Raw genomic sequence first — 121,896 nt, forward strand, 5'->3', positions numbered from 1 at the left:
GCAGGGTGGCCCTAAGGGACACTGTCCAACCACTAGTGCCACTAGACCTAGGGCTGAGAATATCGTAGTAGAGAGAACCTGCAGAATCCCTGCTGTAGACAGACCCCTTTGATGCTCTTTCACTTCTGATGTTAAATGACTTTTGTTTCTCACCCAACAGTGCTCAGGGGCTACCTATGTGCTTGGTTCTCAAGGGTTTCTCTCTCTCTCTCTCTCTCTCTCTCTCTCTCTCTGTGTGTCTCTGTCATTGAAACACCATGACACACACAGTTGTAAAATTGTTCACAATCAGCTTTCAGCCATAAATGTTCCAACACCCTTCCCTTTGCCAGTGTACATTTCTGACCACCCTCAGGGGTTACTCTTGGTGTTTGTTCTCAGTGGTGTTTGGGGAACTGTGAGGGGGGCGGGAATGGAACCCGGGCCTCCTGCATGGAGAGCAGGTGCTCATTGCAGAGCTGTCTCCAGCCCCTAAGTGACTTTTCTTTTTTCTTTTCTTTTTTTTTTTTTTTTGCTTTTTTGGGTCACACCCAGCGATGCACAGGGGTCACTCCTGGCTCATGCACTCAGGAATTACTCCTGGCGGTGCTCGGGGGACCATATGGGATGCTGGGATTCGAACCCGGGTCGGCCGCGTGCAAGGCAAACGCCCTACCCGCTGTGCTATCACTCCAGCCCCCTAAGTGACTTTTCTTAAAGGTCAGTTCACAAGCAGTTATGGTCAGATCTAGGTTCAGAACCAACCTTTCAGATTCCACCTCCGAGTTTTCCCACTATACTTGTGAGCCTGGGGGTTGGCGCACTCTGACCTTCGCACTCAGCACGGGGACTTACCCTGAGTGTGTCCGCAAAGGTTAGTACTGAATGCTTTGGTCTTAATCACACCACATCCCCTTTCTCTGTCAGCAGTGATTGTCAAAAACTTGTTTTGAGGGGCTGGAGTGATGGTAGGGCGTTTGCCTTGCACGAAGCTGACCCGGGTTCGATTCCCAGCATCCCATATGGTCCCCTGAGCACCGCCAGGGGTAATTCCTGAGTGCATGAGCCAGGAATGACCCCTGTGCATCATTGGGTGTGACCCAAAAAGTAAAAAAACAAACAAACAAACAAAAAACTTGTTTGAGTTTTCCCTGAGGAAGCATGAATAAATCAGGTATTTCTTGTTTTGTTCTCTTTTTCTGTAGGGCAAAGACCGAACAGGTCTTCCTCATAGAAGACATGCACTTCAGTGTTGGGCTACATCTTGGGCACAGTGTAGAATATTTGCAATGCAGTTATACAAAGGACCCTCCCCCCTTTTTATGTTATTTATTTATTTATTTATTTATTTATTTTTCTTTTTTGGGTCATACCCAATGATGCACAGGGGTTACTCCTGGCTCTGCACTCAGGAACTATTCCTGGCGGTGCTCGGGGACCATATGGGATGCTGGGAATCGAACCCAGGTCAGCCGCATGCAAGGCAAACGCCCTCCCCGCTGTGCTATCACTCCAGCCCTCCCCCCTTTTTAAAATGGAATCAGCAATTATTGTAGAAAAATCAGAAAATACAGACATAGCTTTGAAGGTCCTGGTTTTGATTCCCAGCACCAGACACCCACACCCCCCCCCCCAAATATAGATAAAACAAGAAAATACATGAAAACAAGTAAAATAAAATATAAAGGGAAAGGCACATGTAAATATGCAAATATAGAAAGATTATTTTCGTTTTCACTAAAAAAATTTCAAGCATGGCTACTAGTTTTAAAAATAATTTTGAGGGGCTGGAAAGAGCATGGTGGGTGAAGCACTGGCTTACCAGAGCCGACCTGAGTTTGATCCCCGGAATCCTGTATGGGCCTTGGAGCACTGCCAGGAGTGGCTCCTGAGTGCAGAGCCAGGAGTAACCTCAGGGCATTGCCAAATGTGGCCTAAAAACAAAAAAAATTTTTTGAAGTTTTTAAAAATTAATTTTGAGGGGGCTGGAGCGATAGCACAGAGGGTAGGGTGTTTGCTTTGCATTCGGCCGGCCCGGGTTCGATTCCCAGCACCCCATATGGTCCCCTGAGCACCGCCAGGAGTAATTCCTGAGTGCAGAGCCAGGAGTAACCCCTGTGCATTGCCAGGTGTGACCCAAAAGGCAAAAAAAAATAATAATAATTTTGACTGCTGATATTTGGATACAAAAATTTTTTTGTTTGTTACTTTCAAAGTAGTCCTTGCTACTTTCTCTCTCTCTCTCTCTCTCTCTCTCTCTCTCTCTCTCTCTCTCTCTCTCTCTCTCTCTCTCCTTTCTTTCTGTTTTTGGGTTACACCCAGCAGGCACCCAGGATTTACTCCTGGCTCTGCACTCAGAGAATCACTCCTGGCAGGGTTTGGGAGGCCGTTTGGGGTACCCGGTATCCAACCTAGCTTGGCCACATGCGAGGCAAAAGCCCTACCCGCTGTGTTATCCCCATGTAAGACAGAGTGAAGGGAAACCATGGCTTGGAGCCTACACTGACTCTGAGGCCCACCAATATTTGCCACTTAGGGCTTTCTTCATTTACAACAGAAGATACAGAACCTATACCGTGTGTGTGTGTGTGTGTGTGTGTGTGTGTGTTTGTGTGTGTGTGTAGCAATTGTATTTACCCTGCATGCATTTACCTTGCAAGAGACCAACCTGGGGTTGAGTTCCAGCACCCCATGTGGTCCCCTGAGCCTGCCAGGAATGATCCTTGAGCACTGCCAGGTGTGGCCCCAAAATCAAACCAAACCCCTCTTTTCCATAACTTCTAAAGCCAAGAAAGCACCCCAACCTACTGCTACCAAGCACAGGAGGCGGGGGGGGGGGCAGAAAAACACCCCAGTTCCCCAAGTGCCACCACCAGGACAACGGGAGCCAAACTGGTCTGTGCACACAGACAGGGGAGGTTCCAGGGGAGGCTGCGAGCCCGGGTGCAGGATCCTGCCCCACCACTGCCGCCAGATGTCCTCCGGGGAAGCACAGGAACCACTGGCGAAAGGGCTTTATTGACAGTGAAACAACTTTAGTGGGAAGGGTCCCCGAGCACAGGGGGCACAGTGACGCAATACACTAAGTGCTGAACATGTGTTTCGAGTAGGCACTAAGGACATGACACAGGCAGTTGAGGCACATACAGGAACCTCTGCCTGTCATTAAACGGTGGGGAGACATCGACGGGGCGGTGATGGAGAGCAAGGAGGCTGGGGCAGAGGCAGGCGCCACTGCGGTCTCCACTGACCAGTGCTCTCTGGCCAGGTCTGGGTCCTTATCAGTGCAAAAGTGTGGGGCCAAACACCACCCCCACCACGACCAGAAAACCCAGCAGCCCCCACCCACATCTGCCATGGTGCTGGCAGAGGAACGGCCCAGAGTCACAGCTCCAGGAGAATGTGGCCCTGTCTAACCTCCCAGGTAGGCTGGTCCAGGCTGAGAACTCGGGGGCCTTCCCAGAGTGGGGGCAGCCAGATTTCCCTTTCTGCCTCAAGGACCAGCAGCCCACAGCCACAACTGACACCCCCAAAGCTTAGAAACAGCTCAGATTCACAACAGAACCTCATCAAACTGCCAAGCCACCAATTTGTCCCAAATTGTCCCAGCTTCTGGACCCAAGGAACCTCATATTTTTATACTACTGTCAGCCCCAAAGGATCACAGCAGATTTGATGAGAAAGTTGCACAGAAGTCCCCAAGCTCCGTGAGCCTAAACAATAACACAGAAGGCTCAGGGGCACTAACCAGCACAGCAGACCCTCAGACAACGACTTCAGTAACAGCCTGTAAATATGACAATGACCACAAGTGGACTAAATAAGTTTTGATAATTCCATTTGCCTTTGTGTGGTAACAAACAATAGGAAGTAAATTTGCTTGTGCCTGCAGGGAGACAGGATGAGGTAGTGGGTAGCCCCCAGGCACACTGGCGCTGGCACTGGGCTGGACCCTTGAATGCCTTGTCTGTGTCATGTGTGGGGTCTTCTCCCCACTGAGCTGTTTCCCTACTCATCTTTTTTTTTTTTTTTGCTTTTTTTTTTGGGGGGGGTCACACCTGGCGATGCACAAGGGTCACTCCTGGCTCTGCATTCGGGAATTACCCCTGGCAGTGCTCAGGGGACCATATGGGATGCTGGGAATCGAACCTGGGTCAGCTGCATGCAAGGCAAACACACTACCTGCTGTGCTATCACTCCAGCCTCATTGCCTACTCATCTCTTATGCTCTGGCCATGTTTGTGTACCTGGCCTCTCTCCCCGGAGCTGTTTCTGCTTTGTGATCAGTCAGGCCCCATTTCAGTGAAGTTTGGGGAAGGGCAAGGTCAAAGTCCCTGACGAAGCTCAGAGACACCGCCGGCTTCTGAAGGCCGAGCTGGCCTGAGCGGGACTGTGGGAACAGGCCGTGTGGTGATGTTGTCACCCATTTCCACAGCTGACATCAAGCCCAAGGCCATGGAGCCAGTGGCCAGCCTGAAATTGGACCGAGAACAGGTGTGCCAGGCTGGGCTCCTCCCCAGGGAAGCCCTCCTGCAGCCTTTCCTGTTCTGGAACGTCCTGAGGGAGCAGCCTCGAGGCCTGGTGTGGGGTCTGGACCGGGAGAGCTCCTTTGGCAACTGCTCATCACAGGGCCGCGGGGCCCATCCTGCCTGCTGCTCCACGGGGCAAAGCCAGAGATTCCACTTTCCTGGCTGTGGCTCCCAGTGAAGGGGGGTGTCCTGTCAGGCCTCCCTGAACTCATGCAGCAGGAAGATATGGGGGTCCTTGAGTGTTAGCCACTCTCCCTCACTCCCACTGCATCTTCTGACAAGACACTAGCCACTCAGCAGAGGCTGGCGCTCACCTGGGGCATCACATCTGGAGCATCACACGTGGGTTCATCAGGTCTGGGGCCATCACACCTGGGGCCATCATGCCTGGGGCCAACATACCTGGAGCATCTACTTGGGGCATCACACCTGAGGGCATCACTCTGGGGCCATCACTCCTGGGGCCATTGCTCCTGGGGCCATCACACTGCCTCCCACTGCATGAGAGAGGTGTCGCCATTAGCCACAGCCACCAGGCAGAGCTGAGCCAGGCAGGTGGCTGGAGCAGCTCAGCACCAGCACATCTGGGAGACCCGGCGCCCATGGAGGGAGTGAGGGGGAGTGTGCCGTGACGGGGTTCCACAGGTGGGGGAGAAAGCCCCATGCCAGGGTGTCACCTGTCCCTCCAGGCTTCTCTCTCCACCTGACAAGCTGCTGGAAGAGGTTCTTTCCTGCCCGATACTCCCCTTGAGTCTGAAGCCAGAGAGAACCATCCGTGAGAGGGTCTGCCTGCCTGGAAGAAGCTTTTAAACTCTCATCTCACTGCCCATAAATGTTCATTTTCTTCTTTAAAAAATAAAAGCAGGGATGGAACCAGAGCGATAGTACAGTGGGCAGGGCATTTGCATTGTATCCATCCCTGGAATTCCATATGGTCCTCTGATCATTATCAGGAGAAGTTTCTGAGAGCAGTCAGGAGTAATCCCTCAGCATTGCTGTGACCTCAAACCAAAAAGTAAATAAATGAATAAGGAAAGGGCCTGGGATGTGGTTCAGCAGTAGAGCATGTGTTATGTCCAATTTCCCAAACCATTAAAAAAATGTTTTTATAAACTTAAACATTTTTTGATGGGGTCCACGTATGGCTGTGCTCAGGTCTTACTCTTGCTTCTGTGCTCAGGGATCATTCCTGGCAAGCTTGGGGGACCATATGAGGTGCTGGGGATTAAACCTGTGCAAAACCTGAGCATGTGCAAAGCAAGTGCTCTACCCACTTATTCTATTATTCTCGCCCCTAAAAGTTTAAACATTTATCTTATTTTATTTTTATTTGGGGTGGGGAGTGAGTCACACCCAGCAGTAAAGGGCTGACTCCTAACTCTGTGCTCAGGGATCATTCCTGGGGACCATGTGGTGCTGGGGATTGAACCCTGGCATGCAGGCAAGTGCCCACGGGGCATTGCTCGGAGCAACTGGGCTGAGGATGGAGCCCCCGAGTCTTGGCTGAGCAGTGTCCTGCACACTTTGCTACCTCTTGAAACTTTTATAATGATAAAAAAAAAGTAGAATATAGCGCAAGATCTTTTCTATACCCACAGATTAGCTTAATTCAACGGGGGAGAGGTCCGTAAATTCATTCTCACCACTCTCACCCTCCCTCAACACACCCTGATGCATTAACTCTCATTTGACTCAGAGATGTCTCACATCTACATAGCACTGAAATGCCCCTGGCACAGGAGTCGTGCCCAACTGCACTGTTCAAGCAATTAATTCAGTGTTTAAGCTTCATTCATTATTTTTTTTTCTCCAGATAATTTATTTGGTGCAAGTCAGTTGGCTGGTGCTACCAGGAATAGAACTACCTGCCGACCTAGTAGGTCCTGCTCAGCTGCTGGCACCTTCTCCCGCACCAGGAACTCGTAGCAGAAGCAGTTTGGGGCTCTGCAACCCAGCCAGGTCCGATGCTCTGTGGTAGCTCTGTGGGAATGAGAAGTGAGACCACATCTGCTGGTGGGAGGCTCGGGGCTGATGTTCTTAGAAACACTTTCCTGCTCTTAAAAAGGAGCACAGACAAGAACTGAGTGCTGGCAGGAGCTAAAGTGATAATCCTTCAGTAACGGGATTGCAAACCACAGTGCCTAAGAAGAGAGAGAGGAGAGGAAGGGAGAGGGAGGGAGAGACTTCTGTAGAGGCAGGCTAGGTGGGGGCGGGAGGGAAATTGGGGACATTGGTGGTGGGAAATGGAAGGGTGTTGGAACATTGTGTGACTGAAACCCAATCATGAGCAACTTTGTAACTGTATAGCAGATTCAAAAAAATAAATAAAGGAAGCCAGAGGGCCAGAGAGATAGTACAGCAGATAAAGCGCTTCACTGGCCTTGCATGTGTCCAAGCAGGTTTGATTCCTGGTACCATATACAGTCCCTGAGTTTTCGAGGAGTGATCCTGAGCACAGAGTCAGGAGTCCTGTGCACTTCTGGGTGTTGTCCAAAGAGAAGACAATCCTCCCCCACCCACCAAGACAGGATACACAATACGCCAGAGATTCGGGCTCTGTCCGCAGGACATCTGGGCCCTCAAGCACTGAGCCAGGAGTAGCCCCCAAACACTACTCGCTGTGGCCCAAAAGTGAAACACAGAAAATCTTTCTTCTCGTGTGCAACCTTTGAGCATCCTTGTGTGCACACACAGTATTTGAAGAGGCTGCGGACGTCTAACCCAGGGATAGGCCTGAGGGCAAAAGCTCACACATAACAAGACAGCGAAGAACAGAAGGAACCTGGACTCTGGCTGAGAACCAGAGCCTATGAATCGCCAGTTCTGAAATGTCATTGCAGGAGGTTATGAACCCCCTTACTACTCGGAACGTTTTCAGCTGTGTCTTCTATTGCTTTCTGCCAATACATTTGTTGCTGTCTGCTCTGCCCGCAGAGTCTGCTTAATCAGGCTGATCTGCTGCTTCCCTTGAGTCCTCCCACGAGCCCGGAGGGCCCTGCAGCAGCACTGGAAGCACTCAGAGACTTTTGCAGACCCGCCACAGGCCTTCTTTTCTTTTCTTTTCTTTTCTTTTCTTTTCTTTTCTTTTCTTTTCTTTTCTTTTCTTTTCTTTTCTTTTCTTTTCTTTTCTTTTCTTTTCTTTTCTTTTTTCTTTTCTTTTCTTCTCTTCTCTTTTTTTCTTTTCTTTTCTTTTCTTTTCTCTTCTTTTCTTTTCTTTTTTGATTTCATTTTTATTTTATTTTATTTTATTTTATTTTTTGCTTTTTGGGTCACACCCGGCAATGCACAGGGGTCATTCCTGGCTCATGCACTCAGGAATTACCCCTGGCGGTGCTCAGGGGACCATATGGGATGCTGGGGAATCGAACCCGGGTCGGCCGCGTGCAAGGCAAACGCCCTACCCGCTGTGCTGTCACTCCAGCCCCTTTTATTTTATTTTTATAAAATTGTTAACATTGGGGCCAGAGTGATAGCACAGCGGGTAGGGTGTTTGCCTTGCACGTGGCTGACCCGGGTTTGATCCTCGGCATCCCATATGGTCCCCCAAGCACTGCCAGGAACAATTCCTGAGTGCAAAGCCAGGAGTAACCCCTGAGCATCGTTGGGTGTGACCCAAAAAGAAAAAAATATGTTAACATTGATTTATTACACTCAATATTCCAATACCCATCCCACCATCATTACCCCTTCCCACCACCATTATTTCCTTTTTTCCCAACCATCACCCAAGCCTGCCCCAATGGAAGGCCCTAAATGATTTATTTTGTATTGCTAGTTATGATTAATTCACTAAATATGATCAAAACAGATTTCATTAAAATAAAGTGTGAAGATTGTTGTATCTCAACCTGGAGTCAATAAGCTCCTGTGTAAGGGATTACTAACATGTTGTTTGTAGGTTAAGCCTGTGTTGCCTTCTCCTGTACAAACCATCCAGTGTGCTGTGCTAGTCCTGGTACTCAGTGATATGGAGTGTGAGGAACTCTAAAATTTTGACAGGGTGATACAGCTGGGGTTGAATTATTAAATGGATGGTGACCGTGGATGCCAGAAGCATATCTGCAGCTCACAGATCTCTTTTGAGATTTATGAGTCTCTGGATCATGGCCCGTTAATGAGTTTATCTGGTGAGCACTGGAGGCGGTTCATGGGCGTGACCACCAGCCTCCCAGGAGAACAGGGGAATGGGGGGAAGAAGCCCATCCCCAACTCTGTGAAAGCCTGGAGAGTTTGGTCACAAAACCTGCATACCTGCATTTCCAAGAGATGCATTCATGTAAGAAGCTTGCCCGAGCCCGTGGGTCTGGCCATGAACACGGCGGCAATTGGGTTCTGGAGGTTTTTGGCTGCCAGAACTCTGCTGAGGCCAGTAGGGGGCTCACCTACCCTCCTCTGGGGTACACTGGATCTGAAATTCAGCCAGGCGTGGGGTCTGGAGGCATCTCTGCAGCTTGCTGGTCTCTTTCAAGATTTATTTATGAGTCTCTGGGTCATGGCTGGTTAATGAGCTTATTTGGCATGCTGGAGGTGGCAGTTCATGGATGTGACTGCCAGGGTCCCGGGAGAACAGAAGAATGGGGGAGGTTTCGTTTTGTTTTGTGACCACACTTGGTGGTGTTCAGCGGTTACTGCTGGCTCTGCAGTCAAGAATTACTACTAGTGGTGCTCAGGAGACCATATGGGATGCTGGAGATCAAACCTGGGTTGGCTGCATACAAGGCAAGTGCCCTACCACGATCACTCCAGCCCTCCCTTCCCTCCTCTCTCCTCCCCTCTCCTCCCTTTCCCCTCCCTCTATCTCCTCCCCTCTCCTCTCCTCTTCTCCCTTTCCCGCCCCTCCTCCCCTCCTCTCCCCTCCCCTCCCCTCCCCTCCCCTCCCCTCCTCTCCTCTCCTCTCCTCTCCTCTCCTCTCCTCTCCTCTCCTCTCCTCTCCCCTCCCCTCCCCTCCCCTCCCCTCCCCTCCCCTCTCCTCTCCTCTCTTCTCCTCTCCTCTCCTCTCCTCTCCTCTCCCTTCTTTTCTTTTTTCTTTTTTTTTTTCTTTTTTTTTTTTTTTTTGCTTTTTGGGTCACACCCAGCTATGGTCAGGGGTTACTCCTGGCTTTGCACTCAGGAATTACTCCTGGCGGTGCTTGGGGGACCATATGGGATGCCGGGGATCGAACCCGGGTCGGCCGCGTGCAAGGCAAACGCCCTACCCGCTGTGCTATCGCTCCGGCCCCCTTTCTTTTCTTTTTTCATTGGCACACCTGGCAGTACTCAGGGCTTACTCCTGGTGGGCTGAGGGAAGCATATGGGGTGCTGGGGATTGAACTCAGGTTGGCACCATGAAAGGCAAGTACCCTACCCATTGTACTATCCTTCCAGCCCCTGTCCCTTCTTTCCTTTCGCCTGGAAGGGTGAGCAAAGTCTGATTTGTGGGGGTACAGGGGCCCCCGCAAAAGAGTTGCCTCCAGGCCCAGGGAGATGACTCAGAGATGCATGCAGTGCTTGGGGTTCTGGGGTCCCTCCCAGTGATACCAAGGGCCATGGGTGTCAGGGATCCAATTCAAGGCAAGGCATGTGTACTGTCATTTGAGCCACATTCCCAGTGCCTATGCCCCCCAATTAAAAAATGACAGGGGGCTGGAGTGATAGCACAGCGGGTAGGGCGTTTGCCTTGCACGCAGCCGACCCGGGTTCGATTCCCAGTATCCCATATGGTCCCCTGAGCACCACCAGGGGTAATTCCTGAATACAGAGCCAGGAGTAACCCTTGTGCATCATCAGGTGTGACCCAAAAAGCAAACAAAAACAAAAACAAAACAAAAAAAAATGACAGTCGCTGATAGTAATGATAATAATGACAGTTAATGATAGTACATTGAGGGCTTGATGAGGCTGGAGCAATGGTACCTAAGCGACAGGGTATTTGCCTTGCACACAACCAGGTTTGGTCCCTGGCCCTCCATATGGTTCCTCAAGCATTGCCAGAGGTTATCCCTGAGTGCAGAACCTGGAGTAAGACCTGAGCCTAGCCTGGTGTGGCCCAAACCACCTCCCAACAATTAAAAAAAATAAACAATGACATTGAGGGCTTGAGACCCAACTACACTGATTAAGACATTTGCCTTGCATGCAGCAGTTATGGTTCGATCCCCTGCATTTCATATGGTCTCCCAAACACCACTAGCGTGATCCCCAGAGCACAGAATCTGAAGTGGCCCCCAAGCACTTCTCATCTCAAAAATGACATTGAGGTCTGAGAATTAGCTCAGTGTCTCACATGGATGTAGCCCTGAGTTTGAGCCTTAGCAACACACACACACACACACACAACCATATAAATAAAATGATGTCAACTTGTTTGTTTTTAGTGGGGGTGCTTTTTGGTTTTGGGTTTTTGTTTGTTTGCTTTGTCCACACCTGGCAATGCTCAGGGGTCGCTCCTGGCTGTGCATCCAGGGATTACTCCCGTTGGTGTATGGGGGTCCACACAGGATGCTGGGACCAAAGTCCAGTTGGCCACATGCAAGGCAAATACCCACTGTACTATTGCTCTGGCCCTCATCATCTTCTTCAAGAATCTAGACATTGCTGTCTTCTAGAAAGTCCCAATTCTGAGACTGTCTTCAGAGTGACTTTTTGGTGTTGTAGAACAAATAAACACATGCTCCTCCTTCAGTGAGGTAGGACTAGAGAGAGAGCTCAACAGGTAAGGTGCTGGCCTTGCACACAGCCAATCCAGGTTTGATCCCTGCCACCATATACAGTGCCCAGAGCCCTGCCAGGGGTGACTCCTAACCACGAAGTCAGGAGAAATCCCTGAGCACCAACACATGTGGCCCGAAAACAAAAAGAAAAATCTAAGTGCTTTAATGGGGCCAGAAAGATGGTGCAGCAGGGAAGACTTGAAGTGGCCAACCCAGGTTCAATCCCTGGCACCCCACATGGTGCCTTGAGCCCCACTGGGTACTCAGAGGCCAGAGTAAGCCATGAGCATAGCCGGGTGATGCTCAAAAAAAAACTGAAAAACAAAAAATATCATCACCATAAATTAAAATCCCCAGTGGCTTTCCAGTGCATGAAAATAAGTTATAACCACTTTCCTCTGACTTACAGAACCCTGACATGCTCAGCCCCCTTCACAAGCCTCTGCTTCCCTCCCTCCTCACGCCCTTGTCCTGCACCCCCACCCCCCAGTTCTGCATCTGAGGCCTGTCGACCCTCAACCCACAGGTGAAAATCATATAAATGGGGGTGAGGGGGACTTGGCAGGAGACAAGGAGGCCAACTGGTAAGACCCAGGGCCACAGGCAGAAAACAAGATGGAAAAGGAACCATAGTGGGAAGGAGACTGAGAAGCGCTGTCCAGTGATATTGTATTGGTGTTGAATTTCTTGAGTAATTTATGGTTGTGTTGAATACAGTATATAAACATATATATGTGGGTATATTGTATATTACAGCAATATTCTGTATAATTTCAGTTAATAAGCAATTAATGTGATCCTTCTGCCAGTTCCCATCTGTAGAGGCCGTTTCACAGATTGACTTCTGAGGGCCAGATTTGCCAGAGTTGAGATTAGAGTCCAGATTGAGCTCATAATCTCTTTTCTAGGAAGTAGTCCTACGAATGGTGAACATAGTCCATGAACTAAAAAACTGATGACAAGCGCAGATAGCATGGGGTCATGGGCATGGAGTGCAGGAAAGGGTCAAGAAGACTGTGAGGTTAGAAAATGTTGAACTAACTTGTCACAGAGCCCGGAAGACTGGACTCCTTAGGGCTTTTCCTGGTCTGTGGGATTTCTTTCTTTCTTTCTTTCTTTCTTTCTTTCTTTCTTTCTTTCTTTCTTTCTTTCTTTCTTTCTTTCTTTCTTTCTTTCTTTCTTTCTTTCTTTCTTTCTTTCTTTCTTTCTTTCTTTCTTTTTGGTTCTTTTTGGTTTTTATGGACTGGAGTGATGGCACAATGGGTAGAGCATTTGCCTTGTATGCGGTCGACCCGGGTTGGATTCCTTTGTCCCACTTGGAGAGCCCGGCAAGCTACTGAGAGTATCCTGCCCGCACAGCAAGCTCCTCATGGCGTATTTGATATGCCAAAAACAGTAACAAGTCTCACAATGGAGACTTTACTGGTGCCTGTTTAAGCAAATCGATGAACAACGGGACAACAGTGCTACAGTGCTATTGTATATAACCTTCTACTTTGGTTGTTGAGGACCATAGATTTGTTATTGGGAGATGCACATGGAAATGCTTAGGGGTGAAATATGAAGTCTGAACCTTACTTTCAAAGAAACAGGCAAAACTTTGACAATGAGCAAATCCAAGAGAAGGGCCCATTGGTGTGTATAGCAGCCATTCTGTTTGTTTGTTTGTTTGGGCACCACACCCGACAATACTCAGGATTTACTCCCGTCTCTGCACTCAGGAATTACTCGTGTAGTGCTCAGGAGACCATATAGGTCCAGGGATCAAATCCAGGTGGCCACATACAAGCTGAGTGCCCTGACCTCTGCACTATTGCTCTGACCCACAAGCATTCTTTTAAAACATATTTTCTGCCATTATTTTTGAAAATTTATTTTAATTTTTTTGGGAGGACGTGCATCCAGTGGTGCTCAGGGCTTATCCCTGACGCTGCACTCAGGAATCACTCCTGGCAAGGTTTAAGGAACCATATAGGAAGCCAGGATCAAACCTAGGTTTGATCACATGTAAGCAAGTGCCCTGCCTGCTGTCCTATCTCTCTGGTCCCAATATGAAAAATTTGATTTTTGAAGCAATTTGGGAAATAAGGCAGGATGGGGAGAGATTCTCAGGAGAGGACACGAGCTTCTCTGGAGCCCCCAATATGGGCGATTTAAAGAAAAGTCTTCATTTCAGATATGTTCTCATTCTCATGTATTTAAAAATATTATATTTTAAAAAATCATAGTTTCTTGTCTAGGGTATGTGTGTCTCAGTAGCACATCACATGCTTTGCGTGTGTGAGACCCTGGGTTTGACCCTCAGCAACACCACACGAAGATGCCGTTTCTAGAGATTCAGGAGACCTGAGTCGGGCACTGAAATCTGTGTTTCCTCTGTTTTGGTGGTGACAAGGCTTAAATCCGGGGCCTCAGATATTCTTTATCCACTGAGCAACAGGCCCTGCTTATAAACCTGTTTTTCATGGCCCCAGAGGTGATTCTCAGTCAGATCCCGGGCACACATGAGAAAGAGGAAAGGTTCTGCTGAAACACAGCCTCCTCCACCAGTTCTGTTATCCCATGGAAAACTGACCAGGAAGTTCAGGCGGGAAGAGGTAAAAGACTTTTTATGGAAATGGCAGGTCTGGAGACTGTTGCTAGAATAGAAGACTTGAAGAAGTTCAGGACAGATTTCGCCTTCCTTACCTTCTGACATCTGGAGGGCTCCTACAGTCAAGGAGAACAATGCAATATGAATTCTGCTCTCCTACGACCAGTTCTGCTACTCTACTTGATTCATTCTGTATAATTCTCCTCGTATGTAAAAAGGAGTCTAGCCCACTGTCCCTAAAGCAGCACACATGTGTTTGGTTTTAACATACTTGCTTGTATTCTCTTATATACATTCTCCGTCCCTCTTGGAGAGCCTGGCAAGCTACCTAGAGTATCCGCCCACACAGAGGGCCTGGCAAGCTCCCCGTGGCATATTTGATATGCCAAAAACAGTAACAATAACAGGTCTCATTCCCCTGACCCTGAAATAGCCTCCAATCGTTGGAAAAGACGAGTAAGGAGGGGGCTGGAGAGATAGCACAGCGGGTAGGGCGTTTGCCTTGCACGCGGCCGACCCGGGTTCGGATCCCAGCATCCCGTATGGTCCCCTGAGCACGGCCAGGGGTAATTCCTGAGTGCAGAGCCAGGAGTAATCCCTGTGCATCTCCAGGTGTGACCCAAAAACCCAAAAAGCAAAAAAAAAAAAAAAAAAAAAAGACGAGTAAGGAGGGGCTGCTAAAATCTCAGGACTTGGACAAATGGAGACGTTACTGGTGCCAGCTTGAGCAAATCTATGAACAATGAGCAAATCTATGAACAATGGGATGACGTGATACAGTGATACAGTGATGTAAAAAGGAGAATATTAAACCATTCTCAAATTCCAAGTTGTGCTGAGCCTTGATGTCTTAGGTACAAAGACTGTCATGATGGTTTCTGGCCAGAAGGTGGCAGCAACACATCTCTTTATTTTGTGACCAAAACCATGGAAAAGATTTGTTTCCAGGTGCTCAGGGTTTTCTTTCTCTCTTTCTTCCTTTCTTCCTTTCTTCCTTTCTTCCTTCCTTCCTTCCTTCCTTCCTTCCTTCCTTCCTTCCTTCCTTCCTTCCTTCCTTCCTTCCTTCCTTCCTTCCTTCCTTCCTTCCTTCCTTCCTTCCTTTCTTTCTTTCTTTCTTTCTTTCTTTCTTTCTTTCTTTCTTTCTTTCTCTTTCCTCTCTCTTTCTCTCCCTCCCTTCCTCTCTTCCTCTTCCCTCCCCTCCCCTCCCTTCCCTTCCCTTTCCTTGTGTCATACCCGGCAATACTCAGGGGTCACTCCTGGCTCTGCACTCAGGAATTATCCTGGCATTACTCAGGGGGATATGGGATGCCAGGGGATTGAATCCGGGTTGGCCACATGCAAGACAAATACCCTCCCTGCTGTACTATCGCTTCAGCCCAGGGTAGCCTTTTTTTTTTTTTTTATCTTTTTGGGTCACATCCGGCGACGCACAGGGATTATTCCTGGCTCTGCACTCAGGAATTATCCTTGGCGGTGCCCAGGGGACCATATGGGATGCTGGAAATCAAACCTGGGTCGGCCGCGTGCAAGGCAAACGCCCTACCCGCTGTGCTATCACTCCAGCCCCCAAGGTAGCCTTTTGATACTTGTTTAACTTAGGTCCTATGCTATACAAGGTTAATAAGACCTGATGAGAGAGAGAGTGCAGGAGTAAAGGAGCCTGCCTTGCACGTGACTAGCCCTGACTAGGTGTGCCGCAGTGTATGTTCCCCAAATCGAAGGGTGCAGCCCGGAGCCATCCCCACCCGGTGGCAGTGGCCAAGCAGAACTGCATGCTCAGACCCTCACGCTGAAACTCCAGCCCAGATGCTGAGAATCTCCGGGGCTAAGGAGGAAGGCCCCCAAATCAGCTTTGTGGGCAGAGATGGAATGGGGCTAAGATGTTCCCCTTAAATGCAACTGACTGCCGTCATCCCTGGCACCACACAGCCCACAAACCACCCCGGAGACACTCCTGGGCACAGAGCCGGGAGTAGCCCCTGAGGACTAGGGGGTGTGGCCCTGCCCCCGCCAAACGACCTGATGGCTTACCTCAAAGATCAGTTGGTCAGAGAGGAAAGTCAGACTGATGAAGAAGTTACTAGTAATCGTATTACTAATGTATGACTTTGAGCAAGTTGCTTAAACTTTTTGTTCCTGTTTCAAGTTAAGATGGGAATAGTTATGGTCTATGTTTTAGGATTACTGTGGAGATGCAGTGTGGGGAGGGGCAGGAATGTGGTTTAAATGGAGCACACATGCCTCACGTCTTCAAGGCCCTGGGTTCGATCCCTGGCATCTCACAGCTGAGTGTGTCCGCCAAGAGATCCCATCCACCCGGACACATTTAGGGTACCTGCCCCTCAGAAATTATAAGGAGAGGGGGCCGGAGCGATAGCACAGCGGGTAGGGCGTTTGCCTTGCATGCGGCCGACCCGGGTTCGATCCCTGGCATCCCATATGGTCCCCCAAGCACCGCCAGGAGTAATTCCTGAGTGCAAAGCCAGGAGTAACCCCTGTGCATCGCAGGGTATGACCCCCAAAAAAAAATTATAAGGAGAAAAAATTTCAAAAGACAAGGGGGGAAATGAGTGAATTGGGTCTGGAATGTGTTTCAGCAGTGAAGTCCAAGTCTTGTCTGTGAGTTCTGGATCCAGTGGCCAGGACAGGCTCTGCCGACTGGGACCCCTGGTGCCATAACAGAGTGAGGAATCGTCAGTGCATCACAGCCAAGTGCTAGAGCATCCCAGAGAAGTCCTTGAGCACCACACCAAGTGTCTATCGCCCAGTCATCACGGAAGCATGAATGAAGGGCAGGGAAGGGTGCCCGGGAATGCCAGGTTATTCGACAATAAGTGACGAGATGGAAAGACACTCATGGCTCTCCCTGGCCGGGAGAGGCCCCTAGGCTGGAGATAAAGGGGAAATGCTCCCGCTCTGGTGAAGCTGCCCTGTCAGTGGGGACCAGCAGCTGAGCTGACGGAGATGGCCCTGGAAAGTGGAGCCCCTGGCCGGGCTCATTCCGGCTCCTGCAGGCCCCCATCACCGCCAGGGTCGGGGTCACCAGGGCTGAACTCAGTGGAGGAGCTGGGCTCTCTGTGCAGCTGCAGACAGGCTGCTTCTGAGCTCGGGTCCCCCCACCCCCACCCCTAGACATGTGCTCCACATCTGGGACACACAGAGTCCCGGCACCGGCAGCCATTTCTGGGCAGCAGGGCCTGGGGCTGTGAACAGGAGGAGGAAGCCCCTGGGGACACACAGGGCCCTCTTGGGGAGGACACTGGGCTCTGGCCAGGCTGTGGCTAGAGGCTGAGACAGTCCTAGGGCAGAGAGAGCCCAGGGACACTGACCTGCAAATAGCCAGAGTTTTGTCCCTGTGTCCGTTTCTCTGCTCTGTCCCTTGGGGCCTCACATGGCGACTGCTCTTCACACAGAGCGACACTCCCTCTCCGCCTTCCTGGGAGAAACAAAGCTTGGGAAGGACAAGTCACTTGCTCAGGGTCGCTGGGTCCTGCCGCTTCTCCCCTGACTGGCTCCATTTTACCTTGGCCTCTGCCGCGTCTCCCCCAGACACTCGCTGGGATTCTGACCCCTCAAGACCGCAGCTCCAGAAGCCGCTTCCCCGGCTGGGCTCCCTGAGGCGGCTGCTGTTTGGCACTGTCGGGGTCCAGCTGTGGGCCTGGCTCCCCTCCCAAGCTCCCCCAGCTCATGCTTCCTCACTCGGCCACTCAGCTCTGGGTTCAAGGCCGACACGCAGCATCACTCCTGCCCGTGACCCAAACCTCCTCACACACCTTCCCTGCAAACCTCTGCTTCTTCTCTCCCCGGCTTTTGGTCTTTTTGTTTGTGTATGTTTGGGGGCCACACCTGGCAATGCTCAGAGGTTACTCCTGGCTCTGCATCCAGGAAGTAGGGATTGAACCTGGGTTGGCCACATGAAAAGCAAAGTTCCTAACCACTCCAACTCCTCTCCAGGGTATTTGGAGCAGCCAAGGGTGACAGAAGGAGGAGAGGTGATGACCACATTGGCTGGTACTTACACAGCGCATGCTGGGTGCTGAGCACTGTTTCACGTGTTGAAACTCATTTACTCTTGCGACAATACTGTTACTACCATCCCTGTTAGTGGGTAGACAGAGGTGAAGTCGCCCAGCCCAAAGCATGCAGCTGACTCAGTTGATCAAACCCAGAACGACTGGACCGAGTCCATGTCGCATCCGTGTGCTCTCCCAGTTGCCTCAGAGGCTGAAGCCCCTTCCTCTCTATCCCCAGCGAGGCTGCGGCTGCTCCATGTTCAGCATTCCCAGTCGGGGTTGGGGACAGTCTTCAAGAAGTCCAATCCCCTCTACACTCAAGGCTACTGATATGCTTCCGGAGTTATCCATGTAATCGCCATTATCCTAGCTGATACCAGCATGATGGTAGTAGCCAATACCTCATCCTGGTGAAAAACAAACCAAGCTTACATTTTGGTTTTGAAGCCACTCCTAGCAGTGCTGAGGAATTACTCCTGGCTCAGGGGTTGCTCCCAGCAGTGCTCAGGGGACTATGTGGAGCTGGGATTGAACCTGGAGCTCCTCCATGCAAAGCAGCCTTCTGCCCTTGCAGCTGTCTCTCCAGCTGGCTCCCTCTTTCATCTTTACTCTGTATGTCCTAAGCATTGGTCATGCATTTATTCACTTAATCCTCCCAACAGTCCTGTGAAGATCTTTGTGGTTTTTTTTTTTTCTTTTTGGGTCACATCCGATGATGCACAGGGGTCACTCCTGGCTCTCTCTGCACTCAGGAATCATCCCTGGCGGTGCTCAGAGGACCATATGGGATGCTGGGAATCGAACCCCGGTCAGCCGCATGCAAGGCAAACGGCCCTACCCGCTGTACTATTGCTGCAGCCCATTTTGTTTTTGTTTTTTGTTTTTCCTGTGAAGACCTTTGATGAGTCTTATGGAAGAACTGAATAATGAGTCAAAACGGACAGCTGGAGGGACCAGGGAGATAGTAGGCCGTTTGCCTTGCAAGTGGCCAACCTGACTTCAGTTGCTAGAAAACCATATACCATATGGTCCCTCGAACCCGGACATGAGTGATCCCTGAGTGCAGAGCCAGGAGTAAGCCCTGAGCACTGCTGGGTGTGGCCCAAAAAGCAGAGATTCTTGGAGTCAATGGAAAGCTCAGGAGCTGGATGTCAGAGACCTAGATCTTAACTATACACTTAAAAAAATTTTTTTTAATTGAATCACTGCGAGATACAGTTACAAAGTTGTTCATGATTGGGTTTCAGTCATACAATGTTCCTTCACCAGTGTACATTTCCCACCACCAATGTCTGCATGCATTTTCCCTATTTTGGGTGTGACTTTTATCTGGATGGTGAGAAGAGCACATCTAATGGTGCTCGGGGCTTACTGCTGACTTTATGCTCAGGGATCACTCCTGGGGGTGCTCAGGGGACCATAAAGCCAGGTTAGCCCTGTGCCCTACCCCCTGTAAGCACCTAACCCGTGTCCCGCCTTCTGGCCCCATTAGATCTCACTCCCTCTTACCATCCTACCAGCCCCAGCACTCCCGGCCTGGCTTTCTGAGTCCAGGAGAGAACCTATGCCTCTCCTCTCCCAGGAGTTCAGAGGGGAGGCCCTGGTTTATCCATCCTCTGCTCTCTTTTCTCTTCTCTCCCTCCATCCCCTGGCAACCAAACCAGACCCATCAGGAGAGGGACCTGGCAGCTGTGCGGAGACTAATGGCGGAAGGAAGGAGGGGCCTGGCAGGGCTGGAGTGGGCGGTGTTGGCCCATCTGAGAGATGCACAAAGCCGGGAGGCTCCTACGCCCTGCAGTGCTGGGGACCCGCCCTCCTCCGCACCCACTCCGTGATCCGGCTCGGCAGGAGTCCCAAACCCGGCCCAGATGTCGCGCTCTTGCGGACACGGCTGACCCCAGCAGCAGGTCCCTCCCGGAGAGCCTGGAACCAGCCCCAGCGGCCTCGGCTCCAGGCAAACCCTGGCGCCCCAGACAGACCCTCGGCGGGCCTCGTTCCGCGCCACGGCTCTGGGGCCGCCTGTGCCTGTTCTGGAAGCTGGTCGAGATGCAGAGGCCAGACAGCAGCTTCGCCAGTAACTGCACGGTGGGGAGGTCGGGAAAGGAGCCTTGCGGGAGGGTGGGTGTGCTCCTAGGGTTCCGGCTCTTACCATACACACCTCCGAGCCCACCGGCGGGCGGACTGTTCCAGGGAGCGGCCCCTCTCCCCTTCTCTGGGCCACAGTGGGCGGCGCCTTCTCTTCCCTTGTTCCCCCACTCCTGGGATCTGAGCATCTGCGTAAGGGTTCCTGCCAGTCCACTCATCTCTCAACCTTGGAAGCTGCTGCTGCCCCCTCCGGCCCCCTCCCCGCCCTACCTTGGGTTCCCGGAAGGCCCATGACTGAGCAGCAGTTGGTTGGGGGAAGGGACAGCGACGGACTGGCTGAGCGCAGCCCCCAGCGGGCTGCGGACCATCCAGAGTGGACCCCAGCGCTGGGCCCGAGCGGTTTCCGCTCCCTCTGATGTGCCCACCCTGTTGGGGCCTGGGTTAGGCCCCGCTTTGGGAGCTGTGTCTTTAAGGCTGAGAGGCCTGCAGGCCGCCCCACCAGTGTCCAGGGTGGGGGTGGGGAAGTGGCCGTGGCCGGTGCATTAGCGCAGAGCTGGCGCCAGGCAGCAGCCCTTCACTGGACCCTGGGGACTGGACAGATACCCTCCCGGCTCCCCTGCTGCGTTTGCTCTCCAGCCCCCCACTCCTCCGGGGTGGTGGCAGAGGTGAGGCAGCCTATCTTCTGGGGGACAAGTGGAGCGCCCAGGCCTAGGGCCTAACCCCGCCCAATCCATCCATCAGGGCCACCGGCGCCTGTCCTTGACCCAACAGTCCGCCTGGCCCCTGTGGCTCACCAGTCCTTCGGGTCGGGACCCGGCTCGAGTCAGAGCCCCCTCCCCTCGGGTCCAGCTCTGGCTATTTGTTAGAAGGCGCTGACCCCGGCCCCGGCTGCCGGTGGTCGCCACCATCCTCCCGCCATCCTCCCGTTTGCTCGCGGGTAGCTGAGGGGCATCAGGCTGGCGGGGCGCCAGCAGCCGGGCGGAGGGTGAGGAGCGCGGCTCCCCGCTGGGTGGGGCGTCCCCCTCCCCACATACCCGGCAATCAGGCCAGTGGGAGGAGCTGCCCCGGGGGGCCCCCTGAGCCCGCAGGGCTATAAAGTCGACTCGCCTCGGCCTGCGGCTCCTTCCAGCTCCCGGACCTGCGCCCCTGGCCGCGATGAGCCTCCCCTCGGGCCTCCGGGCCAGCGCCGGCTCCACCTCGTACCGCCGCGCCTTCGGGCCGCCGCCCTCGCTGTCCCCGGGGGCCTTCTCCTTCGCGTCCAGCTCGCGCTTCTCCAGCAGCCGCCTGCTGGGCTCGGCGTCCTCCGGCTCCTCGGGGCGCCTGGGCGGCTTCCGCGGGCCGCGGGCGGGCTCCCTGCTGCGCCTGCCCTCGGAGCGCCTCGACTTCTCCGTGGCCGAGGCCCTCAACCAGGAGTTCCTGGCCACGCGCAGCAACGAGAAGCAGGAGCTGCAGGAGCTCAACGACCGCTTCGCCAACTTCATCGAGAAGGTGCGCTTCCTGGAGCAGCAGAACGCGGCCCTGCGCGGGGAGCTGAGCCAGGCCCGGGGCCAGGAGCCGGCGCGCGCCGACCAGCTGTGCCAGCAGGAGCTGCGCGAGCTGCGCCGGGAGCTGGAGCTGCTGGGCCGCGAGCGCGACCGGGTGCAGGTGGAGCGCGACGGGCTGGCCGAGGACCTGGCGGCGCTCAAGCAGAGGTCAGGGTCAGGGCGGCGCCGTCGGGGGGGCTGCGCCTTCCTCGCCAGCAGGGACTTCCCTCGCCTCCCGCGCCCCCAGGGTCATCTGCACCCCCTCTCCCCCGCCCCCTCCGCCGTGCGGTTCTCTGGGGAGGCGGGAGGGGCCGCACCGTGTCCTCCCAGTGCGTGAGGGGGCCGAGCCCGGCTCCCAGGCCGTTCGAGAGGAAGGGGCTCGCCGCACTGGGCACCCCTCCTCGGAGTCCCGGGAGCAGCGGTCCCGGGGATGGTGACCCCGTTGCTCAGCCTCGCCTGCTCTGCGCCAGGTTGGAGGACGAGATGCGCAAGCGGGAGGACGCCTCGTGCTCTTCCGCAAGGTGAGCGCGGCCCACGTGGCGCCCCGCGCGCGGCCCAGGGTGCGGGGAGGCGCCCAAACACCGCCAGAGCCCACCGGCCGGGCAGTGACCCCTGCTCTTGCACACCCCCCCCCCCCGCCCCGACCGCCGCCCCCGAAGGACGTGGACGATGCCACCCTGTCGCGCCTGGAACTGGAGCGCAAGATCGAGTCTCTGATGGATGAGATTGAGTTTCTCAAGAAACTGCACGAGGAGGTGGGTGGGTCGGCTCAGACGCCAGTGGGCGCTTCGGCGGGCTGGGGGCTCTGCGCGACGGGCTGGGGACGGCGGAATTCCCGGGAAGACAGCGGGGCGCCCCAGTGTCGCTCGACAGGTGGTTCGACTCCCACCCCTCTGCCACCTAGCGGCGGGCAGCCGAGCTGCACCCGGTTCCTGGGGCTCAGAGCGGACGGGGCGCCCGCACCGCCGACGGGTCCCCGCACTCCCTGGCGCCCCCTGCGGGGCTCCGCGAGCTGCTTCTCGCGTCTGTGCGCGACCCGCCCGGCCCGCGCCCTCTGCGCGGCTGACTCGACGCCCCGCCGGCCCGGGCCGCAGGAGCTGCGGGACCTGCAGGTGAGCGTGGACAGCCAGCAGCTGCAGCAGGTCGAGCTAGAGGCGACCGTGAAGCCGGAGCTGACGGCGGCGCTGAGGGACATCCGCGCGCAGTACGAGAGCATCGCGGTGAAGAACCTGCAGGAGGCAGAGGAGTGGTACAAGTCCAAGGTCCGGGGGCGCGGGCGGGCCGGGGGCGCCGGGGGGAGGGCGCGGCGCGCGCTGACGCCGGCTGGGGCCCGTCCGCAGTACGCGGACCTGTCGGACGCCGCCAACCGGAACCACGAGGCCCTGCGCCAGGCCAAGCAGGAGATGAACGAGTCGCGGCGCCAGATCCAGAGCCTCACGTGCGAGCTGGACGGGCTGCGCGGCACCGTGAGTAGTCGCGGGGGGCCCGGCCGGGCTGGGGGCGCGGGGCCCGGCTCATCCCTCGACCCCCGCGCCGTCCCCAGAACGAGGCGCTGCTCAGGCAGCTGCGGGAGCTGGAGGAGCAGTTCGCCCTGGAGGCAGGCGGGTACCAGGCGGGCGCCGCGCGGCTGGAGGAGGAGCTGCGGCAGCTGAAGGAGGAGATGGCCAGGCACCTCCGCGAGTACCAGGAGCTGCTCAACGTCAAGATGGCCCTGGACATCGAGAACGCCACCTAACGCAAGCTGCTGGAGGGCGAGGAGAGCCGGTGAGGGGCGCGGCGAGGGGGGTGCGGGAGGGGGGACTGGGGCGGGCCGGGCGCGGGCGGCGCCGCTGAGCTCGTGTCCCCCAGGATCTCCGTGCCCGTCCATTCCTTCGCATCCTGAGCGTGAAGAGAACCGGTGAGTCTCCCACCAGCTTCCAGCCTGCCCCCTGACCACGCTTTGCCGTGGCCCCGCTCTCCTCTCTGCCCTCTGCCCTCCCGCCCTGCCCTCCTCAGGCCCCCTCCGCTCCCCTCGTCCCTCCTTTCCCAGAGATGGATCCTCCACAGGACAGTCACAGCCTCGTGACTTCTGAGCCCTCCTGGGGTTTTTGAGATGGGAGAGAGACAAGAGCAGGAACTGGGCAGTGCACCGAGGGTGGGCAGGACGGTGCTGCTGCCCGAAGGTCGGGGGCCCTCACACCAGCAGGTGGTGACTGAGTCGCAGGAGCAGCGCAGTGAGCTGGGTAAGTCTCCCACTCACAGCTACTGAGCCCAGCCCCCCCTCTCGACTGCAGCCGAGAAACCCAGACACTAACCCCACCACACACACACACACACACACACACACACACACACACACACATCCTGCATGGCTTCCTCTCTCCCTGCAAGTGTCTGGGGGATGCCCTAAGCATTTCATTCACCCCTGCCATGCTCTCCCCCAACTCCAGTCTTGCAGGAGGTGGGTTGCTCTCAGCCCTAGATCATAAACATGATACTCTGATCCCCGTTGCTCATCCTGACAATGGCTGATGATCCCCTAACTAATCTGCTCCTGCCCTTACTGGCTGCTGTGCCCGTGGGTGGGGTTAGTGTCTGGGTTTCACTTCTGAATGAAATGAAACTGCTTCAAGTGTGCCTCACTCTCAGGTGTTTGTTCTGTGTAAGTGGGGGACCCCGGGGAAGAAGCCAGCCATGTTTTCCTCCTTTTGTTTCTGTCCTTTTCCCACAATCTTGGCATCAATTATTCCATCCGCCCTGCGGGTTTTCTCCTTCCTCCCTGTTCCACTCCTCCTCAGCCTCTGTGCCCTGTCTGCAGCCCACAGGCCCCTCAGACCAACCTATAAAGAGCAGTAAAGTTCCTGACCTTCTTTGCTGCCATCTACTGTCTGTTCCGTCTGGAATCCCCAAAGACACACCTGTTGCCCAGATTAGAATTCACCTGTCTTACACACTTCCTTGCTTGTGCTGCTCTGACTATTGCAGCTGGGCCTGGACACGTGCTGCCAGGGACTTCCTAGGTGACGCTGAGGACACCTCAGCTTGCCTGGAAATGCTTTGGGGAGTGTGTGGTGCTGGGGATCACACCAGAGACCCACACGTGTAAGCCACGTGCTCCTGAACCCTGTGTCATATATCCATCCCTCCCCTTTCTTTACTTACCCCGAAAGTCTGTTTATCTTTATTATTATTATTTGGTGCTGGGATCATACACGTGGAACATGTGCTTTACCTGAGAACCTCTTCATCTTCCTTTTTTGTTTTGTTTTGCGTGGTCCCATACATAAAACGTGAACTGACACTTGCAACACAAGTGCTCGACCACTGAGCCATGTTCCCAGTCCTAATCCTTAAGTCTTCAGGTTTGTCTGATTCTTCCTAGATCCACTTGCACCACCCTAATCCAGGAAACCATCAGCTCTTATTTTTGCGGGCGGTGGGAAGCAGCAACCCCAGCAGTGCTCAGGGGTTACTCCTGGCTCTGCACTCAGGAATGACTTCTGGTGGTGATTGGGGAACCATATGGGATGTCAGGGATCAAACCCAGGTGTCCTCATGCAAGGCAAACATCCTATCCACTGTACTGTCTCTCCAGTCTCCAAACCACCAGCTCTTGGCTCAGTCACATTATCTGCCCATTAATCTCTTTCCTCGAGTCTGACTCTATCACCCACAAGACCTATCCAAACACACAGCCTAAAAGTCTAATTCTGACACTACCATCCTTCCTTGTGCTTGAAAATATCTCATTTTCAGGCTATCTTCAAATAGGAAAAAGAACTTTCTTTTTTTTTTTTTTTTTGATTCAAAGACATTCATTTATTTTTCTTCCACTATGAAGAGGGTTCTGAGGAACAGATATTAGACTTATGTTTGTTTTAGCTGGACGAAGTGATTAGATTTTATTTTCATTCTTGGAAGAAGATAGGAATGAAGAGATAAGGTTAATATTAAAAATAAAAATTGGCTATACACTATTTTATCATAAAATAATCTTTTATATGATTTTTAAAATTTTAAATAAAATTTATTTGAAGCCACTCCAAAAACCTGATGAGTTTTACTAGTTTGAATTTTTTTTTTTTAAATTTATTTATTTTTAATTAGAGAATCACCGTGAGGGTACAGTTACAGATTTATACACTTTTGTGCTTATACTTCCCTCATACAAAGTTTGGGAACCCATCCCTTAACCAGTGCCCATTCTCCACCACCCGTAAACCCAGTGTCCCTCCCACCCTCCCCAATCCCATCTCCCCCCCACCCCACCCTGCCACTGTGGCAAGGCATTCCCTTCTGTTTTCTCTCTCTAATTAGCTGTTGTGGTTTGCAATAAAGGTGTTGAGTGGCCGCTGTGCTCAGTCTCTAGCCGTCATTCAGCCCGCAACTCCCTTCCCCCACATGGCCTTCGACTACAATGTAGTTGGTGATCGCTTCTCTGAGTTGACCTTTCCCCGGAACGTGAGGCCAGCCTCGAAGCCATGGAGTCAACCTCCTGGTACTTATTTCTACAGTTCTTAAGAACTTTCTTTTTTTTTTTTCTTTTTGGGTCACTCCCGGCAATGCTCCGGGATTATTTTCCTGGTTCATGCACTCAGGAATTACTCCTGGCAGTGCTCAAGGGACCATATGGGATGCTGGGAATCAAACCTGGGTCGGCTGCGTGCAAGGCAAACGCCTTACCCGCTGTGCTATCACTCAGCCCCAGAAGAACTTTCTTTTTAAAGTATCACTGTATCACTGTCATCCTGTTGTTCATCGATTTGCTTGAGCGGGCGCCAGTAACATCTCCATTTGTTCTAGCCCTGAGATTTTTAGCAGCCTCTCTTTACTCGTCCTTCCCAATGGTGCCACATTGGAGACTCTTTCAGGGTCAGGGGAATGAGACCCATAGTTGTAACTATATTTGGTATATCAAATATGCCACGGGGAGCTTGCCAGGCTCTGCCATGTGGGCAGGATACTCTTGGTAGCTTGCTGGGTTTTCCAAGAGAGAGAACTAGATAAAAAGGGGTTGCTTCCAGAGCTTTGTTTTATAGTTTCTGGATCTTGGACATTGATGGGATTACATGTCGCCAGGGGCAGTTTGTGGGTGTGGCTGCCAAGCTACTGGAAAATGGGGGATCTGGGTGTAGGAGGCCCAGTTCTGACCTGAGCAGGCTTGGAGATCTCAGCCCCGGGTCCCTCACCTGGGTTCCTCTGCCGGAACCCATGCATGAGGCTTGTGGAAAGGCATGTGGAGAGTGGTCTTGAGCATGACTGTGACTGGGTTCCAGAGGTCTTCAGGTGCTGGGGCTCTGCTCATGGCAGGGAGGGAAACTCAACCCACCCCCTCCGAGGGGCCCTGGCAAAGACAGCCAGACGCAGGAGCAGGAGACTGCTCTTTTTAAAGTATTAAAAAATATTAACAAATATTTCTCTCCATTCTACCCTTGCCTTCAAGTCAAAATGATCCTCCAAATTGAAAATAATCCACTGTGTATCCAGAGAGATAGTACAGGAAGTAAGGCACATGCTGCTCCCAGTTGGTCTCCGGTACCACAAAAGGTCAGTCCCTTGAACATCACCAGGAGTGACCCCTAGGCATAGAGCCAGGAATAAGCCCTAAGCACTGCCCAGTGTCACAAAACCCGCATACCTGAGTTTTTCCAACAGACTCACTCATGGATGAGGCTAGTCCAAGCCTGTGGAAAGCGGCCTTGAACATGGCGGCAATTGACTTCTGGAGGTTTTTGGCTGCCGGGGCTCTTTTGGAGCAGGTGAGTCCCTCTACCTAGCCCCTCTCCAGCTATCCCGGATATGAGGTTCGGCCTGGGGGTTGGGAGGCATATCTCCCCTGTCTGGATTTGACCCGCAGCACCACATGGTCTCCCAAGCATCACCAGGTATGGCCAAAAACAAAATAAAAACTTAAAATCAATTAATGTTATATATGATATTGACAAAACGAAGAACAAAACTTAGCAGATCAACTCAATAGATGCAGAAAAAATTTTTTGATAAAATCTAATATGTTCATGATATAAACTCCCAATAAATTTAGGCCTAGAAGAGAATTCTTTTACCTGATAAAAGGCATATGAAAAACCCACATCCATGGGGCTGAAGAGTGTGGATCTAGGAGTAAACCCTGAGCTTCGCCAGGTATGATTCAAAAACTTAAAAAAAAAAAAGAAAAGAAAATCCCACATTCTCTGTCCATCACACAATGAATAATAGATAAGAAAATTATGCTTTATAGATATTATAAGCATAATTATAGTTATAAGCATTAAGCATGGCAGGCGACCCATGGTGTGCTTGATATGCCAAAAACAGTAACAATGATGGTCCTCATTCCCCTGATCCTGAATGAGCCCCCAATATGCCATCGGGCTACACTAGCATGTGACAGGGATGAGTGAAGATGTTACTGGCACCTGCTCAAGCAAATTGATGAACAATGGGATGACAGTGACACAGTGATACAGTTATGAGACAAACATGCATCCACGATTTATTAACAAAGAAATAGAATGGGATACTATTCAACAGTAAAAAGGAAGGACATTCTGATACTTGCTACATTAACCTAGGAAATAAAAGTGGAAAAAGCCATTGAAAAAAGTACATATGATTCTATTTATATGAAATATTTAGGAAAGGAATCAGTGGTCAAGTAGTACAGAGAGTGGTTTGACAGCTATTTGTCCAGTAGAGGGACATTGATTAAAAAAATATTACAGCAGCCATTAGGACACAAGTTAAGAGGATAGGAAGTTCTTAAAAAACATTAAGTGGAGGGGCCAGAGTGATAGTACAGCAGGTAGGGTACTTGCCTTGCATGCAGCCAACCCAGATTCAATCCCTAGCATCGCATATGGTCCCCCGGAGTAATCCTGGAACACAGAGTGAAGAGCAACTGTGAGTACTACAGGGCATGGCTCCAAAACAAAGAAAGATGTTAAGTGGAGACATGATATACTGTAACTTTTTTGTTCTGTTTTGTTTTATTTTGGGGCCCCATCTGGCAATGCTCAGGGAAAACTCCTGGATCTGCACTCACAGTTACTCCTGGTGGTGTTTGGAGACCATATGGGATGCAGGGGTCAAACTCAGGTCAGCTGTGTGCAAGGCCAATGCCCTACCCACTGTACCATCGCTCTTCAGAGGCTCACTAGCTGTTCTGCCAGGAGTAGAGAGCGGGTGTCCGGATTAGAGTGAGCAGGGCAGCAGCACGGCTCCACAGTGGATACAGTGCGGGTAGTGAAAGCCGCTCCTGCTCTGTATATGTATGTGCTTTTTCCCCTTCCTGGGGTCCAGCCCAAGGCCTGATTCCTCTGAGGAAAGTGCTCTACCACTGAGCCGTATCCTTGACCACTATAGATACGCACAGGGAAGGCTGACAGTTTTCTGACAGAATTAGGACAGTGATAGAAAAAGAAGAGTCAAGGGCAGGTCCAAAGGTTTGGGCCAGGCTGCTGGGAAAATGGAATTGCCATGAACTGAGCTGGGAAGAGGAAGAGCACGTGTCGTGTGGGCAGGAAGGTGAGGAGCGGGGATCAGGGATATACTAGACGCTCAAGGGGACAAGCCCCACGGCCCTGGGATAGAGTCTGAAAGCCCTGGAAGTGCTGAGCTGAGATTCAGAGAATAGACACGAAGGACAGCACGAGGGTGGCAAAGGAGTCGCATCGACAGGGCTGAGAGGAGTCTTCAGGCCTGTGACCTTAGGAGTTTGGTTAGGAGGGAGGTGGAGGCTGAGAGAGAGCACCAGGGAACAGCAAGGAGGAGTCCAGTGAAGAAGGTGCCTCGGGGAAGAGTCTCAGAGTGACCCGCATGTCCTCCACGGTGCTGATGGAAGACAGGTAACAGGCGATGCTGTGACTCAGGCTTCTTGGCATTTCCCCTGCTCTTCTTTTGGGGAAGTGGTTGATTTTCCCCACCTTTTCTGATTATGAGAGTTGCCAGACTGGGATTGTTAATTAATCTTTAAATCAAAGACTAAATCTTGGGAAACTTAATTTTATTATTTTTAATAAAAACTGAGGGGCGATAAAAGGAGAGAGAGCAGAAGGGAGTGTCCTGCCGCAGAGGCGGGGGGGATGATGGGAGGGGTGTGGGGACCATTGGTGGAGAACAGGCACTGGTGGAGGGATGGGTGCTCGATCATTGTATGACAGAAATGCAAGCATGAAAGTTTGTAAGTCTGTAACTGTACCTCATGATGATTCACTAATAAAAAATTTTTAAAAAACTGGGGGGCGGGATTTAGGACACATTCAGCTATGCTCAGTGGTTACTCTTGACTCTGCACTCAGAAATTACTCCTGGGGCCGGAGCGAAAGTACAGTGGATAGGGTGTTTGCCTTGCACACAGCCGACCCAATTTCAATCCTTGGCATCCCATATGGTCCCCCAAGCAACGCCGGGGTAATTCTAAGTGCTGAGCTAGGAGTAACCTCTGAGCACTGCTGGGTGTGACCCAAAAAGCCAATAAATAAATAAGTTACTCCTGGAAATGCACAGGAGACTATATAAGATGCCCAGGATCAAACCCAGGTCAGCCACATGCAAGGCAAGAGCCCTACCCACTGGAATATTGCTCAGGCCTCTGGATGACTTTAGAAGTGAAGAAGTTCCATCGCTACTCTGTAGTGACCTGCTAAGCCAGCCTCTCCGGCTTCCCCAGTACAGGTGGGGAAGGTCTTTACACACCTGGCAAAGTTATCTATAAATACTTGAATTAATACTTGAAAATCAAAACTTAAACCCACTAAATACTCGAATACTGAGCATTTTGGTATTGACGTCAAGCTGCCAGTCTGCTCCTGGATAAGATCCTTGTAGCTGAACAAGTTGAGTTAGGAGTGGAGGTCTAAGATTTTCAGCAGGGTCATAACAGCACATAAAACACAGCTCACAGAACGTCCTGACCCCACGCCAGGTTGTCTTCACTGGGGCAACTTGGAGGGGGGCGAATTGAATTTTCCTCCCTGCCCCAACAGAACCCTGGCAGCCTAAAACTTCCAGAACTCAATCACTGCCATGCTCACGGCCCACGACCACTCTCCACAGGCTCAGATGAGCCTCACCCACGAGGGAATCTTCAGAAAAAATCAGGTATGCGGGACCCGTGACTAAGATCTCCAAGCTTGCTCAGAGCAAAACTGGGCCTCCTCCCCCCAGCTCCTAAATTTACCAGTAGCTTGACAGTCACACCCACAAACTGCCCCTGAGCCATATAATCCTATCAATGACCAAGATCTAAAGACTCAGAAATAAAGCTCCTGGAAGAGAGCGACATTTGCTTTACCCCTGAGTGAATCTGCTCTATAAATTTATCCTAAATTTTAGAATTCTTGGAGCGACTTCTCATACTCTACACCACTGATGTATCAAGAGTAGCACATAGTATTTGATGGATTTTAACAAACATGTTGTAATCCTTTAAGCAAGGGCTTAATGGCTCCAGGATGAAATACAACAATCTTCACACACTTTCCTCTTAGGAAACTTTATTAGACCATTTTTAATGATTATTCATAACAAGCAGTACAAAATTAGTGATTTCAGTTCTGCTTTGGGGGGCACATTTTGGGATTTGGGGTGGAAGCATTTGAAATATGGTGGTGGGTAGGTGCAATGATGGTCAGATTAAATATTAAATGTAATGAATTATTGTGAACAACTATAAAAAATAAATAAAATTTGAACTATGAGAAAAACACAGCTCATACCTGCCCCCCCTCTCTGTAACAACTCTTTTCAATAAAATCTTTTAACTCCTCACAGGTGCCTTGGATTTTGTTTGCACTGTAGCACTGTCATCCCAGTGTTCATCAGTTTGCTTGAGCGGGCACCAGTAACATCTCCATTGTGAGACTTTGGCATATCGAATACGCCACGGGTAGCTTGCCAGGCTTTGCCATGTGGGTGGGATACTCTCGGTAGCTTGCCGGGCTCTCCGAGAGGGACGAAGGAATCGAACCAGTCCAGACTTTGTTTATTTGTTACAAATTCCTGTCACTGTCATTCTCATCCTGTTGCTCATCAATTTGTTTGAACGAGCACCAGTAACGTCTCTCATTGAGAGACTTACTGTTTTTGGCATATCCAATATGCACGGGTAGCTTGCCAGGCTCTGCCGTGTGGGCTCCATACTCTCGGTATCTTGCCGGGCTCTCCAGAGGGGCGGAGGAATCGAACACGGGTCGGCCTCGTAAAAGGCGAATGCCCAACCGCTATGCTATTGCTCCAGCCCTTACAAATTCCTAATCCCTCAAACTAGCTACACAGGCACATAGCACTAAGAAAGCATATTCATAGGCTGGAGTGATAGTACAGCAGGTAGGGTGTTTGCCTTGCATGTGACCAACCCAGGTTCAATCTCTAGCATATGGTCCCCCAAGCACCGCCAGAGCAATTCCTGAGTGCAGAACCAAGAGTAACCCCTGAGCATCGCTGGGTGTGAACCAAAAAATGGAAAGAAAGCAAGCATATCCAGATCAATATAGAGATTTACTAGTAGTTCTTCAGTTGGCAGTTTTGAACAGAAGATCCCCGCTTCCACTGTCCTGGTCAGACCAATAGTTGTCGCTGTTCCCAGGTGGGTGGTCACGGGCCCGCCCATGGTGACCAAGGGTCCCCTGGTGTGTTCAGGGCCCATCACCATTCCCTGGCCGGCTGACAGTGTAGAGGAAGGAATGGGGGGCCACCAGGCTTGTTGGTAATCAGTGACTGTTTATTCAAGTCTCACAGCATTAGCCTGTTATATAGAAATCGAAGGGTTGGGGACAGTAATTACACTCTGTGGTTGATCATTATCATTACAATAAACAGATATAAAGCCCTTCCTTCAGGGGAAGTTCTTCTAGGGGATTTAAGCTTTTAAGCCTTTAGGGTGACACTTCCCTGGGACCTCTCACTATATATCCCAGACTACAGTCCACAGGCCAGGTTAGTCTTTCCTTACCACCAGGGCCTTTATTCAATTATTTCTTGTGGATCATGTAAGTTTGCTCCATGACTGAGACTTTTCATGGAGCTTAGCCTGTCCTTATTATATATATTTTTTTTAAGCTGTGCTGTACACCACCTTTTAGCACCACAATTTGCATGCAGTGCTGTTCCTGACAGGGTTTCGTGTTACAGTGTTTCCGAACTACACCCCCCACCAGGGTCAGCCCTCAGTCTGCCCACCATGGCAAACTCAGTTTTCAGGTTATAATTTTCCCCTTGGTTTCATCATTGACCTAAGAGATATTTCAAGGACATATTATCTATGTACTTAAGATTGTCCTAACCTCATTTTTGGTTTTTGATTTCTAGTCTTAAACCATTGTAATTGTTAAAGATGTCTGATATGATTTCAATACTCACATAATTTTTAGAACTTCTTTTGTTTTCCTATCCTTGAGAAAAATTACATGTGCTCTTGAGAATAATATTTATGTATTTCTTTTGGTTGGAATTTTATGTATCTATTTAGTCCACACTATACATTTCTTTATTTCATCTGTTTCCTTGTTTGTTTTGCTTTCATGATCTGTGGGCATTTCTCTATGTAGTGTGTTGAGGTCCCATAGAATCATCGTGATGTTCTTGACATACCCCTTCAGCCTGTTAATAATTGTTTTATTTAATTAGTGCCCTGATGTTTACACCATTGGGCTCTATGTAATCCTTCTAAAATAGAAAAATAGCTACTGTTTTAAAGTTATCAAAGAAAAAGTATGCTTTGCCAACTCTGCTATTTTCAGGCCTCCTTTGTGCTTCCCCTTAAAAATAAATAAATGAATTACATAGAGCCCAATGGTGTAAAACTTTGAAAATTGTTGACTTAGATTTTTTCTAATTCTTTTTATTTTTTTATTTTTTATTTATTTTATTAATGAATCACCGTGGGGGTACAGATACAGGTTTACATATTTTCATGCTTGTGTTTCAGTCATATACAGCTTGAGTATTTATCCTTCCACCAGTGCCCATCCTCTGCTGATGACCCCATCATCCCTCCCACCCACTCCCACCTCATCCCCCTCCCCACCCCGCCTCTTTGGCAGGGCATTTCTCTCTGTTCTCTCTCTCAATTTGGGCGTTGTGATTCGCAATGGAGGTCTTGGGTGGCCAATAGACTGCTCTGGGCACACCTCTCCCATTCTGAGTGGGTCCTCCCACCACATTTTTGCTTGGTATTCCCTTCTCTATCTGAGCTGTCCTTTCCCCCAGCATGTGAGGCTGATCTCCAAGCCATGGAGCAAATCTGGTACTTATTTCTGTTATTCTTGGGTGTTAGTTCTCCATTCTGTTGTTTTATATTCCACAGATGAGTACAATTTTTCTAGTTTGTTTCTCTCTTTCTGACTCATTTCACTTAGCATGATACTTTCCATGTTGATCCACTTGTATGCAAAGTTCGTGACTTTGTCTTTTTTGACAGCTGCATAGTATTCCATTGTGTAGATGTACCAAAGTTTTCTTTTTTTAATAAGAATTTTATTTTAGGGCTGGAGTGATAGCACAGCGGGTAGGGCGTTTGCCTTGCACGCGGCCGACCCGGGTTCGAATCCCAGCATCCCATATGGTCCCCTGAGCACCGCCAGGGGTAATTCCTGAGTGAAGAGCCAGGAGTAACCCCTGTGCATCACCAGGTGTGACCCAAAAACCAAAAAAAAAAAAAAAGAATTTTATTTTATTGAATCACCATGTGGAAAATTACAATGCTTTCAGGCTTAAGTCTCAGTTATACAACCATCCCTGAAACAACCATCCCTTCACCAGTGCCCATATCCTACCACAAAAAACAAACAAACAAACAAAAAACCCACACAGTACACCTCCCATCCCGCCCTCCCCCCCCCCCCGCACCCTCTGCCTTGTAACTGATAAGTTTCACTTTACTTTCCATTTACTTTGGTTACATTCAATATTTCAACACAAACCTCACTATTATTGTTAGGAGTACCCCACTAGAGTCAGACCTGTTGTGAAGAGAAATGAGGTCGCGCGTCTGCGGTAGTGGCCGCGCGGTTCTGGATTTCTGTACTTTAACAACTAAGTCCAGGGAGATTTCTTCCAGATATTGGATCATTGCAAGCTTGTAAACCCCATCTGTGGTCGTCATAATATGGCGGTGACCACGCCCTTCATCCCCGGAAAGGAAGAGGCGAGAGAGAGAAATACCTTTCCCCTCCCGGGCGGGCATGGGGCCGAGGCTTAGTTCTCAGGCTGGAGACATTCTGCGAGGAGCTGCACATGCCGAAAGTAGTTTAGCTGGGTCTGGATTCACGCTCGTGCAGCAGCGGAGAGGCCACACACACGTGCGGCCCCCCGGATCACATCTCGGAGGCCTGTACCAAAGGTTTTTTAACCAGTCATCTGTTCTTGGGCATTCGAGTTTTTTCCAGATTTTTTAGCCTGTCCCTTTTTGAGGCCAAGGTAGCTTATGGCTTACTCCGGATCCATCCAAGTCCCTTGCCAGGAGCCCATTTTGGGGTGTGAGGAACTAAGGGCAACTGAGGCTTAAGTAAATATGATGGATGCCCAGGAGTAAATATGAGTCGGAGTCAGTTAACTCCCAAGTTACAAAAGCATAGTATTAACTGACTTCCTGTGTCTATACAAAAAGGACATTGCTCGAAAGTAAACTATGCAAAGGACATAAGGAAAGAGAAAAGCAATATTTCACTTACATATACAAAAGAGAGCGACGCAGAGTCTCTTGCCCCCATGCCTGGCTGTCTTCACCGGGGCCCCTCGGAGGTGGGTGGATTGAGTTTCCCTCCCCATCCCGAGCAGAGCCCCAGCAGCCAAAAACCTCCAGAACCCAGCCACAGCCATGCTCAAGGTCCCTCTCCAAATGTTCAGATGGGCCTTATGCATGAAGGAACCGGCAGAGGAACCCAGGTGTGTGGGACCCGGGGCTGAGATCTCCAAGCCTGCTCGGATCAGGACTGGGCCTCCTCCACCCAGATCCCTCATTTTCCAGTAACTTGGCAGCCACAGCCACAGACTGCGCCCCCCCACCCACCCCCCTGCGCCATGTAATCCCATAACAGCAAAGATCCAGAGACTAAAACAAAGCTCTGGGAAGCGTGTGTGGCCGCATTTGCGATCGTGCAACCTCTTATAGCCTAGTTCTCCCTCTTGGAGAACCTGGTAAGGTACCGAGAGCATCCTGCCCACATGGCAGAGCCTGGCAAGCTCTCCGTGGCGTATTCAATATGCCAAATATAGTAACAATGATGGGGCTCATTCTTCTTACCCTGAAAGAGCCTCCATTGCGACACCACTGGGAAGAATGAGTAAAGAGAGGCTGCTAAAATTTCAGGGCTAGGACGATTGGAAACATTACTGGTGCCTGCTCAAGCAACAGGATGACAGTGATACAGTGATACAAAATCCAGAGTCCTCAGAAGATTTGACCTACAGGTTGCAGGGTCTGATTTAGAGATACTAGTGATTAAAAGAGAAAAAGAAGAGCACAAAGGAGAGGTTAAGGATAAACACAGAGAATTAGGAGTGCCTGATGGGATTGGGTGTGCCTGAGGAGCACTGCGGTGGGTGTAACTCAATAAACCTAAGCTCCCTGCAGAAGGAGCAAGTACAAACCAATATTACTTCTTAAAATACTTAGAACTGTAATCCAACAACAACATCTGTACATACCTTTTTAAGTCTCTTCCTGAGGCTGCTGCCATCAGTCAGCCAAGTTCCATCTGTATTATTCAGAGGAGCATCTTTTAATCAGGCCTGCTGCAACACTTATTCAGTCACTATCTGGGTCATCTGTGCTTTCACAGGTTCTCTTGAGCAAGGTTGCTGATTAAGAGTCTGACAAGTCTTTGTTTGTGGGCCTCACCCAGCAGTGTTTAGGGCTTACTCCTGGATGTAGGCTCAGAGATTACTCTTAGCAGTGCTCAGGGGACCACAGGGGATGCTGGGGATTGAACCTTGGTCAGCTTGGCAAGCATCCTATCCACTGTATTATCTCTCAGGCCCCAAGAGTCTGATAAGTCTTTTTTTGTTGTTGGTATTGTTATCTTTGGGCCACATATGGAGATGTTCAGGGGTTCCTCCTGGCTCTGCACTCAGGACTCACTCCTGGTGGTGCTCGGGGGACCATACAGGGTGCCGGAGACTGAACCCAGATAGGCCACATCAAGGGGAGTCCCCTCCCACTGTGCTATCACTTCTGCTCCTGACGAGTCTTAAGAGTCTCTCCTGGCGAGGCTAGAGTGAGGCGAGGTGCTTGTCAGCCATGGATGCCTTTCATTTCTGGCTCTCTGTGACCGTGACAGAGTCTGGACTGCTCGTGCTGTCCTACAGTGGACCCTGTGAACTCCTCGGCCACAAAAGCAGTTGCTGCCGCTGTTCTGAGGCATCTTGGCCACCCTGGACCATGTTGCCAAGTTGTTTGGAGAAGCTAAGCACAGGTCTGGGAACTTCCCCTGGCTTTCTGTTACGCTTTGTTTTTGTTTTGGGGCCAACCTGTCTGTGCTCAGGGATTATTTCTGTCTCTGTTCCCAGGGATCACTACTAGCAGGGATCAGGGAACCACATGTGGTGCTGGGGACCAAACCTGGTTCTACTGCATATAAGGCCTTCCCCTCTGTGCTATCTCTCTGGCACCTTTCCCGTACTTAATGCTACTGTTGATTTTTCTTTTTCTTTTTTCTATTCTTTTCTTTTTTTTGCTTTTTGGGTCACACCTGGCAATGCACAGGGGTTACTCCTGGCTCTTCACTCAGGAATCACCTCTGGCAGTGCTCAGAGGACCATATGGGATGCTGGGAATCGAACCCAGGTCGGCCGTGTGCAAGGCAAATGCCCTACCCGCTGTGCTATTGCTCCAGCCCCTACTGTTGCTTTTTCAGCTCCATATAAAAGGCTTTTCTAGACTAGACATTGCCAAAACTGGAGCTGAAATAATCTTTTAAGTTTTGAAACACCAGTTGGCAATCTTATTCCAATAAGTCAGTCCCCTCGGTATCTCTAGAACAATAGTACAGCAGATAGGGTGCTTGCCTTGCATGCATCCAACCTGAGTTTGACAGTCAGTATCCCATATGGTACCTGGGGCACGCCAGGAGTAATCCCTGAGCACAGAGTCAGGATTAAGTCCTGAGCACCCTGGGTGTGACCTAAAACCAAAACATAAAGATATTTTTCTATAATTCCATATTTGGGGATACAAAGTCTACAGAATTCTGTTTCTCACAAAAATCTCCTAGTTGTTTCTCAGATGCCAGCCTGTACTGACCATTTGGATTCTGTTTGGAAGGATGAGGGTATTGCAAGACGATCGGCAAGGAACCAATTATCTGTGTTTTAAACATTTGTGCATTAAGGCCTGTAGCCCCTCACTAGTTTCAGGCTTTATAGGATATTGTCACCCATGGGATAGGCTATATTTTCTTTGAGATTGATCCTCACCAAAGCAGCTTTTAAATCACATGTGGGTATTCCCTGATCCTTAACCATGCAGTTTACAGCATCTTTTTTTTTTCTTTTTTGGGTCACACCTGGCAGTGCACAGGGGTTACTCCTGGCTCTGCACTCAGGAATCACCCCTGGTGGTGCTCAGGGGACCATGTCGGATGCTGAGATTCGAACCTGGGTTGGCCATGTGCAAGGCAAACGCCCTACCCGCTGTGCTATTGCTCCAGCCCCAGTTTATAGCATCTTTAATTTCAGGAAGGAGTCCTGGGACTTTTAGGGTGGATTGAGTGTCAGAAATCCCATAAAGGCTATTTCCCATGATGGGAATAACTGAGCTGTAGTCCTAAGGTGTGCATTAATTCCCTCCCTAGGAAAGGGGTTGAGTGCTCTGGGCGACTAGAAGTGAGTACACAGACTATCCTCCTACGTACAGCACAGTGGTTGAGTAAATTTTCTCTTTCTTGTTGATTCACAAAACTGTGTTAGTCACGTAACTCCTGGCTGGCCACCAAGTGTTATAGTCGGGAGAAGTGGGGAGGGCAGTAATGACCTTGAGAGAAGAGTACTCCTGCACTTCTACTCACCCACCTACCTCACCCCCTCCCCCAGAAGTGCCTGGTAAAGTTTCTGTGAACCCCTGTATGGTCTGGACTCTTTCTTTTGTTGTTACTATTTTTTTTTTCACACCCAGTGATGCTCAGAGCTTACTCCTGACTCTGCACTCAGGAATTACTCTTGGCAGTGTTCAAGGAACCACAAGTAATGCTAGGGAATCAAGCCTTGTATAACAGCTGCATACTAGACAAGTGCCCTACCCGCTAGACTCTCCAGCCCCTGTCTGGACTCTCCTGTCCTGCCAGCCCCACTGGACAGCCATCGAAGTGTACCTGCAATCTACTTGATCTACACAGCACAGAAATTTGTTCCCACCGCATGAGTTCTCAGGGAGTTGTGGACTCATGCTGAACTGAGAAATCGTTCTTTGCAGGAAAAGGATTTTCCTAACCTCTGCCCAGGTTTCCAGATTCATCATCTCCCACCACAAAGGAACTTCAGGAGGAGATGAATAGTGAAGTGGAAACGTTTTATTTAGAGAAATAAGAGAAGTAGGGGAGGATAGTAGGGGAAGGAGGAGGGAAGGGAGAGAGAGAACATTCAAGATATTAGAATCTTAGTGATTTAACTCTTAAGTTAAAAGAAAGGAATTGCACACTCAGGTTGAGACGCAGGCCACTCCAGAATAGCCACATTTGCTTTTACAAAGATGGTTTTTATTTTCTTCTAGACTTTATTAAAGCACTGTGATTTACAAAGTTATCCATAGTTGGGTTTTAGACATACAATGTTCCAGCACCGATCCTGCCTCCAGGGTCAATTTCCGTCCATCAGTGTCCCCAAGTTCCCTCTCCTGCACTCCCCTGCCTGCCATCTTGACAGGCACCTTTTGAAGTTTGGTTACTAAAGTTTGGGTCTCATGGTTTCAGTGTTGTTGACGCCGTGGTCTGGATATTTATCTCAATCATTCCTTAACATCACCCCTGTACCTGCTCCCTTGACCTTGACCTGCTTCTCATCTATTTCCTCCCTTGACCTGCTTCTCATCTATCTGTTCTCCCCCAGCCCCCTTGCACTTTTGTCTTTCCCCCTCCTACCTATACTTGGGGGCCAAGGGTGATCTAGGCAGCCCCCTTTGAACCAATGCATTTCTTCATCCACTTACTTGAAATGCCACATACAAGTCATGTCATCCTGCGTTTATCCTTCTTGTTACTTCATTTAACCTGTGTTAAATGTATCTTCCAGTTCCATCATGTTGCAGTACAAAGATGGTTTTATAGGCCAAATTGCCCCTGTCTGCCCCGTCTAGATAGATCAGACTCTGCTCAGGGTCTGTCATGGTATTTTATTTTATTTTATTTTATTTATTTATTATTTATTTTATTTTATTTTTTAATTTTTATTTTATCACCATGTGGAAAGTTACAAAGTTCTCAGGTTTTATGTCTCAGTTATACAATATTCAAACACCATCCCTTCACCAGTGCCCATATTCCACCACCAAAATCCCCAGTATACCCCCCGCCCCCGCCCCCCACCCCCAACTGTATAACTGATGAATTTCACTTCATTTTCTCTTGTTTTTTTTTTGCTTTTTGGGTCACACCCGGCGACGCACAGGGGTTACTCGTGGCTCTGCACTCAGGAATTACCCCTGGCAGTGCTCAGGGGACCATATGGGGTGCTGGGAATCGAACCCCGGTCGGCCGAGTACGAGGCAAACGCCCTACCCGCTGTGCTATCACTCCAGCCCCACTTCATTTTCTCTTTACCTTGATTACGTTTCATATTTCAACACAAAACTCACTATTGTTGTTGGAGTTTCCCCCCAAGAAAGACAGCCCTACTAAGGAAGCATTTGATAATTAATTTTCCATTAAAAGATTGTATGTTTTCAGTTTTTAGAAAAGGTCAGATGTGTCCCAGTCCCGCATCCCGGAGCCGTGTTAGTTGCTGCTCAGTGTTGCCAGGGCTCCATCTGGAGAAGGTGTGGTGGCTGCACCTCCTCCATCTGGATCTCCAGTGTTGCTGGCCCAGTTTCGGGTCCGGAGCATTCTCCAGCTGCGTTGCTCACCAGAACGCCTGGCTTCTTCTCTGTTGAATGTGGCAAGATGGCTGTCATGGTATTTTAAAGGGAAAAAGCCTAATATTTTGTAGGCCTCATTTTCTGCATCTCCAGAGAGCTCAATATTTGAATTTCAAATGGGTTCAGGCCTTCCTGTTTCTGGGCAGCTTCAGGGCTAGTGACTAGGCACCTTCTTTAAATCACATATTGGCTTTATTGCTCCCTGCAGAGACTCATTCCCAGGGTTGCTCCCTCTCCCCATTCTCCCTCCCTTGCCTACCTTCAACAGTCTCCTTTTCCAGGATAGGTCCCTTTACCAGGCTTTATTTTATTTAAAAAAAATTTTGGTTGTTTTTTGGGCCATACCTGACAGTACTCAAGCCCTACTCCTGTGGGCTCAGGGGACCATGTGGGGTGCTGGAGCTTGAGTCTAGGTTGGCCAAATGCAAGACAAGTGCCCTACCCTCATATTAGCACTTTGGTCTCTTCAGCAGCTTTATACTTACTCTTTTGTGGGGGCTGGGGACATGCCTGGCAGTGCTCAGGGATTACTCCTGGCTCTGTGCTCAGGACTTATTCCTGGCTCTGTACTCAGGAATCATATCTGGTGGTGCTCAGGGACCATATGAGGAGCCTGAACCTGGAGATGCGTAGAAGGCAAATGTCCCATCTGCTGTACTGTTACGCTAGCCTATGCTTACAGAGGCAGGCAGGTAGATAGGGAAGCTCCAGGGAAAACTAAGGCCAGGAGAGGAATATCAAAGAAGACCACCCACTGCTGCCAACTATGCCCTCTTGGTAGCTGCCCTAGGTACAGACTTACCAAGGTAGAAGGCCCCATGCGGGCAGCTTGGGAGAAACCTTATGAAAGCCAACTTGAACAAAGAAAGCATACACATATGCTGCCCGAGCCCATGTGCTGCCTGTGTCCATGTGCTGCCAAGTGCAGGTGGTGCCTGAGCACATGTGTCACCGCATATCCCCTCTTGAGATGAGGACTTTCATACTTCCATAAGTGTACTGAGGCTCTCTCTGCCTTTGGAGAAGGCTGCATTATCTCTCTTCCTCCCCCTCCCTCCTCTTCCTCAAAACTTCAAAATAAAATCTGTTTTTTCACACTTCATTGCTCATCTCCTCCTGAAATTCTTTCTGTGAGAAGGCGAGGAAGGAAAAGGCCTGGGTACGCGTTTGTGGCCATGCAACATCTCATGCTTTATACCACTGATATACCAGGAGTAGCACACATTGGATAGGGTGTAAGGTAGGAGGCAACCAATCTCAATTAAAAAAATATTAGTACACAAGGTGAGCCTGTAACAACCTGTAACAACATATTAATTATCTCTTATACAAAGGCTCAGTGACTCCAGGGTGAGATGCATCAATCTTTATACACTTTGTTCTAAGAAAGCCTTTTTGATAATTTTTAGAGAATTATTCATAACAAGCAATACAAAATAAATTATTTAGGGCCTGCTATTGGGGTAGGTTTGGGTGTTGCTTGGGAAAATTTGAAATAATGTTGGTGGGAAGGTGTAATGGTGGTGGGATTGATGTTGGAATATTGAATTTGCAATAATGTTGGATGTAATAAATTATTGTGAACAACCTTATAAAAATAAATAATAAATAGATAAATAGTCAAAAATCATCCATCTGACGTAAAAATTTACAAAAATTAAAAATAAGGGCCTGGGTAAAGACTAGGACTGATTTTTCTTTCCTGCCAAGAGTAATTCCTTGCTGCAGCCTGAGTCCAGGGCTCCCCAAGAAATTGGGTGGTGGGCATTAACTCTGGTGCCAGGCAGAGCAAGTGGATGCCAGGCGCAGCTCATGGGCTGGCAGGGCATGAGGTCTATGCTGTGCGGCAGCTCGTTGCAGACTTTAGCAACCCTAGATGTCCCAGCTGCTGCAGCACTGCCAGATTGGGAGAAAGCGGCAGATCCCCTTCTGGAACTACACGTCAGCCACCCAGAACCCCTTCGACATCACTTACTATTGATAAGGATGTCTTACAACTGTATCTATTTCAGAAAATATTTAGTAATGCAAGTAATTTTCTTGCCTGGAAAAAAAATAAGGTATTTCTGTCCCATGAAAAAGATAATTGGTATAGAACTGGTTGCTTTTTGTGTTGTACGTGTGTTATGTGTTTTGCCTTGTAGGACATTAATTTTTGAAATTAAAATATCATGATTTATAATAGAATTAATATTTTAGATCTACCATGTTATGGCACCATACCCAGCACCAGAATGCCAATATCCCTCCACAACATTAATTTTGTGATATTAGTAAAGTGCCTTTTCTTGGTGCCAGGGAGATGGTACAGCAAGTAAGATGCCTTACACACAGCTGATCGGGTTCTACCTCAGCACCTCATAGATCTCTGAGTACAGAGCCAGGAGTAAGCCTTGAGAAGTGCCGCTAGGTATGGCAAAGTCATTTTCCTGACGAAGGATGTTTCTTCAAATGCTCTTTACATCAGCGTTTTACTGATTCCTGAATTAATAAATTTTGTATGCACATTCTATATTTTATAGACTGTATTTTATATTTGAGGCAAAATTTTACCCTTTTGAAAAAAATACGTTTTCATTTTTGTTTTGGGGCCACACCTGACTGTGCTCAGGGCTTACTCCTGGGTCTGTGCTCAGGTATCACTCCTGGTGAGGTTTGGGGGTGAGGGGAGCATATCAGATGCTGGCAATCAAACCCAGGTTAGCTTTATGCAAGGCTCTACCTGCTGTACTATTTTTCCAGGACCCAGAATATCAGATTTTTTTACCACGCCTGCCTGGTCCAAAAAGACCCCTCAGTTGCTCAGGGGTCACTCATGGCAGTGCTCAGGGGACCATGTGATGCTAGTAATCAAATCCGGGCCTCCCACAGGCAAAATATACATGCCAGCTCTTTTAACTATTATCTCAGCTCCCTGAAAATTACTTTCTTTTTTTTTTTTTTGCTTTTTGGGTCACACCCGGCGATGCACAGGGGTTACTCTTGGTTCTACACTCAGGAATTTCTCCTGGCGGTGCTCAGGGGACCATATGGGATGCTGGGATTCGAACCTGGGTCGGCCGCGTGCAAGGCAAACGCCCTACCCGCTGTGCTATCGCTCCAGCCCCCTGAAAATTACATTTTAACAAGAAAGGAGGAGTAATGCCGCTTATGGACAGTCTCTTTTGCTTGCTAGTGTGAGGTTGCAGACTTAAGAACTGAGAATGAGAATGGAAGGATGTTTTGGAGGTTTGAGAACAGTGAAAGTGTGGGGGAAACAAACCTTTCGGGAAGCTGAGGAGACAGCTCAAGGGCTGGAACACACGCCTGGCGTGAACAGGGTCTGGGTGAGATCCCAGAACCATGTGACACTGTGATACTGCCATGACCAGCCACTGGGTATGGCCCTGTGGCTCCAAGCACCACTGGAGCTTTTGGAGGGGGTCTCCTCCCCTCCAAAAATGACTTGCAGGAGAGGGGAAAGCGAAGGGAGTGAGGGGCATCCAGCGTGACCCTGTGAGGCAGCCCAGTGGAGGGCAGCAGTCATGAACTTTAAATGAATCTCGCCACAGCCAGGCTGCAGGACAGGGTCAGCGGGTCAGAGGTCGGGCTGGGAGCTTTTGCTAAGTGAGCATGACAGAGGAAATGAGCAAGGGGACTGCAGGTGTAAGTAAGAGCATAATTACAGTGACAGAACATGGAAAGAGGAACGGGAGGGCGCCAGCAAAGGATGCTGGGAAGGTAACAGGACAGTGGTTTGTCAGTCCCACGAAGTGGAAGTGTTGGGACTGGTTTTCTGGTGCTAGAAAGGTGGAGGCTGGAGGGAGGAGTGTGGGTGGCTTAGATTGGAAATCTTGACTGGGGCTGGCGGGGGTGGGGGCCCTTATAGGCTAAGAAGTGAAAGAATGAGCCGTGAGTGAGAATAAAAGGGAAGAACGAATAGAATAATGGGAATAGTAATGTAAGCAGGAAATTATTGGATGGGTTTAGGCCTAATTGTGTAGGGAAAGAGTAAAGCGTCACGAACAGGAGTTAGTTTATAAAGCAAGATTCCAGAGGCCAGAAGAAAATAAATAAGTAAACAAAAGAGGGCACAGTGGTGGATTAATATGAATAAAATCAGAAGATAGGAGAGAAAAGAGGACAATATCGGGAAGACTGTTGAGGACTGGAGGAAGAGTTGGAGCTCAGGTTAGATGCCCTAAACCCATCACTAAAGTAGGAACCCAGGTGATCGCTAGGAACACCTGCACAGGCAGGTGTAGATCAGGGGCTTGAAGGAAGTAGGGAAGTTTGAGAGCACTTCTCATGTCTTTTTTTTCTTTTTGGGTCATACCCAGATATGTTCAGGGGTCACTCCTAGCTCTGCACTCAGGAATTGCTCCTGGCAGCACTTGGGGTACCATATGAGATGCTGAGGATTGAACTTGGGTTGGCAGCATGCAAATGCCCTACCTGCTGCCTGATGTACTATTGCTCTCGCCCCACTTCTCATGTCTCAGGGAATGATTGAGAGATGAGTAAAAGAATCACACAGGATGGAGTAGAAAAAATGTAAGTTGGTTTGAGGAAATTGTGTCTCTCTGTTACAGAATGAGACACATACACAGTTTACATTTATAGTTTACATTCGCTATGCCAAAAACAGTAACAAGAAGCCTCACAATGGAGACGTTACTGGTGCCCATTCGAGCAAATTGATAAGCAACGGAGGGACAGTTCTACAGTGCTACAGTGTTGCAGTGCTACATAGGTCACAAGATTGAGCCCATGGACATTTGACTAGTGCTTATGAAACACTACAGCAATGAAACACTTAAACGGCCTTGTGAGCAACAGATCCAGATCCCAGCGCTTAACAGACCTCATGACTTACATGCAGAAGGAACCCAAAACTCAACCCCACGGCCTCTTCTCAAAGAAACTGGTGCAGGTGAGGCAGAAGCAGGTGAGGTTCAGGCTCAGTTCAGTTGTGATAACTCCAGGTCATACTTCCTGGCCATGGTGCTCACGCATCCTTTTAGTTTGGGGGTCTGCAGGGGGCTGTACCCCTTCCTGGTGCTCACACCGCAGCTGTAGCGCTGCTGGAATCATGGACAGCAGCTGCCAGATGCCAGCTTCGCACTTGGGAGCAGTGACAGAATTTGTATTTGTGACCTCCAGCCCCTGAGCTATTTCTACAGGCCCCGCGGCTATATCCCATACAGTGTCACCAGCCTGGATTTGTCCTTTCCCTCAAGGTGATTTTATTTTGAGCCAGTGTCCTTCTCTGCTGTGGGGCTGTGTCCTTGGCTGCGAGACCCTAATATAAAGACCTGAGGGTCTAGGTTGGAAGTGCTGGTTCCTTCCCTCTTGGGATCTTTATGCACAGACTCACCTCCTCCTTCAAGACTCTCCTTGGATGCTGGGCAAACCCTCATCTCCCTGCTCCTTACCAGCCCTCTGAAATGTTCCTCATGTTAGTATCAACTTCCGGCGTCAATCGGTGATAGATTAGCAAGGCTGTCTAGAGCAGGGATTATCCTCGTAGCACACGAGAAACTCAGACACAATGCAGCTGGGGGCCTTGCCAAAAACCATGCGCCTGAATCACACCAGAAATCAGAATTCCCAATGCCAAGTAGTTACAGTGATTCAGCACTCGGGAGTCAGGGAAGGTCTTAGCCACGGGGAAGGCTCGGAGGGCTGCGGGCTCTGGTGTCTCTCAGCTCCTCGGGCCCCAAGCGGTTCACCAGGCCAAGCGCTGAACCACCAGGCCTGTGGCCCAAGGTCTCCCTGCTGGGGAAGTCACACACAAAAAAGCTGTGCTACAGCAGTGGCTGCAATCATGGTTTAACCCTGGCACCACACACGGTCACAAAACACCAGGGGTCACTTCTGAGCCCAGGGCCAGGAACAGGCCCTGAGCACCACCAGGTGTGGCTCAAAACCAAAACAAGGTCCTGGAAGCAACCTCAGCTCTGAGTCACACAAGCTGGGACCCAAAACCCAAAACAACAGGAAACCAAACCAAACAAAAAGTCGGTAACATTCATATTTTGTTATACGAAATGTTTGGATTTTGTTATGAATATATTTATATATATTTCCCGCCCCCATTCCCACACCCTCATGAGCCAATCTCTGCTTCCTTTGTTTTCTTCATTCTTGCCTTAGGTTTGAATAGTTCTGCTTGTGAACAAGTACCCACTACATTTTCTTTAGTTCAGCTTCCAGAACAACGTACCTGGGGTTAGTCTGTGTCTTTGCACAGGCCGTTATTATACGTCAACTGAAAAATTCAGGAGGCGGAATGGAGAAAGAGTTTAACATGCTGAACACACACTTTGCATGTATGATGCTCAGGTTTAATCTCTGGGAACACATGGTCCCCCAAACCCTTTGGAGAGTGATCTCCAGAGCGGAGTTAGGAGTAGCCCCTGAGCATCACCATATGGTCCCCTCAAAACAACAAAAATGTGGAGACAATTTTAAAAGGTAAAGCACATTTATGTGACAGCAGAATTGAAATTCAGGGTACACAGATTCAGGCAGAAACCTAAAATGGGGGCTGGAGAGATAGTACAGCGGTAGAGCATTTACCTTGCAAGCAGCAGACACAGGTTCAATCCCTGGTACCCAGGATGGTCCCCCAAGCAACACAAGGTCTAATTCCTGAGTGCCGGATCAGGGGTAATTCCTGAGCATCACCGAATGTGGTCCCCAAACGCCCCCCCAAAAAAGAAAAAAGAAACCTAAAATGTGCCCCTCCAGACAGCGCGGGGGGGCCCTTGCCTGCGGAGGTCCCAGCAGCTGCACTCACACCCCCACCGCCACCGCCACAACAATGGACCAACTCCACTGCCTCACGACTGAACTCTGCAGAAAATTCCAGGCACACACATCTTCAGGCTGTGAAGTCTGGGGTCTTCTTGGGGTGGAGTTGGGCAGCCTCCCCCACCCCTGTTACTCCCTGGCAAGCCCAGAAGCTACACTCAGAATCCATAGCCACTGCCAGGGAAACTCATGGCCCAGAGTTCTGGAGTGGCTGCAGCGCACAACCACCTTTAATAGTTGCGAGAATCCTCCAAATTCTTCAGTACTGACACCCCGGTCCGTGTCTGGCACACCAAATTTGATGGGAAAGTAGTGTAGAAGCTAACTAAGCTCAATAAACAAAAGCACTAACACAGGACGTTCAACTAGTGATGAAGAGCTTAGTCAATCCACAACAAGGACCTAGTGACCCCATGGTGAGATATAACTATTTTCACAAATTTTCTCTTACTAAAGCATTTTTTGATAATTTCATTAAAGTAATATAAAATAAATTATTTTGGGCCTGCTAAAGGGGCAGGCTTGAAACATTGTTGGCGTGGGTGTGGGGAGAAAGGGACTCGCCTGTACTGCTGGTGGGAATGCTGACTGGTTCAGCTCTTTTGGAAAACAGTATGAATTTTTTTAACAAATTAGAAATTGAGCTCCCATTTGGCCCAGCAATACCACTTCTGGGAATATATCCCAGAGATGCAAAAAAGTATAGTAGAAATGACATCTGCACTTGTAAGTTCATTGCAGCACTGTTTACAATAGCCAGAATCTGGAAAATCCCGGATGCCCAAGAACAGAATGACTGGATAAAGAAACTTTGGTACATCTACACAATGGAATACTATGCGGCTGTTAGGAGAGATGAAGTCATGAAATTTGCATATAAGTGGATCAACAGGGAGAGTATCATGTTAGGTGAAATGAGTCAGAAAGAGAGGGACAGATATAGAAGGACTGCACTCATTTGTGGAATATAAAGTAACAGAATGGGAGACTAACACCCAAGAGTAGTAGAGATAAGGACCAGGAAGATTGCTCCATGGCTTGGAAGCCGGCCTGGCATTCTGGGGGAAAAGGCAGCTCAGATAGAGAAGGGAACACAAGTAAAGGGTGCTTGGAGGGCCCGCTCGGGATGGGAGACTCGGGCTGAAAGTAGACTATGGACCGAACATGATGGCCACTTGCAAACCACAACACCCAAAAGGAGAGTGAGAGGGCTGGAGCAATAGCACAGCGAGTAGGGCATTTGCCTTGCATGCGGCCAACCCGGGTTCGATTCCCAGCATCCCATATGGTTCCCTGAGCACCGCCAGGGTTAATTCCTGAGTGCAGAGCCAGGAGTGACCCCTGTGCATCGCCGGGTGTGACCCCCCCAAAAAAAAGGAGAGTGAGAGTAAAAGGGAATGCACCTGCCACAGGCAGCTGGAGGGGGCAGGGGTGAAGGGGAGGGATACTGGGATCATTGGTGGTGGAGAATTGGCTCTGGTAGAGGGATAGAGACTGAAACGTAAGCATGAAAGTTTGTAAGTCTGTAACTGTACCTCACGGTGATTCATCAAAAAATACAAAATACAAAATAATTAAAAATAAATAAATAAAATATAAAACAACAACAACAAAAATAAAGGGGCAGGCTTGGGATGGTGGTTGGGAAAATGGGAACGATGGAAGAGCAAGGTCATCCTGATGGCGGGCACTGAACACCTGCAACAAATACATCATGATCAAACCATGGGGTTTGGATAAAGGGAAAAATTAATAAAATTTAAAAAAATGTTTCCAAGGAAGTATAAAGGTAAGAATTTTTTTAATTTTTTGGGTCACACCCAGCAGTGGTCAGGGCTTTGTGCTTCCAGCTCTGTGCTCGAGGATCATTCCTGGCAGGTTCAGGGAACCGTATGGAGTCCTGGAATCAAACCCTACCTGCTGTACTATATCGTTCTGAGTCCTAAGGTGGGGGATATTTTTATAGGAGGGAAAATAAAAAATGGAATAAGTGCTTAATGAAACAAGATGGACATGTATGGACCCTGAGCTGGGGAACAGGCTAGAGAGACAGTTCAGCAGGTGGGGCGCTTGCTTTGCATGTGGCTGGTCCACCAAGAGTGAGCCCGGAACACAGCCAGGTGTGGCTCCCAAATTAAACAAACAAACAAAACTGGGAGAGATAGATCTGTTTATCAGCTGGCCAGTCTATGACACTTGTTTGTGACACTTGGATAACTGCTTTTTGTGGGGCTGGAGTGATAGTACGATGGGTAGGGTGTTTGCCTCACCGGGCGGAATCCCTGGACATAGAGCCAGGAGTAAGCTCTAAGCACAGCCAGTGCAGCCCAAAATAAAAATAAGCAAATAAAATAAAGCAGAGGGCTAGAGAGAGAGTATAGAGGTGAAGGCGCTTGCTTAGCTGCAGCTGCAGCCACGACAATGGTCTGAATCCTAGCATGACCAGGTGTGCCCCTGAGCACCACCAGGTGTGAAAAATAGGATAGAAAGAATTAATGAGTGTAAAAATCCTAATTGTGCTAATTCTGTTCTCCAGCAAAATTCCCACAATTGATAGTCCTTCTGAGCCTCTTAAACAGTATTTGCTTGATTTCTTCTCCCCCTCTTCTTCCTCGCCCACCTCCTCCTCCTTCTTCTTCAGCCAGTGGTGGTCAGCAATCATGTACAATGTCAGAGATAGGACCCAGGACTCCCATCTGAAAGCCCCTTGAGTGATATCTCTAGCCCTTCTCTGATGTTGGTTTTTGGACTAGTTCAAAGTGCTGGGCACGGTGACCTCCCCCCGTCTCCCCTTTTCTCGGCAGTTTGGCAGTCACCCCCACAAGCTGCCTCTGGCGCCATTTAATCTCATCAATGGCCATGATCCAGACTCAACAATAAATCTCTTGGAAGAGAGCACAGAACAATATGCCATAGACATGCCTCCAGACCCGGTGGCAGGATGTTTCATTCAGGGCAACCCGGAGGGAAGCAGGTGAGTCACCCTCCCTGCCCCAATGGAGCCAACTCTGGCACCCGAAAACCTCTAAAACTCAACTTCTGCCGTGCTCACAGCCACTCTCCACACGCTCGGATGAGCCTTACCCACGAGAGAATCTATTCCTGGACCTGTGACTGCATTTGCGACATCTCATACTTTACACCACTATTGTACCAAGAGTATCACACCGCATTTGATGGGGTTTAAAGTAGAAGGCAACCAATTTTGGGGGGAAATACATTTAAACAGATATATATGTATATATATATGTATGTATACCTAAATAAGCACACAGACTTAATCTTTAACTACGTGTTACTAATCTCTTATAAAAGGGTTTAATGGCTCCTGGGTGAAGTACAACAATATTCACACACTTTCCTCTATGAAACTTATTTTGGATCATTTTTAGCAGATTATTCATAACAAGCAATATGAAATAAATTATTTTGGTTCTGCTTTGGGGGCAGGGTTTGGGGTTTGGGATGGAAACATCCAAAATATGTGGGTGTATTGGTGTAATGGTGGTAGGATTGGTGTTCAAATATTAAATGTAGTCAAACATTGTGAACAACTTTATAAAAATGAAATTAAAAAAAAATAGTGCCAGGTAATACAATTTTCTCCATAGTGGTAGCTCCATTTAAAAAATTGTTTCATAGGGCCAAACAGTGGGAAAGGTGCTCACCTTATATGTGGTGAACCGGTTTTGATCCTCAGAACCCCATATGGTTCCCTGAGCCCCACCCAAAGTGATGCTCGAGCACAGAGCCAGAAATAAACCTTGAGGGGCTGGAGTTATAGCACAGCGGGTAGGGCGTTTGCCTTGCACTCAGCCAATCCGGGTTCAATTCCCAGCATCCCATATGGTCCCCTGAGCACAGCCAGGGGTAATTCCTGAGTGCAGAGCCAGGAGTAACCCCTGTGCATCGCCAGGTGTAACCCAAAAAGAAAAAAAAAAAAGAAGTAAACCTCGAGCACCATGGGTGTGGTCCCCACCAAACCATACAAAGAGTGGTTTTACAAGTGTCAACTTTTCACAAATAAGTACCATAGACTGGGCAGCTGATAAATAGACAGATCTATTTCGCCCAGTTTTGTTTGTTCGGTTTTGAGTCATACCTGGCTGTGTTCAGGGACCACTCTTGGTGGGGTTCAGAAGACAATATGGGATGTCCGTGGAACCCGCCCCCCGACCAGCCATGTGCAAGGCAAGCGCCCTACCACTGTGCTATCACTAGACCAGCCACAGGCAAAGCAAGTGCCCTAGCTGCTGTACTGTCTCTCCAGCCTGTCCCCACGTTTGGAGGCTGACCACCCCATCGTAGGGAGCGGCGAGTCTGCGTGAGGCCCTTTGCAGGCCGCAGTCGGCTGTGCCCTGTGTCCGCGCCCTAAGGGCACCAGTCCCAGCCCCGCAGCTCCAAAGCCCCCATCTAACACTGCCCCAGGCCCGCCTCCCACAGCATCACAGTGGAGGTGAGGACCCCACTTAGGAATTCTGGGACCAAACGTTCAGGAGGGAACAGAGATGAAGAAAAAAAACCCAACAACCCAGCACTGAGGAAATAAGGTTCCTAGCTTGTGGGGCGACCTGCTTCCCGGGTTCATTTTCCCTCAGGAACGACTTTGGCTCCTGGGTCTATGACTTCAGGCAGAGTACAGAGGAGGCATGGGCTGAATTTAAAATTTCTTTCTTTTAAACATAAAGAACTTCCTTCTCTTTTTCTTTTCTCACACTGCGTGAGCCGGGCTCGTCCCTTGGGTTCAGTACAAACAAACAAGGCCGCTGAGTGAACAGGGCAAGCAAGTTGATTTTGTAGTTACAGGCTGTTCCACATAAACTATTTACAAGCTCAGTAGGGACTGCGACTTACTCAAACAAAAAGTATGTAATTTAAAATGAGGAAATCTTGATCTAACAGGAACAAGCAAAGACCTTTCAGCGTTTCTAAGTGGCTTATATTCCTGACTATTGGAAGGAAATGTGCTGGAGGGCAAGGGAAAAACACAGACTGGAGGATCAAAATAGCGAAGGGCTGCAGAAGCAGAGCCCGTGAGTGCAGGCCTGATGCACCGGAACCCGCTGTGTCTTATAAGTGATCATTTCAGATTTGGACAACTTGGGCCAACTCACTTGAATTTAAATTATAGGCTTGGTTTGCTCTTCAAGCCTGTGTCCTCCCTTGAACACTTATCTTGCTTACTTGGCTCATGCTTCTTTGCTTTTTCCACTCTGAGAAGCCCATGTTCTCTTCTGAACGTGTACTTCCTCTCTTTCTCTCCCCTCACTTCTAAGTAAGTTTCCATAAAAACTAAAAAAAAAAAAAAAAAAAAGTAGGGGCTGGAGAGATAGTACAGCAGGTAGGGCGTTTGCCTTGCACGTGGCCAACCCGGGTTCGATTCCCAGCATCCCATGTGGTCCCCCGAGCACCGCCAGGAGTAATTCCTGAGTGCATGAGCCAGGAGTAACCCCTGTGCATCGCCGGGTGTGACCCAAAAAGCAAAAAAAAATAATAATAATAAGTAGAGGCCAGAGAGATAGTACAGAGGATAGTGAGCTTGCCTTGCATGTGGCTGACTCGGATGTGGTCCCCTGAGCACCGCTAGGAGTAAGCACAGAGCCAGGAGTAAGCCCTGAGCACTAGTGGGTATGGCCTCCCAGAAAAAAAAAAATGTGGGTGTGAAAGTTGTCCCAGTGTTTCCGTCTTAGCTTTTTCCCAGGGATGGAACTCGGCCTCACACGTGCGAGGTCGGAGCTTTACCAGTTGGCTCCATCCCCTGCCTGCCCCGTGACTCCCAGAGAAAGAACCTCAGAACCCAGCTCCTGCTCAGAGAGAAAGGCTGAGCTGCAGGTGGCTGGGCCGGTGTGGGACTTTGAGGGGCCCTGGAGCCTCCGCTTCCTCTCTCTCAAGTGAAGGCAGCAATAGCGTAGCCCCGAGAGTTATTCTGAGAGGATGAGCATGTTGGGACTTGCCAGCCGCAGTGGAGGGCAGAAGGCCCGGACGGTGACACCGACTGGTCTGCGTCTGCGCTATGGGGCGCCAACCCCAGCCCTGGTGGAAGGAGTGGAGTGAGGCAGGGAAAGATGGAGCAGTGAAGAGGCTCTCCAACCCCAGGAATAAAGGCCTGGAGACAATGAGCCGACTGGGGTTGAAACAGTCGCCCTGAAAGGCAGCTCTGAAGGGGAGCGGGAAGGGAAGCCGGATGGCTGGAAACTGGTGGTGACCTGTGAGTGTGCAGCGACCCAACTCGATCTGCACTGCGGCCCTCAGGCTGTGAGCTTAAGCTCTCTGCGTCCCGATCTCTTTAGGATTCCACACCAGCCTCCCGTTGCAGATTGGGACAACTTGGGCAAAATCACATGAATTAAAATTATAGGTATCATGGGGCTGGAGTGACAGCATAGTGGGTAGGGCGTTTGCCTTGCATGCGGCCGACCCGGGTTCAAATCCCAGCATCCCATATGGTCCCACGAGCACCGCCAGGAGTAATTCCTGAGTGCAGAGCCAGGAGTAACCCCTGTGCATTGCCGGGTGTGACCCCCCAAAAAAAATTTAAAAAAAATAAAATTATAGGTATCAGCCCTTCAAGCCCATGTAAAGGAAAAGTCAGCACAAATTCCACCAGGTTCTTTTAAACTTTAATTATAGTTTATAATAGTGTAACTTACAATAGTGTAACTTACAATAGTGTTAATGTTTATGCACAAAGTCACTGCACCTCACCAGCATTAAAATGCAGAAGCCCTCCACTTCCAGTCCTCCTTTCCTTCCAGCTCCCTCCCTTTCCCACTTGGTAATTGGAAAGTGAGGATCTATCCTGGGTCCACAGGACGCCCTCACTTTGTTGCTCTATATGCCACAGGTGAGTGAGAGCATCTGACATTTCTCCTTTTGCCTCTGACTTATTCCTTAACTTAATGCCCTCCAGTTCCCTCCAAGTCACATCTAACTGCAAGATATCATCTTTTCTTATAACTGAATAATATTCCATTGTGTATATGCCACAACTTCATGTCTGTTCATCTGTCCTTGGACATTTGGATTGTTTCAATTCTTGGCTGTTGTACTTGGCACTGCTAAAAACACGAGGTGTGTGCATCTTTTTGAGTTATTGTTTTTTGTGTTCTTGGGGTAGATTTCAAAAGGTGGAATTGCTGGATGATTTGTAATCTCTCTGCTTAGTTTTGTTTTTGCTTAGTATTGATATTTTTATTGTTTTGGACCATAAAATAACTGTAGATAGATTCCTCTCTTCCCTCCCTCTCTTCTCTCCCTCTCTTTTCTTGGATCTTGGGGCCACACCTGGTGGTGCTCAGGGTTTGAACACTTTTAAACCTTTCTGCAAGTTTCAAGCTGCATAATTAGTCTGAGTGCATGCACCTTTCACCTAGATCTATTGGTTGCTAACATTTCCCTATGTTTGCTTTATCTTATCAACTTTATTCCTAAATACTTTGTCGTGTACTTGCCAAGAGCAGAGACATTTGTGCATAATTACACACATGACTACACTCAGGAAGTTTAGCATTGACGCAATGTCATCTAACAGCTATTAATGTCAAACTTCCCCAACTGTCCCGTCAATGCCTGACTTGAAGAATATCTGGGACCAGAGAGTTGGCACACAGCTGATCCCAGTTCAATCCCCAGCACCCTATTGTCTCGTCCCTCATCGGGACCCTGCTTTTGGGGGTGCTAGGAAGTAAGGGCAGCTGAGGCTTAGGTCGAGAGAACAGATGCCCAGGTTACAAAAGCATGGCATTTGCTAAGTCTTCCTGTGGCCATACAAAAGGAAATGGCTCTGAATAATCTATGCAGAGGACTCAAGGAGAAGAGAAAACCAATATATACAAGTCAACAGAACATTAAGAAAGAAGCTACAAATAAACACAGAGGAATGGGAGCACTGTGGTGGGAGTAACACAATAAACCTAAACTGTCAGAGGCTATGTTATCCTACACCCTATATGATCTCCTAAGTCCCACCAGGAGTGATCCTTGAGCACAGAGCCAGGATTAGGCCCTGAGCATCGCTGAGGGCCAGAACCAGAAATGGAGGAGGGGGAAAGTGATTAATTAATTAAGTAAAATAAAAAACAATATGCAGGGCTGGGGAGATGGCTCCAAGGGCTGAAGTACCTGCTTTGCATGGTCACTTGGCACTGCCAGGAGCAACCTCAGAGCACCAGACAGTGTGGCCTCAAGCTACCATGTATGGGCTCCACACTAAACACAGTAACTCTCTGGAATTCAATCAGGTATTGGAAATTGCTATTTGTGATGTCTCTCTTTGTTTCCTTAAAATTATGAATGTTTCCCAGTTGGCTTATTTACTTTTCACCCATGAAAAATGTTGATTTTTGTGGGGTTTTTGTTTGTTTGTTGTTTTGCGGTCACACTCAGCTTACTCCTAACTCTATGACCCCACAGGGATCACTCCTGGTGGGGTTTGTAGGACCATAAGGGGTTCTGGAGATCAAACCTTGGTTGGCTCTACTCACTGTACTATCTCTCTGGCCCTGAGAACTGATTTCTGGTAGCTAGTTCTCCACCCTGGGTTTTCTCAAGCCCTTCTCATGTCCTGATTGAAGGACAAATACAACACAGAAGGGGCAAAGCCATAGGCTGAGCACCACATATTCTTTTATTTTTATTTATTTATTTATTTATTTGCTTTTTGGGTCACACCTAGCGACGCACATGGGTCACTCCTGGCTCTGCACTCAGGAACCATCCCTGGCGGTGCTCAGGGGATCATCATATGGGATGCTGGGAATCGAACCCGGGTCGGCCGTGTGCTAAACGCCCTACCCACTGTGCTATCTCTCCAGCCCCCCACATATTCATTTAAACTGACACTAACCTGCAAGTCAATAGCAGCCATCCCCGGGGTGGATTGAACAAGTGTTTTGAACAAGTTTACAAGGTGGGTAAAAGGTGGGTCCCACTGAGGGTTAGAGATGGGGTATGTTGATATTTATGTTGATATTTGTGAAGATTCTTTTTTTTTCTTTTTGGGTCACACCCAGCGATGCTCAGGGGTTACTCCTGGCTTTGCACTCAGGAATTACTCCTGGCGGTGCTTGGGGGACCATATGGGATGCCGGGGATTGAACCCGGGTCGGCCACGTGCCAGGCGAACGCCCTACCCGCTGTGCTATCACTCCGGCCCCGATTCTTTTTTTTTTTTTTAGTTCTTCTCACTTCTTACATACATGTAAAGTTGGTTTTCTAGAATATTTTCGGCAAAAGAAAAGGCGATCTTTCCCCCCCATGGCAACTACTAAACCAGGCAGGCTAGGATCAAAGGGGGAGTGGCCTTAGAATTCCGTCTTTACTACTCTAAAATACTTGATGGGGGAGGGACACTGAATAATAAAAAAAAGGAATAGAAAGAATTTAAAAGTTTAAAGGAGAGTGTGGGCTTTGACGAAGGCGCTGTGTGGGGGTGCGGGGTCCAGGCGCTTCTGCCCAGCTGTGGTCTGAGTCCTGGCTTCCAGCAGGTGCAGTGCCACCTGGGAGCGGACAGGCACAGCACTGCCTGTGCCCTTGAAGTTCCTGCTGGACAAGACCCAAAACCTGTCCCACCTGTGCCAGTGACTCGTAGCTCATCTACGTTGGCTTCTGGGTCTACTGCTCCAGTCTAATCAATAACGAGATCCAGGGTAGGCTGGACCGGCACTGCCCGCTTCTGTGTGACTTCCTTTATTTGTGTTGGATATCATAGAAAACAGCAAGAGCATATGTATGCTGGGAGGGACTATGCTATAGTTTCCGACCCAGAGGAATTTCTGGGTATAAAATCATGCCCAGAGGATTTTCCTAGAAATGAAAAAAAAAAAAAGGGAAAACTTAAGAGTGAAATTGTTGATGTCTCTGAAATGCTTACTCTGGTTTCACTGAGTGTTCATACCTTTATTTATTTATTTATTTATTTATGGGGGGCACAACCAGCTGTGCTCAGGGCACACTCCTGGGCCCAGGGATCACTCCTGGCATGGCTCAAGGACCATATATGGTGCGGTTAATCAAACTCTGGTCAACTGCACGCAAGGCAATTGCTAATCCGCTATACTCTGTCTCCAACCCCAAAGTGTTTATTTCTGAATCTTACAAAATGTGTTCCTGTGACATCTGAAATATGTGAATCTGTATGCACACATTTTGATTGAAATGGTAATCGTAAATAAAAAAAAAGTGTGGGTCTCATGTTATTCTGCTACCAAATACTTCAGGCACTATATCTCAAAATGGACATTTTCTTGTAATACCAAAATCACACAGTGAAAATAATCACATCAAGGCTGAAGAGATAGTACAGCATGTAGGGTTTTTTGCTTTGCCCGTGACTCACCCAGGTTTAGCACCCCATGTGGTCCCCCGAGCCCACCAGGAGTGATCCCTGAGTGCAGAACCAGGAGCAACCCCTGAGAACCACCAGGTGTGGCCCCAAAACAAAACAAACAAATTCCATCAAAGGACCAGAAAAATAGTGCAGGGTTTAAAGCACATACCTCGCATGTGGCCAGTGCTGGTTTGATCCCAGGCATCACAAATGATCCCCCAACAATCATTGGGTATAGCCCTGGAGACCCTGAGCGCAGTGTCAGTGGTTGATAATCCCTGGTGCTTGATAATCCCTGATGTTTGTTAATCTGCAGGGCCTAAGCAGCACCATATCCTCGAGGAGCCCTGGTGGAGAACCCCAGAGAGGGGACCACAGCCTCCTGAGCACTGCAAGGGAACCCCTAATCCCCTTAAAAATTCCACAGGGAGGTAGTACCGATGGTAGGACACTTGCTTTGCACACAGTCAGCCAGGATTTGATCCCTGGCACCCTGTATGGTTACCCAAGCCCTACCAGGAGTGATCCTTGAGCACTGATCCAGGAATTAGTCCTAAGCATTGTTGGGTGTGGCCCCCCTCAAATTCCATCGAGTCCTCAGTCTGCATGGTTCCCCATTTGTAAGAAGTGTTCATTTTGACGGGCTTGAGTGAAGGAGGAACTTGAAGAAACCCCAGGAAGGAAGTGGGATTTCGAACAAGGCCTCAAAAGATGACTAACAGCTCCCTCACCAATGCAGAACTTCTCCAGGGCCCTCAGTGATCTCCATCCCCTCCCACTATGCCCCTGGTAATCCTTCTCTGTGTGTAAGCTTGCCTGGCCACTTGCTTCTTGTGCAGAGGACATAGAAAAAGAGAGGGGACCTCACACTTCGGCAATGAAACTGGCTACTGGAGTTCCTGACTTCATCTCATTAGCCTTCTCCCCCTTTCAGTCTGGGATGGGCTCACTGCCTCTTGGACACACCCATGTGGCAGTACACCAGGGCTGCAGGAACTGAGTCCTAGCCATCCATGTGTAAATTTCGAGTTTTAGCGGTCTCCTAATGCCCCTGGGAGCATGAAGTTAGAGAAGAGGATGTAGATTGATGGAGCCTCGGCTGCCTACAGCTCTGGCTGATACATGATTGCAGCCTTGTGAGCTTTTGAAACAGGGCACCTAGCAATGCTATGCCCCAAATGTTGATCAACAGAAACACTGAGATAATCATCGTGCTTCGTTTAAGACTGCGAAGTGTCTAGAAACACATACACATCACACAACACAAATACAACACGGCTAACTAATATCTTCAATTAATTAAACTGCCTTGTTTATGGAAGTCATTGTTATGATCCTTCTTCAGTAAGGACGGATGTAAGGCTCAGAGGGGCTTGATCAACTGTTCAATGCCAATATGCCAGTCATATACTTGGTTGCAAAAACAAATAGGTTCCAACTAATGACAGCAGAAAAGACAGAAAGATAGCAAGCAATTACAAAAGGCCAGGGTAGCAGATTTAAAAATAGGCAGAAACAATGGGAAAGTTGGCATCAGGAACCAGGGGAGTCTGGATCAGGTGTACTAGGCAGCAGAGGTGCAGGATATCATTGGTTTGTCCTTTCTCTCTTGCCATAGAGAGTTCAGGTTTATCTGGTAATAATCTCTAAACATTTTAAGACAACATTGGTATGTTCTGTTCTCCTTGAAATAAGGAGCTTAGGTTTATCAGGTCACACCCATTAAAGTGCTCCTGAGTCACTCCCATTCCTTTGTCTATCTGTAACCACTTCTCTATGCGCTCTTCCCCAACCAGTTAATCAGCTTTTCCCCCAATCAGACTCTGTTAATTTGTAAGGTCAGACCTTTCTAGGACACTGAACTTGTAAGTTAATATTGCCTTTCTCCTCTCCTTGTGTCTTGAATAGTTTACTTTAAAGCAATGTCTTTTTGTATGGACAAAGTAATTGACTTTGAATATTATTCACTCCTGGGCATCTGCTTTCTCGACTTAAGCCTCAGCTGCCCTTACTTCCTAGCACCCCCAAAAGCAGGGTCCTGACGAGGGACGGGACAGACCCAGGGCAAGCGATGAATTATATGCTACCCTGGTATCGAGATGGGCCTGGCCAAAGTGCCTAATGCTTAACTATAAGTTAAGAGCTTGGTCATGGACAAATGCTGTCATGATCCAAAAGCAAACAACGAGACTAGGGCCCTGCTAAGGATAGGAAAGACTAATCTGGCCTGAGCACTGTGGTCTGAGATCAAGATGACCCCAGGAGAGCAATTCTATAAGTTTAATGCATCTCTTGCTGTGTCCATACAAAATGATTAATATTCTGAATGCTTTTATGTTAGTTGGACAAGGAGAGAAGGAACACACCCATGGGATTCCGCTCTGGGGCGGGTGTCCTGCTGAAAGAGAATCTGTCCTAGAATCCTGAGGGAAAGAACTTTATCCCTATTGATTGTGACCACACCTATGTGTAAGCCCCAACCCCTCATACTGGGGGATTTAACTGGGCTGTAAGAGTGGGCTGGGAGTTCCAGTGCCAGATCTGAAGAAGCCAGATCGAGATCCAGATCTAGAGCGAGGAGAATGAAGCAGCATGGGGGAGGAAGAAGCAGGAGGAGAATCAGAGGAGAATGGAGATGGGAATGGAATAAACTGCAACTGAGACCAACCATCCTGGCTCCCGTTCCTTCCTTCACCTGCCTCATCATCGCCATCAACCTCCCCGGGATGGGGGAAGTGGTGTGAGACTACCGAACACGGGCGGCGGGAGAGATAGTGCTGCCCTCTTTTTTGTGTGTTTACACACAGAGGGACCCCAAATTACTGAGCTTCTTCACGCACCAGCTCCTCACTCAGTGCGTGGATCAGCTTTAGACATGTGTGTGCCACCCTGGAGTCTGTTCACACTAGGTGCTAAAAAAGAGCCAGAAGGATAGAACAAAGTTCAAGGTACTTGACTTGCTTTGCAAGCAGCTGTGACAAAGATGGGAATCCCGGTATACTGCATATGGCCCCTAAGCACTGTCAGGTGTGGCCCCTGAGCACAGAGCCAGGTGGAGCTCTGAGCACAACTGTGTGCTCCTCCTCCCCCAACCCTCCCGCCCACCTATGAATGGCTCGTTCAACTCATAAAAAAAATATTCTGGTATTGTGTGCAGAACAGATGGTGCATGCTTGAAAAGCTCAGAAACCACTGTGGCCCTTTACCTTAATGCAATGATGTCCTCAGCCCTCCCCAGGATTCCTGGAATTTCTCATGGTGCTTCTGGGAACATGAAGCTAGAAAAGAGGACGTAGATCGATTAAATGAAACTCTGGATTCTAACTCTGGACCACAGTGCCAGCAATCTGCCACCAGAGGGCACAAGAAACTCAGAAATCAGAGTTGGCGTGATAGCACAGCAGGTAGGGCGTTTGCCTGGCACGCAGCCGCAGCCACTGACCGGTGTTTGATTCCCAGCATCCCTATGGTCCCCTGACCACTGCTAGGGGTAAATCCTGAGTGCAGAGCCAGGAGTGACCCCTGAGCATCACCGGTGTTACCCAAAAAGGAAAAAAAAGAGAGAGAGACTCATAAATCGACTCAGGGAGCCTGGAGGCAGCAGGTGGAGTAGTCTGGGCTCTGGGGCCTCAGAGACCGCTGACTGGGTAAGGTGGACCCCGACAGGTTTCCCTGGTTCTCATGGCCCTGTCTGCACCTTCACCCCACTGACAGCTTCGAGCTCTTCTGGACTTTTTGCTCTGGGACCTTGGGAGAACTGAGAACTTTGGACTTTTTTTTTTTTTTATGGCATCAATTCTAATTGTAAACACTACTCCTCCACCCCCACTCCCACGGTCCCCACCATCATCCACCCAGCTCTGAGAATGGAGGGTGGGAGCGAGGAAGGGTGTGCCTTTGGCGCTGGACATGGGTCAGGCATGGGATAGTTTCTCATGGCAGCAGGGAAGGAGGAGGTGGGTTTGCTGTAACTCACAGCGCCTGGCAGGGAGCAGGGACTTGATATGCATTTTTTCAGTTGTCTATAACTATCTGATATGGACAAACTATGCACAGGAATTCGGGCAAGATTACTTGGTTCTACTGCGCCAGACGCTTCCTGAGTCCGTCCACTTCTCAACACCATTATTACTATCATCCGGGTCCAAGTTGCTGTTCTTTCTACCTAAGCCTGAAAAAGCTTTCTGTGTATTTTCACTTATATCTCTTGATACCTCATTATGATTTTTTTTTTTTGCTTTTTTTGGGTCACACCTGGCGATGCACAGGGGTTACTCCTGGCTCTGCACTCAGGAATTACCCCTGGCCGTGCTCAGGGGACCATGTGGGATGCTGGGATTTGAACCCGGGTCGGCCGCGTGCAAGGCAAACGCCCTACCCGCTGTGCTATCTCTCCAGCCCCTCAGTATGATTTTTTAAAACTACAAATCAGGGCTAAAGAGATAGAACAAGGTTAAGGCACGGGACTTGTGTGCAAGCAATTCTAGTCTCCCAAGACCTGTGGAGAGTGACTCAACCACAGAGTAAGCTTGAGCACCATTGGGTGTTGCCCAAACCCCTTTACCCTACCCCCTCCCCACAACACTCCAAAACCAACCAAACGAAATCCCTATAAATGAGAGCTGAGAGGTGTATGGAAGTTCAGGCACGTGCCCTGCATGCAGCCCTCTCGGTGTGATCCTGGCCACCACTGATGCAGCTCAAGGTTCCTGATGTCCCAGGTGACTCTGGAGGTGCCCGGCACACAGGCCTCAAGTCTCCACACTGAACTCAGTGCCGGCTGGCCAGGAATCCCCAGCAGGAGCCCCCAGCCTCCTGTGCACGGCTCGGAAAGTCTCCCACCCCTACTAGGAGAGAACCGATGCCACTTCAGAACCCAACATCCTCCAAAGCTTCTCATTTGGAGTGAAATTCAAACTCCTTTCCCAGGCCTGGGCGTGTTACACTAGGCCCGACCCAGCTCTCTGACCACATCCCGTACTTTCTTCCTCTTGCACACTGGCTGCAACCTCCACCTGCTGTACTATCTCTCTGCCCCTTCTCTCTTCTTTAAAAACTGTTTTTGAGGGGCTGGAGCGATAGTACAGTGAGTAGGGTGTTTGTCTTGCACACAACCAATCCGGGTTCGATCTGTAGCATCCCATATGGTCTGCTCAGGAGACCACCAGGAATAATTCCTGAGTATAGAGTCAGGAGTAACCCTTGAGCATTGCTGAGTATTACCCAAAAAGAAAAAAAAATGTTTTGAGGCATGTATTTTAGGGCCAGACCCTCTGTGCTCAGGAACCACTCCTGGTGGCGATATGCAGTGTGAGGAATCAAAGCAGGGCTGGCTCTGTGCAAGGCAAGTGCCTTATCCACTGTGCTTTATCTCTGGTGCTTTTCTTGAGTGGTGAACTTGCTGTGGCCTGAAACCTTTTACATTAGTTGCTCCCTCAGTTTGGAATGCTCTTTCCCCAGATTGTTTGCTTAGCTGATTGCTTGTTATTCACGTCTCTTTAAATTTCACTACCTGGGGGCCGGGGTGATAGTATAGCAGGTAGGGCCTTTGCCTTGCACGCAGCCAACAGGGGTTCGACCTTTGGCATCCCAAGTGGTCCTCTGAGCACGCCAGGAGTGATTCCTGAGCATCGCTGGGGTGATATGAAATCCCTCTATTAAAAAAATTTTTTTTTTTTACTTCCTCAGAAGAACCCTTAGCAGCAAGCCTAGGCTTCTCCCCTATTCACTTTTTTTAAAGTTTAAAAACCTTTTTAATTGAAACACTGTGATATACACAGTTACAAAGTTGCTCATGATTGAGTTTCAGTCATATAATATTTCAACACCCATCCCTTCACCAATGTGCAGTTCCCATCACCAATGCCCCAAATTTCCCTCTTGTCACCTCGCATACCCCTCCCAGCCTGCCTCAATGGCTGACACTTTTCTTCTTTCCCTCTTTTTCTTTGTAGGCATTGTGGTGTGCTGAAAGGGAAATGTGCATGTCACTTTACTTCCTTTTAGCACCCAGTGATCATTTTCTTTTTTTTTTCTTTTTGGGTCTCACCTGACGATGCACAGGGGTTACTCCTGGCTCATGCACTCAGGAATCACTCCTGGCGGTGCTCAGGGGACCATATGGGATGCTGGGAATCGAATCCGGGTTGACCGTGTGCAAGGCAAACCCCCTAACCGCTGTGCTATTGCTCCAGCCCCCACCCAGTGATCATTTTCAACTATCACTGTCATTGTGGTCCCTTCTCTGTCCTAATTGTACCCTCCCCCACCCTTGTGACAAGCTCCCTATCATGGACCAGACCTCTTTGTCCTCATTTCTACTGTCTTTGGACATTATTCTCACACTCTGCTTTTTACATCTTGCAAATATGTGTGATCATTCTGTGAGTCCCTCTCCCTTTGACTCATTTCGCCAAGCATGATTCTCTCCAAGACCATCCACTTATAAGCAAATTTCCTGATTTCACTTTTCCTAATGGCAGTATAGTATTCCACTGTGTATATGTGGAATGGCCGTCCTGCACTTTCTCTCCATTCTTGCTGTTCATGGTTATCATTTCCTATCACCATCAACTACCTTTTTCATCTGTTCATATATTCCTTTTCTCCTCCTGCTGGAGAGCAAGTTAAAAGAGAATAGAGACACAGGCAGCTAAATTCAGTTACTTACTTCAGTTCCCTTAACCTGATTAAATAAATAAAAAAAAAGAGCAGTGGCCATAATATGCAGTCAATAAATATTTGGTGGAAGAATAAATAAATGCACGCGTGGAGGGAAGCTAAGGAAAGGGGGGGGAACTATGCATCCCCCTGGAGCTCACGACCTGGCATTCCATTGCACGAGTGACAGTGGCTGTGGGCCTGCTGGGAAGAACGAGCAAAGAGAGTGGCCAAAGCCTAATCCCACCCTGGACCTCGGGAGCCAAGAGTCTCTGGGGTGGTCATGGTAGCACATGTGTTCAGGTGGCAAAGAGGACAGAGCCTACTTGCTAAATTGAACAGATGTGGAGTGTCTTCACCATCTTTCGACTTTCAGAAAACATAATGTGCAGAGATCAGATCTTTAAGACAGAAAAGTTAGGGAGCAATAATTTGCACTAAAAGGAGTCCAGAGTGATAGTAGAGCAGGGGAGGTGTTTGCCTTGCTTGGGGCTCAGTCCCTGGCATCCCATTACCCCCGCCCCACCACTACCACCAGGAGTAATTCTTAAGCACAGAGCCAGGAATTAACCCGAAGTATCACCTGGTGTGATCCAAACCCCAAAATAAATTTAAAAATAAAAGAAGTCCTTACTTTATGAATGGCAGAGCCTGGCAAGCTCTCCGTGGCATATCCGATATGCCAAATACAGTAACAATGACGGGTCTCATTCCCCTGACCCTGAAAGAGCCTTCAGTGCGGCACTGCTGGGAAGAACGAGCAAAGAGAGGCTGCTAAAATCTCAGGGCTAGGACAAATGGAGACGTTACTGGTGCCCACTTGAACAAATCGATGATCAACAGGATGACAGTGATACAGTGATACTTTATGAAAGGAAGTATGGAGAGGATCACTAGACTGCTTCCTCAGAACCCAGGGCAATCCACTAGTTATGCTGCTCGGAGTTTTTCAACATTGTTTATTTCTAGAGTTATCCAGATATGTGAATGGCTACGTGGAACTCACATTTACATATGATATATTCTCTTTGTAAGGATTTTCCCTTCACTCATTTTTAAATAAGATGTTGAGAGACTGACACAGACTGTGTCTGTGATCTATATTGGAATAACCGTGGTCATTTAGACTAAGTTAGAAACAGATCAAGCCATTTACCTCTTCTTTCTTTTTTCTTCTCTGTCAGGATTAAAACCTTCTAATCAAGGCTGGAGTGACAGTACAGTGGGTCGGGTGCTTGCCTTGCATGTGGCCAGCCCAGGCTGATCCCCAGACCTATATGGTTCCCTAAGCACTACAAGAGATTCCTGAGTGCAGAGACAGGAGTGACCCCTGGGAGCCGCCAGGTGTGGCCCAGAAAACAAACAAAGCCAAAACAAACAAAAAGCTCTTCCAATTAGTTCCTGGCGTGACGTTTATCCATCCTCCACAGCAGCTCTGTCTTCCCCAGGAAAGAGGCCGCTTCTGAGCACTTGACTCGTTGCAGTGGTTCTCAAACTAGACTCTGCTGGCTGCTGCATGACATTTTTCTTTTTCTTTTTTTTTTTTATAGTTTATTTTTAATTAGTGAGTCAACGTGAGGGTACAGTTACAGATTTATACATTTTTGTGCTCATGTTTCTCCCTTACAAAGTTTGATAACCCATCCCTTCACCAGTGCCCATTCTCCACCACCAGTAAACCCAACATCCCACCCCCCCTTCCCAGTCCCATCTCCCCCCACCCCACACTGCCACTATGGCAGGGTATTCCCTTTTGTTCTCTCTCTCTGATTAGGTGTTGTGGTTTGCAATAAAGGTGTTGGGTGGCCATTGTGTTCAGTCTCTAGTCTATATTTGGCCCGCATCATCTTTCCCCCACATGACCAACAACCACATTTTACTTGCTGTTCCCTTCTCTGAGTTGCCCAGAATGAGAGAACAGCCTCCAAGCCACTGCATGACATTTTTCTTGGGAACTGTTGAGATCAAAGGAAAAACAAAGAGAATTTCCCCAATTTTAAGCACTTTTCCCCCCAATTCTCTTTCCTTGTTTTTGTCTTTTTCTTTTTGCAGTGCTGGGGGCTGGACTCAGGGCTTCCCACAGGTCTGGCAAGAACTTTACTGCCGAGTTTCATCCCGTGGGCATTTTCCAATATATATGTGTGTGTATATATTTATGCACACACATACACATACATACATGTATGTACACATATAAATACACATATATGTATGTATACACATATATACATATACATACATATATATATATAACTGGTTCCTACAAATCTAGACCCTATTAGTCTGACTTAGCACACAATTATGAATTTGGTGATTTTAATATTTCATTATTTCTACTAAGAACACCATTTTTTCTAGGAGCTCAGATGAGAACAATTTTCTTAGAGACTCCGTGTTAACTACCAAGCTACTCACCAATAAGCATCTTTAGATAGGCTAGATGACTTCAGAGAGCTGATGTGACTAAGATCAGTCTGGCAATGTCAATGATGTCAATGGAGAACTCAGATACAAATACAAATCTAAAGAAAACTGCAGCCAACTTGGCCATGTTGAGAGACGGGGCATGAAGGAGGGGGAGATGACTATAGCAAGCTGGGGATTACCAGGTCCTGCAAGTGAGTTGATTGCAACAGTACCCACTGTTGTTACTGGTTCATACCTGCAGGGCTGCCAGGCCACGCCCACCACCAGCATCCAGGATCCCTCCTCCCACTGGCCCCAGGTCTCCCCCAACCCTCTACACCCTCTGCCTCAGTTTTGTGTTCAGGAGTACTAAGATGAGTTTCTCAGCTAGAGAGGACAGAGTCCCTGATAAACATACTCCTAGGTGGGTGGTACTCCCAAAGGACACTTCTTTTGGTGAGTCCCATCAGAGGGCAAGGTTGGGAGACGATTGCTTTTTCAAAGGAGAAAAGGGCGAGAACATTGTACTGCTCTTAAAATATCTGCATTCCTGAGTAGTTTCCCTTGAGTTCCCGTACCAGTGGATGACCTCTTTCAGAGGCCTTTCTGGGGTATTGATAAAGCCTAAAGACCTTTTGGAAAACTGGCCCTGCAGGAATACCCCCTCACAGAATGTGCTTCTGCAGAAATGTCAGGAAAGGACTGAGCCATAAGGCCTCTAGGCCATCCTGAAAGGCGCAAGAGAGCAATGGGCCCGGTCAGCAGCGGGAGTTCTGGGACCATTTGTCACTGAGTGTCAGTTCACCTTTCAGGGGCTGACTTTCCATAATCAGCGAGCACAATGGCTACAGCGAGGGACTTTGAAGCCAGAAGCAAGATTGCAGAGTTTGGGTCTTTCATTTACCCTCCAGTCTTGGAGACAGTGCCGGGCTTCTGGGCCTTCCAATTCTTCTTATCTGCAACGTGAGGTCCTTAGTGAAGTTGCTCTGAAGATTGAGTGAGTGAGGCTTGGGGGACTGGAGAAATAGTACATTGGGTAAAGTGCTTGGCTTGCATGCGGACCACTGGAGTTCAATCCCCAGCATCCCATATGTCCCCTGAGTAAAGAGCCGGAAGCAACCCCTGAGCATGGCTGGGTGTGGCCCAAAAAACAAAACAACAATAAAAAGTGAGTGGGACTTGGGAGAACACTCAGCACACAGTAAACGCTGTGTAAGTGCTTGCTACTCGAACACTGAACGTATACCACCGAACTAGACATTCTCTGGGCCCCCTTCCTATTCTGATAGCCTACAAAAGAAAAACTTTAGTAGTTGGGCAAGGATGCTGCCCGAGCCCATGTGCTGCCTATGCCCAGGTGGTCAAGCACATGTGGTGCCCGAGCACATGTGTGGCCTGCATCTCCCCTCTTGAGATGTGTACTTTCATGCTTTCCTGTCTAATGTTGGGATGTGTGTAGGGCTCTCTCTGCCCTTGGAGAAGCCTGGGTTCTCTCTTGAGCACGTTGCTCTTCACTCTCTCCCACTTTCTCTCCCTCCTTCCCTTCAAAACCTCCAAATAAAAACTGTGCAATTTTCAAAAAAGAAAAAAAATTCAGTTGTTGGGTATTTCCCATGTGTCCCATCCTAATCTGTCATCCCTGCTATGCAGTGGAGTGGAATTGATATTTGGGGAACAGGAACCTTTAGGCCACTTCTGGTGGGGCTCAGGGGTTACTCCTGACTGTTTAGGGATCACTCATGGTGAGTGCTTGGGTACCATCTGTGGTGCTGGAATTGAACCAGGATGGACTAAGGCAAAGAAAGTGCCTTGAGGCCAGAGTGATAGCACCGGGGGAAGGTATTTGCCTTGCACACAGCCAACCTGTGTTTGATTTCTAATATCTAATATGGTCCCCTGAGTACCACCAGGAGTAATTCCTGAGTGCAAAGCCAGGAGTAACCGCTGAGCACCACAGGGTGTGACCCTCCTAACTCACCCCTTCCAAAAAAAAAAAAAAATGCCTTAACCCCTGTCTGTCTCTCAGGACCTGGCCATGGAAAATTATTATTATTTTTTTTTGGCACAAGCAATGATGCTCAGGGCTTACTCTGACTCTATACTCAGAGATCACTCCTGGCAAGCTCAGGGGACCATATATGGGGGATGAAACCCAGGTTGGCCATGTGTAAAGCAAGAACCATATCCTCTGTACTATGGCTCCAGCCTCTGGAATGGTTTATTTTATTTTTGTAAAGTTGTTCAGGATAATATTACATTTAATATTCCAACACCAATCCCACCCCATTGCACCTACCCACCACCATATTTTGAATGTTTCCACCCCGACCCCCAAACCCTGCCCCCAAAGCAGGACCTAAATAATTTATTCTGTATTACTAATGTTATAAACTGGAGCGATAGTACAGCGGGTGGGGCGTTTGCCTTGCTCGCTCCTGACCCAGGTTCAATTCCTCCATCCCTCTCGGTGAGCCCAGCAAGCTACCGAGAGTATCCCGCCCGCACAGCAGAGCCTGGCAAGCTCCCTATGGCGTATTTGATATGCCAAAAACAGTAACAAAAAGTCTCACAATGAGACGTTACTGGTGCCCACTAGAGCAAATCGATGAATAATGGGATGACAGTGCTACAGTGACAGAGTGACTGTTATGAATAATCTGCTAAAAATGACACAAAAAATTTCCTTAGAGGAAAGTGTGAGGAGATTGTTGTATTTCACGCTGGAGCCAGTAAGCCCTTGTATAAGAAATTACCAACATATAAAATGTCATGTGGCGACGCGCTCCAAGAATTCTAAAATTTTAAATACAGTTATACAGCTGAGGTTAATTTAATTTTCTTTCTTTTTTTTTTTTTTTTAGCTGGATGGTGACTCTGGGTTTTTCAGCAGATCTGCTCATGGATGAGGCTGTCAGAGCCTGTGGAGAGCAGCCCTAAGCATGGCTACGGTTGAGTTCTGTAGTTATTCCGCTACCTGGGCTCAGTTAGGGCGGGGGCAGGAACTCCCCCGCCCCCTCCAGGTGCCACCGAAGAAACAGCCTGCTGCCAGGTCTGGAGGCATTTCTATGGCACTCTGTGTTGCTCTCTTCCGAGAGCTTTATTTGTGCGTTTCTGTATCATGGCTTTAATGAGCTTAGATGGTGCCATCTGGAACTTTTTTTTTTTAAGCTTTTTGGGTCACACCCAGCGATGCACAGGGGTTACTCCCGGCTCTTTACTCAGGAATCACTCCTGGAGGTGCTTGGGGATGCTGGGAATCGAACCCAGGTTGGCCGCGTGCAAGGCAAATGCACTACCGCCTGTGCTATTGCTCCAGTCCCTGGAACTATTTTTAAGGTCTGAATAGTTTCTAGTACTGGAAATTGATACTTTGTGTAAGATGTGAATGGTGGACATCAGAGAAAGGTGCTGGCAGCAGTAAATGGAAAAGGAAGTCCAGAGGCTAGACTGACCTCCAGTCACACAGAGGATCACAGGCCACTCCACGCTGTAAAGAGCCAGAGATCAATCCCTGTTCCATTTATTCAGCTTCCCCCCCACCGCCCCACCCCTTGTCACTGGGTTGTCCCAGCTGAGTGCTCACTTGGCACTGGGGGGAGATGTTGCTGCTCCCTCTGGTCTGGGGCACCGTGCGGGAACCCGGGCCTCCTGCCCATGAAGCATACGCTCCAGTGCTCTGAGACGTCTCTCTGACCCTCACGTCTATTTTAAAATTCTCATTTCAAACGAAAACAAGGAACAAAGGCATCCATTTCAAAATCTAAAATCTCATACATTTTATAATACACGTACATTTTTTCTCTATTGTCTTTTGCATTTTCCCCACATGGCTCATAAACACATTATTCAAAGAGGTAAATGTCAGCTACTGGACTCAGGTTGACATGGAAATTCTGAGAGTGATGAGACACCGGCCCTCTGCACGAGAAGGCAGCAGGAATTCCCAAAGGTCAGACTACACGAGGCCACAGCATTCACCACCGCGCATGACAGAACAGATAGCCCTTTCTTGTTTTCAATTTCCTATTTTCAAATCCTTTAACCAGCAGTTTTCTGTCTGATTCTCTAAAATCACATAAGAAAGACCAGACAGGAAGTCTCAACTACATTTGTAGAGGTCTGGGGATTTATAGAGTATATAGCTTGCAATTCTAAGAGGCCAATTAAGTGACAGAAATGGATTTCTCCAACCTACCTCTCCTCCCTAAACTCTGTCCTGGGCTCACGAATCCCACTGGGGACATGATGTGGACAAGCATAGGGCCGTGAACGATAAGAATGCCGGGTCTGAATAGTATAATAATACCCAGAGAGAGTAGAAGTGAGGGCCAGGACTAGTCCTTGGCAGGAAGCTTGCCACAAAGAGGGAAGGGGAGAAGAGTCCTAACTCTGCAGTTAGGACAGAGAAGAGACCACTGTGACAATGCTGTGAACAAGAACTGAATGCTGAAAGGTCAAGTGATACCCTCTTAGTACCTGTACTGAGAACCACAGTGACTGAAAGGAAAAAGAGAGAAATGAAGCAGAGGCAGGCTGGTGTGTGTGTGTGTGGGGGGGGGGGGGTGCTGGGGGGCGCTGGCCAGAGGGAAACTAGGCACGTTGGTGGTGGGAAATGTACACTGGTGAAGGGAAGGGTGTTGGAACACTGTATGACTGAAACCCGATCATGAACAACTTCGTGCCTTTGTATCTCACGGTGATTCAATTAAAAAAATAAAAGGTTTGAGGAAGGAGTAACTTGATAAAGTTAGGTGGGGAAGTGGGGGCTGCTACAGGTCTGCGAGCAGAACAAGAGAAGGCTTCCCTCCCCAAGGGTCTCTCTGTCTCTGTCTCTGCCTCTCTCTCTCTCTCTCTCTCTCTCTCTCTCTCTCTCTCTCTCTCTCTCTCTCTCTCTCGCCGTGGGGTGGGGTGGGGGTTGGGGGCACAAGGGCCACTCCCAGTAGTGCTGCGTTATGCGGGAGAAGGACCCGAAGCTGCGGTTCCAGCCCTCTGAGCGGCCTCCCGGCGGCTCCTCCAGCCCCCTCTAAGCCTCAAAGGGTTAAGCAGCTTCCACCTGACTCCGCACGTGCAGGTACCTAGGCTGCTGCTGCAGGACACGGCAGAGCCCCGCGTTCCAAAGAATCTCTCTGGAGGTGCCCGGCAGTACCCCCCCACCTTGCACCCCTTACCCGCACGGGGTGGTGGGCACCGTTTGGGTAACCGGCGGGGAGGGCGGTCAGCTCGCTGGCCCGGGAGGGGGAGGGGCCCTTCCTCAGTGTCCCTCCGGGCTCGGGGCGCGGGCCGCCCGCACCTGGCGCCTTGTGGAATGAAGCTTAATTAATGATTAAGCGGGTTCCCGCGGGAGGGCGCCGGGCCGCGGCCGGCCGGGCGGGAACGCAGGGTGGGGGCTGGGGAGTGGGACCCAGGCCAGAAGGAAGCCGACCCCTGCGGCCGCGCCAGGCCAGACGGCTGCCCGCGGGTGGGTGTGTGGGTGCGCTCGGGGCCCCCTGGCCTCCCCTCGTGCCCCCCGCGCCCCGTCTGGGGTCGTGCGCCCGAAGTCGGGAGCGTGGGGCGCGGCGGCGCGCGGGGGCGCGCGGGGGGCGGGGGGACTGCAGCCGGGGGTCGGCGCTCGGGCCCGGAGGGGCGCGGGGGCGGCGGCGGGGGGCGCAGACAAAAGGCGCTTGTGCCTTTAAGGCGGGGAGCGGGCGGGGAGGGGACTTCTGGATCCGGGGTAGAGGGCGGCTGCGCTGGACACCGCGAGGGGGCGAGGCGCGGCGGCGCGGGGCGCGGGCTCGGGCACCGGAGCAGGCGGCGGCCGCGGGCGGGCCGGGGCCCGCGGGCTCGGGGCGGCCGGGGGCGCCGGGCCGCGGCAGGTGAGACCCAGCCCACGGTGGGCGGCGGCGCGGCGGGGCTGCAGAGAGTTTGGGGGGGCCCGAAGGAGTTTGGCCGGGGAGGGATGGGCCCGGGAGTCGGGGGCACCCAGGGAGCTCGGGGCGGAATTTCGGGGCGTCGGGGGCCCCCGCGTCCCACCCGCTCTCGGGGCACTGGGCAGCGAGCACGGCCTGCGGGCGGCGCTGCCCCCGACCTGTGCCGTGGCGACTGTGGGTAGAGCCGCGGAGTGTGGTCGAGCGTCTGGGAGCACGGGTGTGGGCAGCCCGGCCCTGGGACTAAGCCCCTCGGCCCGCAGGAGGCCCCCTCGCTTCTCCCTCCAGGGCTCGGGGAGGGCTGGGAAGGCGGGGCGGAGCCAGTGCTGGGTGGGCCGGGGTTCTGGGGGAGCGGACTTGATTCCAAACCGGCTCTCAGCATCGACTAGAAAGCCGGAGGTGGAACCGGTCGCGGGGACCCTTTCCCAGGCCTCCGAGCTGGCCGGAGTATGCCAGAGGGTTGGAGGAACCCGGTGGGGGCTCGGTGGTAGCCCGAGGTGGGAGCCCTCTGCAGACTGAGGAAGACCCGGTGGGGCGAGGAGAGGGCGGGGCCGCACCTCCAGCCTCTGACCCTGAGGAGGCTCCCCTGCATCTGGAAAGGCCCGACTTGAGGCCCTGGGCCCGGGTGCCGCTGCTGGCCCCCAAGGGCCCTGCCTGGGCAGTGCTTCTGCCACGAACTCTCTGAAGTCATGAAACTCCCAGAGAGCCTCCTCTGCCAAGGAGGGCAGGGGCCGAGGGGCCCAGGGGACAGGATGGTGGCGAGGCAGGCGGCCAGGGCGAGGGTTTGGGAGCTGCAGCAGCAGAGCCATCCCTGGGCTGGGCCTTGCCAGGAGGATTGGGGTTAGGGAGGGACTTGAGGTCTGGGAGGCACTGGCTCTGAGTCGCTGCTGAAGGGACAGGCAGGGGCCTCGAGGCAGCAGTGGTGGAGCTGTGAGCCAGAAGGACCTGGGCAGAGGAGTGAAGGCAGCCCCGAGCCCGTGTCTGGGCGGAGGAGGTGGTCTGTGATTCCGGGGCTTCCTGGACAGGAGGGTTGGTGGAACCCCATAGGGAAGGTTTTATGGGTTTGAGCAGGGCCTTTCCTGGGATTTGCCGTACCAGCTTGCCATGGGTGGACGTTCTTGGAGACGGGCCTGAAGTGCATGAGTTGGGGTGTCCAGGCTGCAGCTGGGCAGCTGGTTCTGAAGCTTCCCCATGGGGTCATTGTGTTCTTGAGAGGGTCGTCCATTCCTTGGGACTGTGCCTGCCCCTTCCCCGTAGGGTTTGAGCCAGATGTTCACATCTGCTTTCTGCAGGACTGGGAACATGACCAAAATAGGCCCTTTGGGATAGAGGTCTGGTTTCCTGGGGTGGGGCAGGTTGTAGGAACAGGCCAAGGGACTGACAAGTGGGAGAGGGAAGCAGCAGAGTGTCACGGGGGTGGGGGAGCCTGCTTACCCTGGCCTCTGTCTCTCGCAGCTCTGGGCCTTGACAGCCCAGGGCCTGGCCTTGATAGGACTGGCGTCTGCTTGACTGGCTGTGAGATGTGTGCTCTTGTGCACTGACTTTCATTTCTCCATCTCTGGGACACTGGTGGAGTTTTGGGTTCAAAGAAGAACTAATTATGAACCGTGTATTTTGTGATGGACACTATTCCTTCCTCTCAGCCGTTAGGGTCCCACTGTGATAAAGAAACTGACATGGGCTGGCTCGGTAACTTGTCCAGGCCTTGCAGCTAGCAAATAATCACATTAAGGTTTGAAACCTGGTCTCACTCCAGAGATCATGCTCCTAATGAGTATTTTGAAGAGCCAGGCTTTGTGGAGTGACCTTTTCCAAATGCCAGCACCACAAAAAGTCTTGGATTTCTGATCAGCCCCTCCAGATGGTGCTGTTGGTGGTGTTCTGGGGCTAACGGGGCAGGGGCACTGAGAGGGCTTGGCTGAGCCATCCAGGGGGGGTTCTACTTGTTTTCTTTCTACTTGGCAGATCCCTGGTGTCTGCGTGAGCAGACGGCTTGGCGGAGCAGCTGGTCCTGTGGCCGCAGCTCGGGGTTGCTCTCTTTTGTCCTCTAGTGAGTACAAATGTCACTTCTGCCAGTGCTGCAGGTTCAAGGACCAGGAGTTCCTCTGGGAGCCCAGATACGGCGCTGGTGGAGACACAGGCACTCGCCATGGCCGTGCTCCCATCTTTCTCCTTAGCTGGCACAGTTGAGCAGATGCTGAGTATTTGTCACAGAGCATGACACCCCCAGCCCTCGCCCGTCCCCAAGCTCCACATCCGCCTTCTCCCAAGGCTCAGTGCTTGGCTGATTGGGTTATTCAGGATTTCTGTAACTTAGGCCAGCCATAGAAACTGGTTCTTTTATTTTCCCTCTTTTTTCTCCTGTGGGCTTGGTTCTTTTTCCTTTCTCTCTTGTCAAATCTGGCCTATGCCCTTCATGGCCTCAAAACAGTTTGATTGGATTTTGGTGCAGATCGGGTAAAAGCAGGCAAATGAGAAGACCTTGAACAGCTGAAAGCCCAGACAGTGGTTCGGAGCATTAGTGCGCCAGGCCGTCTGCTTGTCCTCTCACACATGGACATTTTTGATCCTACAGGTGGTACCGGGGTGTATTGAAGAGAAGGGGCCCGAGTGCTTATCTGCATAAAGTTGACATTCCTGTTATAAGAGCCAGAGGATGAACAAGTAGTAAAAATACATAGAACAGCCATCGTTGATAAGAAGAATGGAGAAAAATAAAACCTAAAGCTGGGAAGACAGGGAAAGATAGCTCCAGGAAAGGGGGTTGCTATTTTCAAAGAGTGGTTAGGGACTGCGCACTGATAAGGGGGACCCTGGAACTATGCCCGGGAGGAGCAGCAGGGCCCAGCAGTGGCGGGCTGAGAGGCTGTGCCGCAGAGGAAGGGCAGCGCAGCCCTGGAGCACCTTTCCTTCTGCCTTCTGAACGCACCTTGCTTGACTCTCTCCTGAGCCAGGCTCCGTACTGGCCCTCGGTTAAGATGCTGAGTGAAAGAGCTGTCATTCTTACTGTCACAGAGTTTGTAGACAAAGGAAAGGAGACACATTAAACAAGCAGCGATGCTAAATCCAGTGGGAGACACATGTGAGGGTAGGTCGGGGTCTGCATTCGGTCTGTTCTCAGCTAGGGGAGCTGAGCGCCCTTGCCCGAGGAGGTTTACTGTGGAGCTGTGATCTGAAGAGGAAGTTGACTCCAGTGTGAAGAGTGTGTAGTGGCATATGTGTGGACAGCTTCCCTCTCACACAGAGGTCACTGGCAGCTCACGGGGGAAATTTATCCCATGATCATTTGTTCAGTGGAGTGCTGATAAATGTGACAGGCTTGTTAACATTTAAAACTGTCATATCAAGCGATGATGTTTTTGGGGGGATAATTTTGGCACCTCCAGGAGCCTGAGGGGGTGCGCTTTGATTCGCCCCATAACTCCTACACCTTTGCTGGGGCCACAACATGTGGTTCAGTAACTGAGCCTCATCCCCAGCAGTCATACATGCTTTAAAACCACCAAGAAATCTGTGTCTTTCACACAAGAGGTGAATTTTCGGTGCACTGTTTTGGAGTCAGCCATATGTGGGTGAGAATCTTGGTTCTCATACTTCTGTGGCTGCTGGTCTCGCGCAAACCATGCTTTTTCCCTCTGTATCAGTTTTTCTTTTTCTGGTGGTGGTGGGGGCAAACATGGCTGTGCTCTGGGTGTGCTCCTGGCTCTGTGCTCAGAGATCACACCTCATGGTACTTGCGGGACCATATGTGATATGGCAATGGAAGCAGGGTCATCTATGTGCAAGACAGGCACCGTGCATGTTGTGTTATCTCTTTGGCCCCTTATGTCAGTTGTTTTACGTGGGCACCTTTGTCTTCAGTAACTATGAGAACAATGTGTGGAAAGTGCTCAGTCAGTGACAGTGCTGGTGGGGGTGGCCTCCGCGGCGGCAGGATGAACACTATCTCACTCCTTCCCTCTCCGCAGCATGTCATGGTTTGGTGGTCTCCTGGTACCCAAAGTGGACGAGCGGAAAACAGCCTGGGGCGAACGCAATGGGCAGAAGCGTGGGCACCGTGGAACTCGGACGGGTGGCTTTTGCACGCCTCGCATGAGCTGCCTCCAGGATGCACAGCCGCCGAGCCCTACCCCTGCCGTGCCCCCTCGCTGCCCCTGGCAGGGGGAAGCCTTCACCCGGAGGGGCGGCCCAGGCAAAGGCACAGAGCTGGGCCTGCGGGCCGTGGCCCTGGGCTTTGAAGATACAGAGACCACATCGGTGGCTGGGGCCACCGAGGTGGTGCCCGAGGTGGCCACCAGGAGCGGGCATTCGTGCTGGCGCCGGTTGGTGCGGGTGTTCCAGTCGAAGCAGTTCCGCTCGGCCAAGCTGGAGCGCCTGTACCAGCGCTACTTCTTCCAGATGAACCAGAGCAGCCTGACGCTGCTCATGGCGGTGCTCGTGCTGCTCATGGCTGTGCTGCTGGCCTTCCACGCCGCGCCGGCGCGTCCCCAGCCGGCCTACGTGGCCCTGCTGGCCTGTGCCGCGGCCCTCTTCGTGGCACTCATGGTGGTGTGCAACCGACACAGCTTCCGCCAGGACTCCATGTGGGTGGTGAGCTACGTGGTGCTGGGCATCCTGGCGACAGTGCAGGTGGGGGGCGCCTTAGCAGCTGACCCCCACAGTCCTTCTGTGGGTCTCTGGGGGCCCGTGTTCTTTGTCTACATCACCTACACGCTCCTGCCCATCCGCATGCGGGCAGCTGTCCTGAGCGGCTTGGGCCTCTCCACGCTACACCTGATCCTGGCCTGGCAGCTGAACCGGGGCGACGCCTTCCTCTGGAAGCAGGTGAGAGGGACGGGCCGAGTCTGGTCACGGGGTGGGAGACACGTGGTGCAGGGATGGCACAATGAATCTTAAGGCTGAGCTTCCGGGGACAGCCTTGACTTGGGGCCGGGGGGCGGGCACTGCGGGCATGGGGCTGGGGGAGCACCCCAGCCATCACCAAAGCCTGAGGTCACTGAGATGGTCACTGGTGGGGTGCAAGGTGAGAGCAGAAACAAGGGATCTTGGTTTCTTTGACCCTATGTGAGCACAGCAGCGCAGGCCGCCAAGGACAGCTCTCGGGGTGATCTGAAGGGACTGATTTAGCCCCGGAAGAGGTGGTGACCCCTGGACCAAGAGGACAGGGACAGTGAGCAGGGCTGATGTGGAAAAGAGGGTGTTGGCGTCTGCCGTCCTCTTGCTTCCCCTCCTTCCACTGGGCACCAGGGTTTCTGCCTCTGGGCTTGGTTCCAGTGGCGTGTGAGGCGGAACTCCTGGTCATGGAGTTCCAGTGGGCCGTGCCCTCGCCGCTCTCCACCCAGTGGCCCCAGCTTCTAAAACTGTCCTCTTGGGACCCCACCTTCTCGAGTGTGGCGCAGCTTTCCCTGCGGAGAGTGCCACCAGGGGTGGTCTGTGAAGAGGCGTCCGGAGCCTCAGAGAGACCAAGCATGCGGTGGGCCTACTGCTGCCCCAGTGCTCCTGCTGACCTGGGCAGAGATGGGGGGTCTTGCAGAATCGATCTTTCAGGGTCTGCTGTGGGCAGAGCCCCTCCACTAAGACAACTTAAGACCCCTCCGCAGGCATTCTGGTTTAGGGGGTGCTCTGCTCTGTGCCCCATGTCACTGAGGGAGTCAGGTCTGCCGAGCCCCGGGCTGTGGCCTACAGCCCACCCTGGCCCCACCCACGAGGAGGAAGTTGCCTGGGGCGCCCCGGGTGAGAAGCTGGGTGCTCTGGCAACATGCCTTGCAGCCCAGCCTTTGCTTTGGAACAGAATGTACCTTTTTAAAAGTAACTTTATAGCTGTTTGTTTGTGGAGCATGTGCCCAGGGGGTACTGTCAGCACTTAAAGGGCCAGAGCCTTCTGCCCGGCTAGTCCCCACCTTTGCGTGGCCCCTCTGCTAGGCTGTGTTGCTGATTACCCTCCTGGGGAGGAGGAATCTGGCGTTGGTTCCCTCCCCTCCACCCTGTGCCCGGGATGGGTGGGTTTCTTGCCTCTGTGCTCAGCTGGCACGGTGCCCAGAGGCAGGGCCAACCTCATGGAGGTCACGACTGTGCCAGCCTTCCGTCTCCCCAGGGCCACCTGGCTGCAGCCCGACCAGTCTTGGCAGGCACGTTTGTGCAGGTGGAGAAGTCTCCTTCAGCCCTGTGCCAGTCATGGGGCCAGCACTGCCCGCACCCCTTCTGAGCTGAACGCCGTTCTCTGCGCTCCCTGGGGTGCCTGGGTTTCTGGGGGGGCAGCTGGTCTCCGTTTTAGCCCTCCTGAACCAGCTGCCCTTGTGCTCAGGCAAGGAGACTGCTTTCTCCGAGACCCACCAAACCCGAGACCCAGCCTTGCCTGTGGCCTCCGCCCCATCCGCCTCACTGCCCATCAGACCGGGGTCCTGTGGACCGAGCTGTTTCAGTGAGAAGGAGCCTTGCTCGGGGCCTCGCCCCAGCCGCTGCACTGCCATCAGATCGGGGTCTGTGGACAGAGCTATTTCAGGCTCCAGGCCCCCTTCTTCCCTCCACCATGACTCACATTTTCCTCTCGGGCTCCTGGGGCCAGGAAGGGAAGTTGCCTGGTTTGCCCCCCTTCCTTCTCCCCCACTAGGGGCTATTCTTAGAAACCCCCAAGGGAGATAATGTGCCCCCCCATGCCTGGAAGAGGGGGCTAATGAGCTGGACTGGGAAGGGAGGCCAGGAGGCCAGTCGGCCAGTCCTGGGGATGGTTTGGGGACGAGGGGGTGGGACATACCCTCTGAGGCCGCAGGAGCCCATGTCAGACTAGTTCTAGTTCCAGGCCCAGCCCAGCTTCCAGTGGTTGCTCTTTCCTCCTTCTCCCCAAACCAGCGCCCAGCCCCAGCCCAGGCCAGCTCTGGGTGGAGCCCCAGTGCAGCTTAACCCCTGCCTTCCCAGAGGCAGGGAGGCAGCTTCCTGAGACTACCCCACGTGGCAGGTGGTGGGGGCGTGCTGAGCAGTCCTGGGGCAGAGCGCTAACTGAGTTGAGTGTGGGTGGGAGTACGCACCCCGTTAGGGACGTTCTTCGTCAGTGGACTCAATGCTTCCCAGACTCGGGCTGAGGCTGGGCTCAGAAGGCTGGTGAGGGTGGAGTGAGGAGGGATGTGGGGGGGCCCAGGTTTAGGACCCCGTCTGTGGAGTCAGACTGTTCTGAACTCAAGTCTCACACTAGACAAGTTCCTTAGCTTCTCGAGCTTCACCCGGAAGGCAGCTCAGAGGGCTGGTACATGCTTGACCCTTGTTCCCAGCACTGTGTGGTCCCCTGAGCACGGAGCTGTGAGTAGCCCCTGAGTGCTTCCAGGTGTGGCCTCAAAACACAGAAGCCTAAAAACAGACAGAAAGGATTACTGTTACCTATTTCACTGAGTGTGAGTCTTATGTGAGCTGCTGTACAGACTACGGCTGCTCTAGGGTCCGAGCACATTGCAACTGCTAAGAGATGTGTCATGATGTCGACAGGCCCAGTGAGTGAGGTGCAGGCAGGGCCACGTTGGAGACTGAGCCTCCTTCTCCAGGTACTCGGGAGCAAACAGGCCCAGAAAGATGAGGTGATTTGTCCTGGGTCGCCTGCAGGCAGTGGCAGCTCTCAGGCCCTTGCAGCTGTGTGGAGAAAGCCCATGCAGGACTGGCATTTGCGGAGCAGGAAGTGGTAGTGTCAGGGCTGTGCCCGTCACCCACCTGGCTCTTGGTCAGCATTTTGCTCCAAGTGTCGTGCTTGAAAAGATCTCGTCTTTTGTCGGGCTGGAGGCGCGTAGGGAGCAGGCCATGTGTTGTGGGGAAGGGACCGGCAGGCATAGGAGCCGGCATTCTCCCCAGGGGAGGGTGCCCGCAGAAGCTCAGGGCCTATGCGGGGGGTGCTCACCTGTCTGCCTCTGCCCCTGCAGCTCGGGGCCAACGTGCTACTGTTCCTCTGCACCAATGTCATCGGCATCTGCACACACTACCCTGCCGAGGTGTCCCAGCGCCAGGCCTTCCAGGAGACCCGCGGCTACATCCAGGCCCGGCTCCACCTGCAGCATGAGAATCGGCAGCAGGTGGGGCCGCTTCCCCGACTGCAGACCAGACCCCCTTTGCAGTCCAGCTCTGTGGAATGTCCTCCCAGACTGAACCTCCCGGGGGCCACTGGACCCTGGTTTTTGTGCTGTCCAGGGGTCGGGAGGGCATTTATGCAAGCATAGTGGAGGGGTCGAGAGCGTGTGGGCTGGGACGTATATCTGTAAGGGCTCACCTCAGAGAAGACCGGGCTGAGGACCAGAAGGGCTCAGGTTCCCACACGGGTCAAAGGGTTCTGAGGATGTGGGTGCCTAAGAAGGACCAAAGCACGAGGCCAATGGGATGCTCTGTGGAAACCATCGACCTAGGAGCGGCTGCTGCTGTCCGTGTTACCCCAGCATGTTGCCATGGAAATGAAAGAAGACATCAACACAAAGAAAGAGGACATGATGTTCCACAAGATCTACATCCAGAAGCATGACAATGTCAGGTGGGTAGACAGGAGGCCTGCAGCGGGCGGGGCTTGGGGGTCCCAGAGGGTCCCTGTTCCCTCCATCTTCTGCCTTGTCCACAGCATCCTGTTTGCAGACATCGAGGGCTTCACCAGCCTGGCATCCCAGTGCACCGCGCAGGAGCTGGTCATGACCCTCAATGAGCTCTTTGCCCGGTTTGACAAGCTGGCCGCGGTGAGGGTGGGGCTGGGGCTGGAGGGCCGGAGCCTGGCAGTGGGGTGCCGGCAGGGGGTCACCGCTTTGCCTTTGTCTGACCCCCCTTAGGAGAATCACTGCCTGAGGATCAAGATCCTGGGGGACTGTTACTACTGTGTGTCAGGGCTGCCCGAGGCTCGCACGGACCATGCCCACTGCTGCGTGGAGATGGGGGTGGACATGATCGAGGCCATCTCGTAAGTGGCGTCCCCCACCTGCTTCTTGGGCCTGAGAGTGCCCCTGCTGCCCCGCCCCCTTGTCACGTCCTCAGGAGTGCCCTTAATCCCAGCTGATGCTGGCTTGAGACTCACGGCTCTGTCTCCAGCATGCAGAGACACTGAGCCGGGGGAGGGGCTTGGGCTGAGTGCGTGCAGACAGAGGGCAGCCTCCTCCCCAGTTTAGCTCCACTGCAGCCACAGTTCTCTTGCTGTGGGCACAGTTCTCCAGGATTGGTCCTGTCGGTGTCCGGCTCGGGCTCTGCTCCTGAGCCCTGCGTCTGGGCCTGCTTGACTCCAGTGAGAGGGTTCCGGGTGGGGACTGTGGGGGCCGTGCCAGGAGCTGAGCTGCTGCTGCCTCTCCCCAGACTGGTGCGTGAGGTGACGGGCGTGAATGTCAACATGCGAGTAGGCATCCACAGCGGGCGTGTGCACTGCGGAGTCCTGGGCCTGCGGAAGTGGCAGTTTGACGTGTGGTCCAACGATGTGACGCTGGCCAACCACATGGAGGCTGGGGGCCGCGCTGGGTGAGCATGCGGTGGGGGTGAGGGTGGGGTGAGTTAGGGCACCCAGGTCTCACCCTGATCTCCCCACACAGCCGTATCCACATCACTCGGGCCACGCTGCAGTACCTGAACGGGGACTATGAGGTGGAGCCAGGCCGGGGCGGCGAGCGCAATGCCTACCTCAAGGAGCAGCACATCGAGACCTTCCTCATCCTGGGGGCCAGTCAGAAGCGGGTCAGGGACCGAGCCAGAGAGTGGGAGGGGGTGGGGGCCGGGGAAGAGCCCCCCTGAGCCTTGCTTGTGTGCCCACGCAGAAGGAGGAGAAGGCCATGCTGGCCAAGCTGCAGCGGACTCGGGCCAACTCCATGGAGGGGCTGGGGCCGCGCTGGGTGCCCGACCGCGCCTTCGCCCGTACCAAGGACTCCAAGGCGTTCCGCCAGATGGTGAGGGGCCACAGAGCCTTGTTCCCACCCGCTTCTGCCTTCCTCATGACTGCGGTCTCTGCATGTTGCTTCTGGCACTGGGGGTGGAGGGCTGGTTTCTTTCCAGGGGTCAGCGTGCCCCGAAGTACCCAGGAGGGGAGCCCAGCACAGAGCTGGCAGTGGGAAGGGACTGTTCAGCTGGCTGGGTCCGGCCCACACCTCACGCGTACACTCTGTCCCTTTCTCCAGGGCATAGATGATTCCAGCAAAGACAAGTAAGTCAGGTTACTGAGGAGGGAGGAGGAAGAGGGAGACGACATTGCACCTCGGGACCTTGGGACGGGGCTGTGGGAGCTGAGGCCACTCCCCACCGGACCTCCATGTGTCCTATGGGGGCTGGTGTCACCTCCTGCCCCTGGTGAACCATCTCCCCTGCCCTCAGCCGGGGTGCCCAAGATGCCTTGAACCCTGAGGATGAGGTTGATGAGTTCCTGGGCCGGGCCATCGACGCCCGCAGCATCGATCAGCTGCGGAAGGACCACGTGCGCCGGTTTCTGCTCACCTTCCAGAGGGCGGACCTGGAGAAGAAGGTTTGGGGGCCGTGAGGGCTGTGGGGGGGCGGTGAGGGCTGGGGTGGGGAGCTGGGCAGAGGCGAGGAGCAGGAAGGTCTGGGGGATGAGGAGATGTGGGCCTGCCTCCCCCACACTGGCCTCTCCCACAGTACTCTCGCAAGGTGGACCCACGCTTCGGCGCCTACGTGGCCTGCGCCTTGCTGGTGTTCTGTTTCATCGCCTTCATCCAGCTCCTCGTCTTCCCACAGTGAGCCCTGCCCCTCGCTTGCCAGGAGCTTCCTTGACCCACTGAGGCCCCAGTCTCTGGCCTGTGCACCCTGCTGCTCCGGGGTGGGGGGGGACAAGGACCCCCGGGTGTTCCCTGGGTGACAGCAACCTTCCGCCCTGTCTGCCCCAGCTCCGCCCTGATGCTCGGGGTCTACGCAGCCATCTTCGTCCTGCTGCTGCTCACGGTGCTGGCCTGTGCCGTCTACTCCTGCGGCTCTGTATGTGGGGTCCAAGAGGAAGGGCGGGGGCAGGGAGGGGCGCAAAGCCCAGCCTGGCCTTGACCCCAGCCCTCCCCGGGCAGCTCTTCCCCGCGGCCTTGCGGCGCCTGTCCCGAAGCATCGTCCGTTCGCGCGCGCACAGCACGGCCGTCGGCATCTTCTCGGTGCTGCTTGTGTTCGCCTCCACGGTTGCCAGCATGGTACGAGCACGGGCAGGTCCATAACCCTCTGCAGAACCGCCCCTATGGGCGCCCCCGCCCCGCCCGGTCCCTTGACAGCCTCCCCTCTTCTGCTCTCACAGTTCACCTGTGACCACACCCCCATCCGCACGTGCGCGGCCCAGCTCCTGAACGTGACACCCGAAGCTGTCACCGCCTGCCACCTGCAGCAGCTCAATTACTCTCTGGGCCAGGAGGCGCCGTTATGCGAGGGCCCGGGGCCCACCTGCAGCTTTCCCGAGGTGCCCGAGCAGTGCGCAGGCGTCAGGGTTCCAATCAGTACCAGATAGGGCCCCTTTGTGCCTGGCCTGTGTGGGCACTGGGGAGCCTTGGACCTGCCAGGGCCCAGGGACTGCCGGGAGGGTGGAGGTGAGGGGAGAGCGGGGTCGAGGGGTGCAGCCTGTCCTGCATGGCTCACTGTGGTCTCCGCCTTCCCCCAGTACTTTGTTGGGAATGTGCTGCTGAGTCTCTTGGCCAGTTCCGTGTTCCTGCACATCAGCAGCATCGGGAAGCTGGCCATGACCTTTGTCCTGGGGCTCATCTATTTGGTGCTGCTTCTGCTGGGGCCCCCGGCTACTGTCTTCGACAACTATGACCTGCTGCTCGGCGTCCATGGCTTGTGAGTGTACCCTCAGCTCCCGGTCCTCCGGAGCCTGGGCCCTGCCGTGTCACTGGGAGCCTCCCTTCTGCCAGGCCCTGGTGCTCTCGGCGTGGGGGTGTCGGTGGCTGTGGGGAAGCCCCAGACCAAGAAACTGGCAGAGCACTGTCGGAGCAACCCTCCTAACATCTGTGCCGACAGTTGTTGGGAAGCAGAGAGCCATGGTCAAACTATACCCTCTGCCTCTGGGGACTCTACAGGGACTCTGGCTTTCTCTTTACAAAGCCCACCCCTTGTGACCAGTGACTAGAATGTGGCATGGTAGAAAAAAAATCCTAAAACCTCCTAAACCACTGGGTTTGAATCCCTGCTTTGCTGCTTATTAGCTGTGTAACCTTGAGCAAGTGAGTTAACGTCTCTGAGCCTCTGTTTTGGCATTGTCAGAATGACAAAGCTGGTAGTATGATGGGGCCATAGTAAAGGTTACAGTAACTAACTTCGGTTAAGGGCTTACTGTATGCCAAGTGTCCGCTAAATCTTTTACATGCATTATTTATATTTGATCTCTCTTTTGTGGATGAGGAAATTGACTTAGTTAACTTTTTCCAGATCACAAGGTAAGAAGAACCTCTATCAGTCTCAATAACCCTCCTCTACCTTTTTTTGTAAATTGAATCACATGAATTAGAGTTAAAAAATGATCCTGGTTGTGTTTCAGGTGTAGTGTTCCCACACAAGTCCCTTCCCCAGTGCCCCAGTTTCCCTCCCGCCCCCTGCCTGCCAGAGGCAGGCACCTTTTTCTTGTTTCCTTTTTTCCCCGTTAGGTACTGTGGTTTACAATACTGTTACTCATAGGTATCATGCATGTCGCTTTCCCTCCTTTCAGCATCTAGTCCGGGTGCAAAAGGGCCACTTCCATCTAGCATTGTTGTGGTGGTCTCTTCCCTGACCAATCCCCCCTCCCCAGTGGCAAACTTCCTACCAAGGACCAGTTCTCCTGCTCTTCCTTTCTCTTGCCTTTGGGCCTTAGTTATTCCCCTACTATGTTTCCTTGTGTCCTGCATGAGTGAAATCTTTCTGTGTAGCCAAAGCCCTGAGTAAGTTTGTCGAAGCAGAAGCCTGGTCCAGTGCCTCGTTTATGTATGTGTCCCGTGAAAGCTGTTTCCCCTTCTGCTCCCACCCAGAAACTTGGGAATAACTGATGACTTTGTTTTCCCCTTCCAGGGCTTCTTCCAACGAGACCTTCAGCGGCCCAGACTGGTGAGTGAGAACTCGGGGCCGTAGGGGCTGTGCGCAAACAGCTCAGCCCCGTGAGATGGTGAGCCGGCTCCTGCTTTCCCTCAGCCCCGTGACAGGGAGGGTGGCACTCAAATATATGACCCCTGTGATTCTGCTGGTGTTTGCCTTGGCGCTGTATCTGCATGCCCAGCAGGTAGAATCTACCGCCCGCCTGGACTTCCTCTGGAAACTGCAGGTGACTGACGGGGTCCTCAGGAGATGGGAGGAGTCTGGGACAGGGTGGGCTCAACAAACCCGGGAGGCCTGGCCAGCCCCTCAGTTCAGGTTCACCCCACCCCGAGCCCACCCGGGGCTCTGCTGTTCTTGCCGTCTGGGCCCACTCCCCTGTGAGCGCCTCTGATGCCGCCGTCCTGGAGAATGGGAGAGTGGGCCGCGGGTGACAGGTGTGTCCGCAGGCTACAGGTGAGAAGGAGGAGATGGAGGAGCTCCAGGCGTATAACCGGAGGCTGCTGCATAACATTTTGCCCAAGGACGTGGCTGCACACTTCCTGGCCCGGGAGCGCAGGAACGACGAGCTCTACTATCAGTCCTGCGAGTGCGTGGCGGTCATGTTCGCCTCCATTGCCAACTTCTCCGAGTTCTACGTGGAGCTGGAGGCCAACAACGAGGGTGTGGAGTGTCTGCGGCTGCTCAATGAGATCATCGCTGACTTTGATGAGGTACTTGTCTGCAGGGCTAGGGGGTAATTGGGACCCGGGCAAAGGGTGGCATGAGGAGAAAGGGAAATTGGTTGAGGCCCAGTGGTGTCCGAGAGGCACCAAGGTCAGCCCTCGTGGGGCAGAGTATGACTGTGGGGGAGCCGAAGAGGGAGGTGACGGGGCACGTGTCGGGCACCCTCACCTGGGAGACAGCAGGTGTAGGGCCAGGAAGCAGGAAGGTCCCTGAATAGAGAAGATAGAAGCGCTCTGGGGGAGGGGCTGGCCACTGCATAATCTCTGTTTTGGAAGAAAGTTACTTCCTCACTCACTCTGGGACTCAGTTTCTCAAAAGTAGGGCTTGAGGCCCAATGCCCTATTGGGTTCTGGGTTCTGTGGGAAGCTGTTGAGTTGACCTGAAGCTGTATACCAGGCCCAGTCCGGGGGTTCTGTTTGCTCTGATGGCTGCTGAGTGAGGAGGCCTGTCTCTCTGCCCCTCAGCCCTGCTGAGATGGGGTTGTGGGGCAGGGGGCCAGGGCATGGCAAGCACTGAGCCCTGGGGCCGGGCTGGGTTTGGCCTCCCGGCTGGACACTTGGCTCTCTGGTGCTGTCCAGATTATCAGCGAGGAGCGATTTCGGCAGCTGGAGAAGATTAAGACGATCGGGAGCACATACATGGCCGCCTCAGGGCTGAACGCCAGCACCTACGACCAGGTGGGCCGCTCCCACGTCACTGCCCTGGCTGACTACGCCATGCGACTCATGGAGCAAATGAAGTACATCAATGAGCACTCCTTCAACAACTTCCAGATGAAGATTGGTGAGAGGTTTCCCAAGGACGGCTTCCAGGGGCAACTCACAGGGGGTGCAGGGGATCCGAGATACAACACAGCTCTTCAGGGATCTCGTTTTCTTTCATCTCCTATAATGTCCAACATTAGGAACAGAGATCACATAGCAGAGGTCTGTTATGTGCTAGGAATTTTTAAGCACTTTTTTTTTTTTTGCTTTTTGGGTCACACTTGGCGATGCACAGGGGTTACTCCTGGCCTTGCACTCAGGAACCACTCCTGGCAGTGAGTGCTCAGGGGACCATATGGAATGCTGGGAATCGAGCCCGGGTCGGCTGCGCACAAGGCAAACACCCTACCCACTGTGCTATCGCTCCAGCCGCTTAAGCACGTTAAAAAAAAAAATTCATTGATTCACCATAAGATATAGTTACAAGCTTTCATGTCTGAGTTACAATCACACAATGATCAAACACCCATCCCTCCCAGTGCACATTCCGTACCACCAATATCCCCAGTATACCCCCACCCTTCCCACCCTTCCCACCTGCCTCCATGGCAGACAATATTCCCCATACTCTCTCTACTTTTGGGCATTATGGTTTGCAATGCAGATACTAAGAGGCCATCGTGTTAAGCACATCTTAATACCCATATTGCCATGCCTCTTACAAAGAGACTAGACTTAAAAATTCAGCCAGTTGGACTGGAGTGATGGTACAGCAGGGAGGACACTTGCCTTGCGTGTGGCCGACCCAAGTTTGATTTCTAGCACCATATATGGTTCCTTGACACCAGGAGTGATCCCTGAGCTCAGAGCCAGGAGTAAATTCTGATCACTGCTGGGTGTGACCCCAAAACAACAACAACAAAATAAGCCAGTGTCACACTGCTGAATGGCCGAACTGGAACTTCAGAACAGTTTCTGTCTAGGCTCCCATCCCAGCACCCTGATCTCCGGCCAGTCTGACCGAAGACGTGTTCTCTGCCTGAAGTGGCTCCCCCGCCAGACCAGCTGCTTTGAATTCTGGCAGTTCCACTCACTGACTCGCAGCTCATTACCTGAATTCCCTCAGCTTCTCTTCCCTTAGCTGTGAAATGGGCGTGATCATGCCTATGTTTTAGGTCACTGAGAGGGTGAACTAATGGGCAGTGTTAGGCAGTGGGTTGGCACAGAATGAGTAATCAGTAGGTTAGCTAGTGTCAGTGCACCGCTAGGACTTGGAGGAGGTGGGGGTGGGGTGACAGGAGGTGGGACAGACCTGAATCTAAGCCTGACTGCTTTCTCCACACAGGGCTGAACATGGGCCCTGTGGTGGCAGGTGTCATCGGGGCCCGGAAGCCGCAGTATGACATCTGGGGAAACACAGTGAATGTGTCTAGTCGTATGGACAGCACGGGTGTCCCTGACCGAATTCAGGTGAGGGCTGCCGGCAGACGTTGGGGGGTCACTCTCTGCCATCTGCTAGGACAGGGTGGCAGTGCTGTGTGGCTGGTGGGGAGGGCAGCTGGTATGGTAAGAGGACCCCCGGGTCCCTGCAAATGCACCGGGAAGGTTCTCAGGCTAAGCGGGTTCCCTTCCCTGCCAGGTGACCACAGACCTGTACCAGGTCCTCGCTGCCAAAGGCTACCAGCTGGAGTGTCGAGGGGTGGTCAAGGTGAAAGGCAAGGGCGAGATGACCACTTACTTCCTCAATGGAGGCCCCAGCAGCTCATGAGGCCCTGCTGCCAGTTCAGCTGGAAGGATTGAGGTGGGCATTTGAGTGGCCTCTGCTTGCTGGGTGGAGCCTCCGGACCCTCCAGCCTGCTCTGGCCCGGGCCGGTGCTCGGCTGCCCTCGGCTGGTGAATGAGGGGCTACCAAAAGGACATGTAAGCAACTTTGTTTGAATGGGCTAGAACTGTTCCCTCTCCTCTCTGCTAGCGGCAGAGCTTCAGGGGAGCCCCTGCTCAGGGGTCACTGGCAGCTTGCCTTGCCCACCCTTTCCCTGCCTCTGTGCATCAGGCTCAGGGCTGGGCCTTCTTTTCTCTTTCTCCTGGGACTCCTGTACCAAGACTGGGGCAGGCACGGGAATGTCTGTTCCATGCTTGCCTTCATCCTGCTGGGCCCCAGCCCTGGGACTCGCCCTCTCCCGGCCGACACTCCCTTCTATTCGCAGGGCAGAGGGAGATGCATGGAGGACCTAATTTTGTCCATATTTCAGGGGAGTCTTTCCATTTGCCAAATCCTAGTCCCATGATCTGTCCCCAAAGGGGAATATAGGGACTTCCGACAGCCCGGGTTCCTGCAGGCTCCAGGGACTGTGTTGCCTGGCTTCATCAGTACTGTGAAAACGCCCGGCTGGAGAGGGTGTGGATGACGGGAGGCGTCAGGAGCTGCACACTCACTGCAAGTGCCAAAGAGCAGACTGACCCGGGAGGGCGTGGTGCCAGGCACTAGTGGCAGCCCCCCTGCTCTCTTGCTGTTTCTGGCAAGGGGCCATGGAGCCTCTCCACCCCTTCTGTTGCCAAATAGAAGAGTTGGGCCCGGAGGAAGGCCATCCTGATCCCAGGCCTGTCCTCAGGCGCTGGTGTTGGGGGTGGCTGTGTGTGCACCCCTCAGCACGGTGTCCGTGTGCATCGCACTCTGCTCCCCACTCCGGATGGCCCGCCTTCTAGGAAACAGGCCTCCCTGTTTCAAGGGATGGCGAGATGCCCAGCTTGCACAAGAATGGAAAGGGGGGTAGCAGCAGGAGTGGGGTGGGTCGTGGGGAGGGGAGTCCTTTTTGTGCCAAATCCCTAAGTGCCGTTCAGAGCCCCAGGTGCAGCATGACTGTCCCCCTGCCCATTTAGACAGGGGCCCCTGTGCCCACTCAGTCCCAGTGTCCTTGCACAGGAGCTGCCGGGGTGTAGTGGGCAGAGCTCAGCAGTGTCCCGGGCTCCCCAGCATGTGTGCTGGGACGTGCTATGGCCTGGGACTGGGGTAGCCCGCGAGCCTCTGAGGACTCAGGTACGAGGGGCTGTGGCAGGGCAGTGGAAGCTTGGCTGTCCAGTGCCGTGACCGTGCTCGGCTGGCCCTGCTCCTGGCCCTGCAGTCCCCTGAAGCCCCTAGCTGGTCGGGAGGGTTCGGAGGCCGGGCTGCAGACCGCCTTCCTCACCGTCCTGTTCTCACCCCTTTGCCTTTGCCTGCACCTTTCCCCCTCTGGTCTAAATCAGATGGTGCCTTGGTTTCTCCGTGTGGACCTTTGTCTAGCCAAGGTTTTGGCCTGCATTCTGCTTGGAAAGGGCTTTGCGGTGATCAGAGAGGCAGAGGTGCGAAGGTCCCTGAGTTGCTAGGCTGGGAGTGAGGGGCAGATGGCTCTCCTGCCCTTCTCTCGCTGACTTTACAGGAGCCGGTTTCTGACTGGCACTGCCCAGTCTAGGGGATCTTCCTGTACCACCCAGCAGGCTCTTCATCAGCCAGCGCAGGAAAAGGGGGAGGACGAGTGGGTCCCAGTGGAAAATCAGCTCCCCCCAACAGCCATATCCCAATAGGAAACAACCCTTGACTGTGGAGAGGGGCTGGGGGAAGCAGGAGGTGATGAAGGGTCTCTGGTAGAGACAGGATGGAAAGACCCCGGCCTTGGTTGTTTGTCTGCTTCTTGCCAGACGGGAAGGATCTGTCTCGCCCTGGCTCCCCACACCACAGTGCCAGCAGCCCCGCCCTGCCGGGCTCCCAGGTCGCCTTCTCAGTGGGGGAGGGAGTCAGTGCATGGGGGCCAGCGGACTTGGGTTTTCTAATGTAACCACTGTGGGGGGTACCATGTATTTCAGTGAAATATTTAATATATTTAAATATCAATAAAATCAAACTCTTTGTAAAATTCTCTGTTCTGCCCAGTGTTCCCAGCCCAGGTTCTGGGCTGGGTGTGCAGTGTCTGTACTTGGTGCCAGGTGCTCGGTGGTGCACTCCTAGGGCTGGAGGCTCTCCTGGCCTCTCTCTGCCTGGGGCTGCTGCAGGGCCCTTCGGTGCTCCTGGACCCCTGCTGTGCACGAGGCCAGGACCCCCTGTGGTGGCCTTTCCAGCCACACTCCTGGTGTGCCCCATGGAGTATTTCTCCCACATCTGATCTCGCAGGCGTGTGCTGGAATCATTCCTCGCCCCCTGCCCCACTCCCAGTACACATAGCTGACGTCAGTGTGATCTCTTTACTGTGTCTTAAGGTCCCTGCCCCATCAGTCCTGGGAACCCGGACACCCCCTCATTGCCTCCTTCCAGACTCCATCTTGTCTTTCTGCAACTGTGTTCTTCTCAGTATAGACTGAAGGTTCTGTCATTGAGAAGAGAGTGATCCATAAATCTGGAAAAGAGAGACAAGGTCTTAGGCTCAGCCAGATTGGGGCGGGGGGCGCTAGGGGTTGAGACGAGAGTTTGGGGGAGATGCACACAGGGAATCGTGTTTCTTGGCTGTGCTGCTCAGAAGTCATCCTTCAAATCATTAACCACTTTGAATGCCACCACTGCCCAGATTCTGGGTAAGAATTTACCAGCTTCCCCAGGTAAAATCCAAACCTCTTCCTTGTTTCTATCTTTGAATGGATTGAAACAGCCTCTGAGATGGGAGAGGGGAGCCCTTCCTTAGGATCCCCTGCACCCCTCGCAGCCTGACCTGGTCATTGGACTTTTGCTGAGGCAGTAGCGGGGGCTCTGGATCCATGGCATGGTCTCTTCGGGGAGCACTCCTGGAGCCGGAGACCGCCAGAAGCTGAAGTTCTGAGCATCAGTCATGGGCACTCTGAAGACCTGGTTAGGGACTAGATGGTTGCAGAATGGGCAGGTTATATACATTGCTTTATTTATTTATTGCTTTTGGGGGGTCACACCTGGCAATGCACAGAGGTTACTCCTGGGTCTGCACTCAGGAATTACTCCTGTGGGTCTTCAGGGGACCATACGGGATGCTGGGAATTGAACCCGGGTCAGCTGCATGGAAGGCAAACACCCTACCTGCAGTGTTATCGCTCCAGCCCCGCTTTTTATTTATATTTAGTTATTTTGTTTATATTTAGTTTATTTATATATAGTTATTTTGGCTTGGGAGGCACAACCAATGTTCAGGATCACTCCTGGAGTAGTTGGGGGACCATATTGGACGCTAGGGATTGAAACCAGTCAGCCGTGTGCAGGGCAAGCGCCTGTCTGCTGTGCTATCCCTCCGCCCCACTGTTGCTTTTTATTTTATTTTTGTGGTGATTGAACCCAGGGCCTCACTCATGCAAAACAAGTGCCCTCCTACTGAGCCACACCCCTCGCCAGTCATCCAATATCTTGAGAAGGTTCTCAGCCCCCACCCTTTTTGTTTGTTTTTTGGGCCACACCCAGTTGTGCTTAGGGCTTACTCCAGGCTCTGCACTCAGTGATCTCTCCTGGTGGGCCCAGGGGACCACATAGGGTGGCAGCATGGAGCCCCGGTCAGCCGCATGCACAGCAAGGCCCTATTCGCCGTACTCTCCCGCCCTAATAACCTTAAAATATTTTATAATTAGAGATAACTATTTAGAGATATTTATTCATGAACACTTTGAAAAATGCCTGAAAGTACTTTTTCCAATTAAAATGTAACTCTAAGATAATTACAAATTCACAAGCAGTAGTGAGAAGTGATTCACATTTGCCTCCTTCCCTGCAGTAGCAGCATCTCGCAGGAGGGGGATACCGGATCCAGACAGGTGTCTATCTGGTGCTCCACGGCAGTTGGCCTGTGTACCAGCCGTGCTGAAATTGCCTCTCTTTATCTCCCCCATCGGGTAGCCAAGCATCTGTTCTTCATTTCCATGATTCCTTTCATTAAGAATGTTATATAAGTGGCATCATGCACAATGTGATCCCTTGGAGATTCTGCCTACTGTCCCTGCCCATAGTTCGTCTTTGATACTTTTTCCTTTTTTTCTTTTTGGGTCACACCCGGCAATGCACGGGGGTCACTCCTGGCTCTGTGCTCAGAAATTACCCCTGGTGGTGCTCAGGGGACCATATGGGATGCTGGGAATCGAACATGGGTCGACTACGTGCAAGGCAAACACCCTACCTGCTGTGCTATCGCTCCAGCCCCTTTGATACTTTACTTTTTTTTTTTTTTTTTTTGCTTTTTGGGTCACACCTGGCAATGCACAGGGGTTACTCCTGGCTCTGCACTCAGGAATCACCCCTGGCCGTGTTCAGGGGACCATATGGGATGCTGGGATTTGAACCGGGTCGGCCGCGTGCAAGGCAAACGCCCTTCCCGCTGTGCTATCTCTCCAGCCCCATCGATACTTTTTCTAAAGCTCATTTTATCTGATGTTCGCAATTCGAGTGTGTGCTGCTGGCTTTCCTGTGGCACATGAAGCTAGTTACAGAAGCTTGCTGGGAATCACACAGCCTGCCTGCTGTCCCAAAGGGACCCCAGCCTTTAGTGTTTGTTCTCCCCTCCCCACAGTCCACAAAGTACTTTCCTAATGGTCTACTTTCAGTTTGATCCTTACAACAATTAAGATTGAGACTTGGCCTTTTTTTTTTTCTTTTTAAGATTTTGGGTAATTACTCCTGGCTGCACTCAGGAATCACTCCTGACAGTGCTTCAAGGACTATATGAGATGCCAGAGATTAAACCCAGGTAGGCCGCATAAATGCCTAATCTGTTCTAGTATCTCTCTGACCCTAGGCTTGGCATTCTTGGTGTCTGTTTTGTTTTTCAGCAAATGAATAAGGTTAATATAGGATATGGCTGCCTCTTAGGGAGACAATTAGAAAAAAGGCAAAACCAAGACTCAAATCTTCCAAGTCTGATTCAATTTTTATTTTGTCATGTCACGCCATAATTCAAGTTTATGTTCTCCTTGCTGTTCTCAGACTCTCATCTTGGCTTTTGTTCTTTCCTGCCTATAGTCATACCATACCACATCTTATTTCTGACTTTCGGGTAGGGCATTTGCCTTGCACGCGGCTGACCTGGGTTCAATTCCTCCATCCCTCTCAGAGAGCCTGGCAAGCTACTGAGAGTATCCCGCCCACACAGCAGAGCCTGGCAAACTACTCGTGGCGTATTCGATATGCCAAAAACAGAGACTTGTTAGTCTCACAATGGATATGTTACTGGTGCCCGCTCGAGCAAATTGATGAACAACTGGAGAAAGTGTTACAGTGCTACATTGTTACGGGGGCCACACCCAGTGGTGCTCAGGGGGTGATGCAGTGCTATGGACTGAACACCAGGCCTCACACATGCAAGGATTGTGCCCTTCCACGTAAGTCACGTTCCGGCCCAGCTGTTCCTGAAGATGCAGGTAGATTCACTCGGCCTTCCAGGTGCCTGGTCCATAGACTTACATGTTTTTTTTTTGTTTTTCATTAAAGAACTGTAATTTACAAAGTTATTGATAGTTGTTTTAGACATATAATATTTCAACACTAACCCACACCAGTGTCAACTTCCATCCATCAGTGTTCTCATATTCCCTCCCCATCCCAACCTCCACTGTCCCAGCCTGTCAACTTGACAGGCACAATCCAAACAGTGGTGTTAGCTTAGGTTTCATGTTTTCAGTTTTGATGAGTGTGTGTTTGAGACTTACATGTTTTTAACAAAACCTTCCGGACTGCTTCCTGGTACTTTTTATGGCTATTTTGGTGCACAGGATAGTTCCCATCTTCTGAGAAAATTGGGGGAAACCTGGTGGGTATTTTTTCTTCCTGGTCTGAAATGAGAGCAGACTTGATCTGAGTGTGCAGCGAGTAGAGCTATGGGATACCCTTACTCTCTGCTCTGACAGAGACCTTTCCTCCCATCTTGCATCCAGTTTTCAGAATCTCAGGAGCCAAGTCTCAGGATTTTAGAGCTAAATCCCAGGGACCTGTGAAGGAACACCACTCGGCCTCCCTCATTGCTTTTGCTCCTCCTGGATTTTTCATTTTCTTGTTATGATGAGAATATTGACAGATTCTGAACCCTACTTCATGCCAGTGAGAAAAACCTCTTATCTAGATGGACACACCTTTCCTGGGATTGACATATTTGCAAGGGTTCAGTGGATCTCAAAGAGGAAGCTATGTTTGAGCGAAGTTACTGAAGATAAGGAGTTTGTGGGACGGACCCAGTGGCATCAGGAAGAGCTTTCAGGCAACACGAAGCAATAGAGGGTTCCCAAGGAGCTTGCAATTGATTTGGAACCTGATAAGTGCCCAGTGAAGTAGAGAGGGACACGGGGTGGCTGGAAAGGTAAGTAGGGTAGTACAGACTTAGTATTTTTTAAAATCACATTAGGAATGGAACCCCAGCCCTCAGAGATGCAAAGCCAGTCTTCTACCACTGAGCTACATCCCTGGCCAGACTTCATTTCAAACTTCATTCTTATGGGTAACTCATGACTCTGCACTCAGGAAATCACTCTTGATAGTGCTCAGGGATGCCAGGATAGAACCTGAGCCAGCCTTGTGCAAGGCAAGCACCCCAACCGCTGTCTTATCTCTCCAGCCCCACAAAACTTTCTTCGTAAAGGCCAAAACTCTTTGTAGAGACTGACTCAATCTTCCTTATTTTGGCTATGGTATGAATGGTTTGTGTCCCCCGAAGATTTTTATGTTGAGGGTGGAGAGATAATGCAGCAGGAATGGTGCTTGCCCTGTACGCAGCCATCCTGGTTTAATTTGTGGCTAATATATGCACCCCTGAACTGTGAGGTGTCACTCAAGCACAGCATGAATAGTCCCTGAGCACCGCTGGGTATGACCCAAAGACCCAAGATTTATGTTGAAAAACTAATGCCAGAGGTATTATATTTGAAGTGTGGCTTTGGGGAGGTGATTAATTTCTTAAGAATGGAAGAAGTTATAGGGCCATAGTGATAGTACAGTGGATAAGGTGTTTGCCTTGCATCTGAGTGACCTCAATCCCCAGCATCCCATATGATCCCCTAAGCCTGCCAGGAGTGATTCCTGAGTGCAGATCCAGGTGTACCTCCAAAGCAACCAAAAAATAATGGAAGAAGTTATGTTCTTATGAAAGAGATGTGAGAATGCAGTGAAAACTAGTTTGTGATGTAGAAGGCCCTCACGTGACATGCTGCCAACATGATTTTGGATTTCCACAACTGAGAAGTACTCTACTGTTTATGCACTATCCAGTTTCTGGCATTTTGTAATGAAAACCTGATCATTAAGATGCTTTGCCTTGAGGCTGGAGAGATAGTACAGCAGGCTGGGCACTTGCCTTTCACTCAGTTGACCTGGGTTCAGTTCCTGCACCCTATATGGTCCTTTGAGCCCCACTAGGAGTGAACCCTAAGTGCAGAGTCAGGAGTAAGCCCCAAGCACAGCAGGGCATGTCCCCCCCAAATAAGTAATAAAAATCCTCTAAATGTGAATGAATATACAAACATCAGACACAAAAATCAGAATCTATGGAGCACAGAAGAAACAGAATTGAGGGGAAGTTCATAGCAATACAGGGAACATCAGACAAACATAAAAGCTCAAATCAATAATCTAATCTCATAGGCTGAGAAACTGGAAAAATAGTAGCAAATCAATCCCAAAGTAAATAGAGGGGAGAAAAAACAAACCAGAGCATGACAAACTGGAAAAATAACAACAAATTAATCCCAAAGTAAATAGAAGGAAGAAAATACACGAGAACAGGGCCAGAGCTACAGTACAGAGGTTAAGACGCTTGTGTCGCATGTGGCCTGTTCTGGTTTGATCACTGGTGTTGACGGGAGTGACTCTGCAGCACAGACTAGGAATAGACCCTGAGCACTGTTGGGTGTGGCTTCCCAAATAACACCCCCCAAAATAAAATTTAATAAATCAGGACTGGAGAAATAATATAGTGTGTAAGGTGACCTGGCACCACATATGGTCCCCTGAGTGTAGAGCCAGGAGTAAACCTAAGCACAGCTGGGTGTAGCCAAAATAGACTACCCCCTATCCAAACAAAGCAAAACCAGAAGTCCATGGTATATAAACCAAGAAAAACCATACAAAAGGTCAATGAAACCAGGAGCTGTTCTATTCAAATGAATAAACAAACCCTTAGCTACTCACTAAAGGGGGGAAAGCCCAAATAAGTCATATGAGAGATGAGAGGGGAGGTTACAATGGACACCTCAGAAATACAAAAGATCGTGAGAGGCTTCTGTCTCACTAAGCTGGGGAGTTTAGGAGAAATTGATGAATTCATGGACTCAAGCTTCTTAGTGAACTAGGAACAATGGGAAAAACTGAAGAGGCCAATGACAAGAAAGAAATTAAAACTGCAGTTAAGAAATTCCCCAAGTTAAAAGCCTAGGTCCAAATTGGTTCAGTGAGTGCTACCTATGCAAATCAAAGTGACAATGATATCTCACACCAGTGAGAATGTATACATCAAAATAGATTAAACAATCAGTGTTGGTGCAGATGTGTAGAGAAAGTAACCCTCATTCACGGTGGGAATATCACCTACTTCAGCCTCTGAAAATCAGTAAGGAGATTTCTTAAAAAGTCAAGAATAGCAGCCAGAGCAATAGTACAGCAGATTAGGAGTTTGACTTGCATGCAGCCCACCTGGGCTCCATCTTATGCACCCCACAAGATCCCCCAAGCTCACCAGAAGTGATTGTGAGCTTAGAGCTAGGAGTAAGCCCTGAGCATGAATGGTGTGTCTCCAAAATAAACTCAGGCTGGAAAGATAGCACAGTGGGTAGGGCACTTGCTTTGCATGTGACCAACCTGCATTCAATGCTCTGTATCCTATATGGTTCCTCAGAGCACTGTAGCACTGTCATCCCATTGTTCATCGATTTGCTTGAGCGGGCACCAGTAACATCTCCATTGTTGGACTTGTTGTTACTGTTTTTGGCATATCAAATAAGCAAGGGAGCTTGCCAGGCTCTGCTGTATGGGCGGGATACTCTTGGTAGCTTGCCGGGCTCTCGGAGAGGAATTGAACTCAGGTCAGCTGTGTGCAAGGCAAACGCCCTACCCCCTGTGCTATGACTCCAGCACACCAGGATTGATTCCTAAATGCATAGTATGAAGTAACAATGTATCATCAGATGTGGCCCAGAAAACAAAACACCAGCAAACACAAAAGAATAGAGCTCCCATATGACCTAAAGATTCCAATTCTAAACATCAAGTCCCTAGACATTAAAAACATCCAGTGAAAAAGATAATATGCATTAATAGCTAGCATATGGAAACAACCTGAATGTCTTAACAACAGTTGAATGAATAAAGTTGTGGTATAGGGGCCACACCTGCCCACATCCTAGGTGTGGTCCCTAGATCACAATTGCCTTGCATGAAGCTGCAGTGGATGTGACCCCAATTAAAATCCCAACAATACAATGCTCAACAACCCTGAGCACTGCTGATTGGTCCAACCACTTTTCACCCCCCCCAAAAAAAATAAAGAAGAAAAAGAAGAAATAAAGAGAGAAGAGAAAGAAAGAAAAGAAATTGTGGTATATACACATAATGAAATACTTTGTAGCTTTAAGAAAGATAAATCTTTTGTTTGGGGGGGGGCACCTGGCAGTGGCAGTGCTAGGGCTTACTCCTGGCTCTGCACTGGGGATCACTCCTGGTGGGGTTTAGGGAACCATGCAGAGTGCTGGGGATCAAACCTGGGTCAGCTATGTGCAAGACAAGTGCCTTAACTCCTGTACTACTGTTCCTGTTCCTAGGTAAGTTTTAAAGTATATAATTCGGTTAACAATAGACTATGTTGTACAGCTTTCTAGGACTGAGTCATCTTGTATAATTACTATCTACCATTTCCTCCTTCTCTAGCCTCTGGCAACCACTTTTATATGTTTCCATGAGATTATTTTACTTTTCCATTTAAAAATATGCTTAGGGGTCTAGAGTGATAGTACAGTGGGTAGGGCATTTGACTTGGATGAAGCCAGCCCAGGTTCAATCCCTGGCACCCCATATCAGCACCACTCTTCCTGATCCACCAGGAGTGATCCCTTACCAGGAGTAAGCCCTGAGCACTGCCACTGCCACGAAAGCTCCTTCCCCCCTGTACTGCCGCTCTGCCCTACTGTGAAGAATGCTGTGGTGAATAATGATCATTAAATAGTGGATGATGTCGCACTGAGCATATCTGAGTACAGATCTCTCTGAGATCTGGATTTCATATTATATACCCAGAAGTGTGTAGATAGATAGATAGATAGATAGATAGATAGATAGATAGATAGATAGATGAGTTCTAACTTTAAGTTTTTGAAAAACTTTCATACTGCTTACCACAGTGGCTATACCAGTTGGCATTCCAACCACACATATACAAGGATTTCTTTTTTTCTTCTTTACCTACAATTATTCTCTTCCCCACAGCTCTTAAAAATTTTGATTGGGTGGGGGGAGGGTTGTGCCGTCAACAGGTCAACTTGTACCTGCAGGACGAGTGCATCAGCAGCTTGATGGTGCCTTCAGGCTTTCTGGTACCCCAAAATTGCCGCTGTTCCTTTGGCTGGATCCCAACAACTTGGTACCAAGTTTACCAAGAAATTAGATGGCCAAAAGTTAGATATGTGGGAGCCACACCCACAAACAAACTCTGGCTCAGGTATACAAGCTCATTTATTGGCCTTATTTCAGAGACCCATAGATAAATCTTGAAAGAGACAAAAACTCACAATCTCAGACCTGTGCATGGCTGAACAGACTAGGGTATATCAGAAGGGGGCGGGTTGACCTGGTGCCCACCCAAGCAGAACCCCTGGCAGCCACTTGCTTCCACAATCCAAAATTGGCATCATACCCTTGGCCTGACTCTTAAGTCTCAGAACGGACCTCATCAAGATAAAGCACTGTAGCACTGTAGAACTGTTGTCCCCATGTTCATCGATTTGCTTGAGCAGGCACCAATTACATCTCCATTGTGAGACTTGTTACAGTTTTTGGCATACTGAATACTCCACGGATAATTTGCCAGGCTCTGCTATGTGGGCAGAATACTCTCGGTAAATTGCTGGGCTCTCCAAGAGGGGTGGAGGAATTGAACCCGGGTCAGCCGTGTGCAAGGCAAATGCCCTACCCACTGTGCTATTGCTCCAGTCCATCAAGATATAACCTGTTGAAAATTCTGGTATGCTTTTTTTTTTTTTTACTTTTTGTGTCACACCCGGCGGTGATGCACAGGAGTTACTCCTGGCTTATGCACTCAGGATTACTCCTGGTGGTGCTCAGGGGACCATATGGGATGCTGGGAATTGAATCCGGGTCGGCCGCATGCAAGGCAAATACCCTACACGCTGTGCTATCGCTCCAGCCCCAGTACGCGGGTTTTGTGACTGAAATCTTCAGGCTTTCTCAGAGTTGGGATGGGCTACCTCCCCCCACTTCCCATGCTCTTGAAAGCACCAAGAGTCACCCCCACAAACCAACTCCAGCGCCACCCTGTAAGCTTCAGAGGCTCATAAATAAATCTTGAAAGAGATAAAAAGCTGCAGTTAGTTTTGAACTCGCACATGGCTAAACAGACTGAGGTAAATTGGAGGGGGGCAGGTTGGCCTGTGCCCACCCAAGCAGAGCCCCTGGCAGCCACTTGCTTCCACAATCTAAAATCGCCACCATACCCCGGCCTGTATCCACTGTCTCAAGATGGACCTCACCAAGACATAATCTGCTGAAAATTTTGGTAGGCAGGTTTTATGACTGAAATCTCCAGGCTTTGTTGGGGGTCACGATGGGCTACCTCCCCCCATTCTCTGTATTTCCAGAAACCTCAACAGTCACATCTACACGCCAAAGCTTCTACCTGATTGAAAAGCTACTCCAGCCTTACCATCCCAATAAAAATACCGAATTCCCTGAACAAACACCATGACCTTTTTTTTTTGGGGTCACACCCAGTGATGCACAGGGATTACTCCTGGCTCATGCACTCAGGAATTCCTCCTGGCAGTGCTCAGGGGACCATATGGGATGCTGGGAATAGAACCCGGGTTGGCCGAATGCAAGACAAATGCCCTACCTGCTGTACTATTGCTCCAGCCCCCACCATGACCTTTTATCACCTTTACTGCAAACCATAATGCAAAAAGGAAAAGAGAGCAAGAAAGAAAGTGCCTCCCATAAAGGGAGGCTTGGGGTAGGGGGTGTGGGGCTGGGGGATGGTGAGGGCGAGATGGGGGACATTGGTGGCGGGAAATGTACACTGTTAGAGGAATGGGTGCTGGATCACTGTATGACTGAAACCCAATTATGAACAGCTTTGTAATGGTCTATCTCACAGATATCCAATTTAAAAAAATTTTAAGTAATGTGGGAGTTCATGCCCAATTCAATCGGCTTAATCAATGGCTGAATAAATAGCAGTACTCCTACATTTAAAAAAAATTGATAGGAAGCAGGATTTATGGTGTAAGGTTAGAAACAGACCAGGCAGCTCCGGGCTCTCCGGTGTCAGTGCCTACCATCTGCCCAAGGTCCATGGTCAGGCACTGTTCACATCTTCGGATTCAATCTGCATTTAACTTGGTAAAGTCCCACTTCTTGGAGATGTGGATTTCCAGGCAGTCAGGGAACTTGAACTTGAACATAGAGCCTTGTTCACACGCTCCTCACTCTGTAGCTTGGTGTAGATGAATGTGATGACGTGTCCAATATGGATACTGGACACCAAACCCTAGTACTTTCCAATGGTTCCCCACACCTGTCCAGAGCCTAAGATTGGGGACAGCATTAGGGCAGAAATGAATATCCATCACAAAGGACTGTCTCCAAGGTCCCTGAGGGCAACCTATGCCAGAAACAGGCAGTAGGTACTCCCACAGGGGCTGCTATTTGTAGATAGTGTACATTGGCTCCGTGGGAAATAACAGTCTGTGTAATGACTGCAATATATATATATGTATGTATGTGTATGTGTATATGTATATATATATATATACACATACATATATATATACATGTATGTATATATATGCTGGGAGCTACTCCTGGTTCTGTGCTCAGTGGTTACTCCTAGCGGTGCCCAGGGAGCCACATAGGGTGCCGGGGATTGAACCCTGGTTGGCCACGTGCAGGGCAAACGCCCTCCCACTGTACTATTGCTCCAGCCAACTAAATAGCATTTTGATTTTTTTTTTGTTTTTGCTTTTTGTGTCACATCCAGCAGTGCCAAAGGGCTACTCCTGGCTCTGCACTCGGGAATTACTCCTAGCAGTGCTCAGGGGACCATATGGGATGCCAGGGATTGAACCTGGATCGGCCGCGTGCAAAGGAAACACCCTCCCCGCTGTGCTATCCCTCCAACCCCCTAAGTAGCATTTTGAAACTTATCTATAACTCCCTAATAAGCAAGAAAAACACTTATTAGAAACAACATACTCTATCACTTTGAATTTTCAAACATTTGAAATGTTTAAGATTTTTTTTTGGTAGGAATTGGACCCTAGCCTTATACATGTAAGGCAAGTGCCCTGCTGCTGAATAACATTCTCAGCCCTTTCAGGGGCAGAGCTGTGAGGAATATGCTCTGTGCACGGGGATGATACCTGGGGTTGAAGTGAAGGCCTCATGTTGGCAAAGACAGGCACTTCCCATGCGCTTGCTCTTTTTAATTTTGGGGGCCTCCCAGGCAGTGTTTAGGGAGCGAGGCTGGTACCTGGCTAACCAGACCATCCATTCAATATGAAGGCATGAAGAGGTACTGCCAGAGATCACCAGAGCCACCTTGGTGGTTCTTGAGAGACTTCAGGGCTATTCCTGGCGATGCTCCAGGGAGCCAGGTGGTGTCAGAGTCAAGTTTTTGTGGGAGGGAGGGAAAACTTTTCTTGAAGTATGGTACACTACCACTGAGATGTACAGAGTATATAGGTATATAGGTATGTCTAATTTATGACGTCCATACCCAGCAGTGCTTGGGGGTGAATTGGTCCAGGGCCAATTCTAGTGATGCTTAGCCTGGCAGTGCAGGCCTGATAGTTTGTGGTAGGGTCCAGTGGCACCTGGAGTAGTGGGGTGGAGGCACATGCCTTGCCAGGAACTTGGGACTTCCATTATGTTAAGCATGTCTGTATCACTAAAACATATCTCTGGCTACTATTAACTTTTTTTGGGTAATGTTTTTAATGAGATGCTGAGGATGAAACCCACGCCCTAATGCATGGTCTACTCCCCACCCCTCTGGCCCTGAGCATGGGTATTTGTTAAAATAAGTTTGTGTTTTGCTACTTTGCTTGCATCTCAGAAACCTGAACTGCTCAGGAACTAGATAAAAAGTTGTCATTCTCAGGGCTGGAGTGATAGCACGGCAGGTAGGGCGTTTGCCTTGCACGCGGCTGACCCGGGTTCGATACCCAGCATCCCATATGGTCCTCTGAGTACGGCCAGGGGTGGTTCCTGAGTGCAGAGCCAGGAGTGACCCCTGAGCATCACTGGGTGTGACCCAAAAAGCAAAAAAAAAAAAAAAAGTTGTCATTCTCTCTGGACGTTGTTCCCTGAAATGGCTGACTTGTCTCAGAGGCTGGGACTGCCACTCTGTTCTGGAGGTCCTCTCTGGTTTCTGCTTGGTCACATTCATTCATTATCTTCCCTTTTCTTTGTCACCATCAGTGCTTGATACTTGGTTGCAGTGCTTGATACTTGGTTACTCTGCTTATCTGTGGAGCTTGCTAGGGGTTGCACTGTTGGGGTGCCAGACATCCTAGGTGACCACTTAGATGACATGATCTAAAGGGTCTGAACTTATAGTCTCACAAGGCTCTACCACTGAGTCATCCCCAGGCCCCCTCACATTTTTTTTTGGAGGGGAGGCACATCCATCGGTCCTAAGGGCTGACTCCTGACTCTGTGCTCAGGGATCACCCCTGGGAGGTGTGGGGGATATATTGGGGTGCCAAAAATTGATCGCTTTGGTCACAGTCCCCTTCATTCTTATCTTTCTCCCTCCTCCCCCCTTTAGCATTCCAAAAGAAAGTTTCTTAAACATTCTCTATCTCAGTTATTGACGCTACCAGAGGTGGATATTGTTCTTAATCATTCCCTCCACAGTTGAGGACTTGGAGTGGTGACAGTGTCAAGTTCTGGTGGCCTGGAATTAATCTGGGTGCTGGTTAATACTTCCTCACAGGTTAAAGCAATAAGGAACAAGTTCTTGGGAGCACGAGTTATTTGAGTTTGCTCATTTGACTTTGGGTGATGTGGGGTGGCTTAATATTAATGGCCAAGTAGATGTAGACTAAGAAAAGGCAAGACTTATTCCAGTGGGCAACAGGGCCTGGGCTGGAAGTAATTATTGATTTAGGCCCAGATAATAGTCAGAGCTCTGTTTGATGCTGAGGCCTTAGGCTATTCTTCAGGATCATTTATATATATACATACACATGTATATATATATAAATTATATATATATATATATCTGTTTCCCAGTAGTAGGCTCTAGCTTCCAATATGAGTGCTTACCACATGCTTGAACCTGTGCTGAACTTTATCATCCTTTAGGTTGCCTTCCTCCTGAGTCAAGCACCACTTGGCATATTCTTCTCTTCAGTTTTTGGCAAACTAGAAGATCTTCTTGGTATTCCATGGCTTCCTCAGGCTGCTAAGCTTTTGAAGTCACATAGACTGAAAGCTGGTGAGGAGCAGGTGGGAATCATGCTAGTTATTACTGTGAAAGGGCGTGTTCTGGGGAGAGGAGACAATGAACTTTTTATAAGAAAACTACTGTGACAGGGTAGATGAATCCATCATTTTGTTGGTTGGTAGCAGAAAATAGGTTTATAATTAAATCCATTGAAACCACACTTTATATGTACATGCTTTATATATAGATACAAATATATAGAAACAGATAGATATATTTTGGTGATAAACAGATAAGAAATACCCTGTTTTAAAGCTTTATTTTAAATTAGGTCATAAACTGAGAGTTGTCACAAGAACACATTATATGCTTTGAAATAACCACTGGCGTGGTCCCAAAGTAGTTGGGTGGATCTTCCACTTATCCAATTTAATGATGCAGATTTCTCAGAATTTTAGACTTCCCAGGGCCACTGTGTGATAAAAAAAAATCTTAATTATCTACTATTTTGCTCATTCTCCCTGTTTGTCGGAATTGATTGGCTACACTGTCTTCAGGATGAAGGTTTGTTTGTTTGGTTGGTTGTTTGTTTGTGGAGCAAGAGTTTTATTTGAAACTTATTTAGAAAGATTTAAGGGGAGAGAAAGGGAGAAGTACACATTTGAGGAAGAACACGGGCCTCTCCAGAGTGGAAGTAAGCAAAGAAACACGAAGACATGCAAGTGAGATACATGTTCAAGGGAGAACACAGGCATGACAAGCAAGCGAGGATGAAGAATTTTTAGAATAGATTTACCAGAGTAGTTTCTAAAATTCTGGCTTTCAAATTAAGGTATTTCCCAGATGCTTAGTGATGATAATGTTTTTTTGGGGGGGCGGGGTCACATCCGGCGATGCTCAGGGGTTACTCCTGGCTCTGCACTCAGGAATTACTCCTGGCGGTGCTCGGGGGACCATATGGGATGCTGGGAATCAACTCGAGTCAGCCGTGTGCAAGGCAAACGCCCTACCCGCTGTGCTATCGCTCCAGCCCCAGTGATGATAATGTCTTAACACACATCATCGGTAGTTGTCTTGAAGTTGGTAATACCATGCTGACTGGGAATCAAAAGACAATCAGCTATAGTGGGGGAAAAAGGTGGTAGAATATATATATATTAAAAAAAAACTCTGGGGCTGAATGTATATATATGTGTGTATATATATATACACATATATATACTATATACATATAGTATATATATGAACTCTGATAATACAGTGTGTAGGGCATTTTCATCCTGTAAATCCTCTGAGCACCACCAGGAGTAATTCCTGAGTGTAGAGCCAGGAGTAACCAGGAGTAACCCCTGAGCTTTGCCAAATGTGACCCCAAAAGCCAAAATTAATTAATTAAAAAAGAACTCGTTGCTTGTGGTCACATCTGCTGCTGGGCATTAATGCTTTGAAGTTGACTGGAGCGCTAAGAAGGACTGAAATTGGCTGAAATATGTTTGGAAGTCTAACTTGTACTTGTCTTCACAGATACAGGGAAACTGCTCTGAAAAAAAAAAAAAAAAAAGACAGGAGCATGAGCCCAGGGAACTCAGCTCCTCCCGAGGACACATTTTGCAGAGTGGAAGCTCCTTCATTTCTCTTTTTTTTTTTTGTGTGTGGGGGGGGTAGGGGTGGGCATACATGGTGGTACTCAGGATTTACTCTTGGCTCTGTGTTCAGGAATCACTCCTGGAAGGATTCAGGGGACCATATGTGGTGCCAGGGATCGACCCAGGTCGGCCATATGCAAGACAAATGTTGTATGATTGTTTTGGTCCTCCTTTATTTCTATGTCCAAAAATAATTTCCTCAAAATGGTGTCTGCAATGCTCAAGATTCTGAACAAAGAAGAAGTAAGACAGGAATGAGATAATAGGTTTAGTGCTGCTTGTAGATTTGTCATGTAAAATGGAGCTCATCAATCTTTCTGTGATAACAGATTTATGGAATACACGCGGCACACCTATAAGAGGTAGGCACGGGCTGGAGCAATAGCACAGCGGGTAGGTCGTTTGCCTTGCACTCGGCCAACCCTGGTTCGATTCCCAGCATCCCATATGGTTCTCTGAGCACTGCCAGGGATGGTTCCTGAGTGCAGAGCCAGGAGTAACCCGTGCATTGCCAGGTGTGACCCATAAAGCAAAAAAAAAAAAAAAAGAAAAAGAGGTAGGCACTATTATTCTGCAAGTGAAAAAACAGCTCGAACTTTAGTAATTTGCTCAAGGTCGCTTAACTAGCCTGTAGCTGAGACGTGAGTTTAGTCCAAGCAGTTTGGCTCCAGAGCACAGGCTCTTCACATTCCACTAACCTGGTTCTTGGAATTGTCTAAACGGGGCTTCCAGGAAAAACCAAAGAGACCCCTGCATACACTTCATGGGTTCTTATCAAGGGAGTCTGTCACTCTGGAATCCTTGAGCTGGAGACATGGGTGGGGGACACAATGTAAGTATCTGGATTCAGAGGTAGCACCCTGCCACCATAAGCTTCACTGAAATGTGTAGCATCACGCCCGATGGCCAATGGTCAGGTCTAGGACCTGTGGTGGAGGCGAGCTTTGTCCGCCACTGGTCCCGCTGGGAAGAACAGTGGGGAAAGCCTGGAGAAGACAGTCACGTCATGGTAGTGGCCCCACTTTGGGAGGTCTTGGTAGATTTTAACTAAGTAGCTTGAACACATGCCCCTTCTACTTTCAACTCACAGGAGAAAATTATCTGCTACCATATTGTGTAGGTTGTTTCCCGATACAGTTATAACTTCAGCAGGTCTATCCATTTGGAAAATCAGGGGCTTTTGGTCAGTTCACTCCTAGCTCACTTGTACTACACATGCTACTCTGTAATAGAAGAGTTATAGTGCCCCCTGCTGGAATCTAAGAATGTCAATCCTCAGCTGTCCTCTAACAAGTGGGCCACCAAACACACAGACCCAGAAATGCCTGGAGACCTAGGAGATGGAAAGGACGTTCAGGTCAGGGCAGGGAAAACCAACAGTGTATCCTCTATTAGGATCCAGAAAATGAGAACACATGTGATGCTGCTCTGCTTTTACCAAAAGATTTGAACTTTAGTTCTTTGAAGAAATGAATAAAGCTTGAGAGTCATGATTTTGTGAAGGGGTCATTTGTCTCAAAGACTCAAGACAGAATAAAAATCGTCTGTCCCTTTCTATTATTTTTTTCTGAGTCTCCTGTCAATGGACAATGTCTTGAGTGTGGCTTTGTGTCAAGGTAAGTCTAGCTTGCAAGAGTTTTCATATTGAAAAGTGTGGGACTTATCTCAGCAAAACCAAATAAAAGAGAATTTGTTTGAAATCAAGACTAAGACATTTGTGGCCCAAGAGGAGTGTCCTTGCATGGAGATCAACTTATTCTCTTTGTGGTTCCTGTGGTACCTGCAACATTTTATCTTCTCATTCAAATAGGGATCAAGCATTGCCATTAGAGAGAGTGCTTCTTTAGTCTCCTTTAATGCAGAACAATTTTTCTGCTTTCATTCATATGACAACATTATTTTGGGGCCACACCCAGTGGTGCTCAGGGCTTACTCCTGGCTCTGCCCTCAGGGATCACTCTGATAGGCTTGGAGGACTATATTGAATCTGGGTCGCCTTTAAGGCAAGCGCCAACCAGCTGTGCTACTGGTCCAACCCCAACATTTTTTAATAGTACAAGCAAGATATTTTCCCCCCTTGGGGCTGGAATGATAGCACAGCAGATAGGGTATTTGCCTTGCACGCGGCCAACCCGGGTTCGATTCCCAGCATCCCATATGGTCCCCTGAGCACTGCCAGGAGTAATTCCTGAGTGAAGAGCCAGGAGTAACCCCTGTGCATCGCTGGGCGGGACCCAAAAAGCAATATATATATATATATATATATATATTATATATATATATATCCCCTCATCTTGTCTTCCCTAAATTGTTATTTTATGACCAGGGGTTACAATCCTGGTTGTGATAATTGTTATATCTCAAAATGGTGCTTACTAAAGTCATTGTCTTAGGGTTTACTGATTTGATGAGTGCTAGTTGAGTCTTGTGTTACTCTCGTTGATCTTAGTGGTCTTCTTTCCCATCAAACTAGTCCATTTGAAAAATGAATTAGCAGGCCTCATCGGCAGCAGAATAGTAGAAGCCAGAACACAAATCACAGACTCTGAGGAAGAGGTCAATCACTGTCACTGTCATCCCATTGCTCATTGATTTGCTCAAGTGGGCACCAGTAACGTCTCCATTGTGAGACTTGCTGTTACTGTTTTTGGCATATCGAATACACCATGGGGAGCTTGCCAGGCTCTCCCGTGTGGGCGGGATACTCTCAGTAGCTTGCTCCAAAAGGGACGGAGGAATCGACCCAGGTCGACTGCGTGCAAGGCAAACACCCTACCCGCTGTGCTATCACTCCAGCCCAAGAGGTCAATAAATAAGAAAATTTTAAGTGGGGTTCGGGGTAGTGCGGGTGGAGCAATAGTACAGTGGGTAGGGAATTTGTCTTGCTGGAACCAATCTAGGTTTGATCCCAAGCATCCCATTCCCCTGAGCCCCTCAAGGAGTGATCCTTGAGTGCAGAGTCAGGAGTAAGACCTGAACATTGCTGGTGTGCCCCCCAAAAAAATAGAAGAAAAAAACATTTTTTAAGTGAATAAAATTTAAGTCAGATGTGGGATAGACTTAGAAAGGAATATCATAGGAATTCCAGAAGAAGAGAAAAAAGAAAGAGGAAGAAATGCTAGTAGATAAAATAATAGCCAAGAACTGTCCCAATCCGAAGAAGACATGTATCCTTATCCAGGAAGTCCTAATAATTTCAAACAATATAAACCTAAAGAAAAGAACACCAAGACATACTGTAATCAAAATGGCAAGAACCAAAGAGAGGTAAGCATCAGGAGAAAAGCAAAGACCCATATATAAAGAAGCCATCATAACTCACATTGAATTTCTCACATGGAACTCTACAAGGAAGAAGGGAATGGTATGATATACCTGGAGATGTGAATGAAAGCAACCTTCAACCAAGAACCGGCTGTTTTTCCAGTTATCACAGAGATCTGAAAGAGTAAAAATCATTCCAGACAAAAACTGCTAAATGCATGCATGGTTTCTAAACCATCTCTGCAATAAGTACTAAATGACAGTCCAGAAAAGGCAAAGAATAAAAATCAAGATCCAGAGACTATGAAATAAAACTCCCGGAAGAGAGCCACACAGAACGTCCTGGAGCATCTTATACTCTAGCCCATATATGTACCAAAAGTAGCACACATTTGTTTGGTTTTAAAATACATGCTTGTAATCTCTTATAGAAGGGCTTCAGTGGCTCCAGGATGAAATACAACAATCTTCACACTCTTCCCTCCTACAGTGGAGGGAAGAGCACGGTGGTGGGATTGGTGTTTGAATATTACCTGTAATGAACTATTGTGAACAACTTTATAAAAAAAATTTAAAAGGCATGGGGCTGGAGCGATAGCACAGCTGGAGCGATAGCACACCTACTATCATCATTGAACAGATCAACCAGACAGAAAATCAATAAGGAAACAACAATCCTAAATAGTAAGTTTTAAGTACTTGGATGAATAGACATGTGCAGGGTTTCCACCTCTCAGAAGATGAATACAATTTCTCCAATGGACATTGAAAATTCTCCAGGATAGATCACATACTGGAACATAAACTGAGTGTGCATGAAGTCAGAAAAATATAAATCATGTCAAGTCTGTCATTAAACAATGAATATATAAATTAACTATACAAATAAAGTTGGGAAAATACAAACATTTGGAGACTAAAAATATACTATTGAACAAACATTGGGTCAAAGAGGAAAATAAAAGCAGAAATTAAATATATTTTCTGTATGGGGCTGGAGCAATAGCACAGCGGGTAGGGAGATTGCCTTGTATGCGGCCTACCCGGGTTCGATTCCCAGCATCCCATATGGTCCCCTAAGCACCACCAGGGGTGATTCCTGAGTGCAGAGCCAGGAGTAACCCCTGTGCATTGCCAGGTGTGACCCAAAAAGAACAAAAAAAAAGAGAGAAAACTACAAAATAAAAATTGAACTCTAAAAAAAAATTTCTGTAAATTGAGGAGAATAAAGACATAAACTATCAGAATGTATGAACACATTGAAAGCAGTATTAAGAAGGAAGTTCAGGGGCTGGAGTGATAGCACAACAGGCAGGGCACCTTGCATGCGGCAGACCCGGGTTCGATTCCCAGCATCCCATATGGTCCCCCAAGCACCGCCAGGAGTAATTCCTGAGTGCAGAGCCAGGAGTAACCCCTGTGCATCGCCAGGTGTGACCCAAAAAGAAAAAAAAAAGGAAGTTCAGGGGTGGAAGCAATAGCACAGGGGGTAGGATGTTTGCCTTGTACACGGCCAACCCAGGCTTGATCCTTGGCATCCCATGTGATCCCCTGAGCTCCACCAGGAGTAATTTCTGAGTGCAGAGCCAGGAGTAACCCCTAAGCATTGCCAGGTGTGACCCAAAAAAACAAAATAAAGTAGTGTTTATTTTGTATAGCAATATAAGCTTACATGAGGAAATAGAAAATTAGTAACCTCACATCTCAAGAAACTAAAAAAAGAACAAGTGAAGCTAAAAGGAAGTAGAAGGAAATAATAAACTTCGAGTAGACATAAATGATATAGAAAGGCTGGGAGGTGACTCAAAGGGCTGGGGTGCATGCTCTGCATGCAGCAACCCTGGGTTCCATCCCTGACACCACATGTAACCCTCGAGCACTTTATCACCACAAAGTATGGCACGAAAACAAATAGAAGTTATAGAAATCCAGTTCTAAGTATCGATAGAACCAAGAACTTTTTCTTTCTTCGATATTTAGGACTTGGGGGCTTATATGCAGTATGGCAGATGGAACTGGGTTTGGCTGCATGCATGTACTATCTCTCTCCTTTGAAACTAAATCAGAATAAAATTTTCTTAAAATAAACAAGATTTCAAAAACCTTTAGCAAGACTCATGAAGAAAAAAACAAAGCTCATGAAACAGATAAAAATGAAAATGGAAACGTTTTAACAGATACCTCAGATACAAAAGATTGTAAGAAATTACTATGAACAACTTATGCCATGAAGTTGATATATAGGAGAAATTGATGGATTGGGGCCAGAGAGATAGTAGGGGTTAAGGTGCTGCTTTGCCTGTAGATGACACCCAAGTTGATCTTTGCCACCATGTGCCCTGATAACTGTCAGGAGTGAGTCCCTGAGAAGTGCCAGGACTAAGCCTTGAGCTCCACTAGGTTTGAAGAAAGAAAGAAAGAAAGAAAGAAAGAAAGAAAGAAAGAAAGAAAGAAAGAAAGAAAGAAAGAAAGAAAGAAAGAAAGAAAGAAAGAAAGAAAGAAAGAAGGAAAGAAGGAAAGAAAGAAGAAGGGAGGGAGGGAGGGAGGGAGAAAGGAAGGAAGAAAGGAAGAAACAAGAAAGAAAGGGAAAGAAAGGAGGGAGGCAGGATAGGAGGGAGGGACAAAAGGGAAAGGGAGAGGGAGGGAGAGGTAGGAAGGACGGGAGGAAGGGAGAGAGGGAGGGAGGGAAGAAGGAAGAAGGAAGGATGGAAGAGGGGAGGAAGGAAGGGAAGGAGTAATATAGGGAGGAAGGAAGGAAGGACAGAAAGGGAAGGAGGGAGCAAGGAAGGGAAAAAGGAAGGAAGGGGAGGGATGGAAGAGAGGAGGGGGAGGAAGGAAGGACAGGAGAGAAGGAGGAAGGAGAAAGAAAGGAGGGGAGGGAGGGAAGAAGGGAGAAAAGAGAAAATGGAGAGAGGGAAAGAGGAAGGAGAGGGGCCGGAGCGATAGCACAGCGGGTAGGGCGTTTGCCTTGCACGCGGCCGACCCGGGTTCGATCCCCGGCATCCCATATGGTCCCCCAAGCACCGCCAGGAGTAATTCCTGAGTGCAGAGCCAGGAGTAACCCCTGAGCATCGCTGGGTGTGACCCAAAAAGCAAAAAAAAAAAAAAAAAAAAAAAAAAAAGAAAGAGGAAGGAGGAAGGAAGGAAGGAAGGAAGGAAGGAAGGAAGGAAGGAAGGAAGGAGGAAGGAAGGAAGGAAGGAAGGAAGGACGGAAGGAAGGAAGGAAGGAAGGAAGGAAGGAGGAAGGAAGGAGGAAGGAAGAAAGGAAGGAAGGAAGGAAGGAAGGAAGGAAGGAAGGAAGGAAGGAAGGAAGGAAGGAAGGAAGGAAGGAAGGGAGGGAGGGAGGGAGGGAGGGAAGGAGGGAGGGAGGGAGGGAGGGAAGGAGGGAGGGAGGAGGCTGGAGTGATCGTACAGTGGGTAGGATGCTTGCCTAGCATGCAGATGACCCAGGTTCCATCTCTGGCTCTCCCTATGTTCCTGAGCTCTACCAGGAGTGATCCCTGAGTGTAGAGACAGAAGTATGCCCTGAGCACTGCCAGGTGTGACCCCCCTCAAAAGAAAAAAAAAAGAGGAGGAAATGTGGAAATGTCCCAGACAGTCTCTGGGCTGAGAACACTGTGGCCTTCCCAGAATGGCAGATTCTCCTCCCTGCTGGAAGGCCCCGCAGCCTCCACTCTCACCCAGCATCCTCTGGCACAAAAATGGCTGTTCCACAATGAACCTTATCAAGCCACCAAAACTGTCCCCCTCCACAGCTCCTACAGTGTGTGTCTGCATGTTGGCTGTGCCACACCTCCAAACTTCACAGTACTGACGACCCAGTAGGAGCAAGCAAATTTGATTGGAAAGTTGTGTAAAAGTTTGCCAAGCTCAATGGGTCAAAACAATAATATAGAGGGCTCAACTGGCACTAACTAGCTCAGTAAATCAATGACTTTAGCAACACCATTATGGGATATGACAATTATCACAAATTCACTTAAATTGATCTATTTATTGATAGTTTCATTTGCCACTCTGTTTAAATAAGTTATATGAATTTAATTTGTATCTGCTAAGGGGGTAGGTTTGGGGTATTGGGTAGAGGAAAGGTCACACTAGTGGTGGGTTTGGTATTTGAACACTGAATATTTGAAATAACTATTATGAACAACTTTGTAAATCATAGTGTTTAAATTTAAAAAAGGAAGGAAGGAATGAAAGAAGGTGTTGATGAAGTTTGGGAGGTTATACAACCTGCTAAGATTGAATTAGAGGGGCTGGTGCAATAGCACAGCGGGTAGGGCGTTTGCCTTGCACGCGGCCGACCCGGGTTCGATTCCCAGCATTCCATATGGTCTCTTGAGCACCCTCAGGGGTAATTCCTGAGTGCAGAGCCAGGAATAACCCCTGTGTGTTGCCAGGTGTGACCCAAAAAGCAAAAAAAAAAATATTGAATTAGAAGGAGAAAATATAAATCCTTCCTTATAATTTTATTTGGCCAACATTACATTATCCTCCAAACAGACTGAAATAATACTAAAAAAATGAAATTATAGACCAGTATCTGTAATACAGATTCATAAATATTCAATAATATTTAAGCAAACTGAACCCAACAATACATCAAAACTATGCAACAACATCAAGTGGTATTTGTTACAGGGGCTAAAGGATGATGGTTAAATATATGCATGTCAGTGAATACAATATACCACATATCAACAAAGGTCGGAGTGATAGTACAGTAGGTAGGGCACTTGCTTTGCATACAGCCAACCTGGGTTCAATCCCCAGCATTCCATATGGTCCCCTGAACACTGCCAGGAGTAATTCCTCAGTGCAGAACCAGGAGTAATCCTTAAGCATCGCCAAATGTGACCCAAAAACCAAAAGCAGCAGAGAAGTGCATGAGGTAAAACAAGACAGGACTCTTCAACAAATGCTGCTAGGGAATCTGATTAGCCACATTAAAAAAAAAAAAACACCAAAAACCTGGATCCCTATCTCACATCATTTACAAAGGGAATAGAACAAAACCTCAATGGGATATCACATCACACTAACAAAAACGACCTATATCAAAAAGACCAAACACAACCAATCCTATAGAGATATGGTCAAAGAGAATCCTTGTTCCTGTTGGTGGGGCTAGCATCTGGTTCAGTCTCTATGGAAAACAATATGAAGAATGAAAATTACAAAAAGAATATGTCAGAGATCTCAATGGGCGGGAGCACATGCTTTGCATTCAAGAGGTGTGGATTTAATTGCTTGCCATTGTACGGTCCTCCAAGCACTGCTTGGAGTAACAGAGCTGAGACTAGCCTTTTTAACGCCACAGGTGTGGCCCAACAATAAAACAACCAAATGACCCATAGATTCCATTCTTTGGCATTCACCCATGAGCACAATGTAAATTAAAAAAAAACTATTTGTCTATAAATCTATCTAGATATATATACCCATGTTCATTGCAGAACTGTTTAGAATAGCCAAGATCTGAAAACAACTCAAATGTTCAAAAAGAAATTAGTGGATAAAGAAATTAGTAGATAAAGTGCATATACATAATGAGTACTAGTCAGCTATAAGAAAAGAAGAAATACAGTCTTTTCTTTTGGAGGGAATTTAGGCTATGCCTGGCTGTGTTCAGGAACTGTCTGAGATCTGTGCTTAGGAGAAATTCCTGATGGTGCTTGAGGGATACACCGTAAGTAGCACCAGAGACTGAACCAGAGTTGGCTTCAAACAAGGCAAATGCTTTTAACCCCCATACTATCTTCCTGGTGCCTGAAGTCTGTCTTTTGCTACAGTTTGAGTGGAACTGAAATGTTAAGTTAAATGAAATAAGAATGAAGTGACAAATCCTGTATGATTTCATTCATATGGAATTAAAAAAAAAAACAAAGGGAAGAGACAATGGTAAAAGAAAACAAATCTGGCGCACATGCTGCCCGAGCCTATGTGCTGCTTGCACCCCACGTGGCCGAGCACATGTGGAGCCTGAGCACGTGTCGCCCTCATCTCCCCCTTTTTTTTTTTTTTTTGCTTTTTTGGGTCACACCTGGTGATGCACAGGGATTACTCCTGGCTCTGCACTCAGGAATTACTCCTGGAGGTGCTCAGGGGATCACATGGGATGCTGGGAATCGAACCCAGGTCCACCATGTGCAAGGCAACTGCCCTACCTGTTATGCTAGCTCTCCAGCCCTCATCTCCTGTCTTGAGATGGGGACTTTCATGCTTTCATGTCTAATGCTGGGATGTGTGTAGGGGCTCTCTCTCCGCCTTGGAGAAGCCCGGGTTCTCTCTTGAGCATGTTACTCTTCCACTTTCTCTTACTCCTTCCCTTCAAAACCGCCAAATAAAATCTGTTTTACTTGAAAGGAAGAAAGAAAGAAAGAAAGAAAGAAAGAAAGAAAGAAAGAAAGAAAGAAAGAAAGAAAGAAAGAAAGAAAGAAAGAAAGAAAGAAAGAAAGAAAGAAAAAAAGAAAGAAAGAAGGAAGGAAGGAAGGAAGGAAGGAAGGAAGGAAGGAAGGAAGGAAGGAAGGAAGGAAGGAAGGGAAGGAAGGAAGAAGAAAGAAAGAAAGAAAGAAAGAAAGAAAGAAAGAAAGAAAGAAAGAAAGAAAGAAAGAAAGAAAGAAAGAAAAAGGGAGGAAGGAAGGAAGGAAGAAGGAAAGAAAGAGAGAGAGAAAGAAAGAAAGAGAGAGAGAAAGAAAGAAAGAAAGAGAGAGAGAGAGAGAAAGAAAGAAAGAAAGAAAGAAAGAAATAAAGAAAGAAAGAAAGAAAGAAAGAAAGAAAGAAAGAAAGAAAAAAAGAAAGAAAGAAAGAAAGAAAGAGGGAGGAAGGAAGGAAGGAAGGAAGAAGGGAGGGAGGGAGGAAAGAAAGGAAGGAAGGAAGAAAGAAAGAAAGAAAAGAAGAAAGAAAAGTCCTTGAATTCTGACAATGTTACCAAGAAATTACCAAGAAGGCATAGAGGGGTACAGATAAAATTAACTCTATTGTGAATTTTTTTATATGTATATATGTGTGAAGAAAAAAAAGAAAAGGTAAAATGTTGCTTTAAAGAGAATTAATGAGAACTTAGTCCTTTATTAAGTTCCTCCTCACTTGGGAGTTCCTTTTCCTTTCTCCTTTCCAATAAACTCTTATACTCCCCCCAAATAAAAAAGCATGAATGAGATAATTGGGATATAGATTGTAGATGATTAGATAATAATATGTCGTTGTTAAAATTTAATGAGCTTAGCTGAGGGCTGAACCTGGTTCTGCTGTGGCAAGGCAAGTGCGCTACCTACTGCATTATCATCATGGTCCCTATTTATTTATTTTTAAAAGGGGGCGTGGGCTTGGAGCCACAAATGGCAGTGCTCAGGCATCACTCCTGGCAGGCTCAAAAGACCATAAGGGGTGGCCAGGATTGAACCTGGGTTGGCCTTGCACAGGCAAATGCCCAGCCTGCTCTACTATCTCTCTAGCCTTCCAAGAAGATAATTTTAAAACACTTTTGTTGTGTCAACACGGAAGAGATCATGAAAACTTGAGGGGAATCATAAAGATAACTTTTTTAAAAATTTGCCTTGCAAATGTCTGACTTCATTTTTAAGTAAGCATAAGCAGAAACTACAGAAGGTCTGGCTGAAGAGAATATAAATAGCACAGCACTCATCAATAGCTACATTTTGAAAGAAAATGAATTGATACTATGTAAAAAAACTAGGGTCACACATTCTTCTTGTATCACTTGTAGTCCCATTGATCTTCGATTTTCTAGAGCGGTCGCCAGTAACGTCTCCATTTGTCCCTGTCTCGAGCTAGTGCAGCCCAATGATATCTGCTCGTTTCAGGAACAGGGAGAGCCTCAAATCGTTCATTCAGAGATTTGGTGAAGAAATCTGACCATCTAGTTGGTGGGCGGCCACGAGGTCTTCTGACGTCCCATGGAATCCAGTCGGTAACAGCTCTAGTCCAGCAGTCGTCTCTGAATCGCATTACATGACCAGCCCATCTGATTTTTGATGCCTTGGCATACGGGACAGCATCCCTGATTTTTGGCCGTCGACGGAGGTCAGAACTCCGGATTCCTTCTCTCACTTGAGTGAGACATGATATTCCCAGCATAGCTCTTTGGATTCCTCTTTGGGATACCCTAATTGCATTCTCATCCTGTTTGCGTAGGGCCCAGGTCTCTGAGGCATATGTTAGTGCAGGAAGAATGGTGGAATCAAAAAGATGTGCCCAGAGTCGGAGGTTCTTCCTTCTCTTAACAACCTCTTCAACGCTCTTGAATGCATCCCACGCTGCTCTCTTCCTCTTGCGCAGTTCTGGCACCAAGTTGTTCCTCATGTTGATTTCTCGACCCAGGTACACATAGCTGCTGCATCCGGAGATGTTCGTTCCATTGAGAGCAAATGGAGCTTCAGGGACTAGTTCGTTTTTCATGAACATGGTCTTGTTGAGATTCAGCTGCAATCCGACCTTTCCACACTCGTGGTCAAAGTCGGTCAGCATTTGTGCAGCTTGGCTAATGTTTGGCGTTGTGAGAACGATGTCATCAGCGAAGTGGAGGTGGTGTAATTGCCGACCATCTATCTTCATTCCCATTCCTTCCCATTCCAGTCGTCGCATGGTGTTCTCAAGGGCGGCACTGAAGAGTTTCGGTGAAATGGTATCACCCTGCCGCACCCCTCTCTTACATCAATGATCACTTCCTTATAGAATGGTGAGATCCTGGTGGTGAATCCACAATACAGCTCTCGGAGGACTGTAAGGTATGTATCAGGTTTTGATTCTCCAATTTACAATTTAATCTTTTTGGAGCGCCTACCTAGTGGTGCTCCGGGCTTAATCCTGGTTCTGCACTCAGAGATCACTTCTGGCAGGGCTTGGGGAACCACATAGGATGCTGGGGATTGAACCCAGGTTGGTCGTGTGCAATGCAAGGGCCTTACCTGTTGTTCCATCACTTGGATCCCTCAGCAGTTTTAATTTTAAGCATACAAATCAAACTATTGTTTGATATTTGTACAATTGGCCCACATGATGATTATTTTGTGACATGTTTATGCATATGAGAATTAGAAAAATCAGAAGGAGTCTACCCAAGTTTGCTACACTGAATCCACCCAGGTATTCTTACCCTAGCCTGCACAATAGTACTATGAAGTTGAAAGTCTGGGTTGTTGCTCAGAACTTTTTTTGGTGGGGGAGTGGGGATACCTGGTAGTACTCAGAGGTTATTCCTGCTTCTTCATTCAGGAATTACTTCTAGTGGTGCTTGGGGGACCTTATGGGGTGCCAGGGATGGAACCTGGGTTGGCCGCATATAAGGCAAGTGCCCTATCCACTGTACTGTTCTTCCAGCCCCTGTTGCCCAGGGCTTTTGGAAGACAGTTGCAGGTGCAGACCCATAGAGTTACTAAATTACTGTTCTGGCCAACTTTTCTTTTTCTTTTTTCTTTTTTTTTTTTGTTTCTTTTTTTCATTTTGGACACATGCAGTGGAGCTCAGGGCTTAGTCCTGAAATTTCAGTACTGATGAATTTGGACATGGGGTGAATATATCCTCTCAGTATTCTGTTTTCTTTTTCTCAGTAAGGAGGTAAGACTTGGAGAGGTTAATTAATTTACCTGAGGAATAAATCTGGGTTGGCCGTATGCAAAGCAAGCGCTTTGCCTGCTGTACTAATGCTCTAGCCCCTTTTAATTAGGTGAAGTTATCACCAGGGAGGGATGGATTCCTGGAAAATTTGAGAACTAGATATTAGGGAATTGAATAGAACCCACCTGACATTTCAATTCAGAGTTTGGGGAGGGGAATTTAAAAGATTTTCCTATCATATAGCATATCACTGTCTATGGATGAAACAAAATATAAACATCTGGTATATTACTTAAAGTCACTGTCACTGTCATCCTGTTGCTCATCGATTTGTTCGAGCAGGTACCAGTAACGTCTCTCATTGTGAGACTTGTTGTTACTGTTTTTGGCATATCCAATACACCACAAGTAGCTTGCCAGGCTCTGCTGTGCGGGCGCGATACTCTCAGTAGCTCACCAGGCTCTCTGAGAGGGGCGGAGGAATCAAATACAGGTCGGCCGGCCTAGTGAAAGGTGAATGCCCTACCGCTGTGCTATTGCTCCAGCCCATTACTTAAAGTAAATTAAACTAATTTGGGGCTGGAGTGATAGCATAGCGGGTAGGGCGTTTGCCTTGCACGAGGCTGACCCGGTTCAAATCCCAGCATCCCATATGGTCCCGAGCACCGCCAGGGGTGATTCCTGAGTGCATGAGCCAGGAGTGACCCCTGTGCATTGCTGGGTGTGACCCAAAAAGCAAAAAAAAAAAATTAAACTAATTTATATTATTTTAACGTAAAATGGAAAAGAAAATTATATACATTTTGGGGCTGGAGAGATAGCACAGCGGGTAGGGCGTTTGCCTTGCACGCGGCCGACCCGGGTTCGAATCCCAGCATCCCATATGGTCCCCCTGAGCACCGCCAGGGGTAATTCCTGAGTGCATGAGCCAGGAATGACCCCTGTGCATTGCCGGGTGTGACCCAAAAAGCAAAAAAAAAAAAAAAAAAAAAAAAAGAAAATTATATACATTTCATGAAAAATATTTTCATAGAAAAGCTGGTCATTAATCATGCATACAGTTTTCTGCTCACAGCAAGACCTGTGGGATCTGTCCATATAAATATTTAAATATAAACAATGGTATATGTTTGAAGACTTCTGGCCTTAGTACTGTGATCCTGGGTAAATTAATTAACCTCTCCAAGTCTTACCTTCCTTACTGAGAAAAAGAAAACAGTAATATTGAGAGGATATATTCACAAAACTACTGAGAGCATGAAATGGAATCACACAATGCCTGGTATACTAAATAAATAGATGTTTACTAAGTACTTAAGTCAAGAAAATTAGAAATAAATTAGAGGGCTGGAGCAATAGTACAGCAGGTAGGGTGTTTGCCTTGCACGCGGCCGACCTGGGTTCTATTCCCAGCATCCCATATGGTCCCCTGAGCACTGCCAGGAGTGATTCCTGAGTGTAGAGCCAGGAGTCAGCCCTGAGCATCGTCGAGTGTGACCCAAAAACCAAAGAAAAAAAAAAGAAAGAAATTAGAAATTAGTATGTGGGCTTCCTCTGATTATATACTGAGAGATAACTGGTATCAAATTGCAGTGTGGGGTAGAATGTAGCTCAGCAATACAACATTTATCTTGCTTACAGAAGTCCTGGGTTCAGATCCCCAGCATTACAAAAGCAAAAGGAAAAAGATGGTTAAGGCATGCAGACAATCCAGGTGCAATCCTGGCACTACTCCTGAGAACTGGCAGGAGTGACCCCTGAACTCAGGAGTCATACAGGCTGGCATGGCCCCAAAATACCCCCCTCCACAACAACAACAAAAAAAAAACCTAAAAGGAAAAAAAGTAGGAGCACACCAAATTAGATAAGAAAGTAACATAGAGGCCAAAACAACAGGCAAAATAATAACATAGAAGGCTTCATTAGCAACAAACAACTTTAGTAAATCCTTAGACAAAGACTTAGTAACCCCATCGTGAGATATAACAATTTTCACATAAAAATTTATTTTTAAACTTATTAATTTAATATTGGAGCTTTGATATCTAATCAATTTCAACTCTAGAATTATATCAACAGTTGTTTTGTCTACATCAAAAAATTTAAAAGGGAGGGGGCAAAAAATTTAAAACAATTTTAAAAACTCAAATGCTGGCTAAATAAGAAAACGTCAATCTGGTTATACAAATTACATATCATAGTAAGAATTTAAATTACAGAACAGAAAAACTGAATGACTCCTTTCCCTACCTCATAATTTAATTAGTGTTTAAATTGTTAGTCTGGGGTATGTGAGTGTTTGTGTGAAAGGAATCCCTAATCCTAAGAAGGAAAATAAATGGGTAGAAAGTGGCTTTCTGACCCTCCATCCTATAATCTCCTTACTTGTTTCTTCAATTGTCACCACTTTTTTGTTTCGAAAGGAATTTTGGTATCCCAACAGATATATGTGGAAAAAGTCCATCTAAACTTCTCCCTGTCCTCTTCTGGAATGTTCACGCTGGAGCACTGGACTCTGGTTACCATGGTAATTCCTAAAGAATGACCATAGTGACACTCCCTTTGTCTACAAAGGTATAGAATGATGGTTCGTGGAGAAGCTGGAGCGGGAGGGATGCTAAAGAGCTTCAGGAACAGGGAGGAACTAAGCACGCTTTTCTTGCCGCTGTTGTGGTTACACAGTATGCTTCAGACGGCAGTGACTAGAGAAAAGCATGGAACTGAGCTCAACCTTTGTTTTGCCATATGATAGGTATTTGACTCTGAGCCAATTAGTCTTTTTGTCAAATTTTAATTTTTGGGGTTTTGGGCCAGATCTGACGTGCTCAGGACTTAACTTCTGGCTCTATGCTCAGGGAAGGAACCTGGGTCAATTACAA

General features: G+C 49.5%; 3 protein-coding genes and 1 pseudogene across 9 annotated transcripts; 2 read left to right on the forward strand and 2 right to left on the reverse strand.

Annotated features, from left to right (window-relative positions):
* Nucleotides 1-21,023: 21,023 nt before the first annotated feature.
* Nucleotides 21,024-23,659, forward strand: LOC101554249 (peripherin). Its single transcript, XM_055127817.1, is given in 10 exon segments — nucleotides 21,024-21,579; nucleotides 21,882-21,910; nucleotides 21,913-21,932; nucleotides 22,071-22,166; nucleotides 22,506-22,673; nucleotides 22,752-22,877; nucleotides 22,955-23,175; nucleotides 23,260-23,284; nucleotides 23,407-23,470; nucleotides 23,550-23,659. Coding segments are annotated over 10 exon segments (1,395 nt in total). The 5' UTR covers nucleotides 21,024-21,043.
* A 47,918-nt stretch (nucleotides 23,660-71,577) lies between these two features.
* Nucleotides 71,578-105,031, forward strand: ADCY6 (adenylate cyclase 6). Of its 7 annotated transcripts, none has more exons than XM_055125899.1 (22): nucleotides 71,578-71,715; nucleotides 76,516-77,371; nucleotides 80,449-80,598; nucleotides 80,926-81,047; nucleotides 81,132-81,243; nucleotides 81,334-81,461; nucleotides 81,848-82,006; nucleotides 82,078-82,219; nucleotides 82,300-82,428; nucleotides 82,657-82,682; nucleotides 82,850-82,997; nucleotides 83,129-83,226; nucleotides 83,377-83,464; nucleotides 83,548-83,664; nucleotides 83,766-83,924; nucleotides 84,123-84,301; nucleotides 85,505-85,540; nucleotides 85,625-85,754; nucleotides 85,975-86,238; nucleotides 86,830-87,034; nucleotides 88,301-88,425; nucleotides 104,444-105,031. In XM_055125899.1, the coding sequence occupies exons 2-22, from the start codon at nucleotides 76,517-76,519 to the stop codon at nucleotides 104,669-104,671; spliced, it is 3,600 nt and encodes a 1,199-aa protein (XP_054981874.1). In that variant the 5' UTR covers nucleotides 71,578-71,715; nucleotide 76,516; the 3' UTR covers nucleotides 104,672-105,031. The 7 variants fall into 7 exon arrangements, with proteins under 7 accessions (XP_054981874.1, XP_054981876.1, XP_054981875.1 ...); XM_055125901.1 differs by lacking the exon at nucleotides 71,578-71,715 and adding an exon at nucleotides 71,733-71,776; XM_055125900.1 differs by lacking the exon at nucleotides 71,578-71,715 and adding an exon at nucleotides 71,747-71,839.
* TEX49 (testis expressed 49) lies at nucleotides 90,969-121,481 on the reverse strand. Its single transcript, XM_055125906.1, has 4 exons — nucleotides 121,403-121,481; nucleotides 94,576-94,698; nucleotides 91,632-91,776; nucleotides 90,969-91,322 (listed from the first exon to the last, which is right to left on the reverse strand). The coding sequence occupies exons 1-4, from the start codon at nucleotides 121,479-121,481 to the stop codon at nucleotides 91,274-91,276; spliced, it is 396 nt and encodes a 131-aa protein (XP_054981881.1). The 3' UTR covers nucleotides 90,969-91,273.
* Nucleotides 101,711-101,838, reverse strand: LOC129402977 (small nucleolar RNA SNORA70; annotated as a pseudogene).
* Nucleotides 121,482-121,896: the final 415 nt, after the last annotated feature.

The sequence above is a fragment of the Sorex araneus genome, chromosome 2, assembly GCF_027595985.1.
Source record: "Sorex araneus isolate mSorAra2 chromosome 2, mSorAra2.pri, whole genome shotgun sequence".
Lineage (NCBI taxonomy): Eukaryota > Metazoa > Chordata > Mammalia > Eulipotyphla > Soricidae > Sorex > Sorex araneus.

What these genes read in the sequence shown, in the direction of transcription:
- TEX49 (XM_055125906.1), bottom strand. Translation starts at nt 121,481, where the DNA reads ATGGACTTTTTCCACATATATCTGTTGGGATACCAAAATTCCTTTCGA. An exon ending in GGTGACAATTGAAGAAACAA is followed by an intron (nt 94,699 to 121,402) that starts GTAAGGAGATTA and finishes CTCTCATTTCAG; the next exon opens with ACCAGGAAGAAAAAATACCC. An exon ending in AGCAAAAGTCCAATGACCAG is followed by an intron (nt 91,323 to 91,631) that starts GTCAGGCTGCGA and finishes TCTCTTTTCCAG; the next exon opens with ATTTATGGATCACTCTCTTC.
- ADCY6 (XM_055125899.1), top strand. Translation starts at nt 76,517, where the DNA reads ATGTCATGGTTTGGTGGTCTCCTGGTACCCAAAGTGGACGAGCGGAAA. An exon ending in GATGATTCCAGCAAAGACAA is followed by an intron (nt 82,683 to 82,849) that starts GTAAGTCAGGTT and finishes CCCTGCCCTCAG; the next exon opens with CCGGGGTGCCCAAGATGCCT. An exon ending in CAACTTCCAGATGAAGATTG is followed by an intron (nt 87,035 to 88,300) that starts GTGAGAGGTTTC and finishes TTCTCCACACAG; the next exon opens with GGCTGAACATGGGCCCTGTG.